This window comes from Schistocerca americana, chromosome 3, assembly GCF_021461395.2.
Source record: "Schistocerca americana isolate TAMUIC-IGC-003095 chromosome 3, iqSchAmer2.1, whole genome shotgun sequence".
In the NCBI taxonomy this organism is placed as follows: Eukaryota; Metazoa; Arthropoda; class Insecta; order Orthoptera; family Acrididae; genus Schistocerca; species Schistocerca americana.
In genome coordinates, this window is record NC_060121.1 from 609,046,853 (window position 1) to 609,191,031 (window position 144,179).

Here is a 144,179-nt window from a genome sequence, read left to right on the forward strand (position 1 = left end):
TACCATCCATCCCGTTTGGATACTGCTCAAAGATGCAATTAACGTGAAGTTCGTGAACCAATTAATGCCTTATATCTTCAGAAACCTGCCAATGAGTTGTGTCACGCAGAATTATCGTTGTATTCGATGTAAAATTTGTGCCATCAGATCTTCATTTATGTTATTCATACTGTAAACATACAATAAAAGGAGGTGATAGTTAAAGAATAATGCACACATCTATCCTGCGTGGTGTATATGTTCATCGATTGGAGTCAGTCTTCATCTGCAAAACAATCGTCGAGGTTCCTTGTGATATCTTCTCTCCCCTGAAGTCGGACAGCAGTGGGTGCGTGCTCACGCCAGGCCCGCCGAGTGTTTGTAGACGGTATTCACGGTCCGCGGGTCGCGAACTTTGTATAGTGTTTGTTTAAATAAAGATGCGTTTGTTCCTGTCCTTTTCTTCCTGAACACGATAGTGACAAACATAATGGTTGTATCAGTAGGCTAATCCGTTTTAAATATAGGAGGAGTGCTCTATAGTTTCGATATCCAGCAGACTTCCCATCATTTTAAACCCGTCGTAAGTGGATTCTGTCATCGTTTTGAAGTGGTGTGGTGGGGGAATTGTTTAAGCTGTAATGACAGAGGAGTGGGAGGAGGATTGTTTAAGCATAGCTTGTAGACTTGGGGTATATGTGGGCTCCCGCTTTCAGAATTGAAACTGTTTGATGCTCTATGACATATGTGTGGGCCATTTTGAATATAAGGTGACAATTGTTAAATAGTGACGGCAGAGGGGACTTTTTTCACCTATGAAAGGCGATATGGAATTCCACACATCAACCAAGTGACCTCACTGCTGTAAACAGGATTACAAATCTTTACAGAGATGGGCACTTTCTAGCAGTCAAGTTACTTCTGTTTCTTCTAGCATTTTGGATTCTGATACAATGTGGCTGCACCAGTATCCCAGGTCCGTCATCTCGGAGTCTGACTTCAGAGGTGCGTCAGTATGCCTTGGTCGCCATGTTGGCTCACCATCTTGGATAATGACGTTATAGAGGTGCTCCAGTATATCCAGGTCGCCATGTTTGATAACCATCTAGGATTCTGGTGTCATTGGCGGGCTGAAGTAGCATTCCAGGTCCACCATCTTTGGTTCTATACTTAACACAAATGATATATTTCCGTCAGCATGACGATGCACCAACTTGGTTTTTTGAATGATATTGCGACAATAATGATCAGTGTAATTGTGAACTTCATGTGTTGGGTCTGCCGTGTTTCTGAAAGAAACAATGATGTATTAACGTAATTTTCCGTACTTAATTATTAACATTTTCATACTGTTGACTGAATTAAAGAGGAATAATGATCAGATTCTCTTTAAATCGACACGTGAGCATGGTATATCAAACATATATTCGAAGCTACTAATATTTCAGTATTTACTTGTGTATATGTTCTATCCCTAAACTAAATGGATTCTGACTTGTTCTTCTTTTTTTTCTTTTGCACTTTTCGTGTTAGATAAATTGTAGCCTCCTACGTTTTCTATCTTATTCTCGGTCTGCCATGAACTTTTTTGCCTTTTGGTTTCAAATTTCTTTATCTGATGCTCTAGGCTTTCAGGATCCATTCATGGTAGATGTTGATTTCATTTCTTTTTGTTTTCATACAGTTTTTCTCTCATATGCAAATCTTTCATTTCCTTTAGACGATCCTCACGTCGTATTTTATCTATTCTTTTACATCCCTTCACTGCTCCAAGAAATATTATTTCTACTCCTTGTATTTGCTTTTCTTGTGTTTTATGCAACACCCACGATTCACTTCCGCACAAAATGGCTAGCAATATGCCTGATTTATAAAATTCCAGTCTTACTTCCTTCCATACATTGTAATTTAAATTTCTAGTAATAGTTTCACAGATACTTACAAATCTGTTCTACGTAATATGCACCCGCTTTTATAAGACATTTTAAATCCTAAATATTTAAAATATTTCACCTGTTCTGTTGTCTTCATCACCTACTGACTTAGTTCTCACTGAACGTTTTCCACAAAATCCTTTGATTTAGATTTACTATAAGATATTGTCATACTACATTCTTTACGTATTTTATTTAGTTCATAAATTCCTTCTTCCAAATAATCTTCTCTTGAAAAAATCAGTTGTACCCCAGTGGTTATTTTTAAATTCCACCTGAGAACTGCGCCATCAATGTAAATATTAAATAGTTTTCCCTGTACTTTTCACATTTATTTTTTCTTCTTTCTTGTGTGTTAATATTACTTATGCTTGCGTCCAATTTCGTGGTACATCTTTTTACTTCGAGGTACACGTTAAACACGTGTAACAATTTAAGGTGTATTGACAAGCCTCAATACCTAATTAACTCAGCATCAATTCCACATAAACCTGTTTCTTTTTTATTTCTTGTGGTTTTCAAAGCTGCTGTGAGCTATTTTATTGTTACGTCATCTAAGTGCTTTACTTCTATTTTGTGGATCTGCTTCTTTCCCCTTTTCAATTTTTAGTATCATATCACAGTCTTTTATAGTATTTAATCCACTCTTGTTTAGTAATCTTATTCAGACGAATTGTATCCTTTCGTTTTATTTGACATTTTCGAAGCCATGTGTGCTGTCTGCCGATGGCCATGAATATCACCCACTATTTTGCCAATGTATCTCTCCCGCGCTTCTGGTGAGCTATTTTCACTATGCCTCTTGTGTAATTCATCTCTGTTTGCAGACCTGTTTATTTTGCAGGGTAGGCTTTGAAAAATATTTTTGATATGTTGTTTGTTTTTCTTGTATTTCCTCCGCAATTTCTTTCGACTAAATTTTTAATCCACCTTCGGCGCTATTTTCTTTCTTTCCTAATGTCTCATTTGCAGTTTTTCTCATTGCTTTTTCAAGATTTGTGCTTTCATCTTCAGTAATGTCCCGAGTAACTAATTATTCTAATTATTTTTTTAATATATTCGTATATAGGGCCTTAATACTTTCATCTTGGAGTAGATACACTTTATAGACCTCTTCTTATTTCAGTGTGGTAACCTCCTGTTGCTGTTTAGCAAAAGCGTCTGTTTCAGGTATTACAGGATAGGGATGTGTCCCAACATCAAAACTTCTCGATAATCGTCTATCTTTTACTTCACGTTGTATTCCTGTATTCACTATTAAATAATCTATAATTGACCTGTATCCTCTATTAGTCCGAATAACTTGTGATTATCGTGTCTACCATTGCATTTTTATTATAATGGTTCTAACGCTCTATAATTTTTTCAAGGGATAATGTAAATTGACTTTGGTGAATTACGCCGTGAGCTAAGTAAAGTTGACCGCCTTATCTCAGGGGCAGCTGGGTAAGTTGATCTGAGGATGTGAGAAGGTATATGGTTTTGTCTTCCAGTACTGAAGACTCAGTCGTGTGTGACTCGTACCGATCAGCTGATATGGTATAAGTCACGTAAGTAACATTGATTCGTGAATACGCACTTCACAGACAGTCAGATTCAAATGTTTATTTATTTGAAGCAAGGAAACGATTTTATACTAAGGCTTTCGTAATACAACGCAAAGAGCAGAAGAAAAATGAAATGCAAAAAATTCATTAAACATTGTGCTTCATATTGCATAATGCATCTACATACAAATAAAATTGTTATTAATCAAGAAACAATCCGCTCATATAGATAACACAACAACACTACGTCAGGCAATTGCAGAGTCACAACTATGATATCGCTGAGGGTAGCAACATGAGATGTTCCGTTTGGTGTCGACTTTTGGAGATCAGTACCTGCTCACCGGCGCCAGTTCACCACGACCTCGCTGTAGCTAGTCTATTTGCGGCCCATGACATAATGATTTACGTAGGTTACTAATTAATAATAAGATCAGTACATATGGGTCCGAGGTGCAGCCCCACGGTATCGGTACTTGCCCTTGAGCAAGTAAGCTGGATGACCGCTGCACGGTCTCATCTGACCTTTTCAGGAATGACTGAGGCCATTGCTTTCAAGAAACTAAATTTCTCCCAATCATGCAAAATCTCATAGACAGGAATCCCCTGCACGGTCTTCTTCCTTCTGTGGTCGTAGTTTCATACATTGTACATTCCAATTTGATGTAATAAGCTACACCTGTTGTTTCGTAGACGTTATCAGACTTTCCTTTTTTGACATTATTCACAGGTATTGCCCTGTTAGTGGACATGATATGTGATTAAATGCAAGTGAACCACTTAAAGTGTCCCTCTGACATTTGAATAGAAGCGCCTTCCAGTTCCACAGGAGTCTTACTTCAGTTCGTATGCTTGCTTTTCTTTTGCAAATATGAAACATTTGAAGTTGCTCTTCGACCCCAAGCACAACCTGAAGTCCGTATGTTGGTGCACTGTATCAAAGGCATGTGAGCAGTGCAGCAGGGCCACATGCTGAAGGACGGAAACGATTCCGATTCTCCGTAGTTTGACAGTCAATTTCAGAAAATGCTTAGGAAATAGAGCTTTTGCACTCCTGGTTCAAAAATGAACTCGGAAATAGTGACGGGCAAAAATTAGCAGAAATTTTTGCGTATGTAAGATCAATGTGCGAATCGTAAAACTCCTACTGTCATACCTAAACGGAAGATCCCCCTGAAAACCCAAGAAAATTCTGGTCCCACGTGAAACAATTAAACGGATCAAAAACTTCTGTCCAGTCACTCGTCGACTCCAGTCTGCGATGGCAATATAACAGATAGAAGCCGGCAAAAGGAAAGCCGAAGTTTTATTTCTCACGTTTAAGCAATCATTCATACAGGAGGATCGTGCTAAAGTACCGTCGTTCCACTGACTCCCGCATGGAGGACGTGCTAATGAGCATTCCTGATGCAGAGAAAAACTGAAAGAGCCGAAAAATAAGTCGCTAGGTTCATATGGAATCCTGGTTTTATAGAGAATACTCTGCGGCACTAGTTCCATTCGTAGCTTCCATTTACTGTGAATCTCTCGCCCAGCGCAAGTCCCAAGCCACTGGGAAAAGCCGCTGATGAGTTCTGTATAGAAGGAAGAAAAGACAGCACGCCTATATACTTACAGACGAATATCCTTGACATAGGTTTGCTTCAGAATTCTTGAACGTATTCTCACTTCGAATATAATAAATTTCCTTGTGACAGCAAAGCCTTCTTCTACAAAATAGCATGGCATCATTCGCGTGAAAATCAGCTTGCCCTCTTCCCCTATGATATCTTGCAAACCATGGATGGAGGCCAACAGGAAGATTGCACATTCCTAGATTTACGGAAAACATTTGATACGGTGCCCCATTTCAGACTGTTAGCGAAGGCGGGAGCATGGGGACTACGATCTCAGGTATGTGAGTGGCTCTAAAACATTTTAAGTAATAGAACCTAGTACACCGTCCCTTACGGCGATTATTCATCAGAACGAAGGTATCGTCACAAGGGCCCCAGAGAAATGTGATAGGGCCGCTCCTGTTCCTTATATGCATAATGATCTGGCTAATGGCCTGAACAGCAATTTACTCCTGTTTGCTGATGACGCTGTGGTATGCTGGAAGGTATCTTCTTTGAGTGACTGTGGAAGGATAAGGGGACTTAGAAAGAATGTGTAGTTGATGTGATGAACTGCAGCTTGCTTCTGTTCATCACACCAACTAGAAATTCTGCAGCTTGCTTCAAATGTAGGAAAATGTAAGTTAACGTGGATGAGTAGGAAAAAATCCTTTAGTTCGAATACAGCATTAGTAGTGTGCTACTTAGACAGATTGATTAGATATCCAGGCGTAACGTTGCAAACTGATATAAAATGGAATGAGCACCTCAGGTTGGTAGTAGGGAAGAGGAATGCTCGACTTCGTTTTATCGTGAGAGTTTTAAGAAAGTGTAGCTCATCTGCAAAGGAGACGGCACATAGAACGTAAGTGCGACTCATTCTTGAGTACTGCTTGAGTGGTTCGGATTCCCATTGGGTCGGATTAAAGGAATTCAGAGGCGCGCTGTTATATTTTTTACTAGCTGGATCGATCAGCAACCAAGTATTACGAAGATGCCTCGTGAATTCAAACGGAAATCGCTGGTGGAAAGACTTTTCGTGAGGCTTTACAACGGAAATTCAGAGAACCATCATTTGAGGCTAATAGCAGTTCGATTCTGCTGCCGCCAGCGTGTAGTTAGAGATACGCACATGAGACAGGAGAAATTAGAGTTCTTAGGGAGGCCTAGAGGCAAGCGCTTCTTAATCGCTCTATTTGTTAGTGGAACAGGGAAGGAAATAGCTTGTTGTGGTAGAAGGAGCCCTTCGCCATGCACCGAATAGCAGTTTTTATGTATGTATGTACTTAGATGAAAGCGCACTATGGATAACTCCGCTTTCACGAGCACTGTTATGTGTTTGTCACATCCATCTATGGTAGCTACTGTGACCTACTGACAGATTTTTTTTCTCGAGACCAGCAGCCATCGATTACTACCGCAGGTGCGCGTCCCCAACAGCAGAGTACACCCTACACAGTAAGAGACACACTGCTTATTTGGAACAGCCGTTCGGCTGGATGACGGCATATCCGAAGACGAAATCGATCAGCTTTAACAAGAAACCTGATTCACACTACCGGGAGACTTATTTTCATTGTTCCATGGTCCTGTCTCGCTGTTCCTGTGCCGATAAAATTTTAACTGTCGACTTTCTTGGAACGACATGGGAACACTTAGGTGTCGTCAGTTGTGAAGCCTCACGTTCAGCAGCATCTGCGTCTACAAGTACAAGATTTCTCAGTAATTCACAGTGCGTGGTAGAGGGTTCATCAAACCACTCTCAGTCTATTTCTCTACCTTTCCACTCCCGAACAGTGCTTGGAACAAACGGACACTTAAATCTTTCCGTGCGACCTCTTCTTTCTCTTATTTGATTAATATTATCATTTCTTCCTATGTAGGAGGGCGTCAACAAAATATGTTCACATTCGGAGGAGGAAGGTGGTGATTGAAATTTGGTGAAAATATTTCGCCGCAACGGAAAACGCCTTAGTTTTAATTACTGCCATCCCAACTCGCGTATTATATTCGTGACACTCTCTCCCCTATTTCACGAAAACACAGACGAGCGGAACTTCTTTGAACTTTCTCGATGTCCTCCGTAAATACTATCTTGTAAGAACCCCGTACTGCGCAGCAACACTGCATAAGAGAATAGTATGGGCAGTCTCTTTAGTTGATCTATTGGATCTTCTAAGCCAGTAAAACGCAGCCTTTGGTTCACGTTCCTCCACAACATTTTCAATATGATCATTACTACATAAGCCGTTCGTAACTGTAATACCGAAGTATTTAGTTGAACTGTATAAAAGGGTACCTTTTAGTACTCAAGTGGAAGGCTTCATGCTTTTTAATATATTTTATAGTCTATTTCCACTTTTCGTGCCAGACAGATATCTTGTCTAAATCATTTCGCAATTGGTTTTGATCTTCTGACAGCATGTTATGCAAACAATCTGAAAGAGAATCTTAGATTGTCTCCTAAACTGTTTATATTGCTTAAGAACAGCAGGGGGCCTATAACCCATCCTCGGGGAATACCAGAAGTCACTTTCGTGAAGCACTGGGCTAAATATCGTGCCGAGAAACACTTTGCGCCTACCTCAGAATTATACTCAGTCATAAGATCTAAAACAGATCACCACCTGGTTCACAGAATGAACAAGCGTCGGATTTCCACGTCCTGTGATGAAAGGTAGTGGTAAAACAGTGTCGCTTACTTACGGTTCCTTGAACCACTTTTATAGATATTCACGAAAACAGCACACAAACAGCTGACCATCTTTGCCGTTTCGAGGTACTCGTTCTTAAATGTCAGGTCATAGCAATCTGTACTTTGTCAAAATCGCTTATGCAAGTAGATTTTCCAATTTTCGGCCTGAATCGTCACCCGAATGATTTCCCCATCGTATCGTAATTGCCAGTTGAGACACACATGCTTTGTCTTTATGTGTAAGGAAGCGCTGTCGCCTGTTCACATGCCACCAAGATTCATACTGCTGAGTTTAGTGAATACTTACAAGAAGACGCCCACAGAATCAGCTTGGAAGGAATTGAACAGGGTAATGACCAGCAGACAGCAATTACCATTAATTCCTTAGAGAGTGCAGTCTCAAAACGGAAAGGCATAGAGACGTGAGTAAGTGAAACTGCGTCCCGTATCCAGTTTATAGTGCGTAGGTCTGACGCTATCCTGCCAGAGTCGGCGGTGGAAAGCAATACCGACGGCCCCGCCACTGCGGCCAGATATGGTGAGTGGCTGTTTGTGGGCTGTGGACCAGTCACATGAAGCAAGCGGCTCGTTGAAGTGCGAAAGCTTCCCTTGAAATTCGGATTCTATAGCGCGTACGTTAGCTACAAATCTCTGCCAACTGCTGCTCGGACCATGTTTGGGCGATATCTTGGCCGATAAGCTATTCAAGAGAAAAAAATAACAATCTAACCCTTTTGATTTCTAGGAATAATATCTATCTGAGAATTATTATTTCTTTAATACAGACGCAAACAAGTACATGTCAGTTTAATAAAAGTGCAATTATTTTCATTTATTTTGGCTGTTTCTGGTTTCATAAAAATCGAGGGTGGTTCACTTTCATGATATCCTGCAAATACATTGTATTACTTTGCAGAGGCCATCAGGGATTTAGCTTTAGAAAAGCACCGTTTGTAACCTATGGTATTCTATGCTTTTTGGCCTCCATTGTTGGAGAACAAAGTGATGCTTCTAGAAGCCGTGCAGTGACAGAAATTCTCAACCCTAAACTGCTTCTATCTTCTGCATTTATTTCGCTGAATATCTCATTCTAGTATTGAATATACCACTTCACATCCTATGTCACTGACGGATCTTTTTTGTAAACAATACTCCCGCTCCCGAACCCAACAACAGCATGAAATTTTTAGTAAAATGGCCAAATAGTACCAATTTCAGCGAATCCAAGAGTGTAGGACTCTAATAGCGGCCGCAGTTTGGCTCAAAAATGGCTCTGAGCACTATGGGACTTAACATCTGAGGTCATCAGTCCCCTACAACTTAGAACAACTTCAACCTTTCGAACCTAAGGACATCACACACATCCATGCCCGAGGCAGGATTCGAACCTGCGACCGTAGCAGTCGCGCGGTTCCGGACAGAAGCGCAGTTTGCAAAGTACTTCGAAGACGTAAGAGCGGTGCAGCGTCGTGGAAGTATTACAGAAATTATCGAAGTACCTATACTGACGATCTAATAAAAGGAAATTCAAACATAGTACATTAATTAAAGTTAATTAAAAGAATTTGTGGTAATTTGATCTCCTGGACCGACCGAAGTACAACAATCGCTCAAAAAGACTTTTCTGAATAAGTTTCAAAATTAATACGAACAGTGCCCTATTCGTATGCAAGATTAGTTCATTAGAGCTATCCGCACAAAACGTGTGAGTCATCGAGAACTGGAGGTGGTTCAGTGTTGTCAAAAGGTATTAGTAAAATTGAAGGTAATTCTTGTAGACCGTACACGAAAACCAAAAGCTGATAAAGACGATACATATAAGTAAATGATCGATTTAGAAAGGGGCATATAATTTCCTAAGATTTTGTGGTTTGACCTAAAGTTGTGTACATGAGAACCAACTTTTATTACGTAGAATTTAGACTATGAATAAACAGTCACATTTCATTTGAAATAATGTATGTGGGATGAATCTATTGATATAAGTCGACCTCGGATTTAAGAAAAAGTGGCGAGTTTAGTAAAATTATATCACAATTTGTACATAGCTTTTTGCTCAGTGGATCTTCGGCATGTTATGGTCAAAATAGTCGCGAATTCAGTCATGAGTACTACATCGAATTTTATCGGGATTTCATTGTGCCCTCGAGCTTTTAGCAGATTTTGCTGTTTTCAACGCCGCTGACACTAATATCTATATTCCTAGTCTTTGATACGGCACAAGAACTATACTAAGGTAATAGTCCTGGATTTTCCTTCTAAATTAATATATGTAAAAGAAGTTCAGTGTTTCTGTTGCCACTTTTCTAGTCACACAGTGAGTTACCGTGCAATCAATGAGTGTACCTTCACTTTTGTGCCACTGACTGCCTTTATACGTGGCCAGAATTTCTCTGGATTCTATGAGATGCCTTTCGATAACCTGCTACGGTAGTCACTGAAGACTCTGGTGTACACTTTACATTGTCTAAATCGTATTATTATCATTTCTCTCTATAGCACTGTTCAGGGTTTCATAAATATTATAAAGTAGTCTCTGCTTCTTTAGACATTTTTTTCTTTTTTGCTGACACTACATTTCACTATAGTGTCCCACCGATCACGAACAGTACTACTGGATACATATGTACCCAGTACTTGGTCAACTATTCCTTTAAACGTGAGCCACAGCTACTCTACATAGTGGTGTGCAGAGCTAAGTCTTTCACTCCTCACTGAGAAATGATACAACTGATTATCTGGTCTATGTCTACCCTTGATACGGCGCCTTGCTAAAGCGATCTCAACTGCAGCTCCAGTTTCGGTGGATTTGAGTTTCTTGTCAATTGTGACCGATAAACCACCATTCGATGCGCCCTTAGATTACCCCAAAAATTCCAGTGATCTCAATTTCGCATTCGTTCTCAGTTTGACAGCATTGTTGCTACGATAAGTTGGCATCTCCTGGAGAGTATTATTTATTGCTGTAGGAAACTGATGTTGAAACCGGTTCATGCAAGTAAGTTTTACGAACTAGCGGCAACAGAAAGCGTATGCAGTATGTATGACCTAGTTCTTAAAATAAACTGCTCGAAAAAGATTCATGGCAACTACACATCTGCCAATGTGTTTAGGTTTAGATGCAAGGAGGAAAGGGAATATAGGAATATTTTCATGAAACTAAAAAGAAATTACGTCTCGGTGATCTAGAAACAAACGATAACCAAAACATAGACTGCATGTTCTCAATTGCACATCTTTGAAATGAAAACTGGAGGTTGGGAGTAGCACTCAATAACACGATACTTTACTGCATACATTTCAACATGCTGTCCGCACCATGTTTGAGACGAAGCCACTCAACCCTGCCAAATTCTTCTGCAGCGACATTTCTGAGGACATACAGTGTACGACGAGGTTTTCTGAGATGACAAACCGGGAGTTTCAAGCACACCAAATCGAGTTCATGTCAGTAGATGCAGCGGAACATTCCGTTAGATTTATTTCTGTATCTTGGATTAAAGTCTTCGTGGATAGAGTGGTGCACTATAACATTATTTACTTGAGATAAGGACTCATCAACGAAATTTTGACTGTAGGATGGACAACAAGTTGTGGGACGCTGTCCCAATACTGCTACGCCCTGAAACTACCCTCACAATTAAGAGAGGCATACGACATCCATATATGTTATCAGTTAAAGAAAGAGTGACCAGCCGGCCGCTGTGGCCGAGGGGTTCTAGGCGCTTCAGTGTGGAACAGCGCTTCCGCTACGGTCGCTGGTTCGAGTCCTGCCTCGGGCATGGATGTGTGTGTGATGTCCTTAGGTTAGTTAGGTTTAAGTAGTTCTACGGGACTGATGACCTCAGCTGTTAAATCCCATAGTGCTCAGAGCCATTTGAACCATTTGAAAGAGTGACCCACATACCTGCTGAAGTCGTGGAACTGCATGCTTTCTGAACGATTGCCTCCACACTCTTCCATGACGATCATAGGTGTCAAAAATTTCTACACACCGTGGTGAAGAGAACATAACGCTACTTGTAGGGGCTTTCCGCGATCTCTGGGCGTGCTCGCTGACTCAGCATTCATCTGCACATTTTTGTCGCCACTTTCCGGAAAACATCGTCCCTTTTTGGCCCTACCATGTAAAGACCACCCCCTCCTTCAACCCTCACGTCCTCCACTCCACCAGCTCCCCAAGTCCCTGCGCCCCTGCTTTTCAACGTCATCACGCTGTCTGCCAACTGCAAGCAATCTCCCTACCTTTGACCAGAGTTTTACTAATATGGCCGCGTGTGCAATATCATTTGTCGTCCAGCACGAAGTGCTGCCAGCAGCAGCAATGATCAGCTGAGAAAAAGAAGGCTATGAGCAAGTATTTCATCAATTCATCTCCAATTATTATTATTATTATTATTATTATTATTATTATGTCTGTATGTTGTTATACTTACTGCTCTGTTATAATTGTTACAAACCAAGACACACAGGTGTTTGTACATGTAAGAGCAGCAGCCACAGCCCACAGGATGTCTTCGTGGCCCAGTGTCGTTCAGCTATGCAATAGCGCAGCCGAAGCAACAGCAACAAGCCTCTGATCCAATGTTGGACGAGGGGATGCAGAAGTTACCAACAGAACCACAGCAGCAGTAATCACTGTCCACAGGATGTCTTCCCAACCTTCCAGACCTAGTGTTATTTGACTGTGAACAGCACAGCCACAGCGGTTACCGGAATTTCAGTCTCGGCTAATTACCATAAGAGTTCTGTTGTTCACCACTAAGTGGGGCTGCCAGTGGTTCTAACAAATGAATGTAGGCCTAGCATCCTACAAAGACTGTAAAGTAATTATAGCGGTAGGAAATGCATAACACGTTGATGCTAATATGCAGTAATCATGGTGTGAGTGAGATTATTTGTGTGACATATTGAAATGTATAGTGAGGAAGACGATGGACGAGTATGTTGCATCTCGTGCTCTGACTGACATTCACATATTTGACTATAAAGTTTCTGTAGTAGACACTTTCGGTGAGACAACGCTAGAATTAACTTAATGGGACATGAACATATACCTAAATCATTCAAGTAATGTTAAAATTATAGACCTGTATTATGCTTTACTATGAATGCTGAAGATTAGGTGGGTAGATCACATAACTAATGAGGAGGTGTTGAATAGGATTGGGGAGAAGAGAAGTTTGTGGCACAACTTGACTAGAAGAAGGGATCGGTTGGTAGGACATGTTCTCAGGCATCAAGGGATCACCAATTTAGTATTGGAGGGCAGCGTGGAGTGTAAAAATCGTTAAGGGAGACCAAGAGATGAATACACAAAGCAGATTCAGAAGGATGTAGGTTGCAGTAGGTACTGGGAGATGAAGAGGCTTGCACAGGATAGAGTAGCATGGAGAGCTGCATCAAACCAGTCTCAGGACTGAAGAGCACAACAACAACAACATTATGCTTTACAAACTGCCACGGATAGACTGTGATGTTGGCACCTATATGTAAGAAGGGCGTACTACGAATATGTTGAGTATTTGGACAACAAAACCATAAATGTAGATCAATTTGCTCCCACTCTGCAGCAACTTTAATGGTGAGTGGATCACAAACTTCTATACAAAATAACACCCAAAGAGCAAATTAACTTATGGTTTATTAATAATAACAACACTTTTCTCAAAGGGGATTGCATACTTCATACTAAGAGAGGAGGAGAGGAATTATTTCACATACATTATTTACTCAACAGCAGCTGTTTGCTGTAATACATCAGATTATATGTGACTAGCAGAGATACACCAAACTAATGGTACGAGAGAAAGAGGAGAATGACTTTGTATTCAGTATTCACTAGAATAACAGCAGGTGACTGCCATGATAAAACACATGCCGACTGGCAGAGATACATCATACTTCTACTATCGAATTCCTTGGGATTGTACCATTTACAGCTATGTCTACATCACAGATAAGTCAGACAGCGCTGTGTGGCGGAGGATGCTTCTGGTACCACAAACTGATCACCCCTTCCATGTTGTGAATGGCATGCAGAAAGAATGATTTCCAGTAAGCATCCTTAGTAGCTCTAATTTCAACCGTTTCGTAAGCCGTTCAGATCCGATGCTGATGCAGAGACATCTGTTTTGAGAGTTGAGTGTGATTCTATCGTTACTGTTGCAGTCGATATCGTGTGATCCAGCTTGTATCTTATTTCTTGGTGATCCAGCTTGTATCTTATTTCTTGGTGATCCAGCTTGTATCTTATTTCTTGAAACAGAAACACGAATACTTCAAAAGTAAGTGTGTTTTTACTATTGCTGCTGGAGTATTCTAAGTTGTAAATGATCCTTCAAATTACAGGAAGCTCTTTCTTCGAATTGTCAAACAATTTTGATATTGGACAAGAATTCTTATCTCATCGATATTATTAAATATTGCTGAAGAAAATGATTCACAGTAGGAAAAATGTTCCTGACAAATTATATGCTCATTATATCGAACTGGAGATGTTATATCAAGTGATTTCATTGTGAGGATTTAAGAAACTCATAATTTTCAAGTGTTGTCATGTTCTGGTTCCACTAAAAATTGGACTTCTCATTGTTGTGCCCACTACATTTAGGCTGTTTGTGGTTTTTATCCATGATGATTCTGCAGACTCCTCAGCCCAAAAATAGATTGGATTTCCGTTCTTATCTATGATATTCAGCTCGATATGGTCCAATGTCTGAACAGTCACTGAGACATGTATTGGATCGATGGGGACCAACACTATCACAATTTTATAACATGGGCGACTGCAGGAAAATTTCCGTTTGAGGTATGGATTAATTTGTCATTAAGACATGAATTCGTCGTAATATAACACTCAACACGAATTGTATCGACTAGCAGTAAATCCACTTGGCCATTCGATTCATAAATTTTATAAGTACTTAACACTAGCACTTGACCACTCGAGAAACCCAGTATCGATCCAACTTGACTTTTGTAGCTAAAGACCACTGTCTCTTCTGTTATTTTTTTCTGTTTTAAATGTATTAATATTTGCACATAACTCAAAACCTTTTACTGAGCGTTTTACATACAATTAAATTGTCAGTGTCATTGGAACCAGAGGTATTACTACAACTTCCCCTAATCGTAGATGCAATTTACTCTTTGCCCAATTACATTAGATAAGCTGTTTTATACTTTTCAGACTGATCAAACGCAATACTCCCTTCCCACTTAGGTAGTTATGATGGAGGATAGTAGTTTGGTTTTAATGTTGGCAAATGTTGTTTTAAAGCTAGTGTATATAGCATAGCAACTGAACCTCAACTGATGCAGTGAAGTGAAAAGTGCAGTTTTCCGGAGAAACAGAAGACTTAGATGACCACTGAGACATGAACTGAAATCTTCATAGCAGCGAAAATTGTAAACACCTGGTTTTTGTAGGTGAAATAAACGACAAAATTCTTTAGTTCTTCTGGTGTTTGTAAATCGTTGAATGAATCAAGGTAGTAGATTGTATTTGGCTCTTTTTTAACATATGCAACCCAGTGAATCCCATATTCTCCCGCAACATCTAAACTGAGAATCCTGAATTCTTTGGATTTCAACATCGTCTTTGACAATGTCTCTTGTTTGAACACACCGCAAAATATTGTGCTTTTGAGTTTTCTGATGAGTTTAAGTAGATCTACGTTTTTAGGCGGTCTGTTTGGCAGAAACACTATGAGCTTTTTTTTTATGAACAACCCAAGCCCTTTCCCGTATGGTTCAAAATATAGCACCTCACTGACAGCATTTGCTTCCTTTTTATTATTATGACTTTTAGCTTCATGTGGTTGCTTCTCTGCATTCCACACCCTCTTTGCTGCTTGAGTTGTGGCAGTATTTCCTCCTGCTAATGAACAATGGCCAAAAGTTCAACAAATTCACGGATTAGAAGTGGAACTATTATACCAAATATCTTATGCATGGGCTCAGCCTTAGGAATGTTAAAACAACATTTTCTTCCTCCTTTCTGCAGCACATCGCCTTTCGCTGCTGTCACCATTGGTTGGTTGCAGTTTTTAACCATCATTCTCGTCTTCTTTAGTGCACGACAAGCTGCATTCATAATTTGCCTAAAACGTATTGCAGCACCTTAAGTAAGTTTGACACACATTGCCTTATTGGCTGTGAATGCAACAATAAGTTGTCATGTACCAACGGCCTTTTTTCATCATATCTTATTGGTTTTATCAGTTAACATTCGGTCTGCAATGCGACGATCCTTTATTTGCTGCTTAAGCAATACTGTGCTCCTTGTGAGCCTTATGTATTATATTAATTGCCTTATATCCATGAGCCAGGCACTTTTCCAGTTTTTTTTCCAGGTCCATAAAATTTGTATTTGGTGATATGAAGCTCCATTGGGGGATTATTGAGAATGCCACCCAACCTCTATTGTGTGTTTTCTAACACTCATGTAACACCACTGTGGGTGTGAGGCTTGTGTCTTCTATTATATAGCAAATCTAGAGCGTTCATTTCACTAATGCCTTGCTCTCTCCATGTCTTATGACCTACTCCATGAGGAGAATATCCATGTCAGAGCTTTCCTGTAATTTCTGTGTGTGAAAACTCGAAATTTCTTCACCATCACTGTCCTTCAATACATTACTTGTTGGGTTGGTGTGTTGCACTTTGGAAACTGCAAATAGCTCCATGAACTAGATTGGTAGGAAGGACATCTCAAACACAGTTTTGTATTTCGATTTACATGCCAAGTACACTATAGTGAACTTGAACTCGCGTGTATCCAGCACCTTAATACGACTATGTACTGTATTTAGAATGCCATTATGAGGGACGCCAGTAGTTCGCATTTTAATTGTATAGTGAGTCCTTAGATTATACTCATCAATAATTTGTGGTAGAATATGTAGCCATTTGTATGATCCTCAAAGATTAATCTGCATCCAAATCTTATGCCTCATCATCCTGTTCAGGTCTTCAAGATACTAATTTTCAAATGAGAGAATACTGACTAATGATTTATTCCATACCATACCATCACCACTTTGATATACCTATTGTAAAATTCGCTTTGATGGTCGGTTCGATGGTTGTCAGGACACTGATTCCTTCCAGTCTGCGCTAATTGTTAAGACACCACTGCAACTTGCTTCTCCATCTTTACCATCACAGGCAGAGCCCATGTAAGTCTGAAATAGTTATCTACGACCATTTAAAATGCACTTGAAGGATTTATTATGATATGAATAGTCCCAGATATCAAAAAGATCAGCTTGCCATGAACCATCTAATATTCATACATGTCTGTGCAGAAATATTTTGCACGCCAGCTCCATCGAGCTTATGAAGAATATTCATCATAATTACTCAAAAATACGTCTTTCGCTATCTCTGAAATGACTGACATGATTTAGTTTGTGTAACCTGAATTCCCTGCATAACAGATACTGTAAGTAGACATAGTCATTGTTTGATTTCGTTCAGGTCATTATAATATACATACTCCAAAGGTATACTGTCCAGTTTTTTACGCTAAACTTCAATCCTTGGACTTCAATCGCTTTACCTGTGCTTATGTGCAGCTGCTAATGTGGGTTTAATTATATTCCTGTATTTGTCACACATTGAGGCTTTCATTTGATCTTTGAAGTGTCGCCTTTCCAATGCACATTAGTCATATGTAATATTGCACCCATTGCTTTTATCTCTTTTGGAAAATAATTTTTGAGATTCAAAGTTTTTATGAACATTATATCTAACAAACAGATTACATAACATATATAGTTCCTTCCTGCTGACCCCATATGTTCTCTCTAACTCAGCATCTCTGTGATTCTTAAAGACATCACTGTCAGCAAATATCCCATCTTCTTCTCTTTCCTCCTCCTTCTCTTCTTCTTCTTCTTCCTCTTCTTTCCCGCCTCCATCAATAGCATGTGACAGCCTCTTTAGACTGTCACTTACTGTATTAAATATATCCAAGGGAGACTGATCTTGTTGCAACTACCCTAAATTTAACAGTCATAATTTCCATCAAATAGCTTTCCGTGTTTCAATGGCTTTGCACTTTGTCGTCGACATCCTAATGTTATTTTTTTTTTGAGTCATCTGTCTTCTGATTGGTTTGATTTGCCCCAGAATCTTCAGCTAAGAGTAGTAGCACTTGCAACCTATGACCTCAATTATTTGCTGGATGTAATCCACTCTGTTTTCCTCTACAGTTTTTACTCTCTACAGCTCCCTATAGCACCATGGAGATTATTCTGTAATGTCTTAACTGATGATCTACCATCCTGTCTCTTCTTATTGTCAGTGTTTTCCGTACATTCATTTCGCCTCTGATTCTCCAGAGAATCTCACTTTTCCTTGCCTTACCAATACACCCAATGTTGAACATTTTTCTGTAGCACCACACCAAAAATGCTTCAATTCTCTACTCACAGTCCATGCCTCACCACCATACAATGCTAGCTCCAAAGGTATATTCTCAGAATTTTATTCCTCAAATTAAGGTCTATGTCTGACACTAGTGAACTTAGTCAGGAATGCCCTTTTTGCCAGTGCTAATCTGCTTTTTAAGTCCTTCCTGCTCCATCCATCGTAGGTTACTTGGCTGCCTAGGTAACCGAATTCCTTAGCCTCATCTACTTCGCGATCACCAAACGTGATGTTAAGTTTCTCATTTCTGCTGCTGCTCATTACTTTTGTCTTTCTTCGATTTACTCCCAATCCATTATCTGTACTCATTAAACTGTCCATTCCATTCAGGAAATATTGTAGCTTTTCCTCACTTTCACTGAGGAGAGGAATGACATTACTCAATCTTATAGTTGATATACTTTCACCTTGAACTTTAATTTCTCTCTTGAACCTTTCTTCCATTCCCGTCATTACTTCTTCGATGTATAGATTGAGCAGTAGGGGCGAAATACTACACTCCTATCTTACACTATTTTAATCTGAGCAATTCCTTCATGGTCTTCCACTCTTATTGTTCCTTTTCCGTTAGAGTACATTTTTATATTACCCGTCTTTCCCTATAGCTTATCCCCTTTTTTCTCAGAATTTCGAACATCTTGCACCGTTTGACATTGACAAACGCTTTTTCCAGGTCGACAAATCCTATGAACATGTCTTGAGTTTTCTTTAGCCTTGTTTCGATAATCAACCGCAACCTCATAATTGCCTCTCTGGTGCCTTTCCCTTTCCTAAGCCAACACTGATTGTGATGTAACATATTCTGAATTTCCTTTTCCATTCTTCTGTATATTATTCTTGTTAGCAGTTTGCAAGCGGGACCTTTTAAGCCGATTGCCCAGTAAATCTCGCACTTGTCGGAACTTGGAATCATCAGAACTGTGTGGATGATGTTTTTCCGTAAGTCATACATTCTACACACCAACACGAGGAGTCGATATATTGCTACTTCACCAATGATTTTAGAAATTCTGATGGACCTTTATTTATCCCTATTGCTTTGTTCGATATTGAGTCTTCCAAAGGTCTTTTAAATGCAGAAATAAATATTGGATCCTCTATCTCTTCTGTATAGACTCCTGTTTCTTCTTCTGTCATGCCATTAGACAAGTCTTCATAGAGGCCTTGAAAGTACTCTTTCCACCTAACAGCTCTCTCCAGTGCATTTAACAGTGGCATTCCCATTGCACTCTTAAGGGTACCACCGTTGCTTGAAATTTTAACGAAGGTGGTTTTGACTTCTCTGTGCTGAGTCAGTCGTTCGCATAATCATACCTTTTTAGATTTCTTCCCATTTTTCGTACAGCCATTTCACCTTAGCCTCCCTGCACATTCTATTTATTTCATTCCTCAGCAATAGATATTTCCTGAAAGATTTTTATACTTCCTTCTGTTTCCTGTCAACCGAAAAATTTCTTCTTTTTCAATGGTTTCTTCGCTGTTACCTTCTTCATATCTGTATTTATATTTCCAACTTCCGTGATTGCCCTTTTGAGAGATGTCTACTCCTCTTCAACCGAACTGCTTACTGGGCTATTCCTTACTGCAGTATCTATAGCCTCAGAGAACTTCATGTATCTCTCTCTATTCCTTAGTACTTCCGTACCCAATCTGTTTGTGCATCAACTCTTCCTCGATAGTCCCTTAAACTTCATCCTACTCTTCATCACTACTACAATTGATCTGAGTCTATGTCTGCTGTAGGGTACAGCTTACAACCCAGTATCTGATTTCGGAATCTCTGTCTGCCCACTATGTAACGTAACTGACAACTTCGCGTATCTCCCGTCCTTTTCCGAGTATACCCCCCTCTCTTGTGATTCTTAACAGATTATTCGCTATTACTAGCTGAAATTTACCGCAGACCTCAGTTAATCTTTCTCCTCTTATTTTCCTAGCATCAAGCCCATATTCTTGAATAAAACTTTCTTCTACTCCTCCACTACAATTGCTTTCCAATCCCCAATGATTAATACCTTTTCATTTCCCTTTACATAACTACCCATTCAATATTTACATATACATTCTCTGTCTCTTCACCTTCGGCATGCCATGTCGATATGTACACCTAAACTATCGTTGTCAGTGTTGGTTTGCTGCTAATTCTAATGAGATGGACCCTGTCACTGAACTGTTCACAGTAACTCACACTCTGCCCTACCTTGCTGGTCTTAACGAATCCTATTCTCGTTATAGATTTTTTTGGTTCCCCTGATACTACCCTATGCTCATCTGATCAGAAAACCTTGTGTTCTTTCCATTTCACTTCATGTATGCTAGTGTTTCTAGATTGAGCCTTAACATTTTCCTTTTTCAGATTTGCTAGTTTCCCTATCATGTACAAACTTCTGGAAATCCACGCCTCGTTTCGTAGAACGTTATCCTTTCGTTGGTACTTCAATCTTTTTCTCACAGTCACCTCCCCATTGGCAGGCTCTCCTTATGGAGATCCAAATGGTGTACTAGTTCGGAATCTTTGGCCACTGGAGAGATTTTTGACTCTTTTTTTTCAATTAGAGGTCAATGTCCTATCGATACGAAATAATAGTTTTTGATATAGTGATTTCCGTTGCCTTCTGCATCCTCATGCCATTGATCATCGCTAATTCTTCCACGTTTTAGGCGGAGTTTCCGAACCCAAGAGGAAGAAAGTGCCATGAACCTCCATCCGCTACTCCGCCCTGTTTGAAAAGACCATTGGCAAAATGAGGGTGAGACTGATGACCTCACCATTTAGTCCCTTACTCCCCTCAATCGTTCAATCAGTCAAACTGAGCGTGACTTCTGATACCGATAATGTTCGGGCGCCATTATTGATGATTTTTATTCAAAGTTTAAGTGGTGGTGGGGTTTGAACCTGGGACCAAGGAAGTTTTGAATACTAATCAAAGACGCTATCTCCAGACCATTTATGAACCCTTTCTGAGACAGCATACAGCTTACATATACTCTGAGGCTACTTATGGTGATGGGCGTTAAGTGCTTTCGCTATTGCCTTCATAAATCCACTTGTAACTGTTACTTTTTTGGGGATTTCTTTTTTCTCTTTCTTTTTTGATGTGTAAGTCACATTGCTGGATTCTAGCATTACAGTTCCAACACCTCACTATCGCTCGCTGCCACCTCGATAAGATTTTCTAGTTCCATTAATTTTGCGTTGATTGCCTTGAGTTTACTGTCAACTCACTGATGCCTGTGCTTTGCACCGCGGAACGAATGTGTGAAACACGTGAAAATGTATCCATAGTCCACATTATATTGATACAGTTACGTTTCTGTACACTGACATTATTGCAGAACCTTGTCCAAGTTTCGTCTATATCGACCCTCATTACTTTCCTAGTTTTGTAAGTAACCAGAAAGGTATGCTGAGCATTACTACAGCAATCTCCACATGTGGTAACAAGTTCATTGAATGACACGTTGGTTTCTACATGTGCGTGGCAAATGTGCCTTGAACTGTAATTGTCCTGTATGAACCTGGTAATAAGGTTTAAATTATCCTGAACCATCTGCTTCAGGGTCCTGGAGTAAGTGTGGCACAAATAAAACGTATCAAGTTGCATATACCAGCCAAAGCAGAAATATTTCCGGATTTCATCGTAGTTTTGCGCTGTGACGTCATCAAATTTGACTATGCTGTTTGATTTTATTTTCTCAGTCGGTGGAATATCTCTGATTTGCTTGAACGTCTGGTACGCTACTCCCTCCATGCCATGAAAAATGTCCTGCAGTAGCTGATATTTCGGCCGAAATGGGGTTTTTGAAAAAAAAATACACATTATTGAAGCGAAGTCCCCAAGGTTTTATAACAGTGTTAGAACAAGATTAGTCCTCCCACAATCTAAAGGAACAATAATCAAAGCACTAATGTTATGGGGAAGTAATGAACCGCCCCTCTTCTTCCAGTTTCGGGCACCATCATTGCGGGACCACTTTCTTACTACACGTATCTTGTGGTATGGTTGTTTTGTCCACTTGGACGTGATGGTAACTGTTCGTTTACATTAGGATACAGAGAATTTTATAGGGAAATAAATGATACACACACAGCCTTTAAACTTTTCAAATTTATAAACATGTGCATGTAGATGGGTATATATGAGCTTAAACAAGATCCTAGTTCTGTGCCCGTACCTGGCAAAGTTGATTCGCGCATTCCTACATCCACTGATGCACAGCTTGAATCATAGAACTGATGGATGGAAAGTTTGGCGAGATAAGTCCAGTGGATTTCTCCACAATGCTGATGAAATCAGCACACATATGGCTGCCACCTTAGTCAACACTCTAGCTTATGCTGTACAGAAAACCTGCTATACACTAAACTCGTAGAAGTCTGCAATTGTAGATGTACATGCTCTCTGTTGTTAAATACCTTGATTGTTCCAGGGAAGTCCCCTGCATAGATTGTATGATCACCCAGTACCACCGATGGTGCATCAAAATTTCTACGGAACAAGACTGAAAGTTGCATTGACGCATCCCACAGTCGACACCACTCATTGGCGGCGTTCATTCGTGGATAATGTAGCTTTGTTGTCACTAAATCAAAGGTTTTGAAATACTACCACCATGAACAACTCCATATTCGACGCCGTACCAACACTGACACACTCACAGCCTGTGGTCAGTTGGTTGCTGCTGCTAGTTTTCCAGGAAAAATAATTGTCAGTTACACACTTTTTTTATCGCCTACGTACCTGTTCATCGGCATCGGCGTCAATACTTTACCCTTTGGCGGTTGTCTTCTAAGGGAGTGAAATTTTTATCGATCACTGTATATACATACAAGTCATAACCTTTTATACACTAATACGCTGACCTCCATTGCCCGTTCATCATCGTCATCATCATCATCATTAACGTGAATAAAGTTATTATTATCTTTGACACTAAATGCAGGGTGCTGATGTTCATTGTGAAGTTAAAAATGTCCTAATACAGTTAAAGAAATCTAACCATATCTGAGTGGTTAAAACGCAAAAAAAGTATTCTAAGCGGTTTGTGTGTGCTGTGAAATGGCGTGCTGAAGTCACAGCTGTAAATTTTACCACGAAGTGATGAGGTATGATAATTATTTAATATCACGCTGTGCGGATGATAAGCAGAGAGTCAGAGGCAACACATTCACACATCCTGCCTTGCACGGCAATTGATCGATGCCATAGATTTAAAGTTATTATTATTACTATTATTATTATTATTATTACCGCTGCAACATCACATGAATGGTACCGTGTGTCTACAGTTAGTCATAACTGTCAGTGGCCGGCCGCGGTGGTCTAGCGGTTCAGGCGCTCAGTCCGGAACCGCGCGACTGCTACGGTCGCAGGTTCGAATCCTGCCTCGGGCATGGATGTGTGTGATGTCCTTAGGTTAGTTAGGTTTAAGTAGTTCTAAGTTTTAGTGGACTGATGACCACAGATGTTAAGTCCCATAGTGCTCAGAACCATTTTTTTTGAACTGTCAGTGAACACAAACAATATTAGTGTGTACATCAACAAGGTGCTTTATGAACTTCAAATGTAAGTGCTGTTATTAACAGATTCAGTTGAAAGTAAAAACATAAAATAAAAGAAATAGTATATATTTATTTACATAGCAACTATGTTACAATATTCCTCCTTATTTTTATACATACTTTTGGGCTGTTACTGCTGGTACTGTAAACACCTCCATGTCCTAGGCCAGTAGCAGTTCTGCTAGAGCTGTAAAAATAAGAAAAACCCTCAGTATAACATCATACAGACATAATAATAATAGTAATTATAGATGAGTGAATATATACTGGAATCACTGTTATTATATCTCTAATGCTTCTTGTGTGGTCGGACACAGTACTGACATTTTAAAAAGGGTATACAATTCTAGCAAACATGGATTCCAAAGAGGTGATTCATCTTCTTGCCATTCTGTTGCATTGCCATTATTTATGCTTCTCCGTTATTATATCTTTCCATGCTTGATGCATAAAGCTGTGAGAATGTTTTTCTGATAGATATTCACAACAAACAGACGTCTTAAATTCTCCTTTCCTCAAAGCAAGCGCTTTGGCATTTGTTGTATGTGCTAACATCAAAGAAATGACTGCTCTCATGCCAGCGTCATGTATTTTAATAGTATCGCATACAATAAGTTATTCTCGTAACGTCATAATCGTAGGTTTCGCCGTCTCACAGCTTCTTTAGAATACAGCGATGGGAAAACTGCACTGCATTCAGACTGAAATTGATCGAAGGGTGGAGAGCATGAATGGCGTTGGCAGGCAGCTTGATGACATCGATGAAAGAGGTTGCTCGGGTTGGGTTGGGTGGCAGTGGGTGAGGGGGAGGGGTGTTCTTAATAGGGCGGTGATGTGATGAAGTCGGGAATCCCAAAATACGATGATACAGAACTGCTGACGGATGTTGAGCCAACAGTTAAGCCCAGAAACTGCAGAGGCCCATTACTACCGCTGACAAAGGCTACGATCTAAGTTAACCAAATAATGCAGAGAACAGCCAAAACTCCAATATTAATTTGTTTTATTACTTAATGACTAGTTTGGAGCCTAAACTCAATATCAAATTATCTTAAAAGAAACAGATACCAAATACTAAGCACTTTGTGCATAACAAGCCGTTGCCACGGTACAAAGATAACTGATGAAAACTGGTACATACCAACAAGCTATGCAATAGCATACAACAGCCACATGGATTTCTGTTGTATTATAATTAGTATAAAACAGTGCCGGGCTGAACTTCACTCAACTAACTGGGACATCAAAGTGTGGAAGATATTAGGATGATTACGACAGGGGCTCTTATCAGATACGCGCAACTTCGTTTTACATTTTTTTTCTTTGCTCAGTTTTTTATGAAAATCTTCCGCGCAGTTGTGTACAGCATAACAAAAGACATATTTCAACTACACCCAAAGATCTTTACGAACAGACATTTAAGTTACAATTTGTGACGGAAGGAAAAAAATAGCCTGTACACCATCATGCCAGCGCCACACTCGAAAAATCGATGAAACAAATTTTGAACGTCTCTACGAATCTAGTAATACAAAAACAAATTTTCAGAACACCAAAAAACTGAATAACAGACAAATTTAAAAGACAACTTAGTACGACATAGAAAGACAGGAAAGTCCGTGATGAATAAAACCACACAGTCTGGTATAAAACAATTACGAGGAATAGAACGTGCAACGGAGGTAGGCCTACATCTGCCTTTAAAATCATATTAACAGAACCCCATACGCACAAAAAGAGCTTGTATTCATAAACATTGTAAATTATCAAACATAAAGGTAAGGTCTTTTTCACAGTGTGGAACTCGAGTCTTCCGCCTCCAAAAAAATGACTGTAGGGCAGAAATCAAGACATTGTAATATTAATATAACAACATATTTCTAACAAAACTGTACAGAAGTGCTTCACCGGTAAAAGATAGCTACATGAATATAAAAACTGCGGACGCCAAAAGTTGTAAAGGCTAGTTTCTGTATCATATTGATTACGAACCTAAAATACAATACTCCCACATAAGTTAAGTTACCTAGTTTCAGAAATAAAACTGATAATATTCTCCCGTGGCAGGCGTACTTTCGGCATGTGAATTAAGACAATCAACCAAACTAATGGACCATGGGAATGGATATGTATCACGATACAGATCCTCCTGAGGAGTGGCAGTGTAGAGTGCAGCACTAATCTGACTTGTCATGAAGCCGAAATTATGAATGGACTGATTGCTGTGCGAATAAGCGAAAGTAACCAACACAGTGGCTTAGAGAAGCTCTTAAAATTTTCACAGTCGAGGTTGATGTTGCATATTAGTTCATCAAGCGAATACATTTATTTGTGTGGTACTCTGTGCTTCTGTGAGCCAATGCATCGGTTACTGTTTCTTATTCGCATAGCTCTCAATACATTCACAACCTCAGCTTTAAATTTGGTTCTCCTACCCCCCACCCCCCAATTACCCCTCTCGCTTCAGACATGCATAAGAAGAATATACGAGATCTGAAAGAGTAACTATATCTACATCTACATAGATCTCTGCAAGCCCCCACACAGCGCGAGCCAGAGGATGCCCTTTACAGCTACTAGTCACTTCCTTTCGTGTTCCACCTACAAATAGAGGAAGGGAAAAACGACTATCTGTAAGCCTCCATGTGAGTCGCAGTTTCTCATATCTTATCTTCGTGGTTCTAACACGCAATATATGTTGGCGACAGTAAACTTGATCTGCAGTGAGCTTTAAACGCCGGTTCTCTGGTTCTCAGAACTTTCTGAGTAGTGTTCCTCGAAAAGAACGTCGCCTTCCCTAGACGACTTCCCACTTTAATTCCCAAAACATCTCCGTAACACTCGTTTGTTGTTCGAACCTGCTGGTAGCAAACCTAGCACCCTACTCTGAACTACTCCTCTATTCCGACTTGGTACTGATTCCAAACACTCGAGCAGTACGCAAGAATAGGTCGCACCAGCGTCCTATAAGTGGTCTCTTTTACAGATGAAGTCGACCATTCACATTCCCTACCACAGTTCTCATATGCTAGTCCCATTTCATATTGCTTTGCAACTTTATGCCCAGGTATTTAAAGGACATGACTGTGTCAATCAGGATACGACTAAAGCTGTATCCGAATGTTATATATGCCTAATGTAAAGAAACAGAAACGAAACGTAAATAAGATGCAAAATCATATTTAATATAGAGTGTGAAGCTACAAAGGTTTCCCTTGTGGCTTTTGCATCTTAACAGCTGCTCTTATTTTTTAAAACTGTCACGTTCACGGAAAGTCGTGTTTGAGCGTTTATTGAAAGTGAGTGAACGTATAGGTCATATCGACATCAGTACTACCTGTCCGTTGCAGAACCATAGAATAGCCGGCCGCGGTGGCCGTGCGGTTCTAGGCGCTTCAGTTCGGAACCGCGAGACTGCTACGATCGCAGGTTCGAATCCTGCCTCGGGCATGGATGTGTGGGGCGTCCTTACGTTAGTTAAGTTTAAGTAGTTCTAAGTTCTAGGGGACTGATGACCTCAGATGTTAAGTCCCATAGTGCTCAGAGCCATTTGAACCATTTAAACCATAGAATATAAGACATTCTTCGATACATAGGAGACAGCACGGACGGTGAATGTTCAGTTCAGCCTCGAGCGCCGAGCGGGAAGATTCTTGTTTATTTCACTTGCCGCAGCGTGCTTGCGTGGAAGTTTTCCTCATTAGAGTTGTTCTGTCTGCCGAGTGATTCATAGCGCCTCTGCTACGCCTTACTGTCTGTTTGTCTTTGTCTATTTGCAGTGGCGTCGGCCGCTCCGCTATGGCTACCATGGTTTCCACTTGTGTTCCACGAAAAGGTACTGTGTGCTTCACTTCCGCTAAAACAACGCTACATATGCAGCCCGGGTCTCTAGAAATCCACCAATGGCTTGTCCATACAATTCATGTGAACTCTGACCAGATCACACACCTTATTTTGATGCAGACGAGTATGTGTTTTACGTGAAATTTATGGATTCCCTTTATGTTGAAAGATTATTGTCGCGACATGGTTCTCAAGTCCCGTTCAAGCATCGCGATAGCCGGCCGGTGTGGCCGAGCGGTTCTAGGCGCTTCAGTCTGGAACCGCGCGACCGCTACGGTCGCAGGTTCGCTGCCTCGGGCATAGATGTATGTGATGTCCTTAGGTTAGTTAGGTTTAAATAGTTCTAAGTTCTAGGGGACTGATGACCTCAGATGTTAAGTCCCATAGTGCTCAGAGCCATTTGAAGCAAGCCAAGCATCGCGATAATTCCGTTAGTATGGTGTCACTCGCAGAAGGTAAAATTGACTGTACCAATTACCAATGTCCGAGCGTTCAACCTCCCGCCGGCGGGTGGTGACAACTTTCTAAAGGACATATTGACTCCTTATGGTAACGTGAAAAACGTCCGTCGTGAACGTTGGACATACGCAACACAGATTAGTGTTATAGTGGAATTCGTTCCGTGGAAATGCATTTTAAACGCAATATTCCATTACATTTACTAGTTTGTGGTTATCGCGTCGTGTGATGTATACTGGTCAGGAACCTGCTTCCTGTGTAATGAAAGTGGACACGTTCGGTCTAATTGCCCGCGGAAGGTTTTTGTGTTAAAGCCGTCACTAACGCAGCGTTGCAAATTGACGGTTGCTAATCTTATTCCTTCCACTTCCAACGTCGGACCTATTTCGGCTTCAGATCATAATGAACAATAAACCAGTTCTGATAATTTCCGCCTTTACCTCCGAGACAGGTTCAGAATCCTATTGCCCCTAGGATAGAACTCGTAACAGTGACAAACAAGCATCGTCGCACTCAAGATGGTGAGAGTTCCTTCTGCCCCAACCCCCTCAGCATCCACTGTATCCCCTGCTCCTCTCGATGCTACGATACCTCCCATCAATGTTTCGGTGAATGGCAAAGAAGTTATCTCCGGCATCCTCTTGCTAGCGAAGTGGCTCCTCCTGAGATGCTTGTGTGTGTAGAGGCAGCGGAGTCCCCACCCCCTTCTTTCTTGTGTCCTCCGTTACAGTCTGAGTCAACGCAATGTCCTACTGCTCCTGAGGCTTCAGATGCTGGCGGTTTCCCGAATTTGGCGCCTACAAAAACTCCTGAGCAGAACAAATTAGCGACCAAGTATCATTGTTGTATTGATAGTTACACAGAATGCTCCCGCCTTAGTGACTGGACCTGCAGTACATGGCCCTTGTTCTGAGGGGCAGGAGACTGTGCCTACAGCCCCTCACACACCTCCGTCTGCAGAGGCCGCCATGCCACGAAGCCGACAGAAACAGCGTATACAACCTAACCTCGCGGTGGCACGTAAGAAATCTAAGAAACAAGGTCGTGATGATGGGGTTCCGTTCTCCGGATGTCTGATTCACCTGTGGACTCCGCAACGGAGCTTGACGCTCAGCTGTCTACCCAGTTCTGCTCAGTATGTTCCGTACTTCCCTGTATAGCTGTATTCAATGACCCAGGCCAACACGTTCCTTTTGTTAAATGTTAATAGTTTGGAATCAGAATTGTGATTGGCTTCGTTGCGTCACTTCACTTATGATTCATGTGCGGACGTAGTCTTATTATAGGAGGTGTTATTTAGTAATTTCTCCTTACCTGGTTTTCGTATGATCTTTAACGTAGCATCTGAATGTTCTACTGAGGCAGCCTTATTCTTTTGCGAAGGCAATCCCATAGCTGGGGTGAAAACGTTGGATTCTGGCAGGGGCATAGGCTGTCAACCTTTTAATCTTGCCTTGGCTCTTTTACATGCCCCTTCTGGCACCGGTTGCACAGTGGATCGTTCGCGTTTTTATAAAGAGGATATTGTTTATGTGTTGCGTATGAGTCCTCCGGGTATTCTGTTGGATGGTGATTTTAAATGTGTATTGCGTCATGCGGATCAGTCTTCTAATTTTAATTTCCCTATTGAATTACATGAATTGGTCCGCTTTGTACGCCTCAAAGAAGTCTGAATATGTAAATACCCGACGTTAGTTAAATTTACCCACTTTACTGCGGCTTCTAAAGCAGATAAGATACTTATCAGACAGCCTGAGCGATTACATTCTTAATGTTGAAGTCATCCCAGCTCCTTTTACGGATCACTGTGCTGTGGCCACAACTTTCAACCTTGAACAGCAACCATTCAAATTGTTTTACACTCCGTGGATGTTAAACGTCGCTCATCTAGTTGACCTCACTCTCGGTGACGTGATGCGAACCGTGTGGAAGCGTACTCTACGGTCCAATGGGTAACATTCTTCCACCCTTAACTGATGGACACAGCTAGAAAAACTGAGGCTCAGGCAAACTTTGATGCTTCTTTGTGCTGCCAAGGCGCCAAACTTTCGGAGAACTTACGAATATTAGTATTCCATCCTGCGTGAGCTTAATGTTGCTTCGGATCACGCCCCTCTGAAAATTGTGGATGTTAGGCGTGTAAAGGCAAAATGGTTGACCTTGAAGAGAATACAAATCTAAGGTTTCAAAATCCGATCGAAGCGGAGTTCATTGGTGACGGAAGAACTGGCTTCGTTATTTTCTTCGGCATCAGACCGGTGGCCGACGAGCTTGCATTCATTGTCTCACAACAAATGATGGACGTATCGTTATGACGCAAGCTGATATAGTGCGTATCTTACACCAGTACTATGTAGACATCTGCGACATCGATGAGTCCAATGAAACCTTTTACCACCCACTTGTCAGCATCTTGGATACGACAATTACACCTGAACATAATGCAACGCTCTTAGCTGCCTTTCAGCCTGAGGAAGTTTACAAACTTAATGTGGGATCGCCTTCTCAAAAGTCCCCGGGTCTACATGGACTTCCAAAGGAATTTTACGTGTGCTTTTGGCAGTTGTTGAGTGGTACCTTTACCTCCCATTTGAATGAAATGTTACAGGGAAGAGTAGTGCCGACCTCACTCAAAGTGGGAAAAATTGTCTAATTCCGAAACGCACTGGACCGGCTGCTCCTGAAAGCTTTTGCCCACTTCCTTGGTTAAACTTTGATTAGGCTGGTCCTGGCGGAGGTTCGAGTCCTCCCTCGGGCATGGATGTGTGTGTTTGTCCTTAGGATAATTTAGGTTAAGTAGTATGTAAGCTTAGGGACTGACGACCTTAGCAGTTAAGTCCCATAAGATTTCACACATAGTTAGTAAACTTTTCCCATAAGATTTCACACATAGTTAATAAACTTTGATTATAAGACTGTGGCGAGGGCAGTTAATTTTAGGATGTCAGCTCTGATGGAGACAATTGTTGCAAAACATCAAGGCCTGTAGTCGAGTGTCGTGACGTGGTTTCAGTTGCTGTTGTAAGGTCCGTCCCTTGTGCACTTGCTCTTCCAGACTTCAATAAGGCATTTGATCGTGTTAATCACAACTTCTTGCTTCAGATTCTGAAGGTAGCTGGTTTCACTGTTGACACACTACGATTGCACTCAAATCTGTTTACGGGTATTTCGGCTTCGGTTGTTGCCAATGACCAACTGACGCCCTCAATAAATTTCCGTAGGGGAGTGCCTCAAGGAAGCCCGCTGTCAGTAACTTTGTTTGTGTTGTCTCTGGAGCCCCTACTTCGGATGCTAGCATCCCAGCTGACAGGTCGGACGCTTTCCGGAGGGACTATAGTTATTCATGCATACGCGGATGACGTGATGGTTCTACTTCGCAATCCTGCTGAGGTACCTCGACTGAAGGCTGTAGTCGATGGTTTTTGTCGGAGTTCAGGTGCAAAACGTAATGAAGAGAAATGCAAGCGTCTTCCCTTGCGAGGTTTTGATGACGCGGTTGTTCCATGGGTTACTGCGGTGGATCGGCATACGTCTCTCGGTATCATCATTGATCGTTGTCCACTCAAAGCGGCGGCGCTCAACTGGAAGTCTGTTACGGAAAAAATTCAGGGGGCGATACTAGAGCATGAAAGGCGTTCTCTTACTCTGCTCCAGGAAATCCGAATACTGGATACATAGGTCTTATGCAAAGCTTATTGTGTGGCCCAAGTTTATTCGCTTCCCTCGATAACGGCGAAGAAGAACTACAATTGTCTGGTCGTTTCTTATGGAAAAGACATGTTTTTCGCTTACGGTATGAGGTGATCATGAAGCAAAGACCTTTGGGGGTCTGGACCTGACTGATATATGAAGGAAGGCGCAGATGCTGTATGCGCGTCGTACTGTTTTGACGATGACTCAAGAAACTCACACATTCACGTCTCCTTTATTTCTCTGTGTCCGTCCTACTAGTCTTGATCCCCCTATTGATGATGGTCGCATGAACTATAAGTTAAAACACATTTATGACTTCTGTCTTACGGTAGCTATTTAGGGGCTGACATCTTATGGAGACCTGTCCTCACCAAGAAATTCCTAAAGACTCGTTGGGAAGCAGTCCCTTACTTGAACCTCGTTGAAAGAGAATCGCCGCAAACAGCCTGGACAACAGTTAGGTTCAATATCAGTCTTCCGATTTTGCCGATGCGCGTAGCGTCCTCATGGTATAAGGTAGTAAATAACGTGATTCCAATGAACGTGTGACTATTCGTTATTGGGCTTAGTGACACGGATTCATGTAGTCGTTGTACGTCTCCCGATACGATACGACATCGCTTTACTTATGAAGGTCATATCGCAAACTGGTCTTGGATCAGGACACGACTGGCCTTCTTTACTCGATCTTCTGAGACTGCATACACTACGGACATCATATTGCGCCCAGATTCTTCTTCCTATCCACAGTCTAAAACCCATACCTTTATGTGGTTGCTGTGACACTTCGTTCATTATGTTGTAGAAGGCGAGGGGGAAGATCGTATGAACTTCGTGCAGTACATGATCACTGCCTATTGGACATTCTTGTAATTGCCTCGATATCGAGACCTCTTCGCCAACATGTTGAATCTTGTTTTCCGTCGGTAAGGTGTTGGTTAATTTAATTTTTCTGATGATAAGTGTTTTTCTTTGTTATGTATGTTCCCACCTGATTTTCTTCAGCTCGTCCTCTCCTGGTTTTCCTGTTCGTTTTGTTTTGTGTTTTGACTCACCATCGCTCCAGTTCTATTGTCAAATGTGTATAGATCAAGTATAGATATACATGAGCGTATACAATCCTTGCTATCAATTTGGGATTTTTCTTAGTTTAATATTTAGAATGTAATCTTTCGTTTTCCTTCTACTTTTAGATTCTATTACAAACTATAAAAATATATAAAAAACACAAAACAAAAAATTAAAAAAATTACTAAGAACCATATAAAAATAATTGCTGATACATATTATGTGAGCTTGGTGGTGGTTTGTCGGCTATGATATCGTTTTCTTCCTTTCTCCTTTTATTTATTATTCTGTTGTCATAAATAATTTTTTCTCCCATTTGTAGCTTGTATTACATGATGATTTGACTATGGTCTACTGAAGTATCATGATAGTACAAAGTCATTCTGACAATAAAAAAAAAATAAAAAAAACAAAACAAATGAGTCCCTAGAATACGTATTCCACGAAAGATTTTTTGAAGCAAGGCAAGCAGCATATTGCAGTTTTGTACAGAAAAGTGTCACCCTGCATTACTGTAAGAAAATGCACTGCTAATCTCATCTGAGCTACCTACTTGTTTATAATGTACGTTATTTTCATCACATGCACAAAAACGTGAAATGCGAGAAGAAGCCTTATCCACAGCTGTAGACCCCGTGTGCATGTAAAATTGACAGACAACATGCCTGTAAATATTCGATACGCAATTTATTAGAAGTGCATTGCAGGTAATATGGCGTGAGGCTCATATGGAGACATACCGAAACAAAAATTAAAAAAAAAAGTCAAGAAAATTTAGCACTAAATACCCATACTGGAGTATTAAAGAAGACCTAGCACAAATGAGGATTTTGCAGAAACAGGAGAGCAGCCATTCCATCCGAAGTCCTGAGCACATCTTTCATCAACATAAAGAAAAAATACTTTACCTGCTTTTCAGATGCAAAATCGATCTTAGCACAGGATCTACTGCTGAAGGTGAACACACACTCTCTCTCTCTCTCTCTCTCTCTCTCTCTCTCTCACACACACACACACACACACACACACACACACACACACACACACACACACACACACACACTCACACACACTCTCTCTCTCGCACACACACACACTCTTTCTATGGACCAGATGATTAGCAAGTTTGGCTAACGATCGATAAGATTACTATAAAATTATTCAATAAAAGTAGTTTTGATCTCAAGTAAGTTATTTATTTCATTCGCTGGCGGGTTTCGATCTGTTATACGGGAGCTATAACACTATTTTACCTTGTAAAAAGGGCAGTACAGTTCCATTTAGGCCAAAGAACTTAAATAATATCATAAGAACAAAATAATATAAAAGTACTGCTGAAACACCTATGGGGATAGCGGGCGACAACGGTGAGTGGTAGGCCGCTCTGGAAGTTGAGAAGAACACTGCTGAATAAAGCTCAACCGCTAGTAGTTTTTTTAATATCGAAAGTTCCGTCCACCATCTATAACATAAAGTAGGTAATCGCCAATGTTTGTGAGACATGACTACATTTTGCGGAATCCATTTACAAAAGTAAATACTTATTAGAACATGGTAATACAATAAACAGCTAAGCACGTTTTAAATATTATGTAGAAGTCGTGAATCACAAAAAGCTCAAAAACAGTGAAAAAGTCGGTATTCAATGATAAAGGCTGATTTAAACGTAAACTACCCTCTACAGTGACTTACGGTAGACGTAAACGTAGCGTAGATTCTCGGTATGACATCATCTGGTAACAAAGTAAACGGTACGGCAGTCAACAAGTACTGCTCTCAGTCAAAGATCTTGCAGAGTTACCTGAAGTTACACTCGACATGCATGTGCATGTGCAATTAGCTACCTGCTACACCGTTAAGGCTGATTAGATGTAATGATATCGTTTAAAAGCTCTAGCCACTGTTTACAGGTCAAACAGAAGTATAAAATGTTACAATCTTCCATAAAAATTACAAAATGAGCATATTCGATTTACATATATAAACCAAGAATACAGCTGGCCTCCTGATCTCATGTGAATCTTAGTCAAGAAAGGCCGACAAAGCTAATAACGGTAACAAAATAATGCAGTTAAAATATTTTGTTTAGCTGTTAGGTACTGTATTTACATTATGTATAATATAGTAGCCAAAATAGAACACTAAATTCTGTAAGATGAGGCATATGAATTAAAATAATATTTGCAAGAAACTCTAAGGATGTGACGTAAATTTTGTCATACACACAAAAATATTTTAAATGGTGAGATATTCTAAATATTGAGATTTTTAAATATTAAAAAGCACATGAAGTGAGAAAAGAACAATAAGAATCATCTCATTTTTGCACAGTACTTTGAAATTTCACTAACGGATGTCATACAATAATATTTGTTTATTTGAAAACCCAGATATTACCAACAGTGCCAAATATCCTCTTAATTTTTTGCCTCCTGTAGTGTATATAAATATTATGAAAAAGCAACTGCTGCTGAAACAGTAAAGTAAGAGAACAGAAACAGACTGTAATTTGCAATAAGGTATACTTGTCAGGTTCAAAAATGGTTCAAATGGCTCTGAGCACTATGAGACTTACCTTCTGAGGTCATCAGTCCCCTAGATCTTAGAACTACTTAAACCTCACTAACCTAAGGACATCACACACATCCATGCCCGACGCAGGATTCGAACCTGCGACCGTAGTGGTCGCGCGGTTTATACTTGTCAGGTCAGACATGTAGTAAGTATGATCTATAAATACAGTTACGAATAAGGTGTAAGTGTCCTACAATTACTCGTAGATTAACCAGATGTATGAGAAGCGTAAATTATGGGCAGGTCTGACTTTATACAATGTGTATAATAAAAAGAATAAACATTATTATGTAGAATAAAAGTATTTTGTATTAGAAGAAAATTTAGTTCAAATGTAAAAAGACCAAGTGCAATTAGAACTCAGCACAGAAGGTTCTGTGCAAACTTAATCCATCCTGGGAATCGAGAAGCTCAACGATTTTTGCCTGTTTTCGAAACATATGCTGGCAAGATACCGATCCTTGAAATTATAAGACCTTACCATAATCTCTGTAGCAGTTTCTCAGACTAGCCCACACATACAAAAGAATCAAGCACGGGACTTCACTCTATGCAATCTATATAAGTAGATATTGAAGCGTTAGTAAAATATTTTTATTTACGTCCTAAAACGTGACTATGACTTACATTTTTATCCACGCACAGTGATGTTCGTGTATTATGATTTTGACAGATGATCAGTACAATGTATGTTGAAATGGCGGAAGTAGTTTTTGTTTGGTGTAATTATAATTTAATAATTTTCATATTTATTTTACTTTACTTGTACTGTGAAACCTTGCTTCCCGCCAAATTTCATGATTCTGCGTCAACGGAAAGTACCCTATGGATTTTGATCAGTGGCTTTGCGAGTTTCAAAATATATGACATAGATTTAAGCTTGATGCAGCATTCTGTTCCAGAGAAAAAGAGGTCTTAATAGATGGACAAAGAGACAGGTGGATAAAAAAGATAAAATTATTTTTTTCGAGTGACATAATTACAAATTAACGATTTTCTGATTTGTTCTTTACTTGTACTGTGAAACCTAGCTATTAGTCAAATTTTATGATTAAAGCTCAATGACGAGTAGCTTACAGGTTTTGATGAGTGAGTCAAAATATGTGACATAACTGGTCGAATCTTTTGATTGCATTGACTTAGAACCTTAAAATTGTTACACTGCCAAGGGAGCATAGACCATAATGTGTGACATAAATTCGAATTTGGTACTCCAATCTGCTCACGAGATGAAGGTGTCTTGACAGACAGACCGACAGACAATGAAGCGGTCCTGTGAGGGTCCGGTTTTTATAGACTGCGGCACAGAACCCTATAAACTGGGGAAGAAATAAATGGAAAGTTAACAGACAAAGAAGGAAAATAGTGTGTAAAATATCGAGAAAATCTGTGCTTGATTAAAATACGTAATAGATATAAAGACAACAAGTGATATAATAATGTCATATATATATATAGTAAAATCTATGAACGAGAAGAGCTGGGAATTTTAAACCAATTCATAAAAATATCGAAAAACTTCCCTCTAAAATCTTACAGCTCATTAAGGAGAGACGACTGTTACTTTTTATGACGAATATAGATTTCAGGTTCCTGTAAGGAATTAAGTAAAACAGTTTTAGGAACCATGGAGAGAACTTTGAGACTATTAGTAGTAATCTGTCTGTCTGACTTACGTAATTGCTGTCACAAGTGTTACACATAATTTTACAAACTCTGGAGTTCAGATATAGCGCTACTACGGTTGTCAGTAGTTTCCCTTGACTTATTATGAGAAAGGTTATTCGTTGAAAGGGCTATGGTTAATTCAGTATTTCAGCAGTGTATTAATCTTTTCATGGACATCCCCTAGATAGGCACCGAGCGAGGTGGCGCAGTGGTTAGCACACTGGACTCGCATTCGGGAGGACGACGGTTCAATCCCGTCTCCGGCCATCCTGATTTAGGTTTTCCGTGATTTCCCTAAATCGTTTCAGGCAAATGCCGGGATGGTTCCTTTGAAAGGGCACGGCCGATATCCTTCCCAATCCTTCCCTAACCCGAGCTTGCGCTCCGTCTCTAATGACCTCGTTGTCGACGGGACGTTAAGCACTAACCACCACCACCACCACCTAGATAGGCCATTTTAGTAGATCTATAGTTACCTTTAATTGTGGCTTGAACTAGATTTTGATAAGGCATTTTAAATTAGTAAATAGAGCATCAAAATATTCAGTGTCATAGTTATTAGTTGTAGATCTGTTTGATCACGTTCAATCCCTTCTGAATTGCATCTGTTTCTTATGACAGCTTTAGAATCGTAAAATCGGACTGAAGAAGTGCCTTTTATGTCCAAATGATTACCAAGAAGGGGCGTTAAAAACTACATCAGAAGTTATAGGTTTTCTGGGATAGAAAACTGATGTTTACTATTATGATGTAATTGTGCTATCTAGAAAACTAATGTTGTTGTGGGCATCATATTGAACAGTGAAACGCAAATTTAGGTGAATACTGTTAAGCACAATTGTCAGGAATTCAATTTCTTTTTGGAAGGTTTTATAGACCATGAGGTTATCATATACGTATCTTTTCTAAAGATGGCTTTACTGTGTGTATCACAGTTACGTTAAAATATTGTGTTTCTCGGTAATTAACAAATAAACAGCCTATCAGTGAGTTACCATAGCAACGCCATCTTTTTGAAAGTAAATTTTCTCGATATATGAAAAAGAGTTGAAGGATAAGTTAATCTTGAGTAACGGAATGACTCAAAAATTTCCCGTAAGTTCATGACTTTATGCTTGATGAGGCTATCTTTAATAATTGCAATAGTTTCTGTAATTGGAATAGTGGTGTAAAGCTTGGTAATATCCAGTGATTCAAACGTAACACCAGGAGAAATACTGCCTCTGTAAATTTGTTCAGCTAATCGAGACGCATTTTTTATACAGAAATTTTCCTTGAAGACATAAAAGTTTCCAGAATACTAGTTGATTTTCCGTTTACTTTTTATGATGGACAATTTTTGTTAATGGCAATGGGATGGATGGGAAAATTTATTTGTGCAACTTTATCTGAGACCTTAATTTCAGAACATGTGGACTCATAATCTTAAGAGAACTTCTGTGATTTGGCAGAAAAAGATAATTATTGTCATCATTTAATTGTTTTAAATTTTGTTTGAAACTTTGATATTTGGTCTTTTTCAACTTCTGTGATATCATTTCTGGAAGAAATTGAAAGTCTTAGAAATATAAGCCTGTACATGTACTATAATTAGGATGTTCCCTTCATGTGCTTAGTATAGTAGCGTTTGCAGAGAGCTACACTATGTGATCAGAAGTGTCCGGACATTTGACTGAAAATGACTTAGAAGTCCGTGGTGCCCTCCATCGGCAATGCTTGAATTCAATATGGTGTTGGCTCAAAGGAGTGCTGTTACTAAGGACAGGTGTTGATGCCGATCGGTGAGGCCTTGCACGAAGTAGGCGTTTCATAACATCCCAAACGTGTTCTATAGGATTCAGGTCAGGACTCTGTGCAGGCCAGTCCTTTACAAGGAGGTTACTGTCGTGTAACCACTCCGCCACAGACCGTGCATTATGAACAGGTGCTCGATCGTGTTGACATATGCAATCGGCATCTCCGAATTGCTCTTCAACAGTGGGAAGCAAGAAGGTGCTTAAAACATCAATGTAGGCCTGTGGTGTGATAGTGCCACGCAAAACAACAAGGGGTGAAGCCCCCTCCATGAAAAACACGACCCCACCGTAGCACCACCGCCTCGGAATTTTACTTTTCGTACTTCACACGCTGGCAGATGACGTTCACCTGTCATTCGCCGCACCCACACCCTGCCATCGGATCAACACATTATGTACCGTGATTCGTCACTCCACACAACTTTTATCCATAGTTCAATCGTCCAATGTTTACGCTCCTTACATCAAGCGAGGCGTCGTTTGGCATTTACCGGTATGTGTGCCTTACGATCAGCCGCTCGACCATGAGATCCAAATTTTCTGACCTCCCGCCTAGCTGTCATAGTATTTTCAGTGGATCCTGATGCAGTTTGCAATTCCTTTGTGATGCTCTTAATAATTGTCTGTCTATTATACATTACGAGTCGCTTCAACTATCGGCGGTCTCTGTCAGTCAACAGACGAGGTCGGCCTCTACGCTTTTATGTTGTTCAAAATGGTTCAAATGGCTCTGAGCACTATGGGACTTAACATCTGTGGTCATCAGTCAGCTAGAACGTAGAACTACTTATACCTAACTAACCTAAGGACATCACACACATCCATGCCCGAGGCAGGATTTGAACCTGCGACCGTAGCAGTCACGAGGTTCCAGACTGAAGCGCCTAGAGCCGCACGGCCACACCGGCCGACTTTTGTGTTGTACGTGTCCCTTCACGTTTCCACTTCACTATCACATCGGAAACAGTGGACCTAGGGATGTGTAGGAGTGTGGAAATACCGCGTACATACGTATGATACAAGTGACACCCAACCATCTGGCCACTTTCGAAGTCCGTGAGTTCCACGGAGCGCCCCATTCTGCTCTCTCACGATATGTAATGGCTGCTGAGGTCGCTGATATGGAGCACCTGGCAGTAGGTGGCAGCACAAAGCAGCTAGTATGAGAAACTTATGTTTTGGAGGTGTCCGCATACTTTTGCAGAACTGAAGTTTAATCAAAAATTAGATTACGTCTATGCATAATAATTATGTCACGTTCTTGTTTCTTAACTATATGAACAAATCTGTAGTTACTGTATATCTATTTCAGCAAGAGGAAATTTCAGCAATATATTAGATTCTTAGAATATCTCACGATGATCATATCGCGATGCTATATTTCGCTCCATGGAAATATATTTGCATTCGTGTGACCCCTGTCACTTGTCTTACATGTTCCGTTGAAGAATTTATTAATTAAAATTCCGTCATCAGTCCTAACATCTTGCATTATTTTTTATATCCAGAGTGTCATGAAATTAAAGATAAGTGAAGCTATTTACTTACTCAATTACACCTAACATAGCCATTAATATATAGACCGTTTCAAAAAGAATACACATATTACAAAGTATTATATTGTCAACACTATCAATCCGTGCGCCATGGCTCAGTTATTGGAAGAACGAATACATTGTCTAGTGTATATTCATTGTCGCTAGTCGTCGGCTATCTTCTGTATGGTTGGCTACTCCAGAGCAGAGATCATTCTGTGTTCTCTAGTTTGCTAAGGGTAATTCCGTGATTACGGTGAAAAGATGTTTCACGACCAGGCACCAAACTACTACTCCGAATGGATGAAAAATTTGCAGTTGGTATCGACGGTTTCTAGACATAGGGTGTGGGGTTAAAGGAAAGAGTCCCGGCAGTCCTTGTCTTTGTGACAAAAATGTTGCACGAAATCAAACCGCTTTCCAACGTATTCCTACAAAATCAATTCGTCGTACCAGTCGGAAGTTACAACTGCCAACAACAACAGTTTGGCGTGCTTTGTGGTGACGGTGATTTGAAGCCGTGCAGTTTACAGCTGTTACAGGTTCTACGTCATGACGACAAACGCAAGCATGTGGCATTTTCTGACGAGGTTTAGAATGCTGCTGACAATGATGACCCTTTCACACAACGCATCGTGTTCAATAATAAAGCTAATTTCTACGTTAGTAGGAAAGTATACAAACGCAATGTCCGAATTTGCGACCTACAGAACCTACATGCGCACATTGAACAAGTACGAGATTCACACGAATCTATATGTTTTTATATGATATCCCACTCATTCTTTTCGACCCCATTCTTCTTTGACGGAAACACTATTAACGGTCAGCTGTATCTTGTATTGTATTGTATGTTAACTGGGGGCCTAGAAACGAACAGAGAGGCTCCGTCCCCGCCGCAGCTGCAGTGGTCCACAACACTACGACGACTACCGCAGTCCACTTCAGCCCTCTGCCGTCCCACACCGAACCACTCTTTCAGGATTATTGTGCGGTTCGGCCCTCGGTGGACCCCCACAGGGAACGTCTCACACGAGACGACTGTAACTCCTACGTTTGCGTAGTAGAGTAATGGTGCTGTAAGCGTACGTGCAGAACTTGTTTGCGCAGCAATCGCCGACATAGTGTAGCTGAGGTGGAATGAGGGAAACCAGCCCGCATTCGTCGAGGCAGATGGAAAACCGCCTAAAAGCCATCCACAGACTGGCCGGCTAACCGGACCTCGACACAAGTTCGCCGGGCGGATCCGTGCCGGGACCAGGCGCCCCTTCCCAGTCAGGAAAGCGGTGAATTATACCACACGGCTAACCGGGCGGGCCAGCTGTATCTTACTATGTTATAAACGTGTTGCGTCCGAGGCTGTACAAGGACAACATTTTTCAACAATATGGGGCATCCCCTCACTGGAGACATCAAGTATGTGAATCTCTGAATGAGACTCTCTACCAAGCCGTTAGATTGGTCGTCAAACACCCGGTAACTTTGCACTCCTCGTCTGATCTCCACGGCCACCAGATTTGCCGATTTGTGACTTCTTCCTGTGGAGTTTCATTAAAGTCAACGTTTGCGCACAACAGTGCCGCAGAAACCAGAAGACGTGAAGAACCGAATCCATCCTGTTATACACCAGTGACGATGGACGTGCTTACCCAAGTATGGGAGGGATTCTAGTTTCAATTTTGTTCTTGTCGCTAGTGGGGTGCATATTGAACATCTGTAATCTAAACATTTGTCCCAAGGCTCATACTTGTATGTTGTATACCTTAAAAAATATGTGCATTCGAAATATGGATCTTCTTTTTGAAACATCCTGCACTTACGTGCTTACCTTGTTAGTAAATCCTACAACGAAATAGTCCTTAGGGCGTAGGAGCAATAGCAAATAAACAGTAAACATGAAACGCTAACATTAAGGAAATATCACTTTTTATTTTCATTTGACGTATAGACATGAATAAATATTTATATACATTCATTTAATGAAAGTGATGAAGGTTATCTCTGAAACATAAGGTACCGTAGCGACATAAAGGGCAAATGAAAAAAGGAACTATAAAAGTTATTTATGTTTATACATGCCACTGACAAGCAATGCTTTAATTATTTTTAAAAATAAAATCGTCCTAGTAACATTCTTTATTGATGATATTCTGATGTGTAATTTTACGAGTGGCAGTTTTTGTATGCCTATTGTACTAACCTGACAAAATGTTGCGTTGAGGCCGATTGGTAACTGACCCAAATTTAAATAACATGCGTCTCATATGTTCGATGTAGCTGTTAGATGTAGTTATATTGAATTCGACGAGTGAAAGCCGCACTCCTTCCACGATGATATCACATGAAAAAAATTCTGAAACTTTCTGTAGTATGGTTTCACAGCCTAGGCTTCTGTATGTTCGTTTTCAACTTTGAATGACATGTTTTTCAGTCATCTCATTCTGTTACGCCTTGATATACACTGTACCATTAGGTCATCTGAAATTATGCGAAAGTTTGTTCGTGGACACTTCAAAGTTACGTTTCATAGATGTACGCTGCTCCTGAATCGTTTAATAATAACAAATGGAAAGCACCAGTTTGCTTTTGTTCTACAATATTGTAGAACAAAAGCAAACTGGTGCTTTTCATTTATTATATTGTTGTTCTACCAAGAACCGACGGAAGATTCTGCTAATACGTTTAATAATAGTACGAAATGCCAGAAGTCACTACTACCATTAGTTCATGCTGATCCCAGAAGCCATAGACAACCTCCGCAAACGTCTTCATCAGTGTTTGTCACTAAAGATGACCCCTTAGAAGATATATTGACTGAAAAATGTGTCATAAGTGCTTTCTATAAATTAATTATTTACAGGTTTCTTGATTCACGTATCCACAGATCCCTGAAATATGTACGAATTACCCTTCTAGATGTAAATGTTATTTATGCTGCACCCTGTACATTCAGACAATGGCACTTCTGTATTCACAACCTAAGAGAACACAATAAAAACATCGTTTTAATATTTTAAGATAATCCTCAACATGAAACTACCTTTGTGAGTCTTCAGATACATCACTCTAGACACGACGATTGCACTCACAGCAACATAGAGTACACCATGATAGTTTGGAATGGAGATGGTATTACCACTAACCTTACGAAGAATGTTAATTGCACAGTTTCTCCTTAGAGAAAATAAGGTCAACATGAAAGAAGTCACACTGCCACGCGCTTGAGGCTGTGAGCAACCGCTGGCTGTGCTCGACCTTAGACTTCGTTGCTGTCTGAGGTCGTGGTCCTTTGCGTAGTGGTCGTCGTGGTCGTGGTAGTAGCTGGCCGCAGAGCTTGCCTGAGAGACTCGCGGAACTCGGCACGTGTTTGTGCCACATTGCGATACGAATCCTGCAAATGGTTAACATCCAGTATAAGAGACAGTATCAAAATTGTCCAATGCAAAGTAGACCAACTTCTACGAAACAGCTGTCCTGTTTTCAAACAACAAAATGAGAGGTGTTTTCGGAGGCAATGCTCTAACAATCTATTGAACAATCCGCCTCAGTTGTGCAAATTTGCTGGTCTTTACCATGGTTTGGGCTAGAATAATCTAGCCTTCTTCAGAAGCATAATATTACTATAACATGCCAGAGTACGGCACAATCAACATTAAAAATTAAAATCTATAGTACCGTGGTACCATGTCGATCTAAAATTACTTAACTGAAGTCCAGCCCCGGCATCACTTCACCACGCGGTCGGTTGGGAATGGCAGCAGCAGCGGCAGCGGCAACTACGTTGGCACTGAATGAGTCAGTGCCAACATAGTTGCCGCTGACAACCAACCATGTGGTTATCCGAGTAACCAAGCCAGTAGTGGGAGGCGTAGATCAACTTTAATCCTAGCACCACTAAGCTCGGATATGTCACATGAATGTCTAGGGGGAGCGGGGGGAGGGCAGGCAAAAATTGCCATCACATTCTTTTCACTTTTTAACATTTTTTGTTCGTTTGTTTATTTTATTTTGATTATTTAATGATCTAGGAATTTCTTTGCTGTGTTGCAACACACTTTCCACAGTTAATCAGGAACATTATAACATATACAAATACAATAAATAAAGTTGAATATGAGAAATATTATTATATGTTGATCATGAATCTAACACTTTCATATATATGAATTTTATATTAAGAAATCGTATAGGAACGTACAATAGCAAACCACAAATAAGAAAATAGAAAATAAAAGTCATAAATTACATATGAGTTTTTCCTTCCTACTCACTTTCATTTTCAATTTCACAACCTTTGCATACGATCGTTATTGCAGAATGAGTGGAACACACATATTTGGAACACCTGCAACAAACTATAGACACTTTTGTCATCTTGTCTATTTCCTTTTTAGAGTTTTTATTCTTCAGACAGATGTGACATCTTCCTCTTGAATAAAATTCAACAGATTGCACAGTTGTAGTAACGCTGGGTGGCGTTTTCCCTAGAACACTTTCCACTGCAGAGATGATAGGCTTTTGTAAACCCATGATATTATTTGCTCTCTCATCCACAGCCGGCCTAACTAGGTGTTGACCTAATTCTGGCAGATACAGCCTCCTTACATTATGCTTCTTCATATTCCAATTTGGGTCGCTTATCATGAAAATCATTCCAGCAGGCAATATCTATCAAGGTGAAAAAGAGAGATAATGAACACCTTCTCGTCCCTAGTTTTACTGAATGATGTGTCATTTGATCAATGCCGTCTGTGCCCCCTTTTGTTTCATCGTAGCAGAGATCGATGTTTGTATCTTTTTCTCTCTGTCAACTCATCCACCACGTTAGGATTGTGTTGTGTGGAAAGAAGTAGGAGATTCTTAGTAGGCTTCAGTTTGGAGATGTATGAGACCAAGGTAACTGCTGCATTGCCTGTTTTCGGATCTGTGAATAAGAACTTATAGGAAAACAGCACTCGACCGTGTGTCTTCTTTAGCTGTTCTCGTATGTGTTTTCAGTTACTCTTCAATGTTCCCACCAAAGTTAACCTGTCATCATTGTAAAGAAGCTCGTTTAGGTCTATGGATGTATAATGACGATCTATTGTTATATTGCTTCCACTTAATGCCAGCGGACTCACAAGGCGTCTAACAACTGCATTTGCACTCCGTTCTTCAGCAGGCCGTTTATCCTTCCCTGCATAGACCTAAATTTTTGGAACATACTGGGCGTGTGCATCGGATAACATCCTAATCAGAATGCCATACTTCCCAGGCTTGTCTTTCACAAAGACCTTAAAGGGACATCTTTCTCGGAATAGGGAGAGCATTTCATCGATCGTTAGATCTGCACTTGGTATGCAATATTTCACCAACATTTTGTCAATTTTGTAGAAAACTTCACGAAGGGGGAAAAACTAATCCTGCTTTCATCTTTCGGTTCTTGTTTCTTTATTATGAAATCTAATCAGCGACAGAAGTTCTCCACATCGAATACGACACATTGTAGCAATGTAGATATTCTGTCCAAGTACGTTGCCCCGTAAGTCGTCAAGAGGCAGTCTAGTGTCATTATATGTTCCCATGCATATCAAAACACCATAAATTTTTGAAAGAATCTGGCACACTAGAGGTCAAGCCTTCATTAGTAAAACCGTCACGAACATTCACTATATTTTGTACTGACCTGCGTACTTGCCTTGGAGTCGCAGTAATATAATCCCTACCACTTTGCTGGAAGCTTTGCTGGAAGCAGCTGCATGTTGTTCATCAGGGGATGATCTCCGTGGACTTGACTCATGTTCAATTGCCGTGTCACTATCGTATGTCACAACTGTATCATCTTCGCCTTGATTAGTTTCATCACCTTCTCTTGCTTAATTTTTTATGTCTGACACCTCTTCCTCTGTGAGAATCATCTGATACTGACAAGTCATTTTATTAGAACTGCGAGTAATGTACAACTGCTCGAACAACAAAGGAGATTTCTTTCGAAACAGCAATGGCAACGCAATACAGCGGTACCAACAGTCAGAAACTGCATTTCTTTCTGCCATACTGAAAAATATTTTAATGAGAAAAGTTTTCTCACCAATGTCGGGGGGGGGGGGGGGGGGGGGGGCAAAAACTAACTGCACTTAAATGTAATAGGCATATTTAAAGACTTAAATAATTCACAAAAATTGCAAACCCTAGACAGCACACACTCTAGATACCTTTGTACAACTACCTAAATTCTTGCTTCTTCACTCCAACAAATAGATGTTGTGGTCTTCAGTCAAGAGACTGGTTTGATGCAGCTCTCCATGCTACTCTAGCCTGTGCAAGCTTCTTCATTTCTCAGTACCTACTGCAAACTACATCCCTCTGAATCTGTTTAGTGTATTCATCTCTTGGTCTCCCTCTACGATTTTTACCCTCCACGCTGCCCTCCAACACTAAATTGGTGATCCCTTGATGCCTCAGAATATGTCCTACCAACCGATCCCTTCTTCTAGTCAAGTTGTGCCACAAACTCTTCTTCTCCCCAATTCTATTCAATACCTCCTCATTAGTTGTGTGATTTACCCATCTAATCTTCATCCTTCTTCTGTAGTACCACATTTCGTAAGCATTTATTCTCTCTCAGTCTAAACTATTTATGGTCCACGTATAACTTCCATACATGGCTACACTCCACACAAACACTTTCAAAATGGTTGAAATGGCTCTGAGCACTATGGGACTTAACATCTATGGTCATCAGCCCCCTAGAACTTAGAACTACTTAAACCTAACTAACCTATGGATGTCACACAACACCCAGTCATCACGAGTCACAGAAAATCCCTGACCCCCGCCGGGAATCGAACCCGGGAACCCGGGCATGGGAAGCGAGAACCTTACCGCACGACCACGAGCTGCGGACAGTTCTAATGGAATGTTGTCTATTCCCGGAACCTTGTTTCGACTTAGGTCTTTCAGTGCTCTGTCAAACTCTTCACGCAGTATCATAGCTCCCATTTCATCTTCATCTACATCCTCTTCCATTTCCATAATATTGTCCTCAAGAACATCGCCCTTGTATAGACCCTCTATATACATCTTTCACCTTTCTACTTTCCCTTCTTTGCTTAGAACTGGGTTTCCATCTGAGAACTTGATATTCATGCAAGTGGTTCTCTTGTCTCCAAAGATCTCTTTAATTTTCCTGTAGGCAGTATCTATCTTACCCCTAGTGAGATAAGCCTCTACATCATTATATTTGTCCTCTTGCCATCCCTACTTTGCCATTTTCACTTTTTGTCGATTCCATTTTTGAGACTTTTGTATTCCTTTTTGCCTGCTTCATTTACTGCATTTTTATATTTTCTCCTTTCATCAATTAAATTCAATATGTCTTCTGTTACCCAAGGATTTCTACTAGCCCTCGTCTTTTTACCTACTAGATGCTCTGCTGCCTTCACTACTTCATCCCTCAAAGCTACCCATTCTTCTTCTACTGTATTTCTTTCCCCCATTCTTGTCAATTGTTCCCTTATTTTTCTCCCTGAAACTCTGTACAACCTCTGGTCTAGTAAGTTTATCCAGGTCCCATTTCATTAAATTGCCACCTCTTTGCAGTTTCTTCAGTTTTAATCTACAGTTCATAATCAATAGATTGTGGTCAGAGTCCACATCTGCCCCTGGAAATGTCTTACAATTTAAAACCTGGTTCCTGAATCTCTGTCTTACCATTATATAATCTATCCGAAACCTTTCAGTATCTGCAGGCTTCTTCCATGTATACAAATTTCTTTTATGATTGCTGAACCAATTGTTAGCTATGATTAATTTATGCCCTGTGCAAAATTCTACCAGGCGGCTTCCTCTTTAATTCCTTACCCCCATTACATATTCACCTAATACGTTTCCTTCTCTTCGTTTTCCTACTATCGAATTCCAGTCACCCATGACTATTAAATTACCATCTCCCTTCACTATCTGAATAATTTATTTTATCTCATCATACATTTCATCAATCTCTTCGTCATCTGTGGAGTTAGTCGGCATATAAACTTGTACTGCTGTGGCAGGCGTGGGTTTCGTATCAATCTTGGCCTCAGTAATGCGTTCACTATGTTGTTTGTAGTAGCTTACCCGCATTCCTATCTTTTTATTCATTACTGAACCTACTCCTGCAGTACCCCTATTTGATTTTGTATTTATAACCCTGTATTCACGTGACCAAAAGTCTTATTCCTCCTGCCACCGAACTTCACTAATTCCCACTATATCTAACTTTAACCTATCCATTTCCCTTTTTAAATTTTGTAACCTACCTGCCCGATTAAGTGATCTGACATTCAACGCTCCGATCCGTAGAACGCCAGTTTTCTTTCTCCTGATAACGATGTACTCTTGAGTAGTCCCCGCCCGGAGATCCGAATGGGGAACTATTTTACCTCCGGAATATTTTACCCAAGAGGACGCCATCATCATTTAACCATACAGTAGAGCTGCATGCCCTCGGGAAAAATTACGGCTGTAGTTTCCCCTTGCTTTCAGCCGTTGGCAGTACCAGCACTGCAAGGCCGTTTTAGTTAGTGTTGCAAGGCCACATCACTCATCCAGACTGTTGCCCCTGCAACTACTGAAAAGTCTGCTGCCCCTCTTCAGGAACCACATGTTTGTCTGACCTCTCAACAGATATCCCTCCGTTGAGGTTGCACCTACGGTACGGCTATCTGTATCGCTGAGGCTCGCAAGCATCCGCATCAACGGCAAGGTCCATGGTTCATCGGTGGAAACAAATAGATACAAATAAAACAAATACTGCAGGCTGTTGTTTTCCCCCCCCCCCCCCCCCCCCGCCCATTTAGTGGTTCTACAGTTAATAATCATATGAACAACGGTTTTGGAGTGCTTTGCCGAAAGTGATAGTTAAGTTCTGTTTAATAGCTTGTAGTTAAAATGTAAATCGGATTATCGAATCACTTCACATGCAAGTTACTATCATTTTATACAATGAACTACAATGTTTATTTCTTAGAAAAGTTATGTTTCTGGGTTTTGTGTCAGCTAAGCTATTTGTAAGACATAAATAAAAGTCGTAGCCTGCAACCATTCATGATCATGGTTAGTTTGCCACATATAGCTATTGAAATTCACACAGTGTTGCTATAACTGATATTGTATCCAACATTTCTGGCGTCCTCTGGGAGACACAGGGGACAGAAGCATTTCAGTTCTTCACCGTTTATTGCAATGAAAAGGGAATTCTTAGCAATGTTCACAATGAAAGAACAGCTAGCTACTATTTGAGGTAGTCACTTTTCGAACGATAAACTGTTGGTGAATTTAAACATGCATCTGCATGATTTCTGAAGCTCGCAGGAGGCGAAATTTCCGGAAAAATTTAACTCTTAAAACCAAGACCTAAATCTATGGAATATAATGGGCTTGCCCTTTTCTCACACGGTATGCTGAGAACCATGGATGAAAGGGAACAGGCCAATTCCGTCTTTCTAGATTTCTGGAAAGCATTTTACGCGGTGCCCCATTGCAAGCCATTAATGAAGGTACGAACTTACGTAATAAGTTCACAGATATGTGAGTGGCTCGTTCTTAAATAATGTAAGAGGTGTAACAAAGAAACGATTCTAAGGCATAATTACAGAAAGCAGTACCTGTATGTTAGAAGTATTGACCCTGGCTGTTGAGACACTTGTGGCACTGTGGCACAAGGCGCTGAATGGCTGTTTCATAAAATTCCCCGGGCTTTGATGGTAACCAGTTCCGCACGTACAGCTGTACGACGTCATCCGAAGTGAATCGTTAGCCCCTCAGTGCCTTTGACCAAGATGGCCCCCTTCTCATTCACTTCCTGCAGCACGGGACAACAGTGGATGGTCAGCGTTACTCGCAAACCTTGACCAACCTTCGCCAAGCGATCAAATCAAAACGACCAGGCAATCTCACCCGTGGGGTCATTCTACTCCACGACAATGCAAAGCCTCATACGGCCAACTCAGTCATGCCACTCCTGCAGAAACTCAAATGGGAGGTTCTCGGCCACCCTCGATACAGTCTGTACCTCTCTCCCTGTGATTACATCGATTTTGGTCCCCTTAAAACGCCTCTGTATGGCAAACGATTCACCTCAGACAGCGGTACGTGCGGAACTGGTTAACATCGCAGCCCCAGGAATTTTAAGAGACAGCCATTCACCGCCTTGTGTCACAGTGGGACACGTGTCTCAACAGCCAAGGTCAATACTTCTAACATACAGGGACTTTTTTCTGTAATTATGCCTCCGGCTCGTTTCATTTTGAACGCCCCTTATAGAACCCAGTATATTGTCCTCGACGGTGAGTGTTCATCAGAGACAAGAGTACCGTCAGGAGTGACCCAGCGATGTGTGATAATACCGCTGTTGATCTCTGTATACATAAATGATTTGGCGGACAGGGTGGACAGCAATCTGCGGTTGTTTGACGATGATGCCTTGGTGTAGGGTAAGGTGACGAAGTTGAGTGACTGTAGGAAGATACAAGACGACTTAGACGAAATATCGAGTTGGTGTGATGAATGGCAGCTGCCGCTAAATGAGGAAAACAGTAAGTTAATGCGGATGAGCAGGAAGAACAAACCTGTAATGTTCGGTTACAGTATTACTAGTGTCCTGCTTGACACAGTCAGGTCATTTAAATATCTGAGCGTAACGTTGCAAAGCGATATGAGATGGAGCGAGCATTTCAAAACTGTGGTTGGGAAGACAAATGGTTGACTTCGGTTTATAGGGAGATGCCGCATATAGAAGGCTAGTGCGACCTTTTCTTGAGTAGTGCTCGAGTGTTTAGGATCCGTAACAGGTCGGATTGAAGGTAAATATCGAAGCAATTCATAGGCAGGCTGCTACATTTGTTACCGGTAGGTTCGAACAACATGTCAGTGTTATGGAGATGATTCGGGAACTCAAATGGCAATCCGTGGAGGGAAGGCGACATTCTTTTCGATAAACACTATTGTGAAATTTAGAGAACCGGCATTTGAAGCTGACTGCCGAACGATTCTGCTGCCGCCAACATACACTGCGCGTAAGGACCGCTAAGATATGATACGACAAATTAGTGCTCATACGGAGGCGTACAGACAGTCGTTTTTCCCTCAATCTGTTAGAGAGTGGAACAGGAGGGAAATGACAAGAAGTGGTACAGGATACCCTCCGCCACAGAGCGTACGGTGGCTTGCGAAGTATCCATGTAGATGTAGCTGTAGATGTAATGGTTTTGGAAAGTATAAAATGTGACTGAGGTTGCCGTTTTGTAAGACATAAATTTACCTAGTGGTATATTTTTCCTAAATTTTGAGGAAGCGTTGTACTTAAGAGTATAGCCAAGGATAGAAAGACAGAACATTTCAGTGAATACCAAAAAATGAAGGATACTTGCAGCCTTAAAGTATAGGTTTATTGCTTTTCCTTAATTTATCTATCAAACATACATGAAAAAGGGATGGCCACTTTTGCAGAGGCAACAAATTTTATAAATAATACTTTTAGATATGAAGAAAATAAATGCTTAAAACTTATTTGAAAAATTGATAAATGTTTCTCTGCAAATGTACTAACCTTTAACTCTTTTTAAAAAGAGTTACTTGCATCTGCTCAACGAACTGAATATATTAATAATCAGTGTGATACATAAACAGGGGTCAAGAAGTAGGGCAGTACGTTTCAACTTTTTTGGATATATATATATATATATATATATATATATATATATATATATATATATATATATATATATAAGCAAAAATCTGAACAAAGAGAAATATTATTCACTATTTCAAAGATTTCTACTCTTGACAAAATGTTTAGTTTGAGAAACAAACAAACCAGCATCTTCACATACTTTTCATATTTGAACCTAGTGTCTTCTGGCGCAAATTTCTGAGGTCTGGAAAACCGACCAACACTGAGCAACAAACCATTTGTCATCTGTCTAATGCCATAAAGTGCCTGACAACTAAAGAAGTAGATTTTAAATCTAAATTGATATCGTTTCTTCCAGAAAATTTCTCTTACTATAGAACTAAATTATTAACTACGAATTAACGATATTATGGTACAGAAGATAGAGGTGTTTATTTTTGTCATTAACTTGAACTAATGCCTGTGGTATGTTTAATTTTGTTACGCTTGAGCCCATGTGCTATTAGTAAACTCTAAGTAAGCAGAATTTTATACACGCAGATGCTTGGTAATCTGTAAACTGACTCGTCCTGCTAAATTTCTATAGAAATTCTCGCCATGATCTACTGAATATGGAATAATCGATTTACGTAACTATCTAAATATTGCGACAATAATGTCACTGTTTTACCACCACAATATTTTCCAATGATAAATAATTTTTGTTTCAGTTAATACTATAATAAACCAACATTTGGTAACGTAAGGTAAGAACATCGAAGTTATAAACCAACTGGTTATTCACTTAATACAAGTGATTCTTCTTTTTCTTTTTCGTAGCGTTTATCATGTTTTCCAACAGGTCTGCTTTTTCAGGATTTACGAAGTTTATTATAAAGTCTGTGGCCGGATGCACTTCGTGGGGACATCTGTCTGCATACCACGTGAACTTTGTTCTGTGTGTTATCGTATTTTATTTGTTAGTGAATCGTATTATATGAGGTGGATTTAGGGAACTAGCCCAGCATTTGCCTAAACGAGCGTGGGGAACCGACTAAAAACTACACTATGTCGGCCATTGTACAAACCGCACGGATCCTATATGGGTCTAGCTCATCTCCCTACCACACAGTCTAGCCTACCCATGTTACGCTGTGGAGCAGACCACTTGACATGAATAATCAGAATGCTAAGAGTTTTACCGTCTTATGTAAGTAGAGTGTAATTTTCCTATGGATGAACCCTATAAAACTAAAATCATTAGATAATATAACTATCCAACAAATTAGATCTTATTTCAAATTATCAGCAAGCAGATCAGTGAAATTCATGATTTAGTATAGAACAAGTACAAGGATTTCATAACGATGTTCATATTTAAGTACATTAAACTAGTTTGCTGCATCGCAGGAAGATCAGTATCATTAATTTGTAGATCGAATGACTCTCTTAAAAGCATTTTGACTTGTATTGAACTGGTGAGTATCTGAGTTGATAAGCACTAAATTGATACTATCCAAACATGAACGGCTATGTAGCAATCGTGTGTGGAATTATTGAATCAATTTTGTTCTGTTGTATACTCCCAGAAGAAGCTAAGACACTACAGGACTGTCTCATTAAATCCTTCGGTGCTAAACTCAAAACTAACAATTGGGACACCAATAGGAAAAATTGGTTTTATGTGTTATCTTGGAGGTGCAATTGCGTGTAACTGTGGGGAATACTTGATGGTAATCTACGCCCATATGAGATGAAATCTGGGGCTCGACTTACGTCGACATCAGTGTCAATCTCCTGAATGAACATCAGAAGTATTCGGACACCACTATGTAATGCGGAAGTAGCCACTATGTGATACGAGTGGGGACCACCATTATAGAACGAGATGGGGAGAATCGTGTGACCGCTAATAAACTCTTCCGAATCCTGAAATAGCCGACCCCTTAGAAAAAGTGACAAAGGCTACGGCGAAGGAGAATCACTTGTGTTAAGTGGCAGCCAGTTGGTTTATAACAGTAATAGCACAATCGGTATGCCAGAAGATTTCAGCGACTTCGACTGTAGGCTAGCCATTGAGTGTCATCTGAATCAGAAACTCACTAGTGACGTTTTAACCCTTGTAAAGCCGCCCCAGCCAACTGTGGGTGATGAGGCTGTGAAATACAACACGAAGAAGCAACCACAGTTAAAACAACAGGTAGATCTCCTGTACCGATGGACAGGGCCCGTAGAGTATTGCAAAATGTGATTGCAAAAACTCGCATGAAATCAGCAGAGGGAACCACTCCTGACTTTCTAAGTGCTACTCGGCTAGCAGAATGAGTATGGTCGAACATCTCAGGTCTAACGTTTCGGTAGCCAATAACAAACGACTTTGGAGGTGGCGTAAAAAGAGACGCCACTCGACTGTAGAAAATTGTAAACGAATGATTTGAGGTGATTAATCACGTTGTATCCTTTGACAATCCCAAGGACGGGTTTGAGTCTGGTGAATGCCTGGAGAACTATATCTGCTATCGTGGGAAATGACGATAGTGAAGTATAGAGGAGGTCGTGTTGTAGCACACGGCTGCTTTTCGTGATTAACAGGACGCTAAGTGCTGAAGGATAAGAAAACATTTTACAGAACTGCGTATTGCATACAGTAGAGAAACAACTCGGAGAGCGTGACTGTACCAGCATGACAATGCACTCTGTCACAAAGCAACATCTGTGAGGCAATGTCCTGTGGACAACAACATTCGTGGACTATCCTACCCAGAGTCCTGGCCTGAACACAACAGAACATCTGTGGTGTGAGTCAGGACGTCGACTCCGTTCCGGACTCCAGTGTCTAGGATCACTCCCTTCTGTATTTTCTGTTCTTGAGGAATAATGGGCGGCCATTCCTGCATAGACATTGAGGCACCTAACTGTTGGTGTCCCCCAGAAGAGTTCAAGCCATATAAAGACGAGGGTGGACACAGGTCGTATTAATGGCCACTAGTACACTGGATGAGATAGTGTATTCGGATGGTATTCTACACACAGCAGAGATGAGCAGTGGATCGCGACTTACGTTGACAGCAATGTCAACCTCCTGATTGAAGAGCCGCACGAGCCCACGGATGTTGAGACGCGCGATCCTCAGCAGCTCCTGGCGCGTCAGCACGTACTCCGTGGTGGTCGTCATGTTGTCGCCGCCCTCGCCCGGCGGCGTGCTCTGAGAGGGAGGCTGCGGAACAACAGTGGAAGGTGTTAACTGCGTGTGGTAGTTATAACAGCAATACGCATAGACGATTTGCCAGCGCAGCAAGCAGAGAATGAGCGGTGATATGCTGACACATTTGTGTGTTGATTCTGAAGCAGGAACGTTCATGAAATTGAACGAAAACGTCACTTTCCAATCAGTTTTATTTTATTTATTAGTACATCTCATGGACAGTAAGTGACAGAATAAAAAACTTTAGGTTCAGCTTTAAATAGCATTTCCTGAAAATTACGTTATTTTTTTTTAAAGTTTATGAGTCTATGAAGGCTATAATTATGAAATTTTGTACACTTATTTCTATAAACCTAATAAATTTGGCCTGAAGAGTAAGTTTTGTAATTTTCAGCGTAAGATGGTGAATGGGGCAAAGTGCTTGGAATTTTGCATGAATTCATTATACTTGCAGTATTAAGATTCAAAATTTATTTAAATTCTCCTAGTCGATATATTAAAAAAAGCCTCCCGAGAGAAGTTTACTATTTGCAAAGAGGTTAAACTAAAAAATATGGAAATCTCTAGAACAGTTTCTGACAAAAATGTCCTTATATTATTTTTTAAAAATAGAATTTTTTAATTGCACAAAAGTCAAATACATTTACTCATAAAAACTCAACAGTAAATCTGTTAATTTCATGTAAAACATGGTACAAAATTTCGTTACTGTAGCTAGAAAATGGTGCATTTGGTGAATATCTTAAATAATGAGTGTTTTTCATTGACGTCCCCTCCTGATACAGTTACCTTACATGCTCAATGATACTGGCGCAGCAATAGTTAAGGTGTCTGATCACTAGATGAGGAGAACCACTAGTTTAGCCGGACTTGGCTTTGGAAGCAGATCGGCAGCAGCCGTTCTAAGGAAACATTTCGGCATTTACTTGAACTGCTGCTTCCGTAAACAACTTCTCTCGGGATATGTAGACGGGAATTTGTACCTTGGTCGGTTGGCGCCTGTGTTTAAACCACATGACAGAAATCAAACTAACCACACAACAAGAAACAATATCCTCGTGGAACAGAAGAAAAAAATTTAACATAAATAAATAGGTAATATTTTTATATAGAAAAGGATTCTTCGTTATTACTGAAAATGTTATGAGCTGCCTTCGTCTGATTTGCCTTGATAATTACAGATAGTGAAACAGTGGTATGAATCACAAAAATAAGCCTAGTTTCAGAATATTAGTAAAAAATCAGGAAATTGTAAGTATTTTTGCAGTATGGAGGATTTACTTTATTAAAATTTATTCTATCCATGCACTTACTAAAAGGATATTTTCACAACTTGTTTGTTTCCCTTCAAACAGTTAAGAAAATTTACTATAGTTGGTCTGAAAACTGAAGGTTTTACATTTACTTTATTTTGCAAATTCAAAAATGATTGGTCCTCTGATTTCTGTAGTGCCGTTCATTTACTTATAGTTTTATTTTATCGACTATGTCAGCTTACATGCTTATGTCATGTTCGTGTGTACATTGCACATTAATTTTCCTGAAAATTTGTTATTTTTTGCATTCGGCATATTCTATGCGATGCAACACATTTACATAAAATCGGGAATACTTGGAAAATGGGGAGGTCGCTATGAGAATTAAAGAAACCTAATAATTCTGATTGCAGTACAGAAGTGGAGATAGAGATATTGAAAATGATATAATGAGAGGGAGGGACAGGTATAATTATCAGGAAGACAGAGACTTGGAGCGGAGTGTACAGACACACACTGAAGAGGGAGGGAAAACTCTTTAAGGTATATTGAATCCAATCCACATTTGAACCCTCCAACCACAACGCAGTTTTCTCACAGTCCTCTGTATTCCGCGAGTGCAGAGCACTTTCTGGCCACGGGCAAGCTAAGTAAATATTTTTTAAAGATAATTATTCTGTCCTTGGTATTATTTCAGAAGCAGTACTGGGAAGATGGACCAAAAATGGCTTTTAAAATAAGTAATGCTCTCGCATGTTTATGTTTGAAGAAGCTAATGAGCCGTGGCGCCATTGAGTTAGTAGACTGTTCTGTCTGGCGCCACTGGCTCAGGTGTAGCATCGACTATCCCTGTTGTCGACCCATTGCCAATATCTTTGAGGTAGAGTTGCTATATGTGGATTGTGTCCTTAGAAGGTCTTTCCTTGCCGGTATATATACGGGGTTCGCTGGCCCGAGGGGGAGGCACGAAGTTTGGGGATTGGCATTAGCGTCGCGACAAGTGGTGGTCTCGACATCCGAGCGGCCGAAGCCACGAGTTGCGCAGGGAGGGCCTCTGCAGAGCGAAGATACCCGAGTACTTGACCGGGGTCAGCGTCGACTACAATCAGCCGGCTGACATCCCGTCGGTTGGTTGGCAACGTTCGTTTCGGACGACCGCTCGTGGCCTGGCTGTCCTCTTCTAGATGGCTTTCATCGGCACCACTCAGTAACTGCTGCGGCGCACCGTGGATCCATGGAATTGCTTCCTGATAAAGGGGAGTAGCATTCTTTAAACCTCTTGCTGATTTGTTTCATTGTCTATCTGCCTTCCTTATTATTTTTTGGTTTGTACCCGACCCTCAGAGTTGTACTCGGTCGCCTCTTTGGTCGTATATGTAGGCAGTATTATTGTACTAAGACACTACTTGTCGTTTGAAAATTTGTACTGCTACTATATGGCCTTTCCTTTCTGGTTGTACCCATGTTCTAATTAATCAGCTCTTTGTCGTAAATACAGTCGGAACAACTGTACTAAGGCACAGATTGCCTTTAAACAAAAGAGTGACCTTGTGGTTAGATTTAGCTGTTAACCGGTTTAATTCTTTGAGTGTAATCTCATTTCTCAGTCATTAGTTATAATCTGAACAACCTGTTGTATTAAGGTGTTCGTTTCCGTGTTCGAAAGACCCGGTAATTATTGGTGTATTTTAGCTGGACCTTGTGGTTCCGTCGAGTGAGTTCTCTTGTAATAAGTGTTCAAAAGTAATGTTTTCACATGTTGCTTCAGAGCGGTCTTAATAACTGACAATCGGTTTAACTTCGAAAACATTAACGCCAACTGTCACCATGGGATCCAGTCGCACCTTTGTTGCCGATTGAAATTAAGAGATTGGTTGCTTTGAAGTAAGCCTTATCATTGTCATATTGTTTGCTAATCTGTTTAACCCTTAAGCACAGGTGCGCATCGTAACCCGGAAACTTCCGACATACAGCTTTCAAATTAAAAGTTAAGTCATTTGTTTTGAGTAGCTGAATCACTCTTCTCATTAGTGGGGTTTATATAGTTTTCACGTGTTGCAGAAGAGCATTTAATAAGAGAGACTATGTCCAGCGCGGTAGGAAACACCGCTGTTTCACCCGATAACGGGCGGGCTGCAGGTCCAGTCGTCTTGTAATCATTGCCATGTTGTTTGGTGTTTTGCAATACAGCACTTCAGATTTCTTTTGCAAAGATTAAAAGCTTATTCAACTTAAGGCTTAGGATCAAAAGAATTTTTCAAGTTTTTCGTTTTGTTAAAGAAAATTTTATGGTTATGTGCTTCGATTATCTGTTAAACACAGTTTATATGTTGTTAAATAAATAGGTTGTGTGAAAAGAAAGTTATATTTGTGGACCCTCCATTCCCTATTTTTCTTAATTCCAGTAAGTACCACGCATGAAATAAAAACTGAAAAAGAGTACTGATTGAACTACCAGGATGGAGAGACATTCTTCGTGTTGTTGCAGTATGTGACACTGAACACATGGAGAAAATAATCTGCACTGAAGCAATCTATAAGTGCTTATGAGAGCATGGTTCCCTTAGTCAGAATGGTAATATGAGCTTCAAATTACTTGATATTGGTTGCTCTAATCTGGTATGTATTCAATGATGCCATACAATGTTTTGTTTCCAATATTTATCTGATCACGAAGCAGACTTTTGTTGTGTGTCAATGTACTATATATCTGAAAGTCTCTCTTTGTCAGGATGTGTACGCTGCCACTGAATTTGATTATATTCATTTCTTTGGGTTTAGTGTTAGCAGTTGGGTGTTATTTTTAATGTTATGTGCACTGTGCTGCATGGTCTGATTTGTTCTTTCTACTGGGTGTGAAAGATCTTAGTTGTCAGCATTGTGCATGAAACATAACAATAAATGTATCTAAGTTGGTAGGTGTATGATTGTTGGGAAATGGTAGATACTGGCTATTGATAGCGTATGTTTTTGGTTTTAATATGAGTGTATATTTCTATATTGTATTGTGTATTTTCTTTCCTAAGTATATTAATGAATGACAGAAGTAACAAGCAACTAACCGTTGTTCAGCCATGGGGATGAAAATCATTGCTGTTGAAACCAGTTCATTAACTAAAGCCATTTTCCACTATAAGCTGGGTTTGAAAAGTGTCCTAGGCATGGTCCATTTGGAAATGTTAAGTGCTTGCTTTCCTGTGACCATTCTGCTGACTTAACCAGCCAGTTACAAAGGGACTTACAATTGGATGTTGACTCAGAACCACAGTGACTCTTAACTTCTTGACATTATTGTATCATTGCCAGAGGTAGAGGAAGTGATAAGTGACATAATGAAAATTTGAATTTGTAGGAAGCACTAATCAAAAGTGTCACAGAGCTACCTGCAATATGAGAAATATGCTTCAACTGAAATTTAGTCATTAATGCATATACAAAACATTACTCATAAATTATTTGGAGATCAGCTTTTGTAATATATTTAAAGTATTTTTTTCTAAATATTCATATTTTTTCGTATCTGTATTGATCTATGGTGTTATTCTAATAGTCAATGACAATCCAGATATTCAGTGGCAGCAAGAAGCTTTATTTGGGCGTTTACATTAGAGTTAAGCACAGTTAGAAGAAGCTCATTACGAGAACTATGAAACTGAGTGCACAACTGACACTGGAGAGATTAAGTAGTAGATATGACACAGGCAGAATTCGTAATAGTGAATATCACATTGAATGAATCTTATAAGTACTACACTTGGTCAGTAATAGGAAGTCAAACCCACTCTTACAGAAAAGAAAAAATGTAAAATAGGTATGATAATAACAAACACATCAGCAATTCTGTTATATCAGTGAGGTGTATCAACTCTGTTGTATCTATGAATAAGCATGATATATGGATACACTGTAGTACATGATTTTGAAAAGAGGGTATATATATTGAAATAAAGAAGGACAAAAATTCAGTACTTCTAAGTTGCTCCCATAATTCCTGGGTGTGCTGCCACATCTGATCATCGAAATTCCACATTAGTTTGCTGGACAACCATTCCACCACCATCAAGTGGTGCTGATGGACATTCCAGCAGCACCATCTAACAATGATGTAACAATATTTGCTGAGATATTGGGGACTTTGCTGATCGGATCTGGCAGTACAATGAAAATTCTGGAAGCTGCATGTATCCCGAGGAAGCGTCAGACCACATGTTACTTCTATGTTGCCTTTATTGATAGAAATTAAAAAGGAAAGGGTTTCTAGGAGAAACATAGGATGTAATGGGTTACAGAAATCGATGGTATGTATAAAGGTATGTAGAATGCAGATAGTAAGCTGTCCATCTAAGATTTCTAAAATTAAAACGAAACATTATATTCAGCATATTTATAAAATGATTTTCACTGACCACAAATACATAAACAGAGTTCTACAGATTGCCTCAGGAAATAAATCAGCTGCTCAGTTTGGTCAATGAAACTAAAATAGACTTTGAAATAGTCAATATTCAATGTGTGAAATAAGTATAAATTTTTGTCTAAAGTCATGTTGGATATCTCTAAATTCAATACTATACAGGTAATATGAGAGGTTTGATATGGCACAAATGAAACAAGAGAAATGGTAAATGTTTGCAAAATATTGAAGAAGCAGGAAATAATCTGAAAACATTTAGGCTACCAGCCAACAGTACAAATCATTTAACAAAAAAGGTAATAGAAATGACAATGAAATAAACCTTCAATGGCTTTGAGAGAAATGTAAACAATGAAATCATGAAATATTATATGGAGGAACTGGTGTGTGGTGCAAAATGAGTTAATGGCTATTGTTGAACAGTGAAAATTGTAATTTCAACTACCCCAGTGGAAAAAATGTTAAGTACATCAGTGTGGAAAAATATGCAACGAACACAATGGATACCTACAATACAGGGGTAAACTCTATAACAATGTGAAGGAAACAGATAATGATGAACAAGTATATTATCCAGTATATTTGAGGAAAACTATTGCAAATGCGTGGTATGGATTGGCCTCATAAAGGGTTGTAGTCTGTAACAGATCCAATATGTTAGAAAAATATAAAGAGGAAAAGACTGGAATAAAAAGTGAAGTGAGCAGCTTACAAATTAAAGTATCAAGTGAAATATGATAAAAGACATGCTTCTGATTAAAGAGAGAGGATAGTTAACACTGCCTATGGTTAAGTCTATAATAATGGAGATAAGATATAATGACAATGACATACAAATATATGTGATAATTTGGGGAGATGAAAGGAAGGAAAATTAATAATTCATACATGCATGATGGAAATTAAGATGGACCTTCAGGAAGAAGAAAGATTTAGCAACTAGAAAGAAATATTTCTGCCAACAAGTAAATATACTACTTTCAATATATTAACATGGAACAAGGGAAGAACTTGATTTGCTTAATATACAACATGTGTTAAAATGTAATATGAACACTGGAAAGTTGGAAATGTGATTTGCCACAAAATCATATTAGAACTGTGTGGAAGTAAAATGGTGAAAATTGCATAAAGCAAGGAAGCAAAGAAATTTGTGGAAAATGTTTGTGTGGTAGGTATTCATATTGATGAAAACAGTTACTTGGTTATTGAGAAGGATTCTATCATACTATAACAAATGCTATATTACAGTTCCAAATTTTCTCTGGAAAACTTACATATTTGTTGATACCATGATACAAGAAGGAGAAACAGCTAATATAACCAACCAAAAGACTATTATTTTAACCAGTTGAGATTTGAGTATGGCATATACATCAGTTTTTCTGTAACTGAAATTTGAGAAATATTGAACAGTTTGTGTTTAGGACAGAGTGCATAAATTTCTGATTAGTTCTGAACCCACAAGAATTTATTTGAAAGACTTTCACACTGCAGTTTGTTGTTTTTGTGCAAAACATTAAAATGCATTTCACTACAATATATGACATGTTAGTTTTCCCAGATTGTTTAATTTCTGTGAGCTTTTAGGCTGGAAGATATGCATTCTCATTACAATTTAACCTACTGTAAGATGGCACCACCTCAAGTGCAGTTATCTAGTTCTTCTGTTGTAAATATTTAATTACTTCTGCACTTACTTTAACTTGAAAGGATTTTTGGATTTTATGAGTTGATAACTGCCTACATAGCCGCTCTGGAATCACAAAATAAAACTGCAATCTCTAATGTGTGTAAATACCGTAGTTGTTTAGCTGACCTATTTACAGTACTGATGACATCAATTTCCCCAAAAATTTGATTGGTGCAATCCTAAAGCTTGAGGGAATGAGGAAGTTTTGCTGTATACTCCTATGTCATTTCTTTCTTCTTCCATTAATGAACCATCTGCATAGATGTTGAGCCATAGATCTTGAGAGTGTCTCGGCATTATTGTTTCCAATGCTTTCATTACTAATTTATGTTTCAATTTTTTTCCCATTAAGTATAAATGGTATTGCAACTTAGGAAACACAGTTTGAGAGAGTGGGAAAAGTGCCAACTATCAGCAGTTCATTTTTTGATCTTATGTCTTCCATCATTGGCTGAGGTTAATGTGTGTTTCCAACTGTCTGTTGCAGTAGGCTCTAATCCAGTAAGAATTCTCACAGATAAGACTGTTGACTTTACTCGATCAGCTGTAGTTCTTAAGATGGTTCTGGATCTTTTCTAACCTATTGACATTTCCTGTAGTAGCTGTAATAAGTGCTACACTACCATATGTTAAAATTTGTATTATGTAAGTTTTGTTACTGTTGTGAAGTACAGTCCTTGAACATCACCGTTTACTACCAGCTAATCACTTCCCTACACCAAGTCTGTTTTTGGCTGTCTCAGCATGTTTATTTGTTTTGTTCTGTCAGTTTGATTTTTGATTTATATACACCCCTAAATATTTAGGGTCTTCGTTCCTATATATGTCTACCATCCAATTTTCACAGTTACTTTTGGATGACCATGACAAGAAGATTGTGGCAATGTTTATGAAGTGTTGCGCACTGGAGTGCTGTGTTCTCTTGTGTGAAATCAGGAATGTAATATTACAGTTGATTATCATTCTAGCAGAGCAATAGGAAATGGAAGACTCTTTAACTATAACAACCAGGGAATACTTCTGATAATAAATGTAAGTTATTGGAGTTCAGTGCATACATTCAGCACTTCTTTGTAGATGACATCCAATTGAAGGTTGAAAAGCAAACAAATTGCCTTTGGTTCCATTCACATATTGGTGGGACAAATAGTGGTTTACTTGTTATCAATGTTAAATAATGGGATTCACCTCTGTGTTCTGTACTTTGTTCAGCTCTTTGCTTAAATATGGCCACAATACATCAAGTAATACTAAATGTGGGAAACAGATACTTTCTGTCTGTAGAGTATACAAATATAACAATAAAGAATTCACATGGTTCAAATGACTCTGAGCACTATCGGACTTAACATCTGAGGTCATCAGTCTCCTAGAACTTAGAACTACTTAAACCGAACTAACCTAAGGACATCACACACATCCATGCCCGAGGCAGGATTCAAACCTGTGACCAGAGCAGCAGTGTAGTTCCAGACTGAAGTGTCTAGAACTCCTCAGCCACTCTGGCTGGCCAATAAAGAATTCATGAATGGTTTTAAGTAATAGAGATAATGATATGGAAATGATAATACATAACAACAGATGGAATAATCTTTTATTTGATGTTATATGGTTTGATTTTGCCTAGGTCATGTAGAAATGTTTGTAGTAAATAGCATCAACAGATTAACATACATTAATGGCTTAAAATTTGTTTAGTAGAAAACCTTTCTCTCATGTGGGAAAAATAAATCTATCATTTCAAAGGAATTCTTATTTTCATGTCAGGAGTTTTATTTTCATGTCAAAAATGTGCAATTAATGCTGACTACATATAGGTGAAATATTTTAACGGGTGTCAGATAAAGATTTTAATTTAACCAGAACTATTCTTAATCCTGGAGGCCAATTAATAAATGTGGGTTAATGGAATACATGTGAATTTTTTTCGTTTTGGTGTTCAGAATATACTGCTTGCAACTAGAGCAAGAAAACTGAAAATATGTGCAACCAACACATCTACAAAAATATCCATAGTTCAATGTGATGAGCTTCCAAACAGAGTAGCTGATTACAAGATGATGATAGACAGAAAAATATACAGAAGAGTAAATATGGCCTGGACTACTTCTCTAAACTGAAAAATGGCTTCATAAAAAAGATTAAAATATGTTGAAAAGTAAGTTTTTTATCTGAATTTAATAATAGCTTTAACTAATACCAATAAACCATGAAGTTCAGTGCTAAAACCACTCGAAAATTTAGGTTTGCTAAGTAAGCAATTGACATATGCACACTTAGAGTATCTGAGAAAGTCAGGGAATCACTCAAATGGACAGTGGAACACAATGGAAAGAAAGGTGCAGTTATGACTAAAATTTAAACGAAATGGGGTGCGTGGGACATGCAGCCAGGTGAATGGATGGCTGATGCATCAAGGAAGATATCATGAGATTGAAGAAGATACGAAAAGCATGTGTTCAAATGAGACTATGATATGCAAAGGAAGACTGTGAATATCTGAAGACAACAATGGATGGTAAAGTGCAGTAGATGTCAAATGTTTCATTATAATTGTGATAATATTGGTCATCATAATTCAGGGAGCTTTGGCTTACCCTGTGTACAACAGTATAGCTTACAAAATAAGGTTTAATAATCTTAAACATAAGTGAAAATTGTTATTCGCTAATGTAATGGTTTGGAATATAAATTAACATTATTTCTAGTTTTTCTCTGTATCAGGTTACTATAATAAGTGTTTTTTAGCATAATTTAATGTAATAATCAACACATTACTAAGACAATTTGTGATCCACTTAAACCACTGCTGCACAGTTGATAGCAGTAACTTAATTTCTCCAACATCTTGTTTCATTGATGATGTTTTGCATACTTTTTGTACTAAGTCTATGCAATAAAGTGGTATGTGTCCTTGCTGTATTGATACGTTGTTACTACTTAGTATGATGTATAGACATTGTAGGTGCCAAAGGTGTCAATAGAGTGTACTGCACCATTGGTATAAGTAGTGTTGGGGTGTATGACCTCGACTGAATTGATGTATATGCCAAATACAAAGTTTTAAGCAATATATTTTAAATACTTGCATGACATCGGCTATAAACTTGAGTCACACATTTATAGTCTTTATGTAATTCATAACAGATAGCTAAAAAAGTAAATTATGCCTAATAGGATTGAATTTTAACATGAGCTGAATAATATGCATCTCAAAAACATTATACAGTTGTTGCAGGATGTGGGCATAACCTATTATACAATAACTTAGAATTACAGGTGTTTCACTGAAAATACTATGTTAAACAAGGAAGAAAGTATATGGGAAATATAGTCATGTCATAATATAGTCTGGGGTAGCCCTATATATCACGTAACTCTGGACCACCACGGAGAATAAATTTTTGATACCCCTTAATACATAGTGTTATTGCAGTTTGAAACAACTGTCTTTAATCTTTATATAGCTGTATTACTATTCTTTGCTCCAGATACAAATACTGATATGAAAACATTAAAAGTTTAAAATTGCATAGAGTGAATCAAAATATTTTCGTTTTGTGGACTTCATTTCAGCTAGCATTATGTAACGACTAAGAAAATATAATTACCAATTAAGTTTACAGTCTATTTTTCTGGAGATTTGTGAACAATTTTCCTGACATATAACTTCATTAAACATGTAAATAATTTGGTTTAAAGTTTAAGACCCAAACCTTAAATAGATTACGGTTACCTGCTCTGTTGATGGTGCATCTCGAATGTTATCGTTGAGGATTTGGGAAATTTGTCGTATGGCGCTATTTGTATCATTTCTCGTCTGAAACATTGAAACAAATGAAAATTATTCACTTTTTTATACACAGTCGATTACACCACAACGTATGTTTACTTATATTCAGCTTTTTTCCTGGGTTGCAGTAAATATCGGTAACGAATTTTGTACATTTATGGCTATATTCCGTAAAATGTGTGACATTAATTAGAATTGTAACTGCAAAGACAGGAAAGAGAGAAACGAAAAAAAAAATACAGTGAGGTGGAAGCAATTCGGTTGAAAATACTGTGTAAGAAGCAGGTGTAGCACCGAATAATATCCTGCTAAAGATGATCAACGAGCCCTAAGACGTAGGCGTGATCAGATAGATAAGCACAGTATTTGTAAATAAATACAGAATAATTATCATCAGAGTAACTATCGGACATACGAGTTCACGTTAGCAGAAGAGGCTGCAGCATTTAAGGCAGCCACAATATTGAAACTATCCACAGAAACAGAAATGTAGCATAAGGCTAACGGTTTACTCGGTTAGCATTGCTTAATAAATGTGCTATTAAGTGTTACACAGCAAGAAATCGAAAGACACTATGAACACTTTGACCCGACGGTTTCAGTATTAGATACCCGTGGAATACGGTAATTAAAATGTTGTTCTTATGTGAACTTAATTCCAGACCTGAAGGAAACCATTCCTAAAGATGAAGCAAAGAGTGAGCATGTGATGGCTAGTGAGTGCATCTAATCTTAGGATCACAACACAGCATACCTGGAGGACTTGTACATGGTACGTACTGCTGTCTTAGATAATACATTTATACCAACCAGCCATACAAGTTCAATGTACAAATATAATAATACACGAAATTACAAATTTGTCTTATTGAAATTTTCATAGTCACTTATTGACAGTGTCCGTTAGGTACAAAGTTATATAGATAACACAGTTTACACACACATACGTTACCCTTGTTTCACGATGTGATGTGGTGCTGCAAATAAGGTGGTGGAAACCTTGGAGTGCCATTCTGGTGATCACTTGTCTCATCTCAAACTTTTCCTTTGTCCATGTTCGGTCAATCTCTGCTGTATAATTCTTGATGTGTATCTTTCATTTTTTCCTTCAATTTCTTTAGTTGACTTTTCCGAAGCACAGACATTGGTTAGCATCGGGTTTGCCCGTAGGTCTTCAGTGAGGAAAGATTACCTCGTGAGCATGTATACGACTCTGGATCGAATTGTCTTGGACACTCTGATCGCTTTCTTTGTATACGGGATCGCCTTCACGCTATCTAGTGTCGTTAGGTTTTTCACTGTGAGACGTTGTCTGATGATTTCTGTGCCATACGTCAGTGTTAGCGAGATTTTGACCCCTAATATTCTCTAGGATGTCTCTGGTCTGAGGGAGCTAACGTGTTCTATTTCATGGATAACCATTGTTGCTTCACTGCTTCCTTTGTTAGATCTTGTGTGAAAAATTCTGCACTTGTTTGTATCGTGACGCTTAGAAGTTCGAAATCTGGTACTATTTTTAGTTTTCTCTCTCGTATGGAGATCTCAGCCGTCGCAGGCGCTCTGAGCAATATCATTTCTGTTTTGTCACATTTATTTAGAAGTTGAGTTTTTCGACCTAATCTACCATGACGTTTAAAGTTTCTTGTAGGTTTATAATGTCCATTGAGCCTGTTAAAATACCATCTGCATATGCGTATGAGATGGCATCCTCTCTTTTGGCTATGCTTACAGTTTTTTTCTACTCCAAGGATAAGTAACAGAAGACATACTGCCTCTCTCGGAAGTACTCTGTTCGATTGAAGAATCGCTGCTGATCGGGAGAGGTTGACTGAAATCCTTAAAGTTAAAGGATTTTAAGTCTGTAACTGGCATCATCCAGCAATTTTGTGATTTTTGGTTTACTATTGCCTCACACACTTCATATACAGGTGCACCTACTCACATTAAAAGGACTGCAGTCTAGGAGTTAATGAGCAGTTGTGAGATACTGAAAAATATTACCAGTTACTGTGTATGTTATGAGTTACGGTAGTGGAAAATATTATAATTTTCATAGTGTCATCAATCAGTGACTCCTAGCCTTTAGAAAAAGAACCACGAGTTTCAATACCTTCCCCTTTGAAAATTAAACTTCGGTGGCAATACAAACTGATGTTGCATATCTGTAATGCTTTTTAATCACATCACTAGATGGAATTACTAGCAGTGTTGACACTCAAACCATTTACTGCAGTCGTTTGGAATGCTGTTTATTGTTTTCCAAGCTGTTAAACGTGCATATACTGGCATTAATGTTTGCGGAGTATTCAATAAATCTCATAAAATACGCAGTAAGTGGTAATATTTTTCAGTTTCTCACAAATTAAGCATTAACTCGTAGACTGCAGCCCTTTTAATATCAGTTGGTGCACCTATATACGAAGTGTGTGCAGAGCAAGGCTGTAATTCGAAAAAGTACAGAAAATGTGAATAATTGGATATTTCTTTGTTACAAGCGTGAGTCCTTCATTTTTTGGTGTCCTAAACGTTTATTTTCAAGACATGAATGTTTATGTACAATACCCTTTTAAATTCCTTGCTTCTGTGCTGGGTCTGTGCTACAGTGAGTTCAGACCATTCTTAACCTCTAGCGTTTATCTACCATATCTCAGTAATGTTGTGTTACAAGAGTATTCTGCACTAAACAACTCCCGATAATGAAATGCATTCATTTTAGGTGGAAATATGTATGTAATTTTTATTTTCATGTACATATTACGTTACCTGAAACTGATAACACAAATTCATGTCTTATTATAGCGTGTACAGAATTTCTTGGGAAAAATTGCAGAAGAAAACTGCCTGGATATATATAAACAGTGTCACAATATTACAGCAAAACATGATCAAGGGCTGATTGACCTTTATGGTGTGAAGCAGAGGTGTCCACGAAATCACGCTCAAAGGATTAATTCTTCCAGCTTTAAATATCATATACTTAATGGAGCTCCAAGAGAGAGAGTGTGTTTCGATGTATTTACAGGAGATTTTAGCGTCAGTATGAAGAGAATAAGAAGACTACGAGCACTGAAAATCGCTGTCAGAATAGCCGCAGACAAGAGAGGGAGCCATATTTCCCACAGCCTACCAAGAGCAGTGCATGGTTTAGTACCATATCATATATGATTCTTTTCGTGATAAGAATGCCATTATGTAGGTGGGCAAAACGAAATTACTTAAAGTGCTGACAACATCAAAGCGATATGGAAATTATTGCTTGAGAAACACCTTCAAGAAAAAGTAATCTGTTACTTTTACTGGACATCCTTCACCGACAGTTTTAATAACAAATTTGGAAGGACACAAAGAGACGCTAGTTGCACTTGTGAGGAACTAAATGTTCAGCTGAAGTCTAATGATACAATGAAGCGCAGGGCCGTGATTCAGCTCCTTCTGCATAGGCAGAGGAGCATAAAATTTTACACTTCTCTTCAACATCAGAAATCGGAATCAGGTACATTAGAAGACCACACTGTTACTTTGCAGTTCGATTTAAAGTAGAACGTCTTCCTACCAAAACGTCCAGTGCAACACGCGTTTTATGTAAGGAAACTTACTTTTAATTTATTTTGCTTACACATTATAAAGACCGACAAAACCACAGTATACGTCTATCACAAAGATGAAGGCAATAAAAGTCCATATGAAGTTATCTCGTTTATAAATGATTTATATAAAAGATGTCCCATGAAATACGTTGAACTCCAACCGAGCAGCTAAAATAAGAATCACACCCTCAGCAGATTTGTGTTGTACCTAATTGTTTCTGGGAAATACAATACTCTCTAATGAGGGGTCACAGTTTTTTGTCCTGTGATAGGGATTTCGGCATTATAGAAAAGAAATTAAGGGAACAGGCCAGAATATCTACTGTGCATGACGTTAGAAAGGTGATTCTTACAAGTTGTAATTCTTAAAGGTCAGGCGGAAGATAAATTCCTTCTTAAAGAAATTGGTGCTAGTGAGAATTAGTCTCAAGTCATGTGGACGCTGTATTACAGGAATACGTGAATTTCTGAAGAAACTGAGAAGAGTGGCAGACAAGGAAATTTAACTTTCTCTATCAGCACTTTGTCAACTTTTATTTTTGATAGTATCACACTCAGCTGTATTAGAGCTTTTACGATGATCAATGGACAGTATTTCTGGGACTCCACCATGGCCTTCTGACTGCACCAGATAAGCTATTTTACTCATCAGGAATGGTTTAAATTAAGTGTAATACAGTAACAGACATTGAAAAATACCAACGTAATCTGTCTGACGAACAGATTCATTTCTATGAAGAAATTTTGAAGTCACCCGTAACGAACGATAGCCAAAACGACGAACAAGTGGGGTGTGAAGTATTAATTTCTGTTGTAGAATTGTGCATGACTATTGTGAAATGCAGAATTGTACATATTGTATAGTTTTCTTTAAAGATTACGATAATTTGAATAGAAGGGAGTATATGGTTTCAGACTTTTTAAGGCACCAATTTCAGCTTTTACCAGTTAATTACATTACTTTAAAATTATATTAGAAATCTAGTCTTTTGTCAAAGAACCAGGCTTTCATCGTATTACATGAAATGTGAAGGAATATGCTAATAAGTAATAATTTTAAGATTTAAACGGTTTTTATCGATTTCCCACAAATGTATAACAGTTGATTTAACCCCATTTAAAGTATACGATTTTTCCGTTCTATCCCAGGATTGCACTTATGATTCATGTCCATATTTAGTTTTCACTTGCGGTTTTCTCTAATTTTTCTTTTGTCACTGGTTTCTTGTCCACAAAGTCAAAGACTTTTGTGAAGTCTATGAATTACAGGTGGTTGCAAACAAAGCGCAGTTCCTCGCAGAGTTCCAGTGTGGGCTGTAATTATCGTATGGTGACCAAAGTTGGTAGATATACTACGTGCTAATGCAGAAAGGCCTTATTTCATCAGTCTTCGGACTGGTTTGATGCAGCCCGACGCGTGTTCCTTTCCTGTGCTAACCTCCTCGACTCAGAGCAGCATTTGCAGTCTACGCCCTCAGTTAATTGCTGGATGTATACCAATCTCTGTCTTCCTCTACAGTTTTTGCTTTCTACAGCTCCTCTAGTACCGCGGAATTCACTGCCTGATGTCTTAACATACGTCCTATCACCTTGTTCCTTCTCCTTGTCATTGTTTTCCACATTTTCCTATCCTCTCCGATTCTGCGCAGAACCTCCTCATTCCTTACCTCATCAGTCCACCCAATTTTCAACATTCGTCTGTAGCACCACACCTCAAATGCTTCGACTCTCTTCTGCTCCGGTTTTTCCACATTCCATGTTTCACTACCGTACAATGCTGTACTCCAGACGTACACTCTCTGAAATTTCTTCCTCAAATTAAGGCCGATATTTTACATTAGTAGACTTCTCTTGGGCAGGAATGCCCTTTTTACCATTGCTAGTCTGCTTTCGATGTCCTCCTTGCTCCGTCCACCATTGATTGTTTTACTGCCTAGGTAGCAGAATTCCTTGACTTCATCTATTTCGTAACCATCAAACCTGATGTAAAGTTTCTCACTGTTCTCATTTCTACTACTTCTCATTACCTTCGTCTTTCTTCGATTTACTCTCAGACCATACTCTGTACTCATTAGACTATTCATTCAGTTCAGCACGTCATGTAATTCTTCTTCACTTTCAGTCAGGATAGCAATGTCATCAGTGAATATTATCATTGATATCCTTTCACCTTGAGCTTTAATTCCACTCCTGGATCTATCTTATTTCTATCATTGCTTCCTCGATGTACAGAGTGAACAGTAGGGGCGAAAGGCTACATCAGTGTCTTAAATCCTTTTTTATACGACCACTTCGTTCTTGGTCGTCCACACTTATTGTTCTCTCTTGGCTGTTGTACGTTTTGTACATGATCCGTCTCTACCTATAGCTTACCCCTACTTTTCTCGAAATTTCGAACATCTAGCACCATTTTACATTGTTGAACGCTTTCTCCAGGTCGACAAATCCTATGAACGTGTTTTGATTTTTCTTTAGTCTTGCTTCCATTATTAACCGCCACGTCAGAATTGCCTCTCGTGCCTTTGCCTTTCCTAAAGCCAAACTGATAGTCATCTAGCGTATCCTCAATTTTCTTTACCATTCTTCTGTATATTATTCTTGTAAGCAACTTCGATGCCAGAGCTGTTAAGCTGATTCTTGCACATGTCAGCTCTTGCCGTCTTCGGAATTGTGTAGATGATGCTTTTCCGAAAGTCAGATGGTATGTCGCCAGACTCATACATTATACATCAACGTGATTATTCGTTTTGTTGCCACATCATTTTGATTATGAATCAAAGGCGCTGCCGCTTGACCACTGGTGTCTCATGCTAGAAGAAAATTAGTTCCAATTTTTATTACCAAATCTGGCGCTGTACAGCATCTCGTCGATGTCTCCTTACTCATCCTGAACAAACTGTAAAATCGGTGGTTAATAATGAAATCAGCAGTGTGCCTTTCTCATTTTTTTATCTTTCCTGTCCACGCCCTGTTCCTAATCCATTACATGTCGAAACACTTCTACACGTGTTTCTTGCATTTACAGGACCATATTTGCACCCGATGTCCAAAATAGAATCAAATTGTTTTCCAGCTTGAATCGGTTCGACAATAACGCATTGGAGTATCTACCAAGCTACCGCCCACATTGGACCTTCCGGGGAGGCTGCAGTTTAATCACCCGATACTACCTTCTGTCCCATCAAGGGCTTTCCATACACTCTGTAATAGGAGTTCCATCAAGCTCAGTGTTGATCTTCCTTTTCTGTTATCTTTCGAACTTTGAGATGTATTCAGTCGTTGGTCTGAGGGACGTGGGAGCATCGTACCGACAGATCGCACGGACAGTTGTCTGCAGTGCAATGATTGCAGATCGTTTTGTGACGCAATGGACACAGTTTGACAGTATGAGAAGAAGAGTAGGAACGGTTCCTTCCAGGAGGAGTACACCAGAAGATCGTAGAGTTATTCGACTGACTCATACAAATGGACGGATTAAAACATCTTAAGTCAGGGCAAAGGTTAAAGGCAGACTGCCACTACGAACCGTCGGGAAAGATTACTGGAAACCATATTGTAATGTTGAATTGTATGTTCCCTACACCGCTGACACCATACCTCTGACAACAGAGAATTGCATGTACTAGACCGAGAGTCACCAGGGACTTTGAGTGTCATCTGTGATGTTCAGACTTAAATCTTGATTCTGTCTGTGATTCTCAGATCGAAACCACTGAGTACGTGGGTGACCTGGTGTAAGGTCACAGGAAGCAGCGTTTCTCGAGACCCATACCTCTCCTGCTCCTGGACTCGTTTTGTGGAAGATACTAAATGTGACAGCAGGACTGATCTGTGAATTTTTGACTGGAGTATGAATGGTCGCCAGCATGCGACAACAACAGTGAAACCTGTTATACAACCAAAGTACCAAATGGCATGCTCTAACAGGATAACGCCAGGTCCCACACTGAATTTCACAGTTCAAATGCCTTGAGAAACGTAGGAGTCATTGACTGACCTGACTGGTCCCCAGATTTGTCACTCATGCAGCCTGTCTGGGATGCGATTGAAAGACGAATTTTCATACCAGACCCCAGACAGTAATATTCATGAAATTACAGTATCTGTTTCAGGCTCAACAGGAAATTCATCAAAATGAAATTCAGAGGCTGTCTGCTGCCATGCCAAAAGAAAAACAAGAATGCATTCGTCCTTCTGACGATGGACATGTTTGGACATTATTCAAACGGAATTAAAGTTTAATCATTTAACATCCGTTACGTCATGGGCGACCGTTGTGGCCGAGCGGTTCTAGGCGCTTCAGACGAACCGCGCGACCGTTACTGTTGGAGGTTCGAATCCTGCCTCGGGCATGGATGTGTGTGATGTCCTTAGGTTAGTTAGGTTTAAGTAGTTCTAAGTTCTAGGGGACTGATGACCTCAGATGTTAAGTCCCACAGTGCTTAGAGCCGTTACGTCACGCATCGACAACCTTTGGTGACCTGCAAGCCTGATTCGTATACTTACTTAATTTCACGGGCCGTCTCGTCACGTTACGCGACAGCAGCTCTCCTAGCGCTTAAAGACAAAACTATATCGTCCATGGCGTTAATGTTTCCAGGGTAACGCGCCAATGTAAATGGTATCCTTTTCCCGAAATGCGACGCCAACAAGTTTGGTCTCAAAACAGGCTTTTTTTGAGAAAAGATAAATTTTATGTTCACATCTGAAGACGTTTACATTTATTTACGCGTCGTAAACTTTCTTGAATTACGGCTCTTCGGAACAGCAATATAAAAACTTGCTTGCAAAACTCTGCTACGCACCACTTTCATGCCCACGCATTTGTTCCGTAGACCGGACTGAAATCATTCATGGTTCGAATCCGGCCGGCTATCCCTCTGTTCTCCAGCCGTGGGTTATGTGATGAACATCACCACAAATTTTTATAAATGTGCTTCGTAGTGTAACACTTTTCATTTCCGTCAGCGTAAAATTAGTTCACAATATTCTCTGTTGAGATAATGAGGAATGACATGCATGATTCCTACTACCCTAATACGTGTGCATGATTGCTGCTATTCTGATACGTGTTCCTTAATGCGAACAGTGCGGACAACAAATTTAAAAGAAACTCCCGGTCTCTGCCTCTCCAGATAAACATCATAAACGACATAGTGTTACACGTGGATTATCAGAACGATTTTGTGAAAATGTAGTACGTAAGCTAGAGACTTTAAAAAGGGAAATGGGTGGATTGATGTTAGATGCACTGGAAATTAATGAGTGGTGGCAGGAAGAACGGGACTACTGGTCAGGTGAGTACGGAGTTATAAACACAAAATCAAATAACTGTACTGTAGAATTAACTCCATCGATAATGAATAAGAAAATAGGAATATGGGTAAGCTGCTATCAACAGCACAGTGCATGCACCACCTTAGCAAAAATAGATACGAAACCAACACCCACCGCAGCAGTACAAATTTATACGTGAAATAGCTCCGTAAATGATGAGGTGGTTGAAAAATCATATGAACGTTCATGGCATGTATAACATGCACCAATAAGGCAACACCTAATAAGCGTTACGGCGCGGTAACATATACTAACTCCTTTGACGGACGGTAACGGTGTGTCAGTGCACAAGGAGTCGAAATACAAAGAGCAATAAAATTAAAGGAACACTTTTCGAAACCTCGAAATTGTCCCCCGCGACACATAAGTTTGAAATTTCACTCAAAGGTGCCTATAACCTTCCTCTGTAATGGTGCAGAAACATGGTGCCCTGCGACGTCACTCCCAGGCCCGGCCATGCTTCGAGCAGCAAAGTGTCGACACACGCGGAAAGAAGGCTGCAGCTCAGAAGTTCTTGTGAGCTGTAAGGTCAGTTAAGGATATCACTATGTCACCAAATTTCGCCGCAATTCTGCCTAACTCCACCGTGGACGTCTCACACGATAACTAGGTCGTCATATCACCTCTTACCCACATTCCATCCCTTCTCTTGGGGCCTGTGCGATGGAGGTCAAAACCGCGAAAAACGGAGGTGCAATCACGCTGTATTATGTGGGTAGCCGAGGTGGCTTAAAGGGCGTCAATGAATCCACTCCTTTCCCTGGGGGAATGGGGAATTGATTCCCACATATTTCACGGTCAAAAATGACATTTCTATGTACGTTATCAGAAAGGTTTTCTTGACAACCTTTGTCACAGGTAACACCGCCGAACGTTTTAAGCCTCCTATAAGGACACTGAGGGGCTGCATCCTCATTGAATGCGACTGAAAACCTGTTGAGTGCAGAGAGACCACAAGTTTTGCCCACGTGTACAGACTGGAACCACCAGGAACCGCTTAAAACCATTCGACGAAATTTGAATGTGATCCGAAATACTCCCCCCTGTGGCATGATCGCACAGAGTGCAACATGTACAAGTGTGAATGAAACGGCACAGGGTCTGTCTAAGACCCCGCAGTTCGGCAATACCTTCGCTGCCACCCACGAAACTTTACTGAGCACGTTATAAATGTACCTGTCATAAATGTGGACAGAAATTCAACCTGGAGCCTCCTATAGCGCCTGAGCGTTAGCAATACCTTCCACATCCTTCGATGCGGTCTGCCTAGCTTCAGGCACCAGAACGGCGAAGAAGCTGAATTGGTGTCTAAATTTCTGACATGTACGTTTGTTTATAATGTGCTTAGTAAACTTGCATGGGTAGCGCCGAGGGTATTGCCGAACTGGCGAGGAGGGGGCGGTGGTAGTTTACAGGTACACTTTGCTGTTTGAACCACGTATATGTTAAATTGCCCTCCCACTTGATGACGCCATAGGAGGGCGGAAAATAGAAGTGTTGAAGAAGCATAAGTACCCTTACTGCTTCTGATGACGTTCAAATTTCGCCCAGTGGTTCTGAACAGTGCTTAGTGATTGCAACCTTTACAATCGCGTCGCACACCCAAGTGGTGAGATCACGTTCAATGTCGATGCAGCCCCACAGTCTCCCTAGAGAACTCTTGAAATGTCCCAGGATGTCAGCAGGTTCAAAGTAAGTCGAGAACACTTCCCGCTCATCAGTGCATTGCACTTTGTTGTTTTCTACAGCGAAATGTGTGCGAATCAACGCCTCAGGTAGAGGAGTGGTGTCCTTGACGGCCTTTTTGCCACTCCAGATGCGTATTCCTGTCTATTCTGAACGGCGTGGCGACGGTGTGTCTGAAATGTTTTCCTCGACCACCCATAAGGAAACCGCGTGATTTCAACGCTGGGTATCGCGGTTCTGACCTGCATGGCCTAGGCATCAAAAGAGGTGGTGACATGTGGGTAAGAGGAGCTGTGACGAGCTTCTCATAGCGTGACACGTCCCCTGTGGCACTGTGCAGAATTGTGACATAATTTGGTGCCAATGTGATATCATTAACTCACCTTGTAGCTCGATAGCTCGAATGAACTACTGAGGTATGGCTTCCGTCTTCCTCCTGTTTCGACAGCTCACTGTTTGAAGCGTCGCCGAGCCAGAGTGCGACGTCGCAGGGCGCCACGCTTTCGCACCATTATACGGAGCAAGGCGGTAGGTGCCTTCGAGAGAAGTGTCGCAGTAATGCGGCGCAGCGGGAGGCGATTGTGGGGTTTTCAAACAGTAATACTTTAATTCCGTTGCGCCGTATAGGGCATTACTACAGACATTAACCTGTGATTAGATATTAACCAGTTAAAATATCCCGGTATTCTACCAACATCTATTGTGGGTCATGTAAAGTTGTGATCTCACCTCTCTAAGAACCCTGAAGAACGTAAAGAGCAGCCGAGGCAGCTGGAACAGTGCGACCTGTCGCCGTGGTCGCGTAGAGCTCCGCTGGGACTCCTGCAACAATGACACAAAACCTCTAAATGCGTAAAGTACATGTCAAGTACATGGCACTGTCAATGAATTGCCATAAAACAGAACTTTCCTGTAGCAAACAATTTTTCTCAATTCTCCTTCAATGCTGAACAGTATACTAAGCCAAAAAGTAACTGTAGGAAAATGGGACTTCTTGAAAGCGATTACTTAGCTGTGGTACTCACAAATACGGGAGCAATGACTAATTGACTCTATATAATGGATCTCAGCGAGAGTTGACACCCTTACAATATTCTCTGATGAATACTACGTACAATGAAAGGGACGGGTCGGGCAAACTCAGTAAATATTTCCTTCTCGTCAGTGTGGTAGATACATCGGGTAAAACGAGTTTTCTGTTGCTTAGGCCGCGTGAACAACACTAAGGGTATTCATTTTTGCCCACATTGGATAAAACACATTTTGAAACAAGGAAAACAATCTATTTTAGCCAAATTTGCACCTAGTATCATTGAAAAAATTGGCGAGACACACAACAGTGAGCTGACATATTTTGCAGATTTTCATTCGATAACGTAGTAGGTAATAATTGCTGAGGTAGCCCTTCTTTAACAAAGAAAGTTTTCGTTGCTCAAAAACATGCTGAAAGGAAAACATGTTGTGCTCATTCCAATCATTGTATAGGTCTGATATAATTCATCTTTGAGAAAGAAAGTCTTCATTGTTAAAAAGCGTGCTGTAACAATAATACGTGGTACTCACACACGATCATCTTGCAGATATCTGTTTAAGGAGATGCCATTCTGACTTCTGCTTCACAGTATATTTATTCCCATATGAAATTTGTTGCAATCAATCATATTCTGCTTCACTTCAAAAGAAACGATCATGTTCATAATTACATTACGACAAAATAATGATATCACTTACTCCACATTAAGGTTTTCCTCAATAGAAAAAAGAGTGCACAATGCTGCGACCAAAATTTTTGATCACTTACCCAGTAATAAAGTGTGTCTGTCAGACAGCAAAACAAAATTTGAAAACTGAAAAAGTTTCTCCTTGAAACTCTGACTATTCGGCAAAACATTTTCTGTTATTATGATGAGTGAAAGGTGGTGGGTAGGAAGAAGGAATTACTACTTCACATCGGTACGCTAAAAGAACGAAAATGTATGAAAAGCATATACATTCAAAACGTCGCTATGTTTACACGTTAATTGGTGATGTGAATGTAAAATGACTCATTCCACAACGAGCCGTGCATGGCTCTTGTTCCCGCCATCATTTATTTTACACCCTGTTTTTAACGTACTTCCATCTCACTGCATTCGTTTAAATTACTACTGTCACTGAGTTGCTGCGTTGCCTGGCAATGAGCGGCGTTAGCAGCGCGTATGGATATATCCTCCCTCGTAGTATCTTTGCTCGACTGCTATTACTTCCCGCTTGTTGTCTCTTGGAATGGAGTTGGTCGCAGTTCGGACCGCGAGTTCGGGTCTGTCAGTCAGTTGGAACGTGTCTGGAGCGCAGTCCGGACCTGCCAGTCGTGGAGTTGCAATGCGGCACTAGTGCAGTCGGGTAGAGCAGCAGTGGGGTCTGCGACGACATGGCTCGCCCGACCATTGCCGCCACGCATCACTTGAGCCGGGCCACGGTCTTGGTGGATCGTCGGTCGGTCGTCCTCCCGGACGACGCGTTTTGGCTCGCCGATCGTGCATGAGTCGGCTGTGTGTGTGTGCATCGACTTCCGATTTGTCTTTGTGTGTGCTTAGTTACTGTTGGGTATCGTTCAGGTCTTCGTGCAAGTGTTTGTCAGGTGTGTGTGTAGTTTGTGATTTGGATTGACTAGTTATTTTAAATGTCGTCGGCGTATTGGCTCTGAGAGGTCGGTCGTCTCATCGGGAGACGTGTAACTGGTTCTCTGAGCGCTTCTGGGCCCTTTCAATTACCATCTTGTGGAACTTTGGTCGTTCCTTTCCTGGTGCAGGGATGTCGTTTAGCCAATGGGAGTGTTTCCTCTGCATGGCGGGGTCCGAGTCAGTATTTCCGTCGTTGTGTGTCTGGAAGTAAGTGAGAAACCAGTGAGACGCCCGCTAAACCCGCTGGGCGGAACAGGTAATAGGATTGTGGAAAGGGCCAAGGGTTGAAGTCAGTTTCTGCTTCTATTTGTCGTTTATTGTAATTTAGCAACTCTTTCAAGGCTGAAGGCCTCCAACAAGAAATCTTAACAAGATAAAGATCCAGTTAAGATAGCAATAAAATAATTAAAAAAACAACATGCGCAAAGTGCAATAAAAATGGCTGAGAGCCACAATTAATTTCCAAAATTTTAGAATATATTACCATAGACCTTAAAAGGCAGAAGGCCAATAGGAAATCTTAAAACAAATAAAAAATTCAATTAAGATAGCAATAAAATAATTTAAAACTCAAAAGGCAACATATAGAAGGTGCAACACAAACCGCTGAGGGTCACAATTAAATTTCGAACTTCAGAATATATTACCATAATCTTTAAAGCCAGAAGGCCACAGTGTTTAAGCTTGAAAAATTTAAAAATTAATTTTGCAAAATTTTAAGAAAACTAAACAAATAACCATAAGCTTAAAATTTAAAATAGCTGACAACAGGTAATTAAACACCGGTGGCACTCAGAAGGCTTCCATGGAGGTCGGTCTGCACTCGTTCACGTAGATGAGACAGGTGGTAAGCCCAACTATAGTTGATCCGTTGGAATCCAACCAAGGGACAGCCACGGACCAGCCGACACAACGACTTGCTTGCCACCCATCGTTATATGAGAACTCAAACACAGAAGTTGAGAACGTGACTATCCACTATATGTATCGAACCACGCAACATGAATGGACGTGGCTTGGGTAGTTGAAACCACCACTGAACTTTGACGTCCTGTGTCAGTGAACCACGAAGATGGTAGCGATCGGACGGCTCCACACGCTCTCCGATACTGTGCAGGGACCGGCAGCGGACCCAGCAGTCTGCACCACGCGGAGATAACTTCCCTAGTCCGCAGCAACCAAACGACTTCCTGCTGGTCTGTCCGCGACCGCTGGTCCGTCGCGACTGCAGTGCTGGTACGTCTCCCGCTTACTTCCAGACACACAACGGCGGAAATACTGACTCGGACCCCGCCATGCAGAGGAAACACTCCCATTGGCTAAACGACATCCCTGCACCAGGAAAGGAACGACCAAAGTTCCACAAGATGGTAACTGAAAGGGCCCAGAAGCGCTCAGAGAACCAGTTGCACGTCTCCCGATGAGACGACCGACCTTTCAGAGCCAATACGCCGACGACATTTAAAATAACTAGTCAATCCAAATCACAAACTACACACACACCTGACAAACACTTGCACGAGGACCTGAACGACACCCAACAGTAAGTAAACACACACAAAGACAAATCGGAAGTCGATGCACACACACACAGCCGACTCATGCACGATCAGCGAACCAAAACGCGTCGTCCGGTAGGGCGACCGACCGACGATCCACCAAGACCGTGGCCCGGCTGTTGTGATGCGTGGCGGCAATGGTCGGGCGAGCCATGTCGACACAGGCCTCACTGCTGCTCTACCCGACTGCACTAGTGCCGCATTGCAACTCCCTGACTGGCAGGTCCGGACTGCGCTCCAGACACGTTCCAACTGACTGGCAGACCCGAACTCGCGATCCGAACTGCGACCAACTCCATTCCAAGAGACAGCGAGCGGGAAGTAATAGCAGTCGAGCAAAGATACTACGAGGGGGGATGTATCGATACGTGCTGCTAACGCCGCTCATTGTCAGGCAACGCAGCAACTTAGTGACAGTAGTAATTTAAATGAACATAGTGAGATTGAAGTACGTTAAAAACAGGGTGTAAAATACATGATGGCTGGAACAAGAGCCACGCACGGCTCACACATCATTACGAATTATCGTGCAAATGGTCGATGGAACTTGAAGAAAGCAAAGTCAAGTCTGTACTGAACTACAGACTGCAGCAGAAATTTTCCACCGTCATATTTAACGATCGGCTGATTTATCAGTCTTTCACTTTGTTCTCTTCTTAAAATACACGTATAAAACTTAACGTATGATGATACTAGTGAAATATTTTGTAGAAGTCAATTTTATGTTTCTAAAAATACGCTGATCAGCAGAAACATTATGACTAACGTCCACCGCGAGCTTGGGTACCACCTCGTGACGTTACGGACAGGTGATGCGGTGCGGGAAGTATGTAAGCGGTGCAGAGAATGGGGAACCACTCTAACGACACTGAAGGTAGAAAATGTGGAAATCAGTGATACAGTATTTTGAAAAGCATCATAGTGAACCTATGTTGTCACCGCCACCAAGGCCACGTTATCTGAACCCTATTGAGCGCATCTTTGTGCCTTTTTACCAAAGCTCAATAATTTAGCGAAACTGCGTGACCTGTGCACCTATCTGCTGCGACATCTGTTACGTCGCAAAATAATGTACCTGGTGTATCTACGAGAAAACTACTACGCCTTCCCTGGCAACACAGGCTATGGAGCGGAGGACTGTTGAGCAACACCCTAGTCCTGGGCAGTGAATGTTCTGGCGCAATGCAACAAAATAACGTCACAGAGAGAGAGGTTGCCTCAATGTTATGACAATGCGCCATGAAGTAACAAGAGTAATTCACACTGCAAGGAAGCTCATTCAGGAAGCTGACAAAGTGATGGAGCTAGTCAGTGAATCTGAATAATGGACTTGTGCAATATTACCACTCTGGCTTGTTTGCTTCAGGAGATGACTGAACAAAACAAGCAGAGCGAATGAAGTCATCGAGAGTGACGACTGGCTGCGACCACCTGCAGCTCGTTCTGCGGAGGGTTTGCTGCAGTTGGCCAGAAGGGTCTCATACATATTCCTCAGATCAATCATTCTCGGTTTTGGTCAGTTTGCTCACGTGTTCTCAGACATTCTTCACGTGCATACGTGTAGCTGAGCTACACCGCCAGCGCCAGACTAACTCCAAGTCGAAGACCGTTCATAACACACGATGATTCAGCCAGTCACTTACTCATGCTTTAAGCTCTGGGAGCTGACAGCATCCGACTAAAGAGAAGACTGCACGAACACTACACGGAATCTTCACACCGCTGAGTCAGCTGCTGGGTTACTACCTCCTGAGTGTGGGCACCTTCCTGGTGAGGGGGGGGGGGGGGCGGAGGAGGGGGGGTGTTTGTATCGAAACTCGTTGCTGTTCGGTCTTTGTACGACCACGATGTCGCTAACCATCGCCCAAAGTGGGCACGCGCCTTTGATATCGAGCTTCCTAGGGGTGACAGTTTGAATACCGTCCTCTCCTGTGCTGTATTTCGCCGCCCGAAGAGAGGCAGCATCTTGGTCGGGACTGTCATTTATCCACGCGTGATCTCTGGAGCGCTGGCAGCCCTGCTGACTCCAGCGAGTGATGCAGTAGACACACGCCACTGCCCAGACGTACCTGCCAATGATGGCTCGCTGGGCTCTGCAGCTCACTACGTCATCCGGGGGTCACCGGTCCCTCCTTCACCGGCGACCACACCTGTGTGTCTAACACGAACAAAATCTGAACCTACCAGTGATGCCTTACTGGCGGCTTGCCTCTTCATTCCAGCCCCACCACTCACAACTCACGTACTCTAGAAGGACACGGCGTTATTTCCTGACCTACGCACAGATCCTTCCACAGGAGAGCTCCTATCCAGGGCTCCTACAATATTATCATAAGCGTACGAAGGGCATGTGGAATCCATGCCACGCTGAATCGCTGCTGTGTAGCATTCCAAAGATGGACCATTATGCTATTAAGCAAATGCAGATAATGTTTTGGCTGATCAATGTATAATACATACTTTTGCAAGTATTTCAAAGATCGTGCATCATGTTACAGTGTAAATGCCTTTACTAGGCCATCTAATCTGATGAAAGTGCCTTATTCTTTCTTAATTCTTCTTTCCGCCATCAGCCGTGTGCCGTGGTTAAATTTCATACGTCGACACAAACCTGATGCAGAGGGCGCAGAGGCGTCTCCTGACACAGGCAGAAGGCTACCAGCGCCGCACAGTACAGGAACAACAGCCGAGGCCACATGGCTGCTGAAACACCAGTTAAATGTAACGATAACGGGTCAAGAACTACAAGACATTTGCTACATACAATGCACGAGATTCTTAATTGATTTTGTGTGAAATGAGAAGCTACTTAGTAGGGAATGCTGTAGATGTGGTGTTGTATGTACATTTATTAGAAAAGTGTGTAAATCATCTGACATAAAACAGAATACAGTGAAAAGCTATTGAGTTAAGTGTATGTGAATTCAAATACTTATGTAAGGGATTCTTACATACACCATTAGGTAATTTTTTTCTTTTACAGAATTGGGAGTTCTGAATATTAGACTTAAAATTGAAAATTCTGCTTCGTGACTTCAAGTAAACTTCGTAACGCAACTCCTAAGACAGACTAACTGATTAACTTATTAATCTCTTACAATGTGTGTCAGATGTTACAAGAGATTGTCATATACGATGAGGATAGTGAAACTTCAGTCGGCCAGATACCACATTTATTGCCAAACAGACGTATTGTTAATATTAACATTAAACAGCATAGCTGTATAAAGGTAACTACATTTATTGTGTCACCATCATTTTTCTTTAATGAATCGTCAGGTGAGCTGTAATTCAACAAACTGAAGTTTTGTTTTATTCAACTGGAGGTCATCCAATGATATTTGTCGAACGAAACCAATGGCGACATAACAAGTGTACGTTAATACAGCTTTTATTTGCACTAACAATAATGAGCTGTGGAGCAAAAGGTGATCAAGTTTATTTAGGTGTGTTATTATAAGACTGGGATGGCATACTAAAGTTTCAAATCAGAAGGTAATTAAATTTGCGTTTAATAATGATTACAGAGTCAATAACAATTATACCAGGAAACGAACGATTAATGGAAACAACAGGACTTTTAATTGCATATTACAGAAAGTAATTTTGAAAGGGATGTCAAAACATAGTGTCAATGAACCATTTGACTTATTCTTCTGTAATTATAAATTTTGCTTTGATCTTGCATTTCTAATGAATAAAATGGAAGTTAAGATAAAGTTAAATGCATGGGTAAAACTAGGTACAAATATATCACCAGGAACTCCCAGAGTGTTAAATACAGCAGCAAAATAAATCAATCAGTTAAATCATTAATTATACTGGGAAGCAGAAATAAAGTAACATACAAGATTCATCATAATCAATGTATGTAATCCAAATAACGATATGGCAGTCCCCCAAAATAAAAATAAAATCATATTTAGACTTGTATGTATACTGATTTTAGCTGAAGTAAGGAATCAATTAGTAAACAAAAATAAGACGTGTCTTGTCTTAAATGGGCCCTGCGGCATTAAACAAAGTTCAAGGAAAATAAACTTACAGTTAACTCATCTAATCATGGTTTCGCTTGGTATGGGAATAATTCAAAAAAATCTAAAATTGCTAGTTGTAAAGGCATTTCGCCGGCAGCTGTAGCCGAGCGGTTTTAGGCGCTTCAGTCCGAAACCGCGCACCTGCTACAGTTGCAGGTTTGAATCTTGCCTCAGGCATGGGTGTGTGTGATGTCCTTAGGTTAGTTAGGTTTAACTAGTTCTAAGTCTAGGCGACTGATGACCTCAGATGTTAAGTCCCATAGTGCTTATAGCCATTTGAACCATTTTGTAAAGCCATTTCACATAACGTATGATACAAGAGATGTTAGAAGCTGTAGATGTTTCATTATTATTCAGCTTTTATAACATAACATGAATCATGCATGGAAGGTTATTTACTTGAATAAGAATGAAATACAACTTAATGCTCTAAATGGGTTCAGGAAAAGCAAATTTACTTAAACAACAGACTGAGTTTACAAAGTATGTCATCAATGCCACAGAGAAACATGCAATTGACTATTGGTTCCTTCTAGACCTACATAAAACGTTTCATCTGATCTATCATGATCTAATACTTAGGCAGTCATTGTATCTGTAGAGTTCCCTGTAACTTAAGTCTTACCCTCTGGCAGGCAATAAGTGGGAGAAATAGGCTACGTAACTGAAATGTGTGTAGGAAACTTACCTATGGAGTACATAGGTATGTGTCAGGCCATCTACTGATCTTTATTTTCATAAGTGATATCACTTTCTTCAGCAGAGGCACAGTGTCTTTTTCCTTTTGCAATTGATAGTAGACCATTATACTAAAGGGCATAATGTGACTGATTTATTGCAAAAGGTTCTGTGAAGCAGAAGAAGGAAAAAGACAGTTTACAAATATTTGTCAGAAGAAACGTTATAGATGAGCTTTAGAGAAAAAATATAGTTCTGTAAGTAATATAACCCTGTTATTAGGGAGTCATTGCATTGATTAAACATTCCACATAAACTTTCTAGGAGTTTGAGTGGTTGATTATATCAGATGGGGAAAGGGTATGTGTTTTGAGAAAACACACAGTATTCAATTTTGTACAATAATTACCGCCATACGAACAACTGGTGTAGTCCATGAACGGGAGTTTACAAACACGTTAGAAGGCTCCAAATATTGGGTGTACGTGTTGATGAAAACTTATACTGGAAGAAGCATATTAGTGAGCTTCTCAGTCAATGAAGTTGAGCTACTTTTCCCCTTCGTATAACTGCTAGTCTCTGAAACAAACGATTCACCCTCCGTACTCATTTTGCATATTTCCACTGAATAATGTATTGTGGAATACTTTTGTGGGTTACTCGCATCTTAGAAAATATTGATGGCACAAAAGCGAGCAGTAAGAGTAATAAGTGATGTTCACACACAATACACCATGTAAATACCTCTTCAAGGAGCTAGACATTTTAACTACACGGACCCAGTACATATATTCGCTAATTAAATTCATCGTAAATAGTGCATCACAATTTCAGAAGAACAGTGTTGTCCATAGCTAGACCACTACAGGAAAAGTGATCTTTATTACCCATGATTAACACTGTCAGTGGCTCGGAAAGGTGTTCAATATGCAGCAACAAAAAGTTTTGATTATTTGCGTAATTCCATAAAATGCGTGACAGGCAGCAAAGCAAGCTTTAATTCTAACATAATCAACTCATTCTAGTCGATGGGCAAATTTTCTGTTTAAAGGCTGGTAGCCTGTAGAAAGAAGAAAAAATTGTTTCAAGTGCAGTTTAAGAAGAGGACTAAATGATAATGTGTTCAGTAATGTTAACGCTAATCGTGTACATATATCCTGTAAAGTGATTCGCTATAAATTATTACACTAAAAGAATTGTTCAAATGATCCATGGAACACTTAACTAAAAAAAGAGGTAAGTGACTTTTATAAACCTAATACAATGTTGCGTGCATTTCCAGCTGGAATAATTTATTTATGTTACCATAGGTTAAAGAAGTCTGTGATGTATTTTATATGTGTCATATACACCGATGATCCAAAGAAAGTAATATCGTGTAGGACCACCGCGAGCACGCATAAATGCCGCAACACGAAGCGACATGAAATCGATTAATGTCTGAAGTACTGCTGGAGGGAATTGACACCATGAACCCTGCAGGGCTGTCCATAAATCCGTAAGAGTGCAAGGGTGTGGAGATCTCTTCTGAGCAGCACATTGCAAGACATCCCAGATATGCCCAATAATGTTCATGTCTGGGGAGCTTGGGGGCCAGCGGAAGTGTTAGAAGAGTGTTCCTGGAGCTATTTTGTAGCAATCCTGAACGTGTGGGGTGTCGCACTGTCCTGCTGGAATTGCCCAGGTCCGTCGGAATGCATAGTGGACATGAATGGATGGAGGTGATCGGACAGAACGCTTATGTACGTGTCACCTGTCAGTCGTATCTACACGTATCGCTCCAAGTACACATGCCCCACACCATTAAGGAGCCTCCACCAGCTTGAACCGTACCCTGCTGACGTGAAGGGTTCATGGATTCATGAGGTTTTCTGCATACCCGTACACGTCCATCCGCAAAATACAATTTGAAACGAGACTCACCCGACGAGGCAACATGTTTCCAATCATCAACAGTCCACTGTCGGTGTTGATGGTCCCAATGAGGCGTAAAGCTTTGTCTCGTGCCGTCATCAAGGGTACACGAGTGGGCCTCCGGCTACGAAAGCCCATATCGATGATGTTTCGTTGAATGGTTCGCACGCTGACACTTGTTGATGTCCCAACATTGAAATTTGCAGCAATTTGCGGGAGGGTTTCGCTTCTGTAACGTTGAACGATTCTCTTCAGTCGTCGTTGGTCCCATCCTTGCAGGATCATTTCCCGGGCGCAACGATTTTTCATGGGATTTCTAATATTCACAGTACACTCGTGATAAGGTCGACTGGAAAATCCCCACTTCATCGCTACCTTGGAGATGCTGTGTACCATCGCTCGCGCGCCGATTACAACACTATTTTCAGACTCACTTACATCTTAATAACCTGCCATTGTAGTAGCAGTAACTGATATAACAACTGCGCCAGACAGTTGTCTCATATAGGCGTTGCCCATCGCAGCTCCCTGTTTTGCGTGTTTACATATACCTGTATTTGAATACACATGTCTATACAAGTTTCTTTGGCGCTTCAACGGAGAAGGAAAATCTCTAACGCTGAGTCATTATTTCAGGCAGTCAGGTACACAGAAAATGGCTGGTACTCTCGTAGAGGAATAATATTTTATGTGAGTGAAGATAAGTGTGTGACGTCCAGTCAGTGGAGTGGGGTGGTGTGTGTGTGTGTGTGTGTGTGTGTGTGTGTGTGTGCGCGCGCGCGCGCGCGCGCTTGTGCGCACTTATGAGTCTAGAAGTACAGTATTTGTAGAAGAACTAGAAAATAAGATATTCATTGCTGTTGTTGTGTACAACTAGCGACTCGTCCCAGCTTCGTAGGGTATGGCCGGACGACTTGTCTGATGAAGAGGTAATTTTATTTACGGGCCACTGCCTAGAGTTACCATTAGACTTCTGAGAACAAAGTAGGGTAACTGAATATTAACTCCAAATTCTGCTGTAAGTTATCTTATTTAAACAGTGGATGCCGGGGAAGTTCTCAGGGGTCATGACTTAATCGAGGCACATGATCATGGTGTAACCAGTTTGAACGATATTTACAAATTACATGCACAAACCTTCCTCGTGAATCAGAATATCTGTTACTGAAAACCGTAACACCTAGAGCAGTTCCTGAAATTATCATTCACATACGAACAGAAAAACGTGGTAGTAGCATTAATTTGTAATACGTAGCGACTAAGACACAATTTTGTATTCTTGTTATATTATGTAAATAGGTCTCCTTTAATTTATGTCTATGGTCACAAACTTTTTGTTAACAGATTACCGGTTTGCCCGCATCTCGTGGTCGTGCGGTAGCGTTCTCGCTTCCCACGCCCGGGTTCCCGGGTTCGATTCCCGGCGGGGTCAGGGATTTTCTCTGCCTCGTGATGGCTGGGTGTTGTGTGATGTCCTTAGGTTAGTTAGGTTTAATTAGTTCTAAGTTCTAGGGGACTGATGACCATAGATGTTAAGTCCCATAGTGCTCAGAGCCATTTTTTTTAGATTACCGGTTTCGGTCTATACTGACCATCATCAGGTCTGTTTTATAAAAACAAAGTCCTAATGTACTACATTTAACATTTGACGATGTCACTATGGGTGCAGTACATTAGGACTTTGTTTTTATAAAACAGATCTGATGATGGTCATTATAGACCGAAACCGGTAATCTGTTAACGAAACGTTTGCGACCATAGACGTAAATTAAAGGAAACTTATTGTGTATACGGGTCACTGTTTTATTCGCTAAAATGTCGCAACTTGTGAAATTATGTAAAGTCTATATATCTCTTTCGAAGTGACTTGTCTGTTTCATTGTGAACAACGATCAGAAACTGAATAATAATAATTATTGCATTTATGATTATTATTAGAAAAAGGGAAACTCAGACATACACTGTCAGAGCCACAGGGAAAGGACTGATGTAATGAAGGGGGTAAGTTCCATTTCTCATACATAGCTTTAGTGATAACAGGAATTGCTTACAAAATAATTCAATGTGGAGCTATTCAGTATCATTGACATTTGAAATTTTTGTATTGTTTATCAGATATCGATATGATATGAGTTTCTGTGCGTTACTAACAAATGTCAAGGAATGTTTACCAGGATCAAAATAGGACAAAATATATGAACGTATATTCCACAATGCATGGTTAATAAAATACAGGTGTTGGCAAAGTACGGAACGCACTATGGTGATGTATTTCCTGTGGAGATGGTTGTGAGATTATATATGACGAACGAAACATGAAACACTCAGATGGCAGAAGTGGTGATAAATATTAACAGAATGTGTGTTCGGTGCCAGGGATATTATACGTCAGCTAGTACTTGGGTTAATCATAAACGTGTAATGTTAATAGAATCACCTTGGGTTGAACCTCGAATTTCTCCTCCCCCTCTCTGCCCAGGCTGTCTTATTCCTCAGGTGGAACCTCAGGCATCACTGGCGATTGGTTTTGAAAGCCTCACCCTGCGCAGATACATCGGAAAAACGATAATTGCTATTGACAGTAAATAGCACATGGCTCTTTAACGGGATGATCATTTGTTCACTATGTTATACAGTGTTATTGTGCAGCACCTTCCACCCACCGAATACACCCAGAGCATTAATTTATATTCTTCAGTAGCTCTACAGCCCTTGGTGAGCCTTGGCTTCTTCAACAATCTTCCTCCACACTTCTCGGTTATTTGCTGCTCTTTTCCACCCCCGGACTCCCATATTGCTGATATCCATTATTACCTCATCGATCCATCTTCTTCTAGGTCTCGCCTTTCGCCTAACTGAATGGATCATACCTTTCATCATTTTCTTTGGAATTCTATCCTCTGCCATTCTCTCCAAGTGTCCTAGCCATCGTATTCGCTGTGATTTAACAAATTTTACTATGTCCCTGCCTTGTATTAACTCCTGTAATTCAGCATTGTAGCGTATTCTCCAGCCTTCTTCCTCCCTTATTGGCCCATAGATTTTGCGTAGTATTTTCCGCTCAATGCTTCTTAGAACATTTTTATCGTGTTCTGTCAACGTCCATACCTCTGAGCCGTATGTAATAACTGGGCGGACTAGGGAGTTATATATTAGCAATTTAGTTTTTCTTGTAACAAGGCTACTTTTGAAAAGCTGCATATTTGCAAAGTAAGCTCTGTTTCCTGCCTGTATTCTTTCCCTTATAGCCTTTCCAATACTGTTATCATTTGTTACTAGGGCTCCCAAGTACTTAAAAGAGGACACTCCATTGAAGCATTTCCCATTGATGTTTAGGTTTTTAGGGGTTCTTTTGGCCTCAGATTGTGACATTACCATATATTTTGTTTTGTTTACATTTACTATGAGGCCAATTTTTAAGGCTTCTGTTTCCATTGCCCGGTATGTTTCAAGGAGTGTATTGGTATTTCTTCCTACTATAGCAATGTCATCAGCGTATGCACATATCTGGCTAGTTTTCATAAATATGGTGCCTCTTTTGTTGATTTTATTTACTGCACTATGCAGGGCAATGTTGAATAGGAGAGTGGAGAGACTATCCCCTTGCTTCACACCTTTATTAAAGTCAAAGCTTTCACTTGTTCTGCTAAGGACCTTTACTTTTGCTCTTGTCTCTGTCATTGTCATTCTGATTACTCTTATTAATTTAGCACATATACCAACTTCTTTCAGTACTCTGTATAGTTCTTGCCGATTTATGCTGTCAAAGGCTTGTTTGAAATCGATGAATAAGAAATGCAGATCTATATCATATTCATAGAACTTTTCCATCATTTGCCTTATCACAAATATTTGATCAGTTGTTCCTCTGCCCGGTCGAAAGCCACACTGATATTCCCCTAGTATGCCTTCTGCACACTTCTGTATCCTTTCGTTTAATATACTTGTGAAGATCTTATAAGCTGTACTTACGAGTGTTACACCTCTATAGTTTTCACATGCTGTTCTGCCTCTTTCTTATAAATGGGGACTATTATTCCAATTTTCCAATTATCTGGCATAGTTTCTGTTTCCCATATATCTGATATTAATGTGTGCAGTTCCTTTATTACAGCCACACCACCAGTTTTTATTAATTCAGCAATTATGCTGTCTTCCCCAGGGGCTCGATTGTTTTTTGACTTGTGCACAGCCCGGGAGACCTCTTGTAGTGTTGGTTTTCTTGCCTCATTGGTTTCATTGTCTAGTTCCAGCTCCACTCTTCCTTCCTGTGCAGCTGTCTCTTCATCTTCTAGGCTGGTGCTTAGTGTATCTTTGAAATATTCTGCCCATCTTCCCACTATCTGTTCTTCCTCCCTTATCATTTTCCCATCTTTACTGGAACAGGCCATTGTTTTTGGTTGGAATCTATTCTTCATTTTGCCTATGGCATGATAGAACTTTCTTATTTCACTCTGTTCCTTTAGTTCTTCTAGTTCTTGAAATTTCTTCTTATTCCACTCTCTTTTCTTTCTCTTGCACAGTCTGTTAGCTCTTCTCCTTAATTCTCTATATTGTTCCACATTATTTCTGGTTTCTCTCTGTAACATTTTTGTTCTTGCCCTGTTCTTATCCTCTATTGCTGACCTGCAATCTTCATCAAACCACTCCTGGATTCTTCTGTTCCTTCTTATGCCTATTATTTCCTCTGCAGCATCCTTAATGGCTTTTTCAAACCTGTTCCACCTTTCATCTACTCCTACTGTGGTCTCTTCATTGCTCAACTTTCTGCTTAGTGTTACTTGGTATTTTTTTACTTCATCAGGGATGTTCAGTTTGTCTGTATTCCATTTCATCATCTTTCCCATTCTGTTGCCATTTGTTAGTGACAGTTTCTCTCTCAAGACTGATTTTATCAGAAAGTGGTCTGAATGACAGTTTGGTCCTCTGCAGCTCCGTACATCCGTAACTGACGTGGAGTGGCGTGCAGTCACTAAAATATGATCAATCTGATTGACTACTCCATTGGCTGCAGACTTCCAAGTATTAATTTATATTCCCCAGATTGTAGTCTTACGTTACCCTTCGTTTCCTCCAGTCACCAAGCGCCTGAAGCTCATTTCAGCTTCGACATGACCTGGGGCTTTTCCTCTAGTGTGCCAGTGTTTATGAGAACACATGTCTCCACCACTCTTATTAGGTACAGCACATCCTGAAGATTTAGTATTTTAACACAATTTCAGGTTTTGGGTAGCTGTAGACAAGGCGCTGACGAGTGCCGCAATAATTTTCGTGTCTTTCTTTTAAGGCGTCGGCATCAAGGTGACAAGTTGTGTTCAGTAGGAAATGCACTGATTAGCCAAAGCATTATTATCATCTGCTTTATAGCTTTTTAGTCCACCTATGAAACACTTTACAGCAGCGAATCTGTGTGTCTTTATTTCGACAGAGCCTTGACATGTCTCGAGAGGTACGTGCCTACGGATGCCTATTCACATATCATACGGTTCCCACAAAATACCAGCCTGTGGAGGCGCGAGTAACGTCTCAGACGTCTTCCATCGGGTTCAGATGAGGCAGCCAGAGTATCAGCGTGAGTTTACTGTTACGTTCCTAAAGCCGCTGTAGCTCGTTCTGACCTTTTGGCACCGACAGTTATCTTGCTAGAAGGAGCAGTTACCGTCAGGAAAGACATTAAATGTGAGATGCAGCTGTTCCACAGATACGTTTACGTAGCGCACAGAGTCATGGTTCTTTGTATTAGTAGCGCAGGTCCTATGGAAGCCCAAGTAAATCTCCCCCATAAGATAATATTGCCCCCAGTTGGCTGTGTCTGTGGCGCGCCGCATGGTCAGAGTAGCCGTTCGGCTGGATGGCGGACTATCTGGTCGAGACCGTCGACTTGGAGTAACAAGAAATGTGGTTCATCCGATACGTCGATACTTCTCCACTGATCCACCGTCCATTCTCGATGATCCCTTTAGGGGTCGTCTGCTGTGGAGCCCCATGTTCAACAGTGTGTGCTGAAAGGTATGCCCCGAAACACTTGTGTCTGTGCCATTATCGCTCTCTCTCGACAGATCTGCTGCAGATCGCTGCCTGTCCTCCTTTATAGCACGAGTAAGCTTCACATACGCTTCACGTACTGCAGTGAAGCCCCGTCCTACACCTTACCGCCTACTAGTAGTATTATGTCCTGCAGCCACTTTCCATAGTTGCTCACGACTGTAGCACGTGGCCAGCCGTTAATCTTCGCTGTTTCCAAGATGCTTGTCTCTAGGTGCTGGGCCATAACAATCTGGCCTTTAACAAAGTCGCTTATGTAAGTGTATTTCTACATCTGCGGTCTGTATCGTCGTTAGTGTGATTCCCCACCGCGGCACCTAACTGCAACGTCACTATGCGGTATACAAGCTCGCCCGTGGATCGAGGTGAATTCGCTGTGCCTCAACTGCGTACGTCACTGTAATTGAAAGGGTTCCTCCTCAGGTGACCGAAAAATGATGCGAACTGAGAGTAGTGTCGACAGCATATTCCTTGTACTGTAATCTGAAATTTGGAAATTTGTGATAATCTCTTATGGGACCAAACTGCTGAGGTCATCGGTCCCTAAGCCTACACACTATTTAATCTAACTTAAACTAACTTACGTTAAGGACGACGCACACACCCATGCCCAAGGGAGGACTCGAACCTTAGACGGGTGGAGCCGCACGGACCGTGACAAGGCGCCTTAGACCGCTCGGCTACCCCGCGCGGCCCAGAATCATGTTGAACACCTTTCGACATGACTCGCCTCAGTACAGATGACAGCATCGCCAATGCACTGCCCTAAATTACTTCTTTAAGAAATGATCTGTATGTCAGAAACCGTGATTCTGATTTACGTATCCAGAGAATTTACATCAAACAGTTAACGATTCCTTAACTAGAAAGTCATACATGTTGGAGCTATTTGGTTAAGATAAAGAACATCGTCTTGCTCTGCAATGTGCTCAGCAAGAAAGTTCTGTGACCGCGTAAGGGAGAGTAGCCTAAACTTTTACTTTTTATCACATCAGAACATGTATACCAAACTATCAATTTATATTCAAAATGAACTTCAAATCAGTCTTTGTTGTTACTCTCCCGATCGTTGTCATCTCCGATAAAAATTTTCTGGTGTGTTTTCGCATGTTTGATTTTGTAAATTTGTGATAAGATCTTATCGGACCAAACTGCTGTGGTCATCGGTCTCTAAGCTTACACACTACTTAATCGAACTAAAACAAACTTACTCTAAGGACAACACACACCCATGCCCGAGGGAGGACTCGGACCTCCGACGAGGGAGCAGCTCGGACCGTGAAAGAGCGCCTTAGACCGCGCGGATACCCCGAGTGGCCTGTAATCTGAACTACGTCGGCTATATTATACTAGAAATACGTGGTTAACTCATGTTAATGTAACTACCACTTATGTTCGAAGACAACGCTTAGTAACCACTCACAGACCGCAGGTAGCAGCACTAGCAGTGGAAGATACATGAAGCCTGTGGGGGAATGGGGGACTCGGAAAACAATGCAGTTGTTATCGTAATGCGGAAATGGAGCGATTTATCTCATGTCCAAAGAGGCATGATCACTGGCTTTCGGGCCAAGTGTGAAACCATTTCCGAAATGGCAATGTTTGTTCAACTGTACTGGTGTCGCCGTGGTTGCAGTATGCTGTGAATGGCAAAATGGTGCTATCCAAAACCGACGCCGAGGCTACTGTGGTACACCACGGGGCATAGATGACACGGACGAACGACAACTGTGGAGATGTGCAATGGCGAATAGGAGTGCAACTTTTGAGTAACTGACCGCCCAGAGGGACTCCGCAACGGCTGTTCAGTGAATGTTGCTGCGTATGGGCCTTCGCATCAGATGCGAGATTTACGCACCCGTGTCGCCTACTTTTCATCGAAGATAGAGGCTGAAATCTGCACGCTAATAACGCAACAACTGGACATTCACTGAATGTCGACAGCTACCTTTCCACATGAATGACGTTTTATGCTCCATCAGACCGATGGCAAAGGCACAATCGTCGCAAGGATCCAGGCCGGAGGAGGGAGCACTATTGTCTGGGGAATCTTTTTGATGTATTCCTTGGGTGTTCTCTTCATTCTAAATGGCACAATGAATCAACAAAAGTAAGCATCTATCCATGGGGACCATGTCCACCCCTACATGCTTTTTGATCTTCCTTGGCATAGTGGTATATAGCAGCAGGGCTGTGCATCTGCATGGTTCCAAGAACAGCAGGTCGTGACTGCTGTACTCCCCTGGCCACCAAACTCCCAGGATTTAAACCCAGCAGAGAATCTGTGGGACCAATTAGATCGGGCTGTTGACGTCATGGACCCTCAACCGATACACCTAGAGCAGCTGACCACGGCGTTGTAGTCAACAAGGGACCTTGCAGAACGTCATTGACTCTCTTACTGCATGTCTTGCCACGGTCCGTGGCACAAAGGGTGGTCATTCAAACTTTTTTACATGCGGTCACCTTAATGTGACAGAACAGTGTAAGTACTGCTCTGTGAATGGTCATTTCAGTGACGATGCTCTAGGCATATCAGTATGTCTCGCGGAACATTTCCAATGTAGTTTACAGTGTAAATGCTGCGAAGATCATGAACATGAATGAAACAAGGCATCAGATATGAGCTGACAATGATTATTTCAGATTACACTCAGCCATAAACGTCTGCCAGCTGGACATTATGACTGATGATAGCTGTATTGCATTTGAAAGAAATATCTACAGTAAATCTTGAAAACAACGTTCAATTACCGGAATTAAATCGTGAGATACGCGAGGACGACGAAATATGAGAATATGAAGTGTTTGAGATGTGTTACAAAAGGCTTTTTTTGTTTTGTTTTTTGGTCATCAGCCTTCTGACTGGTTTGAGGCTGCCCGCCACGAATTCCTCTCCTGTGCTGACCTCTTCATCTCAGAGTAGCACTTGCAGCCTACGTCCCTAGTTATTTGCTAGATGTATTCGAATCTCTGTCTTCCTCTACAGTTTTTGCCTCTACAGATCCCCCTAGTACCATGGAAGTCATTCCCTCATGTGCTAACAGATGTCCTATCATCCTGTCCCTTCTCTTATCAGTGTTTTCCACATGTCCCTTTCCTCTCCGATTCTACGCAGACCCTCCTCATTCCTTACCTTGTCAGCCCACCTAATTTTCAACATTCGTCTGCAGCACCACATCTCAAATGCTTCGATTCTCTTCTCTTATTATTTTCTCTTGGCTGTCGTACATATTGTATATCACCAGTCTCTCCCTATAGCTTACCCCTAACTTTCTCAGAACTTCGAACATCTTGCACTATTTTACATTCTCAAACATTTTTTCTAGGTCGACAAATCCTATGAACGTGCCTTAATGTTTCTTTAGTCTTGCTTTCATTATTAACCGCAACGTCAGAATTGCCTCTCTCGTGACTTTACCTTTCCCAAAGTCAAACTTATCGTCATCTAGCGCATCCTCAATTTTCTTTTCATTCTTCCGTATATTATTCTTTTAAGCAACTTGGATGCATGAGCTTTTAAGCTAGTTGTGCGATAATTCTCGCACTTGTCAGCACTTGCTGTTTTCGGAATTGCGTGGACGATATTTTTCCGGAAGTCAGATGGTATGTCACCAGACTCATACATTCTACACACCTACGTGAATATTCGTTTAGTTGCCACTTCCCCCAATGACTTTAGAAATTCTGATGGAATGTTATCTATCCCTTCTGCCTTATTTGATCTTAAGTCTTCCAAAAGTCTTTTAAATTCTGATTCTATTACTGGATCGACTACCTCTTCTCAGTTGACTAATGTTTCTTCTTCTATAACATCAGACAAATCTCCCGCCTCGTGGAGGCTTTGAATGTATTCTTTCCATCTGTCCGCTCCTTCCTCTGCATTTAACAGTGGAATTCCCGTTGCACTCTTAATGTTACCACCCTTGCTTTTAATGTCACCGAAGGTTGTTTTGACTTTCCTGTATGTTGAATCTGCCCTTCCGACAATCATTTCTTTTTTGATGTCTTCATATTTTTCCTGCAGCCATTTCGTCTTAGCTTCCCTGCACTTCCTATTTATTTAATTCCTCAGATACTTGTATTTCTCTATTCCTGAGTTTCCCGGAATATTTTTATGCTTACTCCTTTCATCGATCAACTGAAGTATTTCTTCTGTTACCCATAGTTTCTTCACAGTTACCTTCTTTGTACCTATGTTCTCTTTCCCAACTTCTGTGATGGCCCTTTTTAGGAAAGACCATTCCTCTTCAACGGTACTGCCTACTGAGCTATTCCTCATTGCTGTATCTATAGCATCAGAGAACTTCAGTCGTATCTCGTCATTCCTTAGTGCTTCCGTATACCACTTCTTCGCGTATTGATTCTTCCTGGCTAATGTCTTAAACTTCAACCTACTCTTCGTCACTACTATATTGTGCTCAGATTGTATGTCCGCTCCTGGGCACGCCTTACAATCCAGTATCTGCTTTCGTTATCACTGTCTGACCATGATGTAATATAACTGAAATCCTCCCGTATCACCCGGCCTTTTCCACGTATACTTCCTCCTCTTGTGATTTTTGGACAGCGTATTCGCTATTTCTAGCTGAAACTTGTTACAGAACTCAGTCTTTCTCCTTTCTCACTGCTTGTAACAAGTCCATGTACTCCTGTAACCTGTTCTACTCCTTCCCCTAGGACTGCATTCCAGTCTCCCAAGACTATTAGGTTTTCATATCCCTTTACATACTGTATTACCCTTTCAACATCCTCATACATTTTCGCTATCTCTTCATCTTCAGCTTGCAACGTCGGCATACGCTCGTATATATCTGAACTATCGTTGTCGGAGTTGGTTTTTGTCAATTATGATAAGAACAACCGTATCAATGAACTGTTCACAGTAACACACTCTCTGCCCTACGTTCCTGTTCATAACGAATCCTACTCCTGTTATACCTTTTTTGCTGCTGTTGATATTACCCTATATTCACCTGACCAGAAATCTTTCCACGTCACTTCACTGACCCCTACTATATCTAGATTGAGCCTTTGCATTTCCCACTTCAGATTTTCTACTTTCCCTACCACGTTCAATCTTTTGACATTCCACGCGCCAACTCGTAGAGCGTTATCCTTTCTTTGATTATTCAGTCTTTTTCTCATAGGAGCCTTCCCCTTGCCAGTCCCCTCCCGGAGATCCGAATGGGGGACTATTCCGCAATGTTTTGCCAGTTGAGAGATAATCATGATACTTCTTCAATTACAGGGCACTATTCCTGTGGATACATGTTACGTGTCTTCAATACAGTAGTTTCCTTGGTTCTCTGCATCCTCATGCCACTGATCGTTGCTGATTCTTCCGACTTTAGGGGCAGATTCCTATCCCTGGGACAAGATAGTCTCCAATCCGCTCCTCGGCCCTCTTTGACAAGGCCGTTGGCAGAATGAGGAGTGGCTTCTTATGCCGGAAGTCTTCGGCCGCCAATGCTGATTATTAATCAAAATTTAACCAGCGGCGGAATTCGAACCCGGGATTGAAGACGTTTTGATTATGAATCAAAGGCGTTAGCCCCCTTTTTTTCCATTTTGTTCGGTATCGTTAGTTGCGTTTGGTCTTGGCGGACATGACAGGACATCTGTTCAAGTTGATCGTTGTTTACTTTACTCATTTTTTTTCTTTTTATTACAGAGGGCTAGTGCCTCTCTGAGCGAACACGCTGAGCTATCGTGGCGGCTCCCTAGACCACGGTACAGAAGAACATTGAAAATTAAATAGAGCGTAAGATAAGAAACGAGGAGATTCTCTGCAGAATCAGTGTGGAAAGGAATGTGTGGAAAACTAAAAGAAGGGATGTGATACTGCACCCGTTAGTAAAATGTGCCACATATTGCATGGATCTAGGAGGACTGTGTAGAGAGCACATTATAGGGGAAGACGGAGATAAGGATTTGCTCCTAAGAGTCGTCAGGAGAAATATCTCTGTTGTTTCGGCAGATATCAGCAGTTCAGTTTTTATGGTATATACCTGGGGCCACAGCAAAGAAATACTACTCATAGCGTCTTTAATGAGAGGCCTACTGTCGACGAAAATCTGCGGTTTGTTTCCCGTTACGAACAAATGAATTAAATTAGAATTTCTCGTTGCCATTTGGGACAGCCGTCCCAAATTAATATAATGCCATATTCATTATACAGAAATGTGTTTACAGGGAAATTAAAACTGAAGGAAAACCAGTAATGGAGCTGCGACTGAGCAGCGCTGCTACTCGACGGTACCAGACAGTGCAGGCCAGGGAAGTGCTGTAGTTGCTGGAAAACTGCTTATTTTTCATGTTTTCATGCCATTTTTAAAACATACCGATAAAATGAATATCGCAATAGATTAATTTGGGACCGTTCTATCGAATGCGCACGTAAAATTTCGGTTTAAAATCATTTTGTACATAACGGGGAACATACCGATGCTCTCCATCGACACTGAACGTTTCATGAAAGACATGATGAACAGTATTTGTTTGGTTTGACTCCAGTTGCACACCGCTGGAAAGAATCAGCAAATTTCTGTCGAAACACTAGCCAAAATGCACCTGACGACCCTTACGAGAGAGACCCTGTATACACTAATTCACTGAAGACGTTGGATGTAGTTGATGTTCTGAGATGTAGAGGTTAGTACAGAGACAAACGGTGGCGAACCGCTTCAAAGCAGCCAGGAGATGTTGTCCACTTGAAAAGAATGTTTCTTCACAAAGTAGAAAGTGTGTAGCTGCAGAAACTGATTACTAACCGTTTTAGAGCTGCCTGTACACTACTTTTTCTTAGAGTAATTAATCTCTGATGTGTTATCTCCTTATTCTGCAAATAATTTCAGGTGTTGCTTCTGCTCCCGCTCTTAAGAGATATGATTATTACAGATGTCGCAACAGCATTTCAATTACTTGAGCAAGCGGTCGCGGTAACTGCACTTTGGCGTCATTAGGGCTCCTGACACGCAATGGAGGCGGCCTCATAACGCAAAAGCTGAAGCTGACGAAGAGGCAGCGTCTGTTGCAAACCGGAGGCTGGCGTCTTATGTAACAGCGGCAGGAGCAGCTCCGCTCTGCCTGCTTCCTGGTGGATTTCCTTCTGGCACTGCCAGGGCTATCTCCGTGTGCACCCTCACCGTCGAAATTGTAAGCCACTTCCGTGAAACATGTTCGGCGTTCCTACGTAGTTGTAATGTACAACACACTGTTTCCCATAATACGAAAATACCAGTAGAAGCTGAGATATTCGTGTTGTGTCAGATTAGCGTCCACTGTGACCCAGATGATGGACTAATAAAATTACCTTTTGCTTGTTTCGCTTGGTTTGTCTCATTCATTTACAACTATTTTCTTTCTGATACGGTAGGTGACCGAGATTCGCCGGGCGGAGTGGCCGCGTGGTTTGAGAGGCCATATCACGGATTGCATGGCCCCTCCCGCCGAAGGTTCTAATCCATCCTCGGCTGTGTATTGTTCTTAGCATAGGTTAGTTTTAGTTAGTTTAAATAGTGTGTAGGTCTAGGGACCGAGGACCTCAGCAGTTTGATCCCTTAGGAATTCGCACACATTTGAACATTTCAACATTGGACCGAGATTCGGGCAGAAGCCCAAAGTTCACTTGATCAGTCTAAAATTTTACCCTTCAACTTACTGTTTTATGCCACATAAAATCATCATCACTGGAGTTTGGAGATTATCTACCATCTTCAGACATACATTCTATTGAATATTCAAAGTATCCACTGACCACTTTACATAACGGACGACCGGCACGAAAAAGTCGGAGGATGCCATAAAGTTTATGGTAATAGTTACTAGAAGACAGGGTTTCACACTATTTTATACAGTTACAAGGCCTGACAAAAGGCGAAGCGCACAGAAGTCATCGGATGTCAGTACGCTTCATACACGTACACACCATTTGCACGTATGTAAAAGTTTAGATTTGCAATTTTCTGTGACAGGCAACGGCCTTCGGAGTGCATTGATAATGTTCCTGTTTAGTGTTGTTACCAGGCCTGCTATTGTATGTAACAGCCGCGAAAGCGTCAGTTGCTGATGACTGAAGGTCATGGGTATGTCTTATACATGTGAGAGACAGCGTTATCAGGTGCTGACAGAGTTTCAAAGAGGTTCCATTGTGGATCGTCATATGGCCGGCTGGTCGAATCTAACAGTCAGATTTCTGGGGCATTGAGATGTTTCCTGTGGACCACACCTCACCATCACAAGGTAGGATCACTGTAGGTTAGATATACTTTTCATTACAGTAGAAACGTAGTGATGGTATCCTGCAAGATGCAGAACATTTCAGAAACAAGAATACACAATATATATTCACAAAGAACAACAGATACGCTAATGTGCCTTCCGCACATCCTAAGTGAAATGGTCCCCATGAATAAGGAGTAAGCTACAAACAATCTCAAACATGTTTTCATTTAAAAGGTAGTAATAAACTTGCCACAAAAAATGCATGTGTTCAATACAGTGAGGTACATATAATTCTTAGGCTGTTGTAGCCATGCATCATGAAATAGAAAAATAATTTCACAAAACTTATTTCCAGTGATCGCATTACCACATTGAATTTGCGCACAATTATTTGATATTATTCGTAACATACACAAATCAGTCAGTTCTGCTAATAAATGCATCAGTGTAGTAGAAAGAGCTGCTGGTATACTTTTCGTGATGTGAAGTCGTGGTTCGAGAAACTCTTCTGTTCCTGATGATTCGTTCACGACTGAGCTGAACATCTTCCGAGGCGCTCCTCCGCTGAGTCTTGCCGAGTGGACGAAACATCTTGGACCACGATCTCAAGTCCCGAAAGGTTTACCTTCAGCTACATCATTCGGTCGTGAAAGCCTTCATACTAGGAGTAGAAAGAGTTGGCCAGCAGTGAGTCCTTTGCCCAGATGACTATCGTCGGCGAGTATGGCGGTGACTTGGGAACAGTACCGCTCTTCAAATGTCTTGGAGAGCCACAGCAGTGTTACACCTGGCACCACGACGTGGGACTCTTCGAACGTGACTTGAGGTTACTGCTGGTAGTGACTGGGAGATGTCTGACGGCACACGAAAGCCCTTCGCCCTCACGTGTTATCTCTCATGCGGCAGGATCGTGATGCGATTTATCAACACAACAATGCTCGTCCACACATGACATATCTCTATGAACTCTCTGGGAGATGTTGAGGTACATATGTGGGCAGCAAGGTCCCCAAATCTGTCCCTGTTAGGACATGTATGGGAGCAGTGTCACTGTCGACTCCGTTCTGGTGCCAATATCCAGGATTTCCAAGTCCAGTTGCAATTACTGCGGCTCACCTTACCTCAGAAGAGAATACAATGGCCTTATGAAACCCTTTCCAACCGAATAAGTGAATGCATCCAGAGGAGAGGAGCTGCAAAGTAATGCTGATAAGTGGGCTCGTACTTCCAAGTTCTTTGTAAATCTGACTCTACATCACATACCATCAGAACCCATGAAGTTTCATTTCGCTTCCTTCTCCCTTTCTATGTGCCTTATTTTTTTTTTGTCTGATGGGGTATTTTTAACTTTCGTCACCTAAATTATTCCAAAGGCAAAATGTTAAACTTTTTACATTGGTAGACTCTTGCCTACCAAATTCTGAAAAACCCAAACAGTCCCATTTTTGTTTCAAATTCTGGTTTGCTGATCTTTTCCAGAGTTGGTGCCAATTTATTCTGGGATATGTGAGTGAACTGGGACACAAGCAATTCTACAAACTAGGTAATGGGACAATGCGATACTCCATACTGATTCTCATCTTAACACATCACTGGACAATGATGTTGGGGGGCTTTGTGGTTGCTTTGTCTTACATCATGCTTCACAGACAGAATCATCAACTGTACACGTGAAATATTTTCTTGCTTAAGAGGAAGACATTAATGAAGTTCCACAAGGATCCGTATTGGGTCCTCTGTAGTTTCTCATTAAATATTAATGATCTTCTAATCAATACATCAATTAATTATTTTTGCAGATCATAGGATTATAACCATTGCCAGTAGACATGAAGCAACAAAAGAAATTGTAAGTACCGTATTTAGAGGGATTATGGGCTGAATTTCCACGGATTATCCTCCTCTTAAATTTAATAAAACACAGCTTACTCATTCCTGCTGCTCAAAGAGTACAACACAATTGATAAATTTAAATCATGGTAAATTCTTCAAGTTTAGTGGAGTACATACTGATAACAAACTGAATGAAACACACATTTTACAAATCCTTAAACAGCCCAGTTCTGCCTCATTTTAAAACTGTAAGCCTTGGAAGGATACATTAAGTAATTTCAAAGGGAGCCACATTGTGGGGGAAACTCATCAGTGAGAAAGAAATTTTTTATTGTACAAAAGTCTCATATTAGAGTATCTCTTAAACTACTAATCAGAGGATTATATATTTTCGTTACAGAATCACAATGCATATTTTCCCTCACGTAATTTGTTGCATATAATCCATTATGGTTCACAGAGGGTAACGACTTCTATCATTATAGTACCAGAATGAAAACCAACCATCATTAATTTTCATTAAAAGTTACTTAAGCTCACAAGGCGGTGACAAATAACCTTGCAAAATATGTTTAGCCATTAAGATAGTGACATTAAAAGCTTGAGAGATAGCAAAGCTAAATATGAATGTTACATGAAGAAGTTTTTTCCGGGCAAGTACTTCTATTCCACTAAACAATTTTTATTTACTGACTTTTATCACAAAATTACCATGTACAGCGCGAAGCGCAGCGTTTTAATATTGGCTTTCGAAACCAGGGCCTCTATCAATGAACTAAGTTAACTTTGTTGAGCAAACCGCTCCTGCGATGAAATACTCCTTGTCAGAACAGGAGTTGAAACTCAATACACACCTGCTAACAGCTGATCTAAGGAGGAGAAATATATTTTCATTTTTGTACCTTCAGACGAAATATGTGAATGCGTAATATGCTTCATTGCGTTACACTGGTTGCTTCAAAGATGGTGCTGTTGGACGTTTAGTTTCGAAGAGCTGACGACATGAATGTCATATAACGTTTGCATACTCATTGCTAAACCAGAGGTGAGATGGGTGAGTTACAATTAGCTCACATACAATCAAACAATGCCGGGATGGTTCCTTTCAAAGGGCACGGCCGAATTCCCTACCTGTCCTTCCCTAATCCGATGAGACCGATGACCTCGCGGTCTGGTCTTCCCCAAAACAACCAACCAACCAATCAAACAATGACTCAGTTCGACTGACGATATGTAACTACAGGAAGCACGTGAAATAAACGGGGTTAAAAAATCGTTTTAAATCAAATTCATAAACTCGATGAGAGTGGACAACGCATGGAAGAGAAACAAAATCACGAAGTAGGTAGTGTATTGGTGACATCACTGAAAATTTGCTAATTTTACATAGGACAAAAAAAAGTAAAGTTTTTGAAGATTTTGAAAATTTGCATCATAAAGAGAAAGGAAGCTCGCAAGTTCCTTAATTTTTATTTATCAGCTCTGCAGAACGTACTGAATGTCTTAATACGTACATCATTTTGATTATCAAATATTTATATTATACACGGCTATCAATTAAATTTTGTGTGAAAGTGAATGTGTAATAAAATATCCTGTATCTGTATGGTCTCAAACATATTTGGAGATTGTGCATAGGACTGTGTTTTGGTATTTTTTTATTCCCTTCAGGCACAAATTTCTAACGGTAAGTCAGGTTTGTCTGCATCTTTATTCAAGGTGTGTAAACAGTACGCAAGATATAAACTACACACTTAATAGTTGCAGTAGTTATCCGTAAATGTAACGAAATATGGCGCAAAACAAAAACGCAGAATTGGTTTGAAACATGCAAATCGGTTATGTCCACTGTGTGCAGAAGCTGAGTCCCGTAAAGCACGTATTGTCTAGCTCCCAGCAGAGGTACTGGTGTCTTTAACTGACACCTATGGTTTCCGCTACAGCAGCATATTAGCACAATCTCGGAAACCAAAGTCAGCTCTTGGAGATCCAATTTCTTGGCTTTTCAGGTCGATTATGCACGTAGAACGCACAGAACGAAACATTTATTCAGCGATGTGTCACAGACACGTTTGTTGTTATTTTTTTAATCTTTTTCCTGTACTACAATATCTGCTTGCTGGATTTTTAATTCGCAGGTGAACGAACAAATCACAAAGCAGATTCAGAAGGATGTAGGCTGCAGTAAGTACTGGGAGATGAAGAAGCTTGCACAGGATAGAGTAGCATGGAGAGAAGCATTAAACCAACCAGTCTCAGGACTGAAGACAACAACAACAACAACAACAACAACGAATAAATAGTAAATCAGATTACGTTCTGTTTACTACGGATGTTTGTAGTAACAACAAAAACGAAACGTTATAAAATATCAGCGGCACCACATCACTGATGCGGTCTCCAGTTAACAACGTGTAAATTCTTTAAAACCGGATCGTTAACCTCCGTATTTACCGAATTTCCAAACCTCGATTACAGGTTTGTGAACATACCACATGTCACACACATTTTCTACATCGAAACTACATAATAACCAGTACTAGAAACATAACGCAGAACCTTATCTGTCCTGAATATGGAAGCAGAAGGAGGCGTGTCTTAATGTAAGATTTTCAGAACTACCATTAATTTCAGTCACACTCCCTTGTGTTCTTCTACCTGTGAGGGAACAGTGACTTCTTAACTCGATTAATCATAGTCATTTTACTAGAAGAAATACTGACGTTTCTTTTTTTAAACTTCATGCTTGAAATCTTACAGGGGCGCAGTCTGTGTAACTGGTCAAAAGAAGAAAGTGGTGATTCACTTAAGCGGATTCCAGTTGAGAGACCTGTTTATGCAAGAGACGTCTTCAGTAAACCTGTCGGCGCCGTAGTTGTCACACTTTCTAGAAGCGCGTTGCCAAACTCTTTGTTTACCTGCCAGAAGGCCAGAGCTCCTTAACATTCACGAAGCTGATTACGATCGCTAGAATTCGCCTCGAGGAGGAGGCAGCGCCGCTCGCCGTTGTACCTGTGGGGTACATAAGTGGAAGTCGTACCTGATGGCACTACAGATAGTTCGTGACCCGAAGCGACCTCCACCTCAGACGTATTTGTGCCTCTGCATCATGGCTTTTAGCATGAGAGACTTGATTATCAGTTTGTACACCACAGGAGGTTTGTTCAGTATTTTTTAAAAAAAGATAAATGCATCTGCAAACAAGAAAGCATGAGAGTGGAGAAAACCTTGTGGGCAAATTAGCACATCAAGAGTTTGCTTCATTTCCTGAAATCTTTTGACAAATCAGATGCACTTCTTTACGTGGTTAGCAAATCATAGACCTTTAGGATAGATCTGACGTTGCCTTGGAACCCATAAAAGTCAAATTACCAGACAAGTTTTTCATTAAAATTGCCTTAAGTAAAGGGTGAATGCCATACTTAGAAATCTAGTTACGTGAGTTGGTAAATGTGATTACCTCTATTCCAAATCTGTCAGCTTCCGATGAGGCTGAAAGGAATTAATTTCATACCCATTTTCGGAGAAATAAAACACCAATCGAACCTAAAGAAAATTCTCCGAAGGGAGAAGAGAACCTGTAAGATCCACATCACCACAATACTGATGACACAGAGTTAAAAAGTCACACGAACTTGTTGAAGGCGAGAGGCTTTTAACTTCAGTTTCTTTTTTTTTGTTTGTTATCCATGCCAAGCAACATTTAAATAATATATGAAGTGTATTTGCAGTTGCAAATATGTGCAACCATCATATTTATAATGAAACGAAGACAACAAAAATTTGTGCCAGACCAGGACACGAACCGGGACTTCAAGCTTATTAGCCTCACCATTAGGCTACCCGAGCACGTTTCACAGCCTTACCCAAACTTCTGTATGTTTCCAGCATGTGTTTACAACCTGCATTCGTACATCCATTGTGTATGTCCATGTACAAGGGAAACGTTTTAATTGAAAGTTGCTTGCTCAGTGTCGGCAGATAAATACGGTATCGCACTGTTTGTGTTGTTCAGAAGTACGGTGCAACTGCGAATACGTTTCATGTACTTCATAACAGCTGTAGTCGCCACGAGGAACATCGCACAATACTTCTGAACAACAAAAGCACTGCAATATCGTATTCCAATTAAAATGTCTACCGTGTACGGGGAGATATGTAATGGATGTACTAGTGGAGATTGTGCACACATCGTTCACGACATATGGAACTTTGGAGTCTGGCCACGAAACGTGCTCTTATAGCCTACTGGAAAGGCGACCACTCCCGATAAGTGGGAAATCCGGGCTCGAGTTCCAGACGGGCACAAACCGTCGTTGTCGTCATTCCATTATACAGCTCACTGTTGTCTATATTCGCAACTGCGAACACGTTTAATGCATTTCTTAACAACTGTAGTCACTGCATCCCTGTTCCTTCGGACTTGTACGCATGTCCAGAGGAATACTGCATCGTACTTCTGAACAACATAGGCTCTGGAATATCGCAGTCACATTTAAATAACCTTATCTCGAGACATCAACGTTAGCTTTCTTGTATATACATGTATTATTTTCTTCTTTTGTATAGCATCCGCTTAACTGTTCATTTCAATAATGAAAGCTAAAAAAAAATAATTGGAATGTGTGTGCTATTTTGGTTTTATTATCAATCCACCCGTGACACCTATTATATCAACATATCGTTTGTGATGCAATGAAGGAAGATTAGAATTGAACGCTCCGTCGATAACGAGATCATTAGAGACAGTGTACAGGCTCAGGCTGGTGGAGGTAGGGTAAGCAAATTGATTGTGTCCGTTTCAAAGGAAACTTCCGGCATTTAGGGTAAGCACAGGAAACCTAAAACCGAATGCTCAAATCTTTGACGCAATACTGAGTTTTTCCTTTAATAGTGGGGCTTAAAATCTTATAGAGGCGCAGTCTGTGTAATGGGCCGAAAAAAGAAAGTGGCGTCGCATTAAGCGGATTCCAGCTGAGGGCTCGCCATTCTCCCCATCGCACATAGTGACTAGTGCAATTCTCTGTAGGAAAAGATGAAAAGAATATCGATTCTTAATTTACCCAAAATACAGAAACTGAGATAAGAGTGTGGATATAAAAAAGTAGAAACAAGTAATTACAATTTTTAAAACGTGGTTTTATCAATAGCATTTTTAACGAAATTTAGGCCCCTGCTAAAGATAAATTAATACTGAAGAAGCCTAATAAATATGTAGATAAATATCGTGAGTGTATAGCAATAATTTTTAAGAAGCTGAAGTTGTGCTGCAACCAAGTAAGAAGTACTTTGTAGTCAAGTATCGATTGCCTTTTATTTTAATCTCCAAGATCAGTTCACTGGTTCACAATTAATGATTATCAATGAACGGTTGGGCTACATGGAGAATTATTTCAAATGGCTTTGCAACTTTTACTTTTTAGATGACCTGAGGGGACACAGTGCTAGTATATATAATTTTGTTTTTCTGTAATGTTGTTGTCATCAGTAAAATTTTGTTAGTATTATGAAAAGCCTGACGATCCTCAAATACTTCAATAATATGTTAAGAAAGTACAGTGGTATTGCAAACTGCATCGGGCGACGTGTGGACTGAGAGCAGATGGGAAGCTTTCATCGATGTACCCCGATCACGATCTTGTGCAGAACTGAATGCTGATACCTTCACTGTCCCTGTAGAAGTTTATTTTGTCTATTTTCACTCAGTTACCTTGTAAGGTTTTATGTTTTGGAGCAGGTGTCTCCACTCACGAAAAGCATTCTTAACACAAAGACGGTGTTCAGACTGATTTGCTGTGTCAGTTCGCGAACTTCGTGTAGGCCATAATTCAGGCGCCTCAGAATTCTAACTCTGCCATGCATGTACAGATAATCCAACATAGGATTTGTGGTTAAGAATATTGTTTCATTCTGAAGAAACTGCAACATTCATTCAGTGAGCACTAGACGGAGAAACGATATGCCCGAGGTCTAGGCATGCTTCTGTGCACTGTTCAGCAGGTTTATTTTCAATAGGCTTCAGGCAGAACTAAAGAAAAAAAAAAAAAGAAAACTGAGTGATATACCGCAAGAATTCAATTAAAATTTGGAAGGTTTCCTTGTTGCACACACCTATTTTGTTAATACTTGTTTACTTATTTTTTAAAAAAATCTTGTAATTGGCAATCCGTAATCTATGCACTAAATCCTTCCATAAAGAAGTACCTTTGACTTGCTTGGTCCTATGGAACGATTTAAATAAATAAAGTCAGGGGAAAAAGCCACAAATGTAGCAACTTTTCCTCACACCATAATACGAGAGCTGGCTATAAAACAGAACCCAGTGGAGGAGGAACCTTGTACGAGCACGCGGTCCTCTGGGCCTGATCGCGTAAAGTAAAGTAAACCTAAGCTAGGTGGCTATAAAGCAACTGGAATTGCTGTCACCGAGCAAGGACGCATGCGCCATAGACGAGCGACCAATAGCTCTGAATCGTAAACACTTCTCAGTCGAATGAGGCATCTGTGGTGTCTTAAGCAATTTAGTATGGCCATTATCTTAATTTGTATAAGAGCTGTTATTTTGTTTTGCCGCAAAAGTAATAAGCTTAATAATAGAGCAACGAACTGTCGTGAAGTTTCACATCAAACTTGAAAAATCCTACTGAAACCTAAACTTTACAGAAGAAGTGTATAGCGAAGACTTTTTATCACGTAAGCGAGTTTTTGAGTGGTTCAAGCATTCGAAAGATGGCCGAGAAGACGTTGAAGATGACTCACGGCCGGGACGTCCTTCAACAATAATAACAGATGAAAATATCGAAAACCTCGGTAATGTGATTCGATCTGAGCATCTGTTGGGTACTCAATCGATTGCTGAAAGTGTAGCATTGAGAAAGAACACCTAAGGAAATTTTGAATAGTCAATTTAATATGAGAAAAGTGTGTCCGGAACTCTTATTGAAGATCCTCGCGATCGAAGAAACAGAAGGTAGTCTAAGTGTTCGTAGTGACACTTTGGCTACCACTGAAAATGAACCTAATTTCTCGGAAAAAGTGATGTATGACGAATCTTTCTTTGTTTCTAACTTACGACCCGCATCGAAAGGCCAATTTTACCGAGAGCGGAAGAAGTTCGAATGAGCAAATCAAGATTCAAAGCGACGATGACTTTTTTTAAATATTCGTGGTTTGTTTCTTTTTATATTCATGGAAACGTGTATCTTCACTGGGTTCCAGAAGGTCAAATTATTAATCAATGTTACTAGCTTGATATTTAACAAGGAAATAAGCCAAACATCAGTGCAAAATGAGAAGTTATTTTATTTTCGCTATAAGTTTCGGAAATTGAATATGCCACCTTCATGCCCCTTATGTGCTTCTCAAAAGTTGTCGATGTTGACATACAGCGGACATCTGCTTCTGGCTGTCGTGAATTCCCAAGTACTTCCTTCGAAGACTTGACTGCAACTCGTCAGTACATATACACAAGATGTTCCACAGCAATAGACACGTTATTTTGCAGCCACACCTTGTACGTACGCTACGGTGTCCCGTGTGCTATAACGTTGTTAAGCCTTCGCCTTCGGGTACCTGTGTCTCGCTCTCACTCTCTCTATCTTTCACATGCCGGGCAGTTATTTGCAGTTACGTAAGCGGCAGCGAGTCTGCTAGATGTTGGGGCGGCAGCAGCAGCAGCAGTAGGTCACCTCCCGTCCTTGGAGACTTTTACTTTCTGCTTACATTTGGCTTGCCGGCGGCTGGATGTGCGCAGACCGGTCCTCTTTGTAGGTCATAAGGGCGCGGCGGCGCCTAGGGCAGCGACTGGGCCCACAGACAACCTGGGAACACCACTCGTGACTCAGCCGCCAGGACCGTGTGAGTTTCTAAACAACCCACTCGAACTGTATCCGATATTCCGTCTCTCGCTGTAAGGCCGCGTAACTATTAAGTCTGGGGCAACGCAGTAACTTTCTACTACACAGAACTTCGGATGTCGTCAGATCCCTTACGTCTCATTCTTTATGTTTATTCGATTATATTCCCTCGCCAGATTTGGGTATTCTGTTGCGTAGAATAAGAGTGAGAATCATTTCAGTTTTCATGCGTACCTTTTGGTAACTATTAATAGCAGTACTTTAGAGCATGGCCGTGATAGAGCACTGGACTCCGTCTTAGAGATAGCGAGTTAAATCTAGGGATACGGGCGGGGTGGTTTCCCCGTTGCAGTCCCTCCAAGACGGCCACAGGTCCACTCAAACGAGTACCGGGGGTCTTTCCCTGGGGTAAAAGGTGGCCGTGGCGCTGGGTTCGCCGCCCGCCCCCTCCCAGTGCCGTGGGGAAGAAAGATTGTACCTTATTTATAGACAGATTAATAATCCTGTCAAGGGATTGTACCACGGACGTTACAATTTTACCTTTACATTAAAGTACGCAGTCATTTGATACCGCAGAGACTATTTTGAGCCATTTTCGTCAGTTTCAGCGATTTATAATAATGGGAGGCCACTCATCCACTGCTTTTCGATCAGTCTATTAATTCTGTAGGCAATGCCCCTTATGTCGCTCTAGTCGTCAGTTACCCGAAGGAATGGTTACGTTGTGATGTGCGTCGGATGGTACCATTTAGGACTGTTTCTCTACTGGAGTCAGCTTATAAGTTGAACTTAGCCACAAACCCTCTTTCCTACAGAAGACAGTAGGAAAAAAAAGAGCGTTTCGAATAAACAGTACATAGATGAACTCGGGAAACCGCCTTAGATCCACACACAGGCTGGTGACTGTTCCAGACCAACGGATATTAATCCTTTATTCGAAAAGATTTGTCTTAATCATCTAAATCTCACAATTCACAATTACTGTTTTCTTCCATTCTCATTTTCAGATGTCTTACAAACAGAAAAACAGTGGTGTGACGAATGAAGTTTAATTAGCTGAAGCAAAATCCCCACCTGGCCTGTTGTAGATTTTTCTTCACCTAACTAAACTTAGTTGGTTACACCACCGGTTTTCTATTTGCAGCAGATTTAAAGATGACAGTGGACGAAACTGATGATTTACAAATAAAGTACCATAACACTATCACGGACTCATTTACAGACTTTATGTCTTCAGTGGATATTAATCCATTCCTTGGATTCCAACCGGGCGTGGCTTACCTCTCTGTCTCGCAAGCATTAAGCAGTATGAGGCTAAATGTACGTTATACCAATCACCAGGAAAAATTAAAGCATGCAAACATCAAGGAAGGGAAAAGAGACAAAACAGGAAAGGAAAGACGAAGAAGTACTGGAGTTACAGCTAAGACTTCCACTAACAAAGTCTGCATAATATTATGGTGCGTGGGGGCTCAGTGAGAAATAAAGCCGAGAGATGAAGAAATTTGTTAACTTTGGAACTGGGGAAATAGCTGCATCTCAGACGTAATTGGGCAAGTCATTCTGGTCGAGTACTTGTAGCACATAAGAACTTGCCCTCCTTCCTATATGAGTTTGGAGAAATGAATTCAGAATGTAACTCAAGCGTCATGTTCTTATAGGAATGTTCTGTTCGAAGACTGATGTGTAATTACTGAGAAGCAGATAAAGCTGATAAAGTTTGTAGTAATTGCCCAACCGCACTGCACCTACCCAGGAGCATAAGAGTTTTGCGGCTCATCGACAACGAAGTCATTACAGATGGAGTTTTAGGTTGGTGTAGGATGAGAAAGTTAATCAGCCGTGTCCGGTCCAAAGCTGTAATCCCGACATTTCCCTTAAGTCATCTGGGGAAACGAAACGACAGAAAACAAGTCAGGGTGGCCGCTCTGTGATCAGAACTGCCGTCCCCCTGAATGTGACACACAATGGCGGTAGTTCTCCGCGGAAGAGGAAACTTGTTCATTGTGCCGGTTACGTACAGCACACCGGAATTTAAGGCTGGGAGTCCCTTCTATTTGGACCTTCTTACAGAACCTCGCAATATTCGAAGATAAGTGAAACATTTTCCTCTTTTTTATTTAAAATGGGAACAGCAATGTTTCATATTTTAGGAAAATATGATCAACAAATACACCTCCTGGCACGCAAATACAAACTGATGGGCGAATCTTTCATCTTCAGAACGAAACCTAAGGGCTACAAGAATTTATTTTACTAGGTAATATGGAATTGCGAACTATTGGATCGAAGCAGTCTTGACAACAAAGTCACATGAAATCGAACACGTTACACGTGCAACTCTTTCAAGACTTTGGCGAATAGATAATGGGTTTCCGACGTTTCACTGAGAACTGATCGAATAAGCCCCTTTTTTACTGCGTTGGAGCTAAATATTATACCATAAGTTGTACTCAAGAAATTATTTACGAACTAAAACTGCAGGGAGATTACGGATGCCGGCCGCGGTGGCGGTGCGGTTCTAGGCGCTGCAGTCCGGAACCGCGGGACTGCTACGGTCGCAGGTTCGAATCCTACCTCGGGCATGGATGTGTGTGATGTGCTTAGGTTAGTTAGGTTTAAGTAGTTCTAAGTTCTAGGGGACTGATGACCTAAGATGTTAAGTCCCATAGTGCTCAGAACCATTTGAACCATTTTTTTAGATTACAGATAAAGAAAGTATAAATTATTACTGATGGCAATGTTGTAAATCCACCCTTCTGTCGAAGTCAACTTTATTGTTCTATCATCTCCCGAGATGTATACAGGATCACAAGAACAGACATAACTACTGGGATGCAGGAGAGAGAAAGAGAGGGAGAGAGAGAGAGACAGAGAGCGGGAGGGGGGGGGGGAGAGAGAGAGAGAGAGAGAGAGAGAGAGAGAGAGAGAGAGAGAGAGAGAGAGAGAGAGAGAGAGAGAGAGAGAGAGAAAGGGGGGAGGTGGAGGGGGGGGGGAAGGGTGGATGGTAGAGTGAGAGAGACGAGGGGAGAAAAGAGGCAGTGGTAAAAACACTAAGTTTTATAATCAGTAATGGAGGCAGAGAAGTAGTTGAAGTAGTTACTATGATTCCGTAGCCTAATCAATACCTTCTCCTAAAGTTGTCTTACTATTCCTTTTCCCTTTTACACACTAATCCTTTACAACAAAGTGGATAAATTCGTAGCAAGTACTACATTTTTCCTGTCCTGCAAGTACTAAAACTCAAAAAATAAATAAGTATGACATGTGTGGTATCGACTACGCGAAATGCTTTTTTGCTTTGTTTTACAACTTTATTATTAGGTTTCGATTTATAAGCCCATTTTCAACTATGTAAACTTCTTAACATTTAGTTTCTTGCCCAGTCACCTATGACAAACTGAAATAATGGACATTTGCTAAAAACGGCTTAGATGTTTACAGATCTTTTTGGATAATGTGTAGCATGCCTTTCGAAGCTACATATTTGATTGGATGGTAAAAGTATTCTTTTTCTTTTTTACAACTACCTGATACCAAATCTTCTCTCTCAGTCAAAACCAAAGTACTTCCTAACTATGCGACTCTGTTTTACTCAGTCTCATTAAGGACTAAATGCATGACGTCATTTGCTGACAATCCTAATAATCTACTTGCTCTGTTGAGTTACTTATAATCGAAGCTCAAAGGTTATTCTTGTAACACATTTCCACTTGAAATTGCAGTCATCTCTTTTCTCGATAGGGTTGATTCGTATAGACATACCAACTCTATTTCTGAGACATGCGAAGCCCTTATTTTTCGTTTACCATTGAGGAACATGAAATCTTCCAGCAGTGTAGATTATGCCTCCCGCAGTTACTCAGCCCAGGCAAATGCTCAGACGGGTCCTTGAATAAGATCATCCTAGTATTCCGTCTGTTGTTACGTCACCGAGATGGAGCAATGGGTAAGACAATAGATCGTACCCGTGAGAACTGGATTTCAGTTCTAGTTCCAGCCATCCAAGGCATAAAATCGGGTTTTTGTACTGAATTGTTAAGTTTTATTGCCTGTTATGCAAATTGGAATACTTTTTTGCTGTAAAAAATCTAAACAAGGTCTCTCTACTTGTAGTTGATACACACATATATATGGGAAAAGTGGTAAGCCATTTTATGTTCCGTTCGTACAGCTTAAAGTCTTTGTCCTACAGCTCGCCGATGCTTTAGGGAAGAAAGAGGTTAGTCATAGAAATATTGACTGTTGTAACATACGTATGCAAAGAAAAATGTTGCATTTCCAGGGCCTACTGGCACAGGTGTCTCATCGCATCATACTAACAGTAACAGTGGAAATATTTTGATTCTGAGTTAGCTAAGCCAAGTTTAAATTAACATACTTGAATGCTCAGTTTCAGTGTGTTTGCTATTGATTTTGGAGCACTATGGTTGTTGCCGCAGTGTTTTCATTAGTGAACCTTGGTGATCGACGGTAGATGTTCCTTTTATTTCTTTTTTTATCCAAGATGCTGGAGGACGACAGTTTAGCTCTGGGCGACGAAAACGTTGACATAAACACATCTGCAAATCGTGCTAAGAACGTAACGTGGACGGCTAAAAGATGCAAATGAAAGGCCCCGGGCGCAGTCACACGGACGAGGTAAGCTTGCAGCTGCGAACTGACGTGTTACAACAGCTTACAGACAGCAAAAAGGTCAAACCTAGCCAAAGACTAATACTTTAGCTTCCCCAAAATCAAAGACCAGAAGTCTTCACTACCTCAACGTATTACTGCTTTCAAAATATTGAATATGTTACGTGACCTGTAATAAGCAAGAAAATTAAGTGAATAAAGCGTTTTTTTGTTCATATAATCTGGTATTATCCTCTTTTGCTCCTGAGTAGATTAATGTGACACTAGTTTATATTCAGTTTTATATTTGCTATAAATGTGTTCATATAACAACTAAAATATGTTTGTACTCCAATAATAATAATAATAATAATAAAGGAAGGTTTCAATAACACAATACTGGTGCATGATCATTGAGTTTCATTTTGTGAAATTATTGTAAAATTTCTTAAATAATAAAAATTAGTTTTAAAATGATATTATGATCCATTATAAGTGCGAAACTAATTTAGTGAGTAATAGACAGGACTCATATTAGACTGTGAAATCAAATAAAAATAAGAATTCGTATAATTTTAAAATAAGACCTTCAGTAACCAAATAAATTTAAAAATGGATCTCATCACTATTACGGTGTTCGATCTTAAGATAATATAATACTAACTTAGAGCGCCTCAGTCACCTGGAGAAAATTCGCGAAATATTTCTACGAGTGTACATCACACAGTTTACTTCGAACTATTTAATGGCTAGGTGCTAAAATGATTCAGTCACTTACTTAACCGTGAAGTTATCTGTACGCTTGGTTGTTACTTTTAAGATTCGCTGGTGACCTACCTCGGGCCGGGGCACGCAGGTTTCAAAGCGTGGCGCCGCGCACCCGCAGGTTGGCTGGGTCCTCCGGTCGCAGACCGCCGGCAGGAGGTTAGTTCGCACTGGCCGGCTGGCCACGCCGCTGTCGCGCCAGAAGCTGCCGACGAGACGCCAGAGACACCTGGCGGCTGAAGCAGCAACTCGCCGGGTGACCAGCGGCGTTAGGCTCGCGGGTTTTTCTGGCGTGCTTGCGTGTAGTTTTCCCCTGTTGTATCGGTTGTTGTCTGTCGTAATACAGCTATTACAGTAGCTCTGCGAGGGACAGTAATGATGACATTTTCTGTCCCGCGGCAGCTACATAAAAAAATTGACAAAGCTTGAAGGGCCGTGCCAATTGAAATGACAGGGACTAAAGAGCGTAAGGCCTTCGTCATCCAAACAGCTGTAGCTTCTTTCGGAACAAAGCAAAACCCAGCAGGTATTATGAGTGGTAACTGTATAAAAGGTATCAGTTGCAACGCGGATACAATTGTACATTGTGTACGACCATTACCATTTTTTTCTTAGCAAATACCATACTATCTTTCATAAGGCGACTCGCCGTCTCTGAGAGCTAGACTTTTTAGTTCACGCCATTTAGGTGAGTTCCGTGCCGCTGATGATGAGGTGATGATGACGACATGCGGACCCCGAGCGGAGAAAATTTCCAACCCGGCTGGGAGATCAAACCTGGGCCCACTCGGCTGGCATCCAGCCACGCTGACGCCGCAAGCTTCCGAAGGTGACCATTGTACCTGATGATTCTTGGCTATTACATGTCGTATACACCTGCGTTCATATCGATACTTTGCAAACGGACATTATTGCATCGCAGACCGTGCGTCCTGTTGTGTTCCATTCACACAAGCAGGAAGGAAATGACTTTGTGCTTGGTGTGGTTTAAAGTTAATGGATAAGAGACATCAGTTATAAAACAGATATGATTGTATGTTGTTTATGTCCATACCAATACTATGGTATCTAATGATTCTTGGCTATTAGATGTTGTTTACATCTACTTTCATACTCTGCAAACGACGAAATGCGTGTCAGAGGGTAAGTCCTGCTGTCTTCCATACACACATGAAGTGCGCAAAAGGAAACAGCTGAAATTCCTCTAAGCATGCAGTAATCTAAAGTTTCCGTGGAAACAGGACTGAACGCTGTAGAAAATTCTTTCAGTCTTCAATATCAGTTCTGTAGTATATTTCTACGAGGGTAATCCCAAAAGTAAGGTCTCCTATTTTTTTTACAAGCACCTAGACCCGTTTATTTCTACAATGATTTACATCAATTTACAGCTTGAACATTTAGCTATTTTTCGACTTAATCACCATTCTGTCGATGCATTTTTGTGGACGCTGTGGCAGTTTTGACATGCCCATGTCATACCAGCTCATCAACATGCTGTTCAGAAAGTTATGAACCTCTTCCTTCACCTCGTCGTCGGAGCTGAATCGCTCTCCGGCGAAATGTTCTTTTAACTTAGGGAACAGGTGATAGTCACTGGGCGCCAAGTCAGGGCTATAGGATGGGTGGGTGATTATGTTCCACTGAAACTGTTGCAGGGGAGCAACGGTTTGCCGAGCGATGTGTGGGCGACCGTTGTCATGGAGAACGTGTACGCCCTGCTCAACATTCCTCTTCTCCGTTTCTGAATTGCCCGTTTGAGTTTTTTCAGAGTCTCACAGTACCTGTCAGCGATAATTGTGGTCCCAGTGGGCGTAAAGTCGACCAACAATACCCCCTTTCCGATCCCCAAAAACGGTTGTCATGACTTTACCGGCAGTCTGTGTTTGTTTGAATTTCGGCGGCTTTGGCGAAGAAGGATGCCGCGACTGGCGTGATTGTTGCTTGGTCTCAGGTGTAGAGTGGTATGCCCAGGTTTGGTCACCCGTGACAATTGAGTCCAGAAAGTTGTCCTGTTCGGCTGCAAGGCGGTGAAGAAATGCGGGGGAAGCATCAACTCGTTGCCGCATGTGGTCCTCAGTCAGCATTCATGGCACCCATCTTGCGCACACCTTCCGGTAGTTCAATGTTTCCGTTAAAATTCTGTGAGCGGTGCTTCGGGAAACCTCCGGAACCAACGTGCAGAGATCATCCAGGGTGATGCGCCGATCTTCACGCATGCTTTGCTCAACCTTCAACACTGTCTCCTCAGAAACTGACGGTCTCACGCTCCTTCGTTCGTCGTGAATTTCTGTCCGACCAGCTGCAAACTCACTACACCACTTACAAACATTTTTGACATCCATCCACGACTCACCATACACTTCCGTCAATTGACGATGGATTTCAATCGGCGCAGTGCCCTTTGCGTTCAAAGACCGAATAACTGTGCGCAGTTCTCACTTGGTGGTAACATCCAACGGGAGCTCCATTTTCAACGGCTGCCAAGTCAAGGCTGAGCGCCTCAGCGCGGCGTGCGCATGTTTACACACAGCGCGTGAAGCACTCTTCATAACAGTGTGACCAACTGCCAAACAGAGTTCTGTACTTATAAAAAAAATAGGAGACCTTACTATTGGGATTATCCTCGTAGATTCCTCCATACTATTTCTTGAAATACTGTTTGTGCAGTTTCCTGTAATTCTTGACGTCTCTCGTCAAACTTTTGCCAGGTCAGATTTCCCAGTATTTCCGTTGAACTTCTGCACCTCATGTTGGAAAGTTTCTAGTTCAATTTCGGTATTCAATGAAAGTGATGTGAGTTCTCTTTTCATTCGATGTCTCATAATTGATATCTGTACACCGGTTATTTTTCAGTCAGAAGTCTTCAACAGTCGATGTGTTGCGCCACAGATGTTCAGAGCACGAGCAATGTGATCTTTGGTTGTCACTAGCATAGTCGTTTCCAGTGGAGCATTCAGAGAGAAGTAAGTGAGAGAGTTGGGTGCTGGTCACGCTGCTGAGCAGTCTGGAAATAACTAGCACAATACAGACATGCAGATGCAGAGGATATTGTGTTTTGGAAAAACTTTTGTAAAGACTGATCTAAAAAGTGTCAAGACATTCAGGCAATGTTGTCACTGCATTACTTGCTCAAGCCTAATTTATTATGTCGAGAAAGGCACACTGGTGCAATTACATTTTAATAAGTTGGGAGTTACACACATAAGTTTCGTGTGCTATCTGTAAATCTGGTGAATTTTCGTTAGTGGCTGTAGGTGTTTTAATTTCGTTTCTTGATTTTTGTTTTGGTTTTCACTTCAGCAAACAAGGAGAAATAGCATTGTATTGGCCGATACTAGTGTGGAAAACTGGTTGAAAATTGTACACGAGCTGCCCTGTCTAGCAGACCGAAGAGTCGATTCAAATCTGGCTCAGTGCCACGTGTTACCTGAACAGACTACACTGGTGTGCTAAACTTATGGGGGAAAAAAATTCCCATGCTGTGTCAGTGCCAAGTAACAAAGGTCGATGAAACTTAGAGCATGTAATCAAAGAAAGAGCTACTGCAGATAATGCAGAATGTGACTAAAAAAATATTTACTTTAAGTAATACTGTTATTCAAAGACAGTCACCAGGATTTATGATGGTCCGTTGTATACTCAGCGACGTGCTCCCATTGTGGTCACAAAGCCGGTATGAAGTTCACGTGGTGGGGCGTTTCATTCCTCCACCAGAGTGGATGACAGCTACTTGATGGTCGCTAGTACATGTGGACGTGCCGCAGTACGTGTGCCATCGCATTTCGCACAGCGCCGGTGTGGTTTAAATCGGGGGAACGTGAGAGTCAATCCATTCGCCCATCCCCGTTGCAAACAGCAAGTGCAATGTTCTTTTAGCTATCCACACATTTTGATTCTTCTGCCGTCATAATAATTTCTCGAAAACCAAGCAAGAATTTCACATCGAACTTTAGTATTACTAGAGTATAGTACTTATAAGATGTTGTGCAGTAATAACGACGCATAAACAAAAACTTCAAACCATTGACCGATGTGAAGCCATTGTAATTGTAGATTTAATAACCAGAAGAGTTTCCGTGACTTGTGAAAGGGAAGTCTCACTCTTCAGAATCTGGTATTGGTGCAGGTGGCTGCGCTGGTGAACAACAGAACCGCAGTTCTTAAATATTTTTCTTGATTATCACATTTTCGAGCAGTTCCACAATTTATTCAGCTAGTCTTGCCAGATAACTGCTTTAATTTTCTGCTACTGCTTTCTCTATTCCCACTTTAACAAGCGCAGATATCACAAGAAACACAATCCGCTATCATGGGAAAGCTTTTTCGTAAGCGCTTTCCATACGACAGGTGGATTCTGACACTGGAGAGGAACAATATTCGCGTTCCGCTTCCAACACAGACGATTCAGTCTATAAGCGGGTGGGACAGCTCTGTCAGTGTAGCTATGATTCGTTTTTCAGTGTCGATACAGTTCTTTCTACAACCCTAATAAAAACGCTGTTGAGCGCCACATACTCTCCGTTACTTTCACTGATGCTCTTCCTAACTTATAGCTTTTCTAGCGAACATTTGACAATCATGGGCAACTTACTACCCAAGCTGCTGTCTTTCAGCTACATGATGTGACTGCGATGTCCCACCGCCCGAGGTGGCCCAGCATACCAGCGCATATGCGAATTGGGGTTCGGGTACCCAATTAGGCTTTACGTGGTTTTCCTAATTTACTTGAGACAAACGCAGGAAAGCTACGCGTTAAAAGGTACGGCCGATTTTCTGATTTATCCTTCGCCAATCCGGACATGTCCTTCGCCTCTATAGACTTTGTTGACATGACGCAGAACCCTAATCGTACTTTTTTTGTGATGTCTACAGACGTTGCTTTCTCCATGAGAGCATTTAGCAGGTGGTCAAGATTACATGATCACAATGTTACTGCATGTGGATTGATAAACTGCTGAGGAAAATATGTGGACCCCTTCTACTGCCTTCCCACTGTCTATGAGGACGACTGATGAGCTACCTCGAGCCAATATGGCCTCCAAACGCTTATGTCAACTTTCACAATCTATAATGCAATGAGTAGCCGCTGTGATCATTGTGAAAGAAGGACGCTAATAGCTATTTCCAGTAGGACGTGGAGAAGTAAACACATCCGTACCCCAAATATGGGCACTTGCTATCGACTGGCTGAATGCTCGCACACATTTTTTTCAGATGCGACTGTGCTTTCCTAACAACGACTTCAGATTCCAGACGAATCATGTAATCAAAGCAATCCAATATTTCACCTCAGAAATCATGGATTTCGTCGCCCCACCCAAATATTCTCACTCTGGAACCATGGAAAGTAAATGAAGTTTTAATTCGTCTGTGTCTAGCCTTATTAATTTATAGAACAGAAGAACAAACGAATTCCTCTTTTCAGCAAACATAGACAAAACATAACTGTCATAAATATCCTGTATAGCGATTAATAGCTAATATCTACGTTAGAAAATATCGTCTAATAAAGCAGGGCTTGTTATTACCATGGAAGGTACAGAATCCAGTTAATTCAGGGCCGCTGCATACGATTCTCTTCATTGCACATGAAAACGGTTGTGGATGGCAGGTTAGCTTGGAACCAGAAGATGACACAATTTGGTGTCGAAACTAGTAGCATGTCTTAATAACAATAAAAGATTTTGGACTGAAATTCAGCCGCTGGTTAATTATCACTGTGCAGATACGTCGTGTCTGACTGCAGACCAGCTTTACTTGATGTATTACTAGAGAAAGCCGGTAATGAACGTATCTAAAATAAAAAAAGGAGTTGTGGAATGAGGATGTTTGGAAAAGAGGTTATAAAATAAACATCAATAATAATTAAAAACGGGTAAATGAGTGTAGCGGAAGTAATCACGAAATGCTGGAGTAATTTGATTACAAAATCGAATTTTCAAATTCTGCTATTTTGGAAACAATGCAACTGACGACAGCCATAATGAAGAGGTTATAAAACATAGACTGACCATAGCAAAGAAACTGTTTGTGGGTTATATGCTGCTTCCATGGCTTTCGGATGTACTGGCGAATTTGGTCGTCGAAAGTCCACGAATCGAATAAATTCCATCAGCATCATCTGATGATGGCAGAACCGTTGTCCGCCGAAATATCGTAGACTTTCAACGATCGGATGCGGAATCACACTCAAGAACCATGGAAGCAACACAGGTGTTTCTGACAGAGAGACGTTACCTTAAGTCGAACATTAATTGGCGTGTTAGCATGTCATTTTTGAAAGTATTTTTATGGAAAGTAGACTTCTACTGAAATGAAACGTGCTCAATAAACAGTACAGATATGTGGAGAATAGACTCTTCAAAAATCTAGTTTTACAGGCGAATCCAGACGACCAGATGGGTAGTCAGAGATTGTAATGAAGAGGCACTGTACTGAATTAGGGAGTAAAGAGTATTATGGAGGGAAGTCTGTGAAGCAAAAACCGCAGAAAAGACAATGATCTTACTCCAGTAACCAGGTTAGTGTAAATATAAGCTGCAATAGTTTTGCGTAGATGAGGACCTGGCTCAGGATAGACTAGCGTAGGGAACTGCATTGTAACGTTCTGCTGGATGGACGCTACAACAGTATCAGTTGAATAAAATTTGACGAGTGATGTTTCTCGAATATGGTTTCAACAAACGATTTTTGGCGACACTATAAAAATTGTAGCTCCTTGCAACTGTATATGCTTATTACATTGTTGTGTTCTACTGGACAGCGTTCACCTGAAACTTATTTCTGGTAGTACTTACATTCCTCCTGACGTGTAGAAAAAATCAAATTGCGTAACAATAAGAGATTTAACAATTTTACGCTGTAACATTACTTGATCTAATGCGTCAACGACTAGTTCTGCTGTCTGTCATTAGAGGTCTAAGCCGGTCATGAAGCAAAAGTTATATCCGAACTTGAATATTAAATTGTTAAAAATGTTAATCGATTGAAACATACTTCTCATGACCGGATAACGTTCACTTGCAGGTATTATGAGGTCAATGATCTGCTCTGTCATACGTTGTGTAACTTAAATACACTCCTGGAAATTGAAATAAGAACACCGTGAATTCATTGTCCCAGGAAGGGGAAACTTTATTGACACATTCCTGGGGTCAGATACATCACATGATCACACTGACAGAACCACAGGCACATAGACACAGGCAACAGAGCATGCACAATGTCGGCACTAGTACAGTGTATATCCACCTTTCGCAGCAATGCAGGCTGCTATTCTCCCATGGAGACGATCGTAGAGATGCTGGATGTAGTCCTGTGGAACGGCTTGCCATGCCATTTCCACCTGGCGCCTCAGTTGGACCAGCGTTCGTGCTGGACGTGCAGACCGCGTGAGACGACGCTTCATCCAGTCCCAAACATGCTCAATGAGGGACAGATCCGGATATCTTGCTGGCCAGGGTAGTTGACTTACACCTTCTAGAGCACTTTGGGTGGCAAGGGATACATGCGGACGTGCATTGTCCTGTTGGAACAGCAAGTTCCCTTGCCGGTCTAGGAATGGTAGAACGATGGGTTCGATGACGGTTTGGATGTACCGTGCACTATTCAGTGTCCCCTCGACGATCACCAGTGGTGTACGGCCAGTGTAGGAGATCGCTCCCCACACCATGATGCCGGGTGTTGGCCCTGTGTGCCTCGGTCGTATGCAGTCCTGATTGTGGCGCTGACCTGCACGGCGCCAAACACGCATACGACCATCATTGGCACCAAGGCAGAAGCGACTCTCATCGCTGAAGACAACACGTCTCCATTCGTCCCTCCATTCACGCCTGTCGCGACACCACTGGAGGCGGGCTGCACGATGTTGGGGCGTGAGCGGAAGACGGCCTAACGGTGTGCGGGACCGTAGCCCAGCTTCATGGAGACGGTTGCGAATGGTCCTCGCCGATACCCCAGGAGCAACAGTGTCCCTAATTTGCTGGTAAGTGGCGGTGCGGTCCCCTACGGCACTGCGTAGGATCCTACGGTCTTGGCGTGCATCCGTGCGTCGCTGCGGTCCGGTCCCAGGTCGACGGGCACGTGCACCTTCCGCCGACCACTGGCGACAACATCGATGTACTGTGGAGACCTCACGCCCCACGTGTTGAGCAATTCGGCGGTACGTCCACCCGACCTCCCGCATGCCCACTATACGCCCTCGCTCAAAGTCCGTCAACTGCACATACGGTTCACGTCCACGCTGTCGCGGCATGCTACCAGTGTTAAAGACTGCGATGGAGCTCCGTATGCCACGGCAAACTGGCTGACACTGACGGCGGCGGTGCACAAATGCTGCGCAGCTAGCGCCATTCGACGGCCAACACCGCGGTTCCTGGTGTGTCCGCTGTGCCGTGCGTGTGATCGTTGCTTGTACAGCCCTCTCGCAGTGTCCGGAGCAAGTATGGTGGGTCTGACACACCGGTGTCAATGTGTTCTTTTTTCCATTTCCAGGAGTGTATTTGACTGGCGCTTTGTTCTACTCGCCGAGATGCCTCAGGAGGAGCTGTTTGCGTGAGTCGTGGTACAGCCGGTGGTGGAGGAACTTCCTGCACCTAGTTAGGGAGATTTTAAACGTGATGTAATAGGAATAATTGCGAAACAACTGCAATAACACACCACAAGGGCTTTCTCTGCTTCTGAGTAGGGAGGGAAAGCACGCCTCACGCCTTTTCCAGGGTTCGGTGATGTGTGCCCACGGCCGCTTCGCTCAAGCAGCGCTAGTGAACGGAAATCGCCGAAGAGGAACTAAAGAAGACAGCTGTGCTCAGTGCTAGAAGTGGTATCATTGCCTATACGAAAGTGAGTTACAACGCATCTGGAGAGACAACTCGATACAGGGCACTTACAGTGCTCAGTGACGACCACCAAGAATTTATGGTGTTTTAGCCTTTGTCAGCATCAGTTATTGACAATTGCATGATGGATCACGAATAGAGCCCTAATTATGTTAACAGTGATCGTAGGGATCGAGTGATAGCTGTACAGAAACGTACATATCAAGTGTCAGTCACTTGCACCGATGAAATATTGTATGAATTTCGTAGTGACATCTGACGTCTCACGCGAGAACCACTCCTACATGTACATATGAAACTCATTAGAGACGGAATACTGGGAGAAGGTCAGGATGTTGAGCTGTTGTATGACTCCTAAGTTACTCGGGACAACAAGTAGTTTAACCTACCTTCCAGCCATCTATATTTAGGTTTTCTGTGATGACCCTAAATCACTTATGGCTAATGTGGGGTGATTTCTTATAAAGAGAGCAGTCACTTTTGTCCCTTAAACTCTTACAATCGGAACTTACATTTCGTCTGTATTCATATTGTCATAGAACAGTGAAATCGTATTGTCATTCCTCCTTCCTTCTTTCCACAACGTCAGAAAGACGAAGTATGGGCAGGAAACCTTAAGGAACTACCGAAGATTGGAATAGGCGAACAGGGTTTTAAAGCCCACACATCCCGAATAATACTTCTCCGGTGTGGTAACTATTGTGTCAAGTCAGCGTTATCTTTTTCGTCCCGTGTGTGGACCGTTTCGGTCGCAGCTCCGAAGCCTGAAAACACTGGTTAACGCAAATTTGTTTAGGTAACTTCCAGTGTATATCAGCAGCTGAAATTTGCCTTAGACACCACGAGTGGCATTAACTACTAGTAGCAAAAGTCACTACGGCGAGTTTCGACCTGACAAGTCTGTCCATTTCCTTGTTAGTTCTATCAGATTCTGTGCTCCATGTCGTTACTGGTGGAACGTTATTTCAGAGATCTCATACGTAAGAGGAAAGCGACATGACTGATGTGACACAACAGTTAGCACACCGGAGTCGTTTTCGGGACTTGTGGGCTATAAAACCCTGTTCGCCTATTCCAGTTGAGATCTTCCATGATTTTCTTAGTATTTAATATGAATCATTGGTAGTTCCTTAAGGTTTCCTGCCCATACTTCGTCATTCTGACCTTGTGGAAAGGAAGGAAGGAAGAATGACAATTAGATTTCACTGTCCTCTGACGATATGAATACAGACGAAATATGAGTTCCGACTGTGAGAGTTTAAGGGAGGAAACTGGCCGCTCTCTTTATAAGAAATCACCCTGACATTAGCTGTAAGTGATTTAGGGTCATCTGAGAAAACCTAAATATAGATTGCTGGAAGGAAGTTTAAACTACTTTTTATCCTGAGTAACTTACGAGTCATACAACAGCGCAACATCCTGACGTTCTCCCAGTATTCCGTCTCTAATGAATGTCATCTGTACATGTAGGAATGGTTCTCGTGTGAGACCTCAGATGTCACTGAGAAATTCATACAATAATTCATCGGCGCAAGTGACTGACAGCTTCAGGTCCGAAGAACACGCTGCTGTGTTATGACAGAAGCCTCCGTTTTATGGCAGTCTGAGTAAGAAACGCTTGGATGTGAAGGCGCCGAATTCGCTGGTGAATTGCGAAGATTTCTTCATCGGGGTCGGGAAGGACCGCGGTGCAAGCGCAAAGGCAACGGTTGTTCTCCATAACACCCTCTGTCGAAAGCCGCTTAGTGAAATCCACATCCTTGACGACGTGTGACCACCCTAGCTGTCATTTCGCGTGAAGTTATTCTAGGAGCGCTCTCAACATACAACCTTGAGCAACTGGTTAGGAAACCAACTCGAGATGGGAACATATTATATGTCCTGCAGCCAAACAGGCCTGATCTTTTTGAAGAAGTTAATCTAGAAGAAGGTATTAGCGTGGCTTCTATGTCAGTGGAAGTTGCAAAAAAGAAAAAAAAAGACAGATAGGGTTTTCTTGTTTGGGAAAGCAAATATAAGTGCCATTAATGAATATCTTCATAGTCAGTTCAGAGCATTCACAGCAAGACTCAAAGGTATTGAGCATCGTTGGTCGGAATTGTACACAACGTGGTAGAGAAACATTTGCCTAGCAAAAATATAGGGGAGGTGAAAGATCCACCTTGGTCCAACAAACGTATTAGGAAGTTGCTGAGAAAGCAGAGAATTCTGCACAGTCGTTTTAAACGTAGTCACTGCCACGCTGACAAACAGGAATTATGAGAAATGGAGGCAGCTGCCAAAAGGTCTATGAGAGATTCTTTTAACGTATTTGAAAGCAATATTTTATCTGCAGATTCTAAAAATAGCCCCTAAATAATTTGGTCGTACGTAAAATCTATGAACGCTACAAATAATTCAGTACCTTCTCTTGCTGACAGTACGGGTAATGTAACGGATGAAGATAAACAGAAGGCCGAAGTTCTAAACCTAGCTTTCAAAAACTCGTTTACGGTAGAGGACTGCAGCACCACTCCCCCTTTCAACTGTCGAAAAAACGCAAGGAAGGCTGACATAGAGTTTAGTGTATCTAGGATCGTAAAACAGTTAAGATCCTTCGACGCCAGGAAGGCATCTGGCCCAGACGGAATCCCCGTAAGGCTATATGTTGACTATGCTACAAATATAGCACCATTCTTATCCATCATCTATCAGAGATCAGTGGAACAGCGGAAAGTTCCACGGGACCGGAAGAAGGCCCAAGTCATAGCAATCTATAAAAAGGGTAGAAAATCGGATGCAAATAATTACCGGCCAATTTCACTGACATCGATTTGTTGTAGAATCATGGAACATATTTTGTGTTGAGGCACAATGACCTTTCCAGACTCTGAGAAGCTCATCTGCAGAAACCGGCAAGGTTTTAGGAAACAGCGGTCATGCGAGGCACAGCTGGCCTTCTTTGTGCATGATATACGACAGGCTCTAGATACCGGCTCTTAGGCTGATGCCATATTCCTCGACTTTCGAAAGGGGTTAGACTCACTTCCTCACTGTCGATTTCTCTATCAGATGACATACGAGGTTAGATATAAAGTTTTCTAACAGACAGAGAGCAGTATGTCGTGCTGAAAGGGAAGACTTCAACAAAAACAAGTGTACCATCAGGTGTGCCCCAGGGCGGCGTAACACGTCCGCTGCTTTTTACGATTTACATAAACGATCTGGTTGATGATATGGACAGCGGCATTAGACTGTTTGTCGATGATGCTGTAGTTTACAGGAAAGTAGTATCACACGAAAGTTGTGAACAAATCAATGAGGATCTGCTGAAAATAAATGTGTGGTGTAATGACTGGCAGTTATCTCTCAATATTAGTGAGTGTAACCTACTGCGTATAACAAAACGAAAATCCTCATTAATGTACGAGTACAAAATAAATGTCCAGTCTTTGGAAGCGGTAACATCCGTCAAGTATCTGGGTGTGACTATTCGAAATGATCTCAGATGGAACGATCGGATTGCACAAATAAGGGGTAAGGCGAACTCAGGATTGCAGTTTATTGGTAGAATCCTGAAGCGATGCAGTCCTTCAACGAAGGAAATTGCTTACAATACCTTAGTTCGTACAGTCTTAAGAGTATTGGTCATCTGTATGGGGCTCTTACCAGTTGGGTCTTATTCAAGAGGTTGAGAAGGTCCAAAGAAGAGCGGCAAGATTTGTGACTTGTACATTTAGCCATCGCGAGAGCTTTACAAATTTCATAGAAAGTTTGAAGTGTGACACACTTACAGATAGACGACGCACTAAACGGAAAGGGCTGCTCACTAAATTCCAAAGCCCGATCTTCGCCGAGGACGTAGAGCATGTATTATTACCGTCAACTTTCAAATCGCGCAATGATCAACATTCATCGATATAATGGTCAACTGTGGTCCTGAAAAGGACCAAGATGATGTTTCTGGTGTGAAAGGATCAGCCGCCAGAGAAACCTGACGCCCAGGGTACTCCCGATTGCAAGTGTTATCTTGGTCGGAAATCATTGCAATCTCCGTGGAGGCTCCTTTCATGTACCGAAGTCGACGCCTCACCTGCAGACGCCAGAAGCTGAAGAACGAGAGCTGGCTGGTGTGGAAATCTTTAAACAGATTACGATCAGGAGTTGGACGATCCAGAGACAACCTGAAGAGATGGGGCTTCATAACAGAAGACACGTCCTGTGATTGGGGACAAGAACAAACCACAAGCCACATGCTCCAGTGCTTTTTGTGCACTACATCCTCCACGAAGATTGATCTCCTGCAAGCCACTCCAAGCGCCTTGGAGGTTGCAAAGTACTGGGCACATGTAATATAAATACAATTTGTGTATATATATGTACATATTTATTGATGTGTATGGCTACTGTAAATTTGTATGTTTCTGATTCGAGAATAAAATAAATGATCACTATTCAAAGATGAGGAAAATCAGAGCCCGTACCGAGGCGTTCAGACAACGTTTCTCCCTTGCGCTATCCGCGAGCGGAACAGGGGGGGGGGGGGGGGGGGGTTGGGAGGAATATGACTTTGGCGCCAATAGTGCCCTCCGTCACATGCCGCTTGGTGGTTAACAGAGTATGTATTTAGATGTGGATGTGGACGAGGAAGGGAAATTCAACATCACCTGGGACATGCTAGTTAACGTATTTTGTAATTTACGCAAGGGAAAGGCTCCTCAACGTGAAATAGTAGGGCATGAGGTCACAAAACCCGTACTGCTCCATGTCAACTTATAGCTACGTCGTCCGTTGTGAGAACGGATTAAAACATGGATATCCCTCGAGGTCGTTGTTTGTTCGGTGTCATTACGAAGCGCAGTGCGCACGATCATGTAATTCAAGAGGAATCTCGATTTGATGCTTTGTTAAAAACGACAGCTAATATTCCTGTTCTTTGCAATACTGTCCAGTAAATGTAAATTTACTTTTTGCCAAATGTTTGTAACTGTGTCGCTCTAACCAAACTATAAACTCCCCATTAATCTAGACTTGTGGGTTAGGGAAATCCTCCGAGTGTTTAGAAGTTTGCTATGGAGATACGAAAAGTATAATAACTAAAGACTTCAACAGAACAATCGGAAAGATTATGTAACTTGCGAAATGGTGGTTAAACGTTTAGGCGAACGTTTATGTAATGTACACATCCTGTTAGGCATGACTGAAGCATTTAATGTTACAGTTTGCAAGTCCTTTGATGGCAAAGAAACTAAAGATAGCTATACTACTGAAGAATTTGTGAGTAGTATTGACACCTTCAGCTAACAATTATCTCCGAAAGGAAAGTCAAAGACTAAAATTAACACGTTATACAAAGATAAAGCGATGGTGCAATATATGAACTAACGTGGTTGTTACTGGTACAAAGGATTAAATTGTTTTCATTATAGATCAAACTTATTTTGAAAATGAAATGTAGAACACTCTCATTCAATGGTGCAAGACATAGAAAGGCAACTACGTAGTCCGTGTCTGCATCCACACATTCATACATGATAGTGACAGTAATCGGTCTAGATAGTTCAGTGTTGTTTACGTTATTTGATTCTCTTCAAGGAATGACGAGAAACTTCGCACTATGTGTGAAAAGTACAATGTTTTGCACAGTAAGCCTTGTTTGAGGTTCAATAAGGTCGGAAAAAAGGGAGAAAATTGCGTTTCTTCATGCAGCCCACGTTTCTTCAATTTCGTGAAAACAGATCCATTCTTCTCGACTATTGGTTAATACATAAAAATTCTGAAGCATTATCATCGGCATCTCGAACTCACATTGACAAATATATACGGAAATTTCAGATTCCCTCTAGTACGCCGAGTGTAATTTAACCGGTAGACCAACAGTTTTTCCGTTTAAATTACCGCTTTTCACAGAAATAAAATGTTTATCGCCATTCATTGCAGCTTCCTGCCTACCAAAGAAACAATATTCTTAGGTTTCAATGACTAGTATACTAATTTTCTCCTCTCTTTGTTTTCAAAAGCCAATTAAATATGTAGAGAGCTCTCGAGAATATGTCGATCTTAGACAAGACTCATTTATAACAACAGCTCAGTTTTCTGTAAAAGTGTCGAAGTCTACCTGCTACTCACAGGGCTGTCAGTTGTCGTACTTAATATCTGTTCATAGAATACAAAAGAATATTATACATTATTCCACACTTTTTCAATAGTTAGGAGACCAGATAAAATATAAGTTACATTTCTCTGCGGATATTTAGTTACCTTTCGATCACGTTCAGTCGCTCGCGATGCAGTGACACGATGGTATTTGTTGTGGCGAGCAAGACAGCCACGCCACGGAAGTAGCCGAAAGGCACGCGTTTAGTTCACGCAGGCAAGAGATATGTCTGTAACAGTATACGTAATGAATGCTATAAAGAAAAGTACTAGCTTCTGGAATACTTAACTTTAATCCATCCTTGGTACATCGCTATTGACGATATAAGTGAGACTCCATAGATACATGCAATGTTACTAATGGCGCCTTGCTAGGTCGTAGCCATTGACTTAGCTGAAGGCTATTCTAACTATCTGATCGGCAAAGGATCGAGGCTTCGTCAGTGTAGTCGCTAGCAAAGTCGTCCGCACAACTGGGGCGAGTGCTATCCCATATCTCGAGACCTGCCTTGTGGTGGCGCTCGGTCTGCGATCACACAGTGGCGACACGCGGGTCCGACATGTACTAATGGACCGCGGCCGATTTAAAGCTACCACCTAGCAAGTGTGGTGTCTGGCGGTGACACCACATTCCTCCCCCGCAAATCGGCGAACGGTCGTGTTATAAGGCTTCCGCCCGCCGTGGGGAGGACCCCATGTTGACGTATGCGATGAGGTGGGGAGCCTAACAACAGGCGACGCTGTGCCACCCGCACCCGGCCATTCGGTCCGAGGGGAGCTAGGAAACGCCTGAAAACCTAGTCCAGGGTGCACGACAACATGCGGTGTATGCGCCCGTAAAGAGACAGGAGGGGCCGAAGGGTCGACCTCCATTGCGTCGGGGTACACGACGCGCGAAGACGCCATGTGGTCCGGAGCGGGCAAGAGTTCCATGGCGGAGGACAGCTGGTCACGGGAAGCGATCGGCGGCGCGTGACCCAGGGAGGCGCTTGGCGGTTGCAGCGAAGCGTCCACTGCGGGCGGCGCCGGCGGGAGAACAAGCGGCGGCGGCGGCGGCGGCGGCGCGTCGCCATGGGGCAAAATGGAAGGCAGCGTCGGTAACACCTGGGGATGAGGCGAGCCAGTAGATGGGTCCCCAGGGCGCTGACCGGACGGCACCGTCGCTGAAAGCAGACGGGGAGCGGCAGAACCCAGACGACGACAGAGGCGCAGCTGATTGAGATGCCGACGCAACTCACCAGAGGCCCCCAAAACCAAATACATCGCGCGGCCGAGGCAGCGAAGAATGCGCCCTGTGAGCCAACGCCGTGAACCGCGATAGTTGCGATAGAATACAACGTCGCCTGGAGCAAAAGCAGGAGTCTGCCACTGCACAGGAACCAGATGCGGCGGATGCAGCAAAGACATCAAGGTTCGATGAGGACGACCGTGGAGCAACTCAGGCGGCGAGCGACCATCTCGGGGCTGAGAGCGATACGAAGACAAAAAGAGCAACAACGCGTCCTCCCGAGAATGCGACTCTTTCAACTTCAACATCTGTGACTTGAAAGTCCGGACCAATCGTTCAGCGGCACCGTTTGACTGAGGCGAAAACGGCGCGGACGTCAAATGTTAAATACCATTGGCCTTGCAGAATGACTGAAATTCTGCGGACATGAATTGTGGGCCATTGTCGGAAACAATAGTCTGTGGAAGACCTTCAATGCAAAAGATAGCAGACAACGCTTGGATGGTGGCAGATGACGTCGTGGAAGACATCCGGACAACAGAAGGAAAATTACTGAAGGCATCTACCACTACCAACCATCGAGCATTCCAGAACGGACCAGCAAAATCGATGTGCAAGCGTTGCCAAGGGGAAGTGGCTTGCAGCCATGCAAAGAATTTCCGCGGCGGTGCGGATTGTTGTTCGGCACACGCCATGCAAGAAGAGCACATATTCGTAATCGCAGCATCGATTCCGAACCAAGTACAGTGCTGACGAGCAAGTTGTTTCGTTCGCACCATACCCCAATGCCCTTGGTGGAGAAGCCGTAAAACAGAGGACTGTAACGAACGTGGTACCACGACTCTGGACTGATCATTATCAGAACGCAACAACAAAAGACCACGTCGAAAAAAAAGTCTCTCCTTGAGAGCAAAAAATCGGCGAACCAACGGATCCTTGATCCGAGACTTCGACAAGGGCCATTGCGTAGCAACAAAACGCAAAACGGTAGCAAGGACAGGGTCAGCAGCTGTGGCTGTAGCTACACGACGAAAATCAATCGGAAACGATTCGACCACGTCATCGGTGTCCGAATCAATGAACATGCAAGCAAGTTCGGAAGAATCGAATGCTCTATCCTCAGCAACAGGCAAACGGGACAACGCATCGGCGTTTCCGTGCTTAGCAGTGGACCGATACAAGATATCGTAGCGGTACTGTGAGAGGAAAATAGACCAGCGAATGAATTTCTGCGCTGTACGTGGAGGTACGGACTTGTTCGGATGAAAAAGCGATGTCAAAGGTTTGTGGTCCGTGATGATGGTAAAGTGACGACCATACAAGAAATCATGAAACTTAGTAACACCAAATATGAGAGCCAAAGCTTCTTTCTCTATCTGGGAATAATTTATTTGCGCAGATGAGAGCAATTTGGACGCAAAGGCAATAGGGCGATCATGCGATCCATCTTTGTGCGCAAGCACAGCACCGATCCCGAAATCCGATGCATCTACCATCAACAAAAGGGGTTTCTGGGGATCGAATGGCGTAAGGCAAGTATTAGAAAGCAACGCCGATTTCAACTGGCGAAAGGCGCGATCGCATTCCGTCGTCCAGATGAACGGAACACCTTTACGGTGTAAGCAATGAAGCGGAGCCGAAATGGAAAAGGCATTGCGCAGAAAGCGATGATAATAGTTAATTTTACCCAACACACTCTGTAGCTGCTTCAAATTCTGCGGGGAAGGCAAGTCTTGTATGGCACGGAGGTGTTCTGGACTGGGATGGCTGCCTTGGGCATTGATTACATGTCCCAGATATGGTAAGTCACGAGCAAAAAACACACATTTGTCCTTCTGCAAGCGAAGACCATTTTGTCGCAATACCTGAAATAATGTTCTTAGATTTGCTAAATGTTCGTCGGCTGTCCTTCCGGAGATCACAATATCGTCCAGATAGTTCGCAGCAGTAGGGACCGACGCACAAACAGTTTGCAGATATTGCTGAAACAATGCAGGGGCGGAGGCACACCCGAATGGCGGTCTTTGAATCGGTACAAACCAAAATGCGTGTTAACCACCTAGACGCGCTGGGATTCTTCGTCCACTGGTATTTGCAAGTACGCATCTGCTAGGTCCGACTTCGAAAAATATTTACCCGGGCACAGTGTATCAAAAAGATCTTCCGGGCGGGGTAATGGAAAAGTTGCAATCACTAACTGTGCATTCACTGTTGCCTTGAAGTCCACACAAAGTCTCAATTTTCCGGAAGGTTTCGGCAAAATTACTAAGTGTGAGGCCCAGAGAGAAGCTTGCACACGTTCAATTACACCTTGTGATTCTAAATCGTGTAATGTTCTTGCGACCTCATCATGCAATGCGTGAGGAACATTGCGTGCAATGAAAAATTTCGGTTGCGCGTTGACTTTCAGTTCCAAATGTGCTTCATAGTTCTGAGCGCAACCTAAGTCCGGTGCAAAAATGTCTGCAAATTCTTCACACGGACGAGAAACACTGTCTGAAGGCACAGTCTGATTCACTGATAGGACCTGATTTACTATAGACATGTTAAACAACTGAAATAAATCTAAACCAAACAAGTTCACTGCAGTAGAAGAACGAAGAACGTAAATTGACACAAGTTTTGTTTGTCCCTTGTATGTTGCAAGAAGAGTGCACTGTCCTAACACAGGGATATTCTGACCTGAATAACTATTTAACTGAACATTTGCGGCACTCAACGGAGGTTTGCCCAGTTGTTTGTACGTGTCGTGATTGAGCAATGAAACTGCAGCTCCGGTATCGAGCTGGAATGCTACCATGTGGCCATGAATGTCCAAATCGACAAAAAGTTTATTGTCCTGCTGACGACAAGAGCGACTGTCTCGTGCAATTTGAACTGACACTGGTACAGAAGCACTTGTGACTTGACGCGATTTCCGACGACGTCGACGCACAGCATTTGTGGGACGAACACAGTCACTGTTAGAGACAGTGGCACTGGACGAAGTGGAATTAACTACATGAATGTCCATGGGTGAAGGTTCACGACCCTGAGTATTCTTGGTTCGATTCCGGCGCAAATCAAAGGGCCTGGAATGGTTGTGATTGTCTGATCTGAGCTTTTTCTGGCAAACACTTTGAACATGTCCTTTCTTATTACAGAAAAAGCAAATAGCTTGGCGTGACGGGCAATTTTCACGCGAATGTCTAGTAGCACACCGCGGGCATGATTTCACTGCATTTGTAGGCTGGCGCGGCACACCTGGTTTAGAGTGTGGCGGCAGCTGTGTGGACGTGCGCGTGGGCAGTTTACCGGTCCGTGCAGCGCGCCCGGTGGGCCGGTTAATGGTACACATGGCTGGCGAAGTTGCAAATGATTCCTGAGCAAAGTCAAGCGTGTCTTGTCTATCCAAATGTCCATCACTTGTTGAAGGGAGGGATTGACGAGTTTCAAAATCTGTTCCCGTATGCGAACATCAGAAACATTTTGTGCTATTGCATCATGTACCGTAGTATCTGAATAAGGGAGTCCACATTCACACTCAAAAGCACAATCCCTAGTAAGGCCTTGCAATGTTGCAACCCACTCCCTATTAGTCTGACCAGCCGTACGTTTCGTATACCTCTTTGCAACGACATTAACTGTTTCCTTGAAATAGGCATCTAAACCAGACGGTACGTTTGCACCCCTGCACACGACAATAAGTGAGGCTGCCGCTCGTTACCTTGAATTCTGTAGGCGGCGAGATGAAATCCAAATTGGCGTGACCACTTCGTCCATGTTTCCACGTCCGCTTGAAAATTACGGAATGGGGGTGCAACTGCGTGTTGTGGCTGCGGTAGCGATGAAGCGGCGTCGGCCGCATCGGTTTGCAGTGCACGTTGACCCTTTACGAGCTGTCCAAGGGCATCCAATAACGCCTGCGTCTGCTGATTCTGCAAGCGATAAAATTCGGACAGTACATCTGGAGAAGCCATGACACAAGTAAATGTAAGCAAGTAGAAAGAACAAGACCCTTGTTTGACTCGTCGCCAACTGTTGTGGCATAGCAAGACAGCCACGCCACGGAAGTAGCCGAAAGGCACGCGTTTAGTTCACGCAGGCAAGAGATAGGTCTGTAACAGTATACGTAATGAATGCTATAAAGAAAAGTACGTAGCTTCTGGAATACTTAACTTTAATCCATCCTTGGTACATCGCTATTGACGATATAAGTGAGACTCCATAGATACATGCAATGTTACTAATGGCGCCTTGCTAGGTCGTAGCCATTGACTTAGCTGAAGGCTATTCTAACTATCTGCTCGGCAAAGGAGCGAGGCTTCGTCAGTGTAGTCGCTAGCAAAGTCGTCCGCACAACTGGGGCGAGTGCTATCCCGTATCTCGAGACCTGCCTTGTGGTGGCGCTCGGTCTGCGATCACACAGTGGCGACACGCGGGTCCGACATGTACTAATGGACCGCGGCCGATTTAAAGCTACCACCTAGCAAGTGTGGTGTCTGGCGGTGACACCACAGTATTCAAGTGTAGCAAAATAAAACATTGTGACATTCATTTTTTATTTATCCACAGTATCAAAATAAAATGTACGCCTATCCAAGCGTAAGATGAAAAGAGAAGAGACTATTCGGCAACAGTAAAAAGGCAAGCTATCAGTATATGAGGAAGCAGTCAGTTGTTAAATAATACAAGTTTGTTGAGGGAAGAAGCTACTTCCCGTGAATCACTCTCGTTTGTTCTTAGGTATGAGTAGCTGGCAAATCTTGTACTTCATGTTGTTCTGAATAATAAATTCACATATTTATCAAAAATGTCTTCCGTTAACATAGTCACCTACAGATTTCCCATTTATGTTTTTAGGGCGCGTATCTTTGTTTTAGAGACGGTGTGTCAGGAAGGACAATGTACATTGATCTAAAGCAGTGAGGGCGATAGTGAATCGTTTCTTCCTGTTTGAGCGCTGTATTCCGAATAGAGGCTGCACCTTTAAATACGACGGTGCATTCAATTTTACTGCCACTACATAAGGTGGAAATGAATGTAAGACTTTTCACAATCAATCTTCTTATCGAAGAATGGTACGTTGATCAACACTATGGCCTGATAACATTCACCAATCTGTAACATACAGAGATTTCATTTTCCTTGCAGCAATTCACATTAATACTTATTGAGATAATTAATATTTTGAGACATCTGCATGTAAATCTAAAGCGTCATGCTAGCTATCAGCGATGCGTCCTTCCGACGGCAAACCTTCAATACATACACTGCATTCTGTTGAATACATTCCTTTGATTATCATTTTCACACTCGCTCGTTGCTGCTCGCAGTCCGATACATTACACTGGCGACCGCAACGGACGATGTCGAATATTGCTACATATTTTACCAATATATAATTGCTGTATGTGCATGTGCGACAAATTACTTCTTTGTTGCATATAATACATCGATACGACGGCTGATATGAGGGGAAATAATATGAAAGGCGGATAAAGAAAAGGAAGAAACTGCAAAATTATGTGTAACATCGGATGTCCTGATTCTTGGAGTTTGTGGGAAAATGTCGTATCCCATCGTTAATTATAACAGTTTGGAAATTGCAAGACACTTAATTACAAGCATTGCTGAGTTGAGAATTAGTGAAATCAAGACGACTGTTGGCGCGCATATTGCAGTTAAGATGTCGATGAGATGCTAGCTTGACATTCCAAAGAGGTTTTCCTAACGAGCTGAGCGAGATAATTTAACATTGCCAAATGTAGGACGTTACTGTAGGCAAAGCGAGTGAGGGTTGGGTTGTTTTGGGGAAGGAGACCAGACAGCGAGGTAATCGGTCTCATCGGATTAGGGAAGGACGGGGAAGGAAGTCGGCCGTGCCCTTTTGAAAGGAACCATCCCGGCATTTGCCTGGAACGATTTAGGGAAATCACGGAAAACCTAAATCAGGATGGCCGGACGCGGGATTGAACCGTCGTCCTTCCGAATGCGAGTCCAGTGTTTAACCACTGCGCCACCTCGCTCGGTACAAAGCGAGTGAATTTAATCTTATATTTTGTGGTATGACTAAAATCATGGAACCAACAGACATAATTCAGCCTCCAAACAAATGGTGGAAAAACAATATGGGGAAGCCAGACTCTAAAGTAGTAGGCGCGACTGCCATTGAGATCGAGGCAGGAATTCATGCGTGTCCTTTAGAAACAGTTTCGTACCAACCGTCTGTAGTGCCAGTGGCTTCAATATTTCAGAATTTAGAAAATACTATAAAGAAAAATTTCGAGTTTATGGCACAAAGCCTTGACAGTGAACTAAAATGTGCGTGGCAAATAACAGTCAGATCAACTGAAAAACAATTTCGAGCTAATGGCACGAATCATTACAATAAGACAGACACATGAATATAACAGAATTTCGAGAAAATAACATAAGAACTATCCAAACAAATAAGTGTTAAGCTTGATCACGTTTCAAAAGAGCAGCCAGGACAAACTGCCACAAATTTCATGCATTACAACAATCATACCGCTCAGTACCGTGAACATTAAAACAATTATCGTGTGAAGTTGGTGCGCTGAAAACAGAGCAGAACAGTATGGAAACTTCAACACAGCAGCCTACGAACCAGTTCCAACATTCAACTATGAAACACGAAAAATAAATCAATGAAAGTTTGGATGCACAGCATCAGGACTGACAAGCTATGTTTCTCCATCTTTGAAGGCACAAGAAAAAAAAAACCGACTCCCTTAACACAAACCAACAGTAGAACATCTAGCTAACGTGTATGGTAACGCATCCTTCAACGGAAGACGATACAGAGACGAAGCAGGACCAGTTAGTCTACACACTGATAATTCATTTTATCAGGTGAGGGCAGGGCCGACTTCATCTTGAATATTACTTAAAGAAAGCCTGTAATAACGTAGGAAATTCCGGGTATTCTTACCTGAAAATAAATCACCCCGTCCACTTGTATTTATAAGGGGCTTCAGAGCTGTCTCACCGCAAACATGGACGGACCAACAGGAAATACAGTTTGTCATGGCACATATACATGTTGAGGGAGCGCTTTGATCAACGGAAGCAACTGAAAATGCACAACATATGCTGATATCGAAAAGGCTTAATAAATCAGTACCGCTCCGCTTCACTTCAAGAAAGATTACGGAAACGAGTCTATGATTCGGAGACCTACGATCCTAAACGGGCAACGAGAGGTATTTAAAAGAACTAGATACTGCGACGAGCAGACGGCAAGGAAAGATGTGGTTAAGTTGTTAAAGTCCATGTTGCCAGTGCTCAGGAAGGAGAAACTCATACGTGCACAGGAAGATAACGTGGAACAATTCGTGTGAGCACTGGATTCGTTAGGTCCACCACATGAGGACGCGAAGAGCACGTCTGGCAATCTAGCTACATATGGTAACGGCAACAGCAACGACGGCCGTATACCGGAAGAATAACGATAATAAACTTAAAGCTGTACTTCGTGTCTGTGAGCTAGCATGTGTCAGTTGTCAAGAAAGTTAAAGTAGTGAAAAGGCAAAGTGATCTTCATTATAAAGCAATAAGGAAACAGATAGTAAATGTGTTATCAGTGCCATTGAAAGAGCCCCTCTTAAATAGTTACTCTTGGCTAAACGCTAGAAGTGAAGTCATGTGTAACTATACCTTCCAGGATTTAAGGGGGCAATCAAGTGAAATAAAATATTGTGACGTTATTTCCTATTTATCTCTCCTGTCATAATAAAATATACACCCATCCAAACATAAGATAAAAAGAGAGGAGACGAGTCAGTAACAGTAAAAAGGCACGGTATCGATGTATAAAAAAACGGTCAGTTGTTAAACAGTAGAAGCTTGTTGAGGGAAGAAACTCCTTCCCGTTAATCACTCTCGTTTGTCCGGCTTTACAATGGAGACGTAGGTATAAGTAACTGGCAAATCTTGTACTTCATATTGTTCTGAATAATAAATTAGCATACTTACCAAAAGCGTGTACCATTAACGTAGTCATCTATAGCCTTCTCGTACATGCATTTATGCTGTGTATTTTTTTGTCTCAGAGACGGTGTGTCAGAAAGGGCAACGTACATTGTTCGAAAGCAATCAGACCGACTGCGAATGGCCTCTTGCTGTTGGAGCATTACACTCCGACTAGAACCTGCACCATTAAATACGAAAGAGGATTCAATTTTGCTGCCACTATGTAAGGTGGAAATTAAAGGAAGAGTTAGTACTTTCATCAGCACCTTGTTCCCAGGTCGGGTTGGCGTGGGGCAGGAAGACAGCTCAGGACTTAACAATTGGCAGTTTCAAGCGCAGAAACCGTGCGAAAACTGCCATATTTCGTAATTCTTTTGGTTGACTTCCAGTAGGTGTGGGCAGTTTAAATCCTGCATTCGGGTTTTTCTGAAAGTTGCCTGGCTATTGGACAAAAATCAGCACGTGATTCGACATAACGAGTTTGACCATTCCCTTGTAAGATGAGGAAGTAAATAGACTGCGCTCGTCTCAACCTCCCCACAGTCACTTCAAATGGCTTAAAGAAACGGCAGAAACCTAAATATGTTTAGCTGGAAGAGGATGGTAGTAAGTTCTTTAAGTGCAAGTCCACTGCGCTAACCACTTCATTAACTCGCTCTGTGGGAGGCAGATAATGAAGCATGATTTACGTTCATGTAAGCTTTAATTTATTTTGGTATTCACAATGGGATGCTATATTTCCAGATAACTAAGATATACTCCTGTCATAGGGGTGCGAAAGAAGCTAAGGGGGAAATATAATTAGTGTCACAAATCCTGGAGTCCAGCTGGCATGGGTGCACAATGTGTGCAACTAGTTAGTTAAGGACCACTTTCGTTCAAGGCTGGGTTGTTAAATGTCTTTTATAGCTGGTTGTTACAGAGCACGTTTGGAGGTTTCCCACACTCATCTAGAAAAATGTTGCTTTCAAAGCACATTTTGTTCGATTTAATTATGCCAGTCAACGTTGGATAATGGAAGGCGTAAGAGTAATCCTGCTAATCTTCCAGCGTGGTCAAACTTGAAATATTATATGCAAAGCAAGCGTTATAGATGGGGCCAAAGTTAAGTAAGCGTTTTTCAAGGCGATGATTATCTGATTTGAGAACAATTAACATGGCTTTTTGCTGCTTATTATGTTGGTATCCAATCAAATCTTCTCAATCATTATAATTATTTACATTTCAGATTATAACATCCAGTATCAGCCTAACATTATTAGTGTATGAATAGAAATATTCTTGATGATTAACTAGTTGAATATCCGTAATGGATATTAAGATTTTGTTAAAATTTCCAGATTTTATCTTCTGTAATTTGCTGCAATCATGTAAATTCCATTCGTATCACTACGGGCCATACACCCAAATATCTACCTATATTGTCCAACAAATTTCGCTATTTCTGATCGGTTCTGACCGGTCTTGGTACCTATATTTCTGTTACTTTTCTACTAAATATCCAAAATTAATTCTCACTTAAAATGTTTCCCTGTCAGTTATCTTTTCAATCTGGTCCTAACTTTTTCTGTCTCATTTTTTCGGTTATATAGTATGTTGACAATCAATTCTTTTACCACATGAAATTAAATCATAAAAAAGATGATACCAAACGTAATGTTGCCCGGAAATGGAGCATCAGTCTTAGTATAATATTTGAGGTCATGATGTAGCAAGCATTAAACTACTCTACTTGCAACACTGAAAAGAGTCAGATTTGTTCACAGCACGGGTTATTGGGAACAAAATAAAACGTGAAATTCAGTTCAAGGCAGGCGGCGCACCACTTTCACTGCTGATCAAGTATGTTGCTCAGCTTCGGATAGAACTGCTCTGGGGCACGTGCTCCACTCTCTGATGAAGGCACCCTGCACTGAGGCGTGACGCCTGTCGCGATGTAACAGAGTAGCATCGAAACAACATGCTTTTCAACCCTAATTTCCCCGTTACTTTATTTCGCTACAAAGACCCAATTTCAATAAATAAATATTACACTATACACTGACATTCAAAATACAGAATACAAAGTATTCAAAGATTTTGCCTTGAAAGGCGATTCTTAAGTGTTTACCAAATCAAGTTATCACAATGTACGTTTTTCATTTTTCGCGTCTCTACCAGCTAACATTTCTCGAGATTTCTGTTACACGCTCTTGTCACTCTAAGCATCCTTTGACGATTCGGATCCCCCTCTTCTTATGCTCTCAACGTTACCTATTAATCTCACCTGGTATGAGCTCTGTACACTTTAGCAGTATTCGAGTTTGGACCGTAAAAATGTTTTCTGTTCCATCTACAAGTTTTCCATTATCCCACCAATGATTCGTAACTACTATGTGTTTTACCTACACGTTTTACTATGCACACATGGTTACTGAATTCATTGATTTTAGCTTGTTGGGAAGGAATGAGATAACCTGCCCTTCACCGATTTTTCTACTTAGACTCCCAGCCATTTGCACCTTCGTGTCTATGACCGTTGCTGCTCCATCGCTGATTGCACTCTCGGTATGAAGATTAACAAAGAGACCGAGTATGACTAGCCAACAAGTCCAACATATTTCTGTCACAAGTAATGCTCTGACCCATCTGTTCCACGTAATTTTCAGAGGAAGCTTTGTAGCTGTTACAAAGACAGTTTTGTGTCGTTCGTAGCTTCTGAAGTAAATTTTCTAATCGTCCGTGGGACAAAGTATTCGTAATTAGGATGTAATCATAGATAGCTCCAGTCATAGGTTTTTGCCAGAAGTTGGAAACTTGCCTGTTTATTGATCACTTTCATTTCTT

The 144,179-nt window shown here is 41.2% G+C and overlaps 1 protein-coding gene across 4 annotated transcripts; it reads right to left on the reverse strand.

The window, feature by feature from the left end:
• Positions 1 to 23,800: 23,800 nt before the first annotated feature.
• LOC124605845 lies at positions 23,801 to 117,363 on the reverse strand. 4 transcript variants are annotated; one of them, XR_006978684.1, is made up of 7 exons: positions 117,252 to 117,363; positions 83,823 to 83,911; positions 77,719 to 77,811; positions 66,323 to 66,406; positions 55,080 to 55,235; positions 43,535 to 43,777; positions 23,801 to 23,937 (listed from the first exon to the last, which is right to left on the reverse strand). XR_006978684.1 is itself a non-coding variant. In XM_047137778.1 (7 exons), the coding sequence occupies exons 3-7, from the start codon at positions 83,907 to 83,909 to the stop codon at positions 43,643 to 43,645; spliced, it is 555 nt and encodes a 184-aa protein (XP_046993734.1). In that variant the 5' UTR covers positions 83,910 to 83,914; positions 111,667 to 111,764; positions 117,252 to 117,338; the 3' UTR covers positions 42,296 to 43,642. The 4 variants fall into 4 exon arrangements, 3 of the variants coding, with proteins under 3 accessions (XP_046993734.1, XP_046993732.1, XP_046993733.1); XM_047137778.1 differs by lacking the exon at positions 23,801 to 23,937 and adding an exon at positions 111,667 to 111,764 and having other exon boundaries at positions 42,296 to 43,777; positions 83,823 to 83,914; positions 117,252 to 117,338; XM_047137776.1 differs by lacking the exon at positions 23,801 to 23,937 and having other exon boundaries at positions 42,296 to 43,777.
• Positions 117,364 to 144,179: the final 26,816 nt, after the last annotated feature.

Coding starts and splice junctions, on each gene's coding strand:
- LOC124605845 (XM_047137776.1), bottom strand. CDS start 83,909: ATGTGGCCTCGGCTGTTGTTCCTGTACTGTGCGGCGCTGGTAGCCTTC. Junction 77,812..83,822: donor CTCTGCGCCCTCTGCATCAG/GTTTGTGTCGAC, acceptor TCATTGTTGCAG/GAGTCCCAGCGGAGCTCTAC. Junction 55,236..66,322: donor ATGCACCATCAACAGAGCAG/GTAACCGTAATC, acceptor GTTGTTCCGCAG/CCTCCCTCTCAGAGCACGCC.